Source organism: Leopardus geoffroyi, chromosome B4 (assembly GCF_018350155.1).
Source record: "Leopardus geoffroyi isolate Oge1 chromosome B4, O.geoffroyi_Oge1_pat1.0, whole genome shotgun sequence".
Classification (NCBI taxonomy): domain Eukaryota; kingdom Metazoa; phylum Chordata; class Mammalia; order Carnivora; family Felidae; genus Leopardus; species Leopardus geoffroyi.
The window spans coordinates 15,166,212-15,309,139 of NC_059341.1; the positions used below are offsets into that span (position 1 = coordinate 15,166,212).

A 142,928-nucleotide genomic window follows, 5' to 3' on the forward strand; every position below is an offset into this window, starting at 1 on the left:
GCTGTTTTGTTAGACTGACAAAGATTATCATGTATAGGAATATAGAATAAGAAAAAAAAAATAACCAGAAATGGCCCAAAATATATCACTGAATAGTTACTCAAATGACGCATCTTGGAAACATAAATGAAGGCATAAGTAATCAGGACAGCATCAGGCAAGGTAGCCACTAAGTTTAACACGCTCGCTGTGAGGGGAAATGGTGAGCTCTATGTTTATCTCTGGGAGGCCTGATGAGAGGAAGAAATTCAAGGGCATTTTAGTGATTGGGTGAAAGAGAAACAACATCGTTTCCCTGGGGGAGGGGAGAGCTCAAGACAGGGCTTCAGCCAACTGAAGTAGGTGTGTTAATGACAGACCTGACCCTCCACGCAGCTGCCTGAGGTAAGTGGCGGCCGTTGCTGGGGCATGAGAAGATGGAGGTAACACTACCTCAACTGCAATATCCACATGGGAGGACGGGCTTTGGCACTGTGGCTTAGAATCTTCCAGAATGTGATGCTCTTCTTCTCTGTTGACAATCTTATTTTCTTGTGGCATGGAAATCCCTGCATTTGAAAAAAAGCATTTGAATTTAGGGGTCAGCATAATTGGGACTATTTAAGGCTAGCCTGGCCCACAATGAAGTTGGAATATCTACACAGAAAAGAATAGCAACCAAGGCAAATGCAACCTATGACCCTCAAGGACATCTGGCTTAAGCTCAAAGACTTTATATTTATTTATTTTTTTAATTTTTTTTTCAACGTTTATTTATTTTTGGGACAGAGAGAGACAGAGCATGAACGGGCGAGGGGCAGAGAGAGAGGGAGACACAGAATCGGAAACAGGCCCCAGGCTCTGAGCCATCAGCCCAGAGCCCGACGCGGGGCTCGAACTCATGGACCGCGAGATCATGACCTGGCTGAAGTCGGATGCTTAACCGACTGCGCCACCCAGGCGCCCCTAAGCTCAAAGACTTTAATAGTAATCTTCAAGTCCTTCTCCAATTGGCTGTATGACCACTCAGGGCAAGTCACTGACTTTTTCCTCAGGGCCTCGAACAAAACACGGCCTGGAACAGCATACATGGAACGGCAGAGAAGCTAACCGAGCATCAAGTCTGTGTATCCACCGAAGCTCTCATTAGCAGCCTAAGGATCCATCCAGAAATCACCAAAGACTGAGTAGGAGCTCCCAGAGGGCCGTGGTAGTCAAATCCACAATGGACTTTCTGGCAGAACAGGGCTGACTAGGTACTATCTGCAAAGATGGGGGTGAGGTTCCTCAAGCCCAGAATGGTCCTCAGGAATGGCTAGTTCTCTCTGGCAGAATCTCAGCCAGAACTGAGGAGGGAGGGAATGTGGTCTCCAGCTGGGCTGATGTCTGGTAATTGGTCTCTAAGAAGCAACAATTACTTTTCAGGTGTCCTGTCAATGAAGACCGGCATACATTCTGTACTCGAAAAATTTCCCAACTATTTGTTATCTGCAAATCCATTAGTTGAAAATAGCCTATAGCTTTTGGCCCTAAAACATGGAGATTCACCTCCTTCCTGCTAAATATCTAAAAAGGGAGGAAAAGGACAATGGAGCAGAATATGACTAACCCATCAGTCAGGTCACTTCTGAGACTATTTCTGCAGACCCTTTGTCCCCTCTCAGTCAGTATTAACTACACAGTCCAATTAAACCTAGTGCTGGTTGTCCACAGGGATTCCTTTCATACAAAAATGCAATTCTCTCCAAGATTCTCGGCATTACCTAATGGGCTGCATAGAGTCAGTTTGATGGCCTCCGGCTGGTTCCCGGGCGACAAATTGATCACCATGGCAATAATCAGAGGCTCTCACCCTATCCGGGGGCAAGGTAAAATCCACAATGCCGTAGAGGAAGCTTATCTGATTATCTCAGAAGGACTGTCTCTTTAGAGGGGCTGCTGTTGCCCATTAGGCTGCTCTACACACACATGTGGGGCCCGTGCCAGAGTGTGGAACGAGGCATATGGTTGGAGACCCAGTAGGGAAAACATGCCAGCTTCTGAGCATGCCTCTGCTCAGGTGGTCTGGGTCAGGATTCTGTGAGTAAGACCTACTCAGTCCCAGGAAAGGGACCGATGGGTACCTGCAGAAACACCACAGGACTGAAATCAGTAAACCACTTCGCTAGCAATACAAGAGGGGGACAATCCAGGAAACATGAGCCCATGAAACTGGTAGAGAAACTAATGCGAGCCTACCTGTAATGGTAAACTGTTAGATTTTACAATCCTTTTGTTGAGACTCTAAGTACTAACGGAGGAACTCTAAGTACTTTTTCTTCTACGTTGCCCCAAAATAGGTTTGGGACTTTTCTCTAGGACATCCTCTGAAAAGAATTAGAATTATAGAAATAATAGATGAGGAGAGGAAACACACAAGAAAATATATTTCTGGGGGCGCCTGGGTGGCTCAGTTGGTTAAGTGTCCGACTTCGGCTCTGGTCGTGATCTCACGGTTTGTGAGCTCGAGCCCTGCATCGGGCTTTGTGCTGACAGCTCAAAGCCTAGAACCTGCTTCAGATTTTGCGTCTCCCTCTCTCTCTCTGCCCCTCCCCTGCTCTCACTGTCTCCGTGTCTCTCTCAAAAATAAATTAAACATCAAAAATCTTTTAATAAAAAAAAGAACACATATTTCTGCATTGTATAATCTCTGTCGCATAATAAATGCCCAATGTGCCCAACAAGACCAAAAATCTAGTTTTCCACTCATGTGTGAAGTTGGTGCGCTCACGCTGTACAAAGCTGGGATAAAATTGTTCTCGGCAGAAGTTAATGTATGCGTTGTAAGGCACATACGTACTTCTCTTTATTACTCTGCACATTCAAAGGCCTCCAAAGCAAGTACTCACAAGCGTGACTTTTAGTGTTGAGAATAATCTAGGGACAGTTCTCTATAGACAATCATGGGGGAAATATATTTTCTAAGCCCTCGTGGACAGGTCCCACCCTTCTAAGGTCAGAGGCTTGACGTGTAGCCCCGTATGACAGAAAGACGTGGACAAACAGTCAGACTGTTTCTTGGGGGGCCCGGGGGGGAGCTGCGTGCAATCAGTTCTGGGCAGAGAGATGGTCCCTCGCAGGACTTTAATGAGCTTGCTGCAAATCACATTGAACCCGAACACCAAATGATTTCACAATTAGAATGGTCTGTTCTCTTACTTTTCTGTCATATTTTTTGTACCGGGTGTTAATAGGTCCTTCAAACTCTTTTTAGCCAACCCCTTAAATAGACTGCAATTAAAGAATTGCAACCATGCTGTACCATATAGGATAAATCATATCTCTTTTCTGTGAAAATAAAATTCATCGTTTTTTTTTTCCTTTTCAGAAAACCACTATCTTATGTTAAATTAATTTGCATTAAAACAAGTGTGGGTTTGATATGGCGTTTTGTAGAAATTGTCTTTATTTTATTTTATTTTATTTTTTTTAATTTTTTTTTCAACGTTTATTTATTTTTGGGACAGAGAGAGACAGAGCATGAATGGGGGAGGGGCAGAGAGAGGGAGACACAGAATCGGAAACAGGCTCCAGGCTCTGAGCCATCAGCCCAGAGCCCGACGCGGGGCTCGAACTCACGGACCGCGAGATCGTGACCTGGCTGAAGTCGGACGCTTAACCGACTGCACCACCCAGGCGCCCCAAAATTGTCTTTATTTTAAACTGCTGCCATTTAAAATAAAGAGCAGCCTCTTCTTTCCTGGGATAGTAGTATGGATTTTAACCTATTAATCTCTGATTCTGTTTTCCCAATCATCGAAGAAACTGAGATTTGTGTGTTTATCCCATGGGTTCACAGTAAGGGTTCCATGCTCAGCACATAATACTTTCTCAAAAAATATGAGTTACCGCTCTTTCCTAGTCACTAACAATCTTTTTGTCCCAACTTGATATTAAGTGTCCTTAAATAACACAATTCCACTTTAGTTCTTTCTGTTATTTCATGAATACAAAGTACAAAAGAAATCGTTTTTAAATCCTTGGACCCATAATGTGGTGAATCTTTGGGAATTCACCAAATTCACTTTGGGACGGAAACAGAACATACCCATCTCTAAACCTCATCACAGACAAAGCTTTCTTCCAGAGTGACCACGTTTCCTTTCTCCCTCCAAATTTCTTTCATCCTTCTTTATCTTCAATTCTGGGTGTACAGGGACATCCTAAAACAAGTTGCTACCAAAACTAACAGCAACTGAGACCCATGGGCACCTTTCGTGTGAAGAGGCCTGTTGTTACGTGGGGGCCATGACCTCTGGAGTGAGGCAGATCTGGGTTCAAATCCCCGTTCTCCTGTATTTGGCTGTGTGGTCTCTGGCGAGGTGTTCAAACTACCGGAGTCTCAGTATCCATAACTGTGCCATCGATTATACACATCTGTCCTTTAGCATTGTCAGAGACCCAGGTGGCTGTGCAGTGGAGCTGAGGAAGCTTCATCTTCAGAGCTGCTCCCTGGCATGCATGTCTCCCAGGCTCTGTACCTCTTACTGTATTTGCACGTGTTATTCCTTTACTTAAACAGAGCTCCTCAACCTCAGGCCCCACAAATCTTGGATCTATCCTTGTACAATGATTAAACAGGAGAATAAAAAAATAAATAGCCCATAGCAACGGTCCAATAAATGGTATCATTTTCGTCAGACTCACGGGCCATATGCTTGGATCTAGCATTAAGTAAACACAGAGAAGTCTCCTACGTAATGGTGTTGCTGGCAGGTTATACAGAGGTCAACCCTTCTTACAATATGCCATGCTGAAGCCTGGTGAGATGCGTGCACCAACCTCTAGCAACACATTTGGCTACCACCTTAATATTAAATGTGTAACCAGATTTGGTATATTAGAAAGTTAGGCCCTAAGCAAATGCATCGCAGGATGGGTCAACTTCAATGTCAAAGAACGAGTGTGAAAGTCAAGAGCAAAGGATGCCATCTGCAAGCATCCCAAGGGGAGGGCTCCTGGAGGGTTTGGGGGAGATAAAGAACAAGATTCAAGAATGCCACTCTCCAGGGACTCAGTAGGACACTGTCCAAATTTGGCTTGCCATCCATCTACAGTAGAACCACCTCAGGAGCCTCAGTGAAAGCACAATTTCCTCCACCTTATGCCAGCCCACTAAATCAGGACATCTGGAAGTAGCACCCAGGATTCTGTTTTATAAATAAGCTACCCCATCCAGGTAATTCTGAATTCCGTTTAGTTTAGGAACCCCTGCTTACAACTGAACAGGAAGGAAGTGATGGGGTATTCCACCTATGTTCCAGGATTCCACCTATGTTCCTGCCTGGCTCAGAAGTGGACCAATTCTCTATAATCCTTCCCTTCCACAGTTAGAGGTGAGTATCTGATTTGTGCATTTTCGTACTTGATAGGTCTACAATAATTATAGAGAAAGAGCATGCTATTCAGACACATATATCACTTTTATTGTGATTTCATCAAGATAAGGTATCTCTTTACACACCTGGGGATAAGATAGTCTAACACTAGCTAAAATGTGGATCTACTGTACAGAGGGATACAATCCTCCCTGAGAAGGTGGATTAACTCCTGAAAGCTTAAAACAAAGCTTCCAGTGACAAAATGCTTGCTCTCTGGCTCTCTCCTGGTCAACCTTGTCATTGTTAACTTGGATGGAAACCTAGGAAGCATGCTTACAAATATGCAGATTATGCAAAACATGGAAGGAATAAATGCCCAGAAAAGGATAACAGTCAAGCAACAAAGTAATGCCAACAGGTTGGAATGAGAATCAAGGACAAAAAGGATCATGGAGTCTATGGAAGCATGCGTGAAAAGAAAAACATCAGAACTGTTTCCACAAGATATCATTGGTACAAGTTTTGTTTGAACCAACAATAAAATTCTGTTTAATACTGTTACTGCTATTCATGTGTACATTTTTTTTCAATTCTTGGAGGACAATAGTTCTACTCTATTCTGTGCTGGTCAAACCATATATATTCTGAGCATGACATTTTAAGAGAAGAAATCCTCAAACTACCATGCAGCCAAAAAAGGGATATATAGCTAGCATGGTGAGGAGTCTACAAACTAACATATACTTCTATGATAGTTTGGAGGGCGGTGGGGAAAGGACCTTTCTTTAGATAACGGGTTGTCTGTAGACTTACATTGTTGGAACTGGGCAAAATGCTGAGTATGTGAAAGTTGTAAGAAGGCATAATTAGTTAACTATAAGGCAAGGAACAGTTAAATAGCTCCAAAAATGCAATGGAGAATTGAGAATGAAAGTGAGCTCCCCATTGTAAAGGTAATCAAACACTAAGTAACGACTCAGTCCCAATTGCTACAAAATAGGTTCTTTCTACTGAAATTGTTTGGAGAGCAGTGATAAATCTGAAATGCTTTCAACTCCAAAGAAAAGTTTCTGTGATTTGTTCTATCTCAGCTAGCTCAGGGTTCTAGCAGCAAACTGAAGCAGAAGAATGTGCAGAGAGCAACTAGGAGCAGAAGGGAAAAACAAAAAAGGTACACAGACACTCATTGAAAGCATATGAAGCACATACTCAGTGCCAAACTCTTCTAGGGGCTGGAGATGTGGCAGGGGAAGAGAACCAATCCCAACCTCTGCCCTCACAGAGCTTATACTAATAGAAGTGTACTATTAGAAGACACGAGAGGAGTTTTGGCAATTTCCTCTTGCTATGAGAAGAGAGGAAAAAGTGAAAGAGACTGTGAGGAGTGAAAAGGAAGCCTAATTGTGCCAAGAAGGACTTATTTGAATGAACACTTTTCAGTCAAAACAAACCCAAAGATTGCTTATCAATGGAGTCTATTTCATATTAAGATTTCACCGACTTCTCCAAAGCATTGCAATCTGTCCATTTAGACGGCACGTTTTCTGGCCCCATCCTCCTTTTAAACATCCCCAAGGGACCATCTAAGTCTATCAATATTGACTTCTTCACAGAGGTCACCACCTACCAGATGTTACATCCATCACCGCAAACAAGTTCCCCTTGACATATTGATTATTTCATTTTTCTTGTCTTTGGGCCAGAATCTCCTTTCCAATTAATTTATTGTTGGTGCTATCAGCACATACGTCTTTGATGTTCCTGAGACCATACTGTCCACCTGAACCACACATTCAGCTGCTTAAGTCATACAGGTGCTATTTCCTATCTCTGACAAAATGATCTTCTTGAACACTGGCTCTGTTTACCTCGCTTTAGAAAAACTTCAAAGAACTTGCCAAATCTCAATTCCAGTTTACATTTGTATCTTCTAAGGTAGACTATCTCTTCATTGCCCACAGGCATCTGGCTTTAGCTCTGAGAGTCATACATCATCAGATCAACTCCCTACTTTCTCTCTGCTTTTATTTCTGGTTTCTGCTCGTTTCTGTTCACCTACAGGAACAGAGTTGGGCTCCGGAGGTCAACTGGGAGGGTGTTTGAGTTAATAACCTCGGCAAGCCACTATGCATTGATCTCTAGTCTCCTCGTGCACTCATATTTCTCTCCCTGCAATTAGATGCTCAGCTATCTGCCAGGGGACCTCTTCCCAGACAGTCTCTGATTTGAACTATCTAAGGGCTCCCCATCAAGCTGTTATGGGAGACTAACAACCCACATAGCTCATGCTGTGCACTCCACTTTTGGTGAAGGGTGCTGCATTCTTGCCAAGTAATCAAACCAGTGCTTCAGTCATACGAGATTAATGTCCCTTTGCTTATATCCTTGAAGCAGAGAAATGGCTAATGTGATTCTCTCCTTCATAAAGGCTTCTATGCAGTAAGTGGCCAGGATTAAATTATACAATCACGTCATCTATCTGTTCGAAAGGCTGTCACTCTAATGCTGCATTTGCCAACTTGTCCCTTTAGTGGAGGGGCTCAGCACTGTAAGAAGTGGAAAAGGGAGCATTATGATGCCGGGTAATATAATTCTAAATACCATCAAGGCCATAAAATGGGAAGTAAGTGATAAATAATTTATATTTATCAGAATGACTGAATCTTATTAAAAGTGCAGCGATATGAGATCTTCTCATACAGCACAGACATGCATGGGGAAAGAGATCAGAATTTCAATGGTTTGCTAGAGTTGGTTTGAATTCCTGTTTAAAATCCTATAAACCTGGTGTGAACCTCATGATATTGTTTTCACCTATTCCTGGAAAAGACCATGCTAGTCTCCTAAGAAGGGAGTAAGCAAAAGGAAAAAAGAAATCCAATCCAACAAGACAATTTGGAAAAGATAATACGGCAATGAGCAGTAGGGCTAAAATGCTACCATCATTGAGGTTCTTTTCTCCATTTCAACTCTACTAGTATATACCATTCACTCATTCCTTTTTTTAAAAAAAGATTTTATTTTTAAGTAATCTCTACACCCAACGTGGGGCTCCAACTCAGCACCCCGGGATCAAGAGTTGCATGCTCCACTGACTGAGTCAGCCAGTCTCCCCCTCCTTCATTTATTATTAATTTATTTCTTCATTCATTCATTTACTGTCAAATATCTTCAGTGTATAAGATACTGTACTAGGAACTGTGAAAGAGAAACCATGAAGAATAGGATTCTCACCTTCAAGGAGTATACACTCAAATACAGTATCCTGGAACTTTGTTAAACTCTGGGGACCATAACTCCATCTTTATAAAAGGAAAAGTGAGCATATGTCCAAACTAAACACTGATAAATTATATTTTGCTTCGTCTATTTTCATGGTATATGCCTAAATCAGAGCTGTGCCCACTTGAAAATGTTTTCCTGGGACCAGGTCCCTGGTTGGAAATGCAAAAATTCAAATCCACTTTCAGTTCTTAAATAGCATCATCAGCAAAAAGTCATTTCCCCAAATGATCAATTAGACTTTAACTCATTTTTTATCATGGATGCAGAAATACCCAATGAGCAGAGAGGCATACATTTCTGAAAACAAAATTATCTCCACACACATGACCAAAACTTTAGATTGCCTTTTTATGGCAGGATGTATCTCACATGAGCACAGTGTCAGGTATACAGTTATTTTTTAGTAAATACCTGATAATGTCCTCAATTAATAACATCAACCCCCTTTTCACCTTTTCTGCTTAAGTGTCCGAGATCTGCTCTAAGCAAAGTAATAGTTCAGCGTGTGAACACTCTCCTGACACCTGGCTATCTTTTGTTTTCAAGTAGGGCTCCAAGAGTTTAGTTTGGTCCGAAAGAGTTTACTCGGTAACTTGGGCCTAAGATCAGAATACACTTTCTGTAACATTTCTCTCCATCCCTGCTGCTACAAACTGCCCTTGAGAGAGGACCAAGTTGGGAAGTGGAAGGGTCACAGTATAGCCTCCAGCTACTGAATTTCAGCAACAATGAGCAGAGGTGCTGGGTTGGTCCCCTTTTGCAGCTGTGACATTGAGGGCTTCCGGGGCATGTGAGAGAAGGCATTCTTGCTTTATCACCACAATAGTCTGTAAATGTATCCCCTGCTCCGCCATACACATCCTACCTCATTCTTTCTCCATAGCGCTGCTTGAATAGAACCTTGATGGTGAATTAGCCAGTCAGTTGGCAAATCTCCCCCAACAGCCCAGACATACCAAGCTCTTTGTGCCTCCAGGTCTGTGTTTGTGCTGCTCACTCGACCTGGAATGGCCTTTCCTTCCCCAACCCTCTCCTACCTCCAGAACACTCAAGTGATCTTTCAAAAGCCAGGGCAGGAACCACCTCCCCAGGATTCTTTCTGTGTCCGACCCCACGTCAGAGGAATGAACCCTCGCCCCAGTTAACTTCTCATTGCAGCTGTAACAAATTACCATACATTAGGTGACTTATGACAACCTGAAAGGGCAGACCTATGCCACTCCATCTTGTTCTGTGTCCTCCACCTTGAGTAACTTCCCGATCAAAACACACCCGGCGACCTGCGTAACAGGACTCCGACCCTTCCCCAGCCAATCGGCTGAGGACACAGCCATTACCTCACCAACTGCCCCTAGACCCCTATAAAACCTTTGTGTTTTTGAAACTCACTCTCTCTCCGGTATCTCACTGCTGCGTCGGTGCAGGTAGGGGACTGAGCTCGAGCTAGCTCAAATAAAGGCTCTTTTTGCTTTTGCATCGGACGTGGCTCCCTGGTGGTCTCTGGGGATCACGAATTCTGGGCATAACAAACCCAAACCCCATCTTACCATTCTGAGGTCAGAAGTCCTAAAATCAAGGTACCAGTAGGACTGTGTTCCTTCTGGAGGCCACAGGGGACACTTGGTTTCCTTGTTTTTTCCATTTATCTGGAGGCTGCCTGCATTTCCTGGCTCATGACCTCTCCCTCAAATCACTGTGACCTCTGCTTCCCTCTTCTTCACAGACCCACCCCACAGCCTCCCTCTTTCCCTCTTTAGGGCCTTTCTGATGACATTGGGTCCACCTGGTAATCCCAAGTAAGCTCCCTATCCCAAGGGCCTTAAATTAATCGTATCTTCAAAGTCCCTTTTGCATGTAAGGTAACATATTCCCAGTTCTGGGGATCAGGACTTAGACTGCTTTGGTCAGGAATGTGTTATTGTGTCAACCACGCCTCCTTTTGAAGTCCCACCCTCCTTTGTCAAATGTCCATCCTAGCTGCATCACACTCAGGTGTATTTTGTATATGAGAGTCACCTTAACAGGCTATTATCTCCCAGAAGAAGATACTTTTGGGTCTTTAAGTTATTTCTCCAGTGCCAAGAATTTTGCTTATTACTCTGCAGCTGTTCAAGAAATCAGATTGAATGTTTGTGGGAAAGAAACTCAGGAAGAAAAAAAAAAAAACCCAGCAAAGATGATTTAACTTTAAGGTTATTATTTGACAATAAAATATAGTAAATGAAGTTTTGCATCTACATGGATGCCAAAACAAATGGTTGGGAAAACAATCAAAATCAGCATTTTGACATAACGTTTCATAGATAATCGCAGAACAATGACATCCAACTGGTCTAGATCAGAGGTTAGCAAACTACAGCCTGTGGCCCCCAGTTTTTGTAAATAAAACTTCATCAGCACACAGTCTATATCCATGTGTTTACATATTGGTTGTATCTGTCTTTGTGTTTCAGTGGCACAGTTGAATAGTCGGAACAGAGACTATACGCCCTGCAAGCCTAAAATATTTCCTATTTGGCTCTTTACATAAAACGTTTGCTGACTCCTGGTCTAGAAAATGAAAATGATTAAATCAGGATTTTGCTCCAGACAGGTTGGACCAACCATTCTGAAAGAGGAATTCACACATTCACCCATCATGGCAGTTGAACGCCCAACTGTCTAGCTGGGCTCCCTCTTACTTATTAGATGAGTAGGCTGATATTCGAATCCAGTTATGAAACAATAAAGCTGGTCAGCTGACTTATTTTGAATGTGAACTGAGATACGATAGCGGTGTACCCAATCTTTTATGCAATTATCAAATTTCAGATTTCCCGGGGCGTCTGGGTGGCTCAGGCAGGGAAGTGTCCGACTCTTGATTTTGGCTCAGGTCGTGATCCCAGGGTTGTGAGATAAGGGCCCTGAGTCGGGCTCTGTGCTGACGATGTGAAGCCTGCTTAAGGTTCTCTCCTTTCCTCTCCCTCTGCCCCTCTCCCTCTTGCACGTGCTGTCTCTCTCTCAAAAAAAAAAAAAAAAATTGAAAAAAATTAAATTTCAAATTTCCTGACTCCTTCCTTATGAACGTGGACTGAGTCGTCTTGTCACTGCTTAACATAGGTAGCATCCCTAGAAAATTATGTCGGCAGCTAAGATGCCTCATTTTTACTTTTGGCTTGCCTCTCTGAATGCGTTCACAGACACTAGAGAGAAATAGCCTTTCGATTCTCCTAGTAGAAACTGACCTATTTGTAAGAGGAAATAAAATGAGGAAGAGAAGAAGAGTCAGGAAGTCAAAAAAAAATCTGAAATATTGCCTTTTAACAAATATAGCTTTAAGTTAAAAAAAATCAAAAATAAAAAAAAAAACAGGAAAAAAGCGCCACTATTTTGGTATTTGCGTGAATTCAGAACGTTTAGTATGTTTGGTCCAGGAGAAAATAATTATTGGTCAAATCAGTTTAGCCAAGTCATTTTAAACAATGCCCCTTTAATTTAAAAAAAAATGGAAGATTGACCATCAGAAACCACTATTATGAAACCACTTACATTTAACTTGTCTTCTAATTCCCAGGAATGGCAATTAAGAGCCTCAGGTCTCAATTCCAGTTTTGCCACTGAACTTGCTAGGTGAGCTACAAGTCACATACATTTCTGTGGCCTCGATTTCCCCATATGTGAAATTATTATTACAATATCTTCCTTGCCTAATTCATAGTGCTGCTGTTATGATAAAATGTGGCGATGTTTGTGAATTTGTGCAGGCGCTATACCAGTGAAAGATATTATGATTTTCTGATTGTCGCCTTAACATCTTCCCAAATTGTCTCTGGTATTAAAAATGTTACGGTCATAAACATCCATAATAATGCTCCACAGTTGACTATGAAATTCTCCTTTGTGAATTCCATGGTTTGGATTTTATTTTGATGTAATAAACGAGCATAATTAACTTTTATTGCGTGCATTATTTGTGGGAATGTTTGAACACGTTAAGTAGGACCATCTATCTCAGCATTACACAAGGCTTACCAAACAGAGAAGTGCTATCTTTAAAAATGGGATGATTTCATTTGGAGATCGGAGTTCGGTTTTATTGCTGAAATTAATAAAATGTTTCTGTTTAAAATGAAACTGTTTTCTTTCCAGCACTTCATATTTTTGCTTGGTTAAAGAAACAGCAATAACATGATTAGATGTCAGTAATTAAATATCTTTTTGGAACGGTATCTTAATAGCATATATTTAGAACACAGCCATACCCAAAACATTCAATTACATAGATTCAGCTTTAATATTTAACAGCTTGTTTCTTAACTACCATCCTTCTGGTGAACCGATGTTGACTATGTATAAAGGCAAGCAAGCAGCTTAGTGTCAAATTAAGAGAAGTAGAATATATTATAATGGTACTTTTTATGTTTTGCTATTCTCACATTCAGCCAAGTATAATGTTTTTATTTAATACGTTTAACTATCAATTCATCTCTCTTATTTTTAGCAACAGGAGCCTTTAATTTTCTCAAAGCAAAATGAAGGTTTAACCAGGGACCAAAGACGGGGGAAAAAAAAGTCACTCCACTTAAGCATCGTAGGAAAACAAGCATATGTAAGACGCAAGAGACAGAAACCCGGGGCCACTCCCACCCTCCACCGCAAAATCCCAGAAAGTAAAATGTGGAAGCCACCGCAAGGCATGTCGGGAAGTGGAGAAGCAAGCTACCTCATTCTCTCAAGAGACGGGACTGGCAAGGAAGCCAGGCTCCAGTCAGGAGCCCTCGTGTTCTGCTTTTACTTAATGTTAAGTATGAGTCCGTAAATGAATAGAATCATCCCTAATTTCTTCCTGGTGCACTTTGTTTTTGAAAAGAGCTCAACATTTTCCTAAAATTTTAATTTTGATTCCAGTTCCGTGACTCCTTACTGTGAGTCAGGGCTCAGCTCTTTTTACTAAGAAAATGATTACCTGTTCAGTATTGTTTAAGTAGCATGACCTTCAACACTCCGGGAGGGGAGGGATGTGGCTCATACCATTTCCAGGTCCCCGTAGTGATAAGGACCAGGATGGTGCTGAGAGCAAGATGTCCACCAAGTACCGGTTCATTGCTCTGGTGGTGGTGGAAGAAGTAAGCCAGTCTGTCCAAGTAGACACAACCAAGTCTGAAGTCAACCCACAGGGCTTCCGAGTTTGGTGCATCCACTTCCTCCCTGTGTGATCCTGGGCACATGGTTGACCATCCAAATCAAAGTCTCTTACCCGTGAAATGAGAGCTAATAAAAGTATTTCCTTTGTCAACATGTCATAATGTTGAAGCCTTGTATGCAACTGGCACTTACTAAATAGAGGAAGAAAGGTAAGACATTGCTAGAGAAAACTCAAGCCAAGGGACAATGTTCTACGGAGAGAGCTCGCCTGTTTGGACTGGAGCCAATCTTTGGGGAAGAGGTGGGTAGGAGGGAGTTGGTACGCAGAAGAACAATGGAGAAAACCTCGCTAACAGGTATGGCTCCCTCCTATCAGCTTTGGTTCACGGGGTCACCTGGAAATGAAAAGTTTTCTCACTTCAGCGCGATGTACCTCCTCTTGCTCTCGGAGCCTTACAATATTTCTCACCCCGTCTGGCCTTTTGAACTTAATTACAACGGCAGCGATGGCGGGTGTAGACCTGGAGCAAACCACATCCTTCGCACGTGAACAGTTGGGCACCACCTTCGTTACTCTGCTTATTAGTGAGGGCTTGATCAACGTTTACTGAAGGGCTAGCTCATCTTCCTGACAATCCTGTAGCTAATCTGCGCCCTCCTCTGTGGCGTGTCAAGCACCTGCCAGAGCGATGGAGGAGGCCAGAGGGGCCTCATCTGGTGGATGAGGACCCGGAGGTCCCCGGTGAGATGCCACCGGGTGACTTTGCTCCGTGAAGGCACCAGCGTGTCAGAGGGAAGACGAGCAGGGCAGCCCAGAACGGCCCTCTCCACCCTGCTGCATTCTCCACCCCAGATCAGAACCGATATCCTTTAGCACTGAATGGCTACCAGTGGCTGAAAAGGAAAACAAAACAAAATGCAACTTTATTTCTGTTTCATCTTTCAAGAACTCCAGAGGAGGGGATTTTGATAAGGAAGAGGGGCAAACATGCTCCGTGCCGTGGAGCTGAGTGAGGACAAACACTGCTTTCCTTCAATCTGTTAGGATGGGGAGCTAATGCTCTCCCGAAGAAGCAATATTTCTGCGAAATCCTCCCTGATCATTTCCACCAGGGTCTGCCCGGCTTAAAAGCCACACTATTTAAAAAGAAATAAGAGCGGGTGTTGCTATGAATAATGTGAACGTGTGAAGGGAAAAGCACGGGAGAATAAGTCAGAGAGATAGCATTAAAATGCCTTTTCATATTCGACACAGAAGAAGCCTTATCTTCAAAAAAAAAAAAAAAAGCCTGATGAATATATGAGCCGCTAATACTCTTCTATATCTGAGATTCCATCTTGGAGGGAAAAGGAATGATTTCATTGTGGTGTTTTGAAAGGAAACCCACAGAGGATGAAAAGGATAAGTCTGGCGAGCGTGATACCGGGTTCTGAGAAGTTGTCTCCTGTCGCCAGCCAAAACAGCATCCCAGGTTCCATAGGACTGGACACAAACAGAAGAGGGGATGCCAAGAAGCACTGTTTTTCTTCTTTAAAAACAACGGAGAGGGTGGAGGTGTTGCATCCATCACAGACAAAGCTGAGTGCGCTTTGTAAGTGAGGAGTCACTTCAAAGTCATCGGGGTCAAAGGACATCGAGCGAAGAGAGATTACCCAAGACTTTCCGTCTGTAGCGGAACAGCGAATCGGCTGTCATCCCGTCAGAAGTGAACAAGCTGAAAATCACTTCATTCATTTTGAGGTCATTGAAATCCAACCCCCCTGAACGTAATTAAGTGAAAACACGTGGCCCCGCAAAGAAAGATCAGTGTGGTGCAATGCACCATATTGAGGCAATATTCTCCCCCTCTGATACCTTCAACTCACCCTGGCCTGGGCTTTCTAGCTATTGACATTTGGAGCCGGATCATTTTTTGTCGGCGGCAGAGGGTGCTGTCCTGTGCATTGTAGCAGGTTTGGCTGCACCCTGGCCTCTAACCCCTAGATGCTGGTATCACCACCTCTGCGTCGTGACAACCAAAAACGTCTCTAAGACATGGTCAAATGGTCCCAGGTGGGGGAGGGCTGAATGAAAATCACCCCCAGTAGAGAAGCGCTGCCCTAAACCCTGCTCGGCTTTTCATTGATCCAGAGTCTGCTGTCCACTCAGATACTGGATAAGGCTCATCTGACACCGGGGCAACTGGGTGGCTCAGTCAGTTAAGCGTCTGACTTTGGCTCAGGTCGTGATCTCACAGTTGGACGAGTTAGAGCCTCTCGTCGGACTCTGTGCTGACACGTTGGGTGGAGCCTGGAGCCTGCTTCGGGTTCTGTATGTGTGTGTGTGTGTGTCTCTCTCTCTCTCTGCCCCTGCCCCACGTGCACTCTCTCAAAAACAAATAAACATGAAAAATTAAAAGAAAAAAAAAGACTCTTGTGACATCATCACCAACTTCTCACGTATCTCAGGCCTCACCTCTAAATGTGTTAATTCATTCCATCCTTAGCGACTCACCCTTTATTTCCCATAGATGGTCCCTACGCAGACCACTTCGCTTTCTTAGGGACTGGGCTGATAACTCCACCAAACTGATTTGAGGTCTTTCCCTGGAGACTGTGGCCTCAAAAGGGAGAAAGAGGACTCCTTGCAGTTTGCTGGCCCTGGGTTCAAATCCTGCCTCTGCCACTTGGCAGCTGTGAGGTCCACTCTACAGCAAAGGTGCTGATTAACTATTGTATGGAGAGCCCCTGTCAGCGTCTGGAGGTTCTTGTTTCAAGCTTGGAAAGTTAGAAACACATTGCTTAGGCACCGAAGAAACGATTTGAGGGTAACGACAGGAGGTCAGTGGGAACTGAAATGGTAGTTGATCAACTAGGATAAGAATCAAAATCAGCAGTACTGGGAATGACGGGGAGGTCAGGAGAGATAGGGAGGAACACAGGCGGAATCAGATTACCCTGGGCATTTGCAACAGGTTAGTGGTCAGGGCCAGGAAAACACCAAATTTCAGCAAAGATGGGAATAAAAATAGCTGGTGTTGGGAGAGAACACTGACCTGTGCCTACATTTGACACAAATACCTCAAAGGACAGATCGGTGATCAATCCTTTTTGTTTGTGCGTTTGTTTCATTGTATTTCACTCCCCAGCTACTTCTCTCACATTGGTTATCTTGCTAATTTTGAAATGGTCCCCTGTTTGTAAGAGAACTCCCGATTTCCTTGAGATTAATTTATACCCGCTCAGTGTTTCTCCAAGTGGTTCCTCACCTCAAAAGCAAAACATGCTACTGATGAAATATGACATTTGTATAGCACCTACTTTTGCAATTCGTGCAAAAAAAAAAAGTGCCTGAAAATGTCACAGTCCCACGTAAAGTCACTCCAGTGTATATTTTAAAAGGGAAAGCAAGTATTAAATACCCAACAAGAATGAGATTTCTGAAACATAATACAAAGTGCATTGCATTATTAAATCCATTTCTAAAATGGATTGATTTCTTTATGTTTAGAATAGTACACTAATGATAATTAGGTCAGTTTGGAAGATAAATGCTTTTCCAATCTTCCCTTTAAGTCCGGTATTAGTATAAAATTTCACCGTTGCTTAATTAGGAGCTGAGAGAGCAGGCCAATATATCCTTTTCTGGAGCAACAGCCCTGAGAGAAATTATTGCATACCATCAAAATAATAAAGCAGGTCGCTGACAACTGTGTTTTCCTAGCAGAGGCATCCCTAATAGTGCTATACAATCACTATTAGACCAAGCCTCAGAGAGGAGTGTCAGGAAAATTAAAACGGACAGGCACCTCTTTAAGCCACTTGGTGCAATTTAGTTGGGCTTAATAGGGTCTTTCTTTGGGAGTCTGAATAGAAGCATAAGCAATTCCACCCAGATTTTCAGATCTTAACTTGTGTTAGAAATGTCAGCTGCTTTTGATCATGTTAATGATGGGGTCCTCTAATTGGACTTGTATATAAGGCTGGGCTCCTACAAGATATTGTCTTCCTTCTTTACGCACTTAACTGTTTCTCTGCTTTCATTTCAGTGTAAACAAATGTGCATCTGGTAACAAGCCACCGAATGATGAGATTCCTCAAGTCGGTATTCCGTGCACATCTTTTCAGCCATGCGTCTTCAGTTGCTCTGAATGTCTCCACATCCATTTTTAGGCATCATGTATGTTAGCCCTGTTGTATCCAGTTTTGTCACTCTATTTTCGAACAACTACAAAAGAGACCTTGCCTTTATAAAAATTATGAATGGAAAAACTTACTTTCCATCTTAATAGAAGAGCAAACTTTTGAATTTTATCATCAGATGCCGCCTCTGTTTTAAATGCTTCGGCCAACAATGAGTTTCACTTTTATTGCATTGTCTATTCCATTTTTGAAGACAGTTTAGGGTGCATATCCAGACTGTGAAGCTTTCCATAGCAACAAGATACAAGAAAGGATGTGGCTTTCTTTTGCATTTTCTAGGATAAACGCCTATGAGCTACTTTGATTTTTGCCTTTTAAATGCATTTCCATCGCATTCGCAGAGAGAACAAATCCCAAAATTTATTGCACGTCTCTCAAAACGAACTGAGTAAATTCTATTTTGTAACTACAACTTTAATTGTGACCTCTGCTAGATGCCGAATTTCAGGGAAGCAAAATTCTTGCACTGTGCACTTACATGACATACGAAATGATTTACTTCATGTATAATCCGGGGAATGGAGAAGTTAGACATGCTTAAGGAAGCCGATCTCTCTCCCTTGCCCTTGCCCTCTCCTTCTGTCTACCCCCCAACACACACAGCTGTGTGACCTCCAGGATCTGAATCATGGCTGGGATTTAGTGAAGGAGGAAGTGAGGTAGAGTGTGTTTGTCTGTTGGGGAACAGGGTGCTCATTGTTGGTGGTGTTTAGCCTTGGGAGAAAGTTCACAAGTTCTAAAATCTTGGACCTCGCTGTTTTGTTTTCCCTACCTCCATAGACATTTTATCTCCTATGAGCTGGGAAGCCTGGCCAACTGCAGTAAAGGTGCCTGATGACTAATTTAACATTTTCCAAAGCTGCAAAATCACTGATCTACCAGTGGGAGACTCCTGGGCTCAACAGTGTGGCCAAGAAATCCAGCCTCAACATCCACGTAACCTGGTGTTCTTTTGGAGAATAGTTCCTGCAAAGCAGTGCCTGGATAATGATATTTTAAAAATGAATCACTGCATTTGTGACCAAGGGGATGGGGAAGAATAAGGCATAATTTTTAATATTTGTGAATAAAAGAACTTTTGCTATTCAAATGGAAGGAGCTAATAAAAGTGCTACAAGATGATGACTTTGAAATCTGGCACCAAATTTCTCTGTTTGCAGAAATGCATGCCTTACACAATCCCTGTTTATACAGTTCTAGTTTACTTTAGCAAAGGTACCTGTTACATATTTGTTGATGTTCTCTTACCTTGTGTTGTTGATGCTGTTTTGTTTTTACATTAAGAACTCCCGAGGTACAGGGTTCTGTTTCATGTTTCTCATGAAATGCCTATTTAAACATGAAAGTCTGTAAAGAAAGAAAGAAACAGCATGGAAACACACACAGTAGAGGAGCAAAATTTGCCATGTATCAAAATATTATATGTTCCTGACTGGTTTTCAATTGTTTTCATGAAAAACTGATTGGATACAAAGGAATAATTGTAACATGTGTATAAGGCATGACGAATTACACTAAAATTGAGGACCATGAAACCACCACCCAGGATAAGGAATAGAGTGTCCCCTCCCATGCCCACCCCTTTGAGGGCGCCTATGTGCCGCTCCCTAATATTGTGGGGCTTCTCCCTGGAGAAAACCACTACTCTGAATTTTGGTTTATCATCCCCTTGTTTTGCTTTGTAGTCTGGCATATATGTTGATATCTTCAAACAATGTGTAGTTTAGTCTTGAAAGTGTTGAGTTGATATAAATGGAATTGCTGAATTCTTCTGAAACTTGATTTTTTTTTCACTCAGTATTATTTCCTGATGTGTATCCAACGTGATGTGTATTTTATTATTTTTCACTGCTGTATGGTAATTTTACATCATTTATTTTTAAAGAAAATATAAGGAGGAAAGTTGGCTATAAGCATACATCTTCAGTATTTGTTGTTTAAGAGAACTTCTATCTTCGTTTCCATTTTAGTGTTTGGTTCAGCTTTATACTTCCCCTAGAGAAGAAGAATGATATACTGGGTTTTAAATTTTTTTCTAATGTTTTTCATTTATTTTGAGGGGCAGGGAGGGGCAGAGAGAAGGAGAGAGAATACCAAGTTGGCTCCATGCTCTCAGCACAGAGCCCAAGGCAGGGCTTGATCTCACCAACTGTGAGACCATAACCTGAGTGGGAATCGAGTCAGACACTTAACCAACTGAGCCACCCAGGTGCCCCAGAATGATACATTGTTTGTTAATGCTCAAAGGAAACTAGAGATTCTTTTGCTCAACCTTACATAAGGTACCTGTAACTGCCCCCTGACCCCACTCCTGGTAAACAAAGGGATCCATCTAAGGTTACAGAACAGTCAGGTCTCTGGGCATCTAGCTCTCACCTCCTCAAAAGAAAGAAGGGTTCACCCTCTTGCCCTTCTCTTGTACCTTCCCTTTTCTTCAGGAATAATTCATCAAGATACTAAAAAAGAGACTGTGTCCAGACTCACTTCAAAGTGACCACAGGTCTTGATTTTTAGAAAAAAAAATACAAGGACTTGATTTTATAATGTATGTGGATACTCTTAAGTACTTGTTCTGTTTTCTGTCATCTGGAAAACAAGCTCTTGGTGGACTGCAAAATTTTCTTTTCCCATTTTAGCAAAAGAAACTATTGAGAAAAGTAAGTTAAAAAAAAACTTTGTAGCTCTCAAACTTTAGTATGTGCAAGAATCTTCTAGAAATTTAAATTCTGAGGCCACACTCAGAAACACTGATACAGAAGGACTACAGAAGGGTCCAGGAATCTTTGCTTTAACAAGCACCCAGATGATCAACACAGTCATCTAGTAACCTTGAGAAAATATACAAAGAAAGTGAGCTTGTGCGCTGTATTGGATGACAGTTTACTAAGAATACTCTTGGTTCCCATGAACAGAATTAAAAAAAAAATACAGAGGAGGAAAAGGAAATAATAAGAGCAATTAGAAGCTGGATTTCAGCAAATTTATGCAGGGAGGATGGAGAAGAGCAAGAGTGTAAAATCTATTATTTTCTTTTCTTGAATTGAGGTATAATTGACATAAACATCACATTAGTTTCGTGCATACTATGTAACGATTTGATATTTGTATACAGTATGAAATAATCACCACAATAATTCTAGTGAACACTCATAACCACACACGGTTAGGAAATTTTTTCCTGTGATAAAAAATTTTGAGATCTACGCTCTTAGCAACTTTCAAGTTATGCAATAGAGTATTATTAATTATAGTACACATGTTGTACATGACATCCCCACAACTTATTTATTTTAGAAGTGGAAATCTGGCTTTTTTGACCACCTTCAGTCATGCTGCCCACCGCCCACACCACTGCCTCTAGCAACCACCAATCTATACTTACGAGCTCATTTTATTTTTTTGGTTCCACATATAAGGGAGATCATGTGGTATTTTTCTATCTTGTTTCACTGAGCTTAATGACCTCAAATTCCATCCATGTCATTGCAAATGGCAAGATTTCCTTCTTTTGTGCAGCTGAGTAACATTTCATTTTATACATACCACATTTTCTTTATCCATTTATCTGTTGGTGGTGGACACTTAGGCTATTTCCGTGTCTTGGTTCTTATAAAGAATGCTCCAGGGTGGGAGTGGGGGGTGGGGGGAAACTCTTGCAAGTCAGCAGTGTAGGAAGATCCCGAACTCACGGCCTTCTACGGACTCACCAAATCTATAGCTACAGCTCTGAAAAGGATCTGAAAACTAGATGAATTGCTTCTCCACAACAAAGGATAAAAAGACCAAGTCCAGATGGGTAGGAGAGGCGGAGACATGGTCTCACCAACATCCTGGCCCCAGAGTGGCAACCCACAACAGCGAAGGATATCATCAGGCACCCCCACCCCTGGGATCTACATTGGAAACATGAGCGCCCAAAATGTCTGGCTTGGAAAACCAATGGGACTAATGTCCAAAGGACCCAAAATGTAGTAGAAAACGAAGATTCCCCTTTCACTTTTTAATTTTTTTTTTTAAGTTTCTTTATTTACTTTGAGAGAGAGAGAGAGAGGTGGGAGGGGCGGGTGGGCAGAAAGAGAGGGAGAGAGAATCCCAACTAGGCTCCTCACTGTCAACATGGAGCCCGATTTGGGCCTGGGACTTACAACAGTGAGATCATGACCTGAGCTGAAATCAAGAGTTAATGCTTAACAAACTGAGCCACCCAGGCATCCCTAAGATTCACCCTTTAAAGGGCTCAAGTGACATCTCACTTACCTTGAGACCCAGTGAAAAAACAGCAGTTGGAAAAGCACCTAGACTATATGTAGAAGGCATTGGATGGATTGATGATGTACTGATATGGGGATGTGTTTTGTTTTGTCAATGTTTTTCTAAGGAGAATAGCTTGCTTTCTTAGAACTTTCCCTTAAAGACAAATTGAATTATAATAATAGTAACTTTATCTGCTAATTTTTTTCTGTTATAAAATGCTTTCACATTATTACAACCCATGAAACTTACTCTATGCCCAGTCTACATTCTCTTTTACAGAGGAGCAAATTGAGACTCAGTGGAGTTCATCAGAGCTTTCAGTTAGTTAAATACTATACATTTTTAAATTTATATTTAAAATTAAAAATTTTTTAAGCTACACTTTCAGAAATTAAGCATTGTCTCTAATCTGCTTTTACGAGTAATGTTTGAAATCTCTGAGCAATACTTTTTAAAAATTTTTTTTATGTTTATTTATTTTATTTTATTTTTTGAGAGAGAGAGAGAGCTAGCCAGGGAGGGGCAGAGAGAGAGAAGGAGAGAGAAATTCCAAGCAGGTTCAGCGCTGTCAGCACAGACCCGGACGTGGGGTTCGAAGTCACAAAATGTGAGATCAATGTGACCTGAGCCGGATGCTTAACAGACTGGATCACCCAGTCAGTTCAGTCTTTCACTTCTTCTAACATCACGCTATCCACACAGCTGTCTCCTCTGCCTCTGAGTATTTGGCTTTCTTATCCAGTTTACTATGTGATCAGTTCCGGTTTTAAGTTTATGTAGACAAATCATTCACCTGTTATTGACATCATCACTGTACTTAAAGTTCTCTTCAGCAGCCCATTCAGGAAGAGGAGTGTGTATTTAGACAAAGAAAGCGTCTATTTTCTGCCTACAGACAAAGGCCTTACCTTGTTTCCTCTTGCCGAGTTTCACCCATTTCTCTTCACGTGGAAAAGGGGGTCTGTGATGTCCAGGGTTGTTGCCTCGAGCATGTAAACGCCCCCAGATCGAATCCTGCAGGACCAGCGATGGTGGCTGTACTGTAGAAAGATGAGGCAGACCACATTTTCCTGGCTGAGAGTCCCCACTGTTGGAAAGCTGGGTGGGGGGTGCCATGGTTGCTTCTGATGGGATCAAGCTGCCATTTCAAAGCTGAGCTGGCCAAACCTGCTGGCCTCCGAAACCACTTGCTTTGATTGGGGGCAGTTTCTCTGCATTGTTTGGGGACAGAACAGAAGGGCCCCATGCAGGACATCACATCTTTCTCAGTGCTTCTGACCTAGCAGTGGCAGTGCCACTTTTCACTTAGGATCTTTTTGACCAGTCCATCAGCGACCCAGTCTGGACTGTGCACCTCCTCTTGACCTTGGGGGTTAGTGTCACCTGGTGAATCCGAGCCTTCTTGGAGAGGTCATCAGGAATTTTATTCCTCTGTAAATTAGGCTGGAAAGAGGTTGGAAAGAGGAACATGAATAGAAGCATAAATGTGGGGCGCCTGGATGGCTCAGTCAGTTAAGTGTCCGACTCTTGATTTCGGCTCAGGTCGTGATCTCACAGTTTTAAGTTCGAGCCCCACATGGGGCTCTGAGTGTGCAGCTTGCTAGGGATTCTCTCTCCTTCTCTGTCTGGCCCTGCCCCACTCACATGCTCTCTCACTCTCTCTCTCTCTCTCAAAATAAATAACCATTAAAAAAATAAAAGCGTAAATGCTATCAGTTGAAACTAGGATGTATAATTTCTTGTCTAAAAGTAAGTAGTGTGTCCTGCTTTATAAAGAAAATAATGCTCTAATAATTTACTGAAAAAAGGTAGTTTTGTCCATCAAACCATCATTTGAGAATATACAGGGGAAGGTATTATTTTCCAAAACCAAACCAAAGCTAAAACAAATTAAAAACGCAGGAATTGGAGAAAAAAAAACACACATTAGAATCTTAATGTTTGTCCTAAAACAATGAAAAAGGTAGATCTGTGTACATTTTTTTTTAGCTTTAACATGATTTTTAAAAATATTGCATAGGGGCACCTGGGTGGCTCGGTCAGTTAAGCATCTGACTCTTGGTTTCGGCTCAGGTCATGATCCAACCGTTCGTGAGTTTGAGCCCCGCTATCAACACAGAGCCCACTTTGGATCCTCTGTCCCCCTCTCTGCCCCAACCCTGTTTGTTTTGTCTCTTTCTCTCTCTCTCAAATAAATCAATAAAAACTTTTTAAAAAGAGAGAGAAATTGAAAGAAAATCTAATTCCAAAATGCTTACTCAAGGTGCCACCGCGGTATCTGAAATTCACACCAGCAGACAAATCACAACTTTGGAATAATGAAGTATATCTCTAAGTGTGTTCTCCAGGGAGCATTAATAGTCGTTATACTAAGAAAAAAAATGCACACAGACAGATATTTTCACTAATGTTCATAAATGTGGGGAAATCGCAGGTTTAAACGAACAGCTGTCTTTACTATAGAACTTACCTGGGCTTGGAAAAACTACAAAGTCTTATGAATCTCCAATAACGGGCATAAATGGGTAGTTTTTCCAAATGTGATTGGCCATAGGACACCATTTAAAAAAAAAAACAAACAATGTACCTTATTAAACTTTCAGGTTTTTCTAAGACTAGAAAATGCATCTTTCCCAGATGACCCATAAGAGTATGCAAATGTCCTAGCAAGATGGACAACTCATGAACTCATTATCATTCATGAATACTTGAGCATGGCTCCCTACCTCCCCGCCCCCAACCCCATCCAACTCAGGAGCTCCAGGGAACAGAAACTTGCAGCAACAAGGGATTTATTTACGTTTGGGCCTGAAGGAAAGAGAATGAGTGTTACCTAGAGGGGGCTGGCAGGGGTGAGGGCTAGTGTCTGGCAGGTGGACTCAGGTGCAGCACACTAAGAGTTACTATTACCCCTCTCCCAGTGAGGCCAGGGTGCAAGATGTGGAGTCCAGACAACGTGGGAGAATCTCCAAACAGACCAGAATGGAAGCGAACAGGGAAAATGGAGAGACACATTACAGCGACATTTTGTTCGTGGAAATCCTTTGGTTCGGACTACCTTTACCAAGAGAAAAAGTCACGATTTCAATGTCCAGTGGCAGCCAGCCATGATAGCCACCCCTGTTTCAAAGTCTTCCAAATGGAATTCTTTCTGCACTCAAACATAAGGAGCACAGTGGCACTGTGCAAAATGGCAGAGGCCTCCAGCAACACAAAGTTAATGCCCAACATGCAATAATATACCATGACCCTCCAACACTGTGAATGCCAGACGCATTTGAACGCCTCCTTTCTTTTACGGAAAATGGGTTCATGTCACTCTCTTATTAAGTTTATTTATTTATTTATTTATTTATTTATTTATTTATTTATTTTGGGAGAGAGAGAGAGTGCGTGAGAGGGGAAGGGGCGGAGGGAGAGAGAGAGAGAGAGAGAGAGAGAGAGAGAGAGAGAGAATCCCGAGCAGGCTCTGAGCAGGGCTCGATCTGAGGAATCATGAGGTCATGCACGACCTGAGCGGAAATCAAGAGTCTGACCCTCAACTGACGGAGCCTCCCGGGAATCCCCCCATTTCACGTTTTGAAAAATCATCGCTCAAAATCACACACTGTTTGTACGGTTTCACTCATATGTAGAATTTAAGAAACAAAATAAAGGAACAAAGCGGGGAGAAAAAGAGACAAATCAGGAAACAGATTCTTAACTAGAGAGAACACACTGATGGTTACCAGAGGGGAGGTGGGTGGGGGGATGGGTGAAGTAGGTGAGGTACCTAAGTACCTAAGGAGTACATCTGCGATCAGCAACCTGATGGTGTATGGAAGTGTTGAATCACTATATTGTACACCTGAGACAAATACAACACTGTATCCTAACTACACTGGAATAAAATTTTTTAAAAAGAGATATAGAAAAAAAAAAAACAAAAAACAAGGGCATTGGTTAAAAGTGTGTATCTGGAATTGTTAGGGGAAAAAAAAACCCCAATTTTAATTCTGTATTTTGTATGTATTCTTATGCTGAGAGTTTTAGATTCAGCTCCTAGGGATATTACTTTCTACTACAGGAGATATTGATTTCTACTGAAAAGTGAAGTTTCACTCAAGGCTTTGGAATTCATACATAAACACCATTCTTATTTTAAAATTAAAGCGCTCAAACATTTCAAATGATTGGGGATTCGACTGAACCTAAGAGCAACTTTTGTGCGTTGCCTCTCATTAGAGCTGAATATAGTTCGAAGGTGGTGACAGGCGCTCTATTTTGGGAGATGAGCATATCATGTCAGGACCATAATTCAAGGAAGACATGATACATGGGTGGACTGTTACTTTGAACGGTATCGTTTTCCAGCTGAAGGAGAAAGGTGTCTTACCATAGCAAGAGGGTTTTATCTCCTCCTTCCCACTTACAGTCATGTTTTCCACCTTAATCCTCACATTCAATGAAATATTTTTTAAGTGATTTTATTTATTTTGAGAGAGAGAGAGAGAAAGAGAGAGAGAGTGTGTGTGTGTGTGTGTGTGTGTGTGTGTGTGTGTGTGTCTATGAGGGGGAGGGGCAGGGAGAGAGGGAGAGAGAGAATCCAAGCTGTCAGCACAGAACGCGACGAGGGGCTTGATCCCACGAACTGTAAGACGGTGACCTGAGTCAAAATCAAGAGTGAGACACTTAACCGACTGAGCCACTCACACGCCCCCTCAATGTAATATTTTCTTGTGAGGTTTCTGCTGCCCGTCAAAGGGCACAATCTGCCTATTATGTGATGTGCTAAGATGTTTGTACTTTATCAACTGTTAATTAGAGTGACAGCCTAGCAAGCTTTTTCTTTTCTTAAATGTAGCACAGCTCTTGGTGTCTAGGCTTAGGTTAAAAGTGTAGCCTGACATAACCACTCTCCTTTTACACTTACCCCATGTTCTCCGAATGCTGACAGACATATTTTCTATGCTCATAAGTCAGACTGTCCTGTTATCTGAAAGAGGAAAGAAGGCAAGCAAAAAAAATTTAGGGAAATAAACATTTCCATGACTTTCACCCATGCCAGAAGGAAAGTAATAATCCCACCTCTGAGGAGTCTAAGTGATATTTTATTCCTACAGGATTTATTTTAAAATACTGAATTTGCCCCATGTTAAAAAATATGATGTTGTTTTCTATTGCCATAATCAGTGACGTAACAGTAGCTTGTCCTTTTAAATAAATCCCTGATTAATTTCAAAACCTGTATTTTCCACCTTTTTTCCTCTTTACTTTTCTGTCTATCCCCGACCTATTACAAAGTCACCTTCATGTAAGGCTGGTTTAGAATCATGAATCTGAGCCACAGGAATGACTCAGGGCGGGTACATCTGCAAAGTCAGGTGTGAGCAACGAAGACCCAGAATAGGTTTTCATGCAATTCACAGGCAAGAAACAAATCCCGGATGAGGCAAAGGGACTTCTATCCATTCTGTTGATCAAATGGAGGAATTGTACGGCACATTCTCAATAGCACACAGCTGCTTTTTTACATAATTTTTTTTTACATTTATTTATTTTTTGAGAGACACAGAGAGACAGAGCTCAAGCTGGGGAGGGGCAGAGAGAGAAGGAGACACAGAATCCGAAGCAGGATCCAGGATCCGAGCTGTCAGCACAGAACCCGATGCAGAGCTCGAACCCACGAACTATGAGATCATGACCTGAGCTGAAGTCGGACGCTTAACAGAATGAACCCCCTTTTTTTCATTGGCCCCAGGGCTCTTAGTTAGTTATCAAGTTTCTTTCTGTTTAATGACTGGGTCTAGTAGGGAGAGACTGAGCAGAAGGGAGATGGAACCCATCCCATCATGGGACACCATGGAGTTGACCAAGGTCCAGCATGACCTATGACCTGCCTTGGAACTGAGTCCTTCTGGGTGCCTGTCCAAGCATGGGCTCTCCAGATCTGCCCGTCCTACTTCTAGCAGGGAAGCCAGTGAGGCCAGAACGGCCGCCATCAACTTAGCATCCTCCCCACATAACGACCTCACCCCGCACCACACCGATAAAAAGGGGGTCTTTGTGAGAAGTGTCAGTGTCTCACCAGGAAAAGCTTCGGATCTTTGATTTAAGAAGAGGAGTGAGCCTCTTCACCCCAAATCTGCCGAGTACAGAACAGTGTTTCTCACAAATACAGAATTTGCATGTTCTGAACATTATAGGATTTTGAGTATTAATGTTAAAATAGCCTTCTCAATATATACCTAGTGTAGACATTATTCCTTGGGGAATTATAATCTTTTATTACAAGGCTGAGGCCAAGTCAAGTTTACTCATGTGTTGTGGAATTTAACTAGCATCTGTGTGCTTAATTCTATTGTGAAAGAACTTTTATAAGTCACTTCTACCTTATCTGCTATGTCTCGGAGAAGGAGTATCATTAGTTAATTTTCAAGACAAGCTAAATTTGGCAAACTTGTGTTAAGAAATATGGTGTTTGCTGTCAGTTTGCAATCCTGATTTATAACAGTAATACTTTCCCTACTCTTTGGAATCCTGCATCCAGGCTACGGTGTGGTGAAGGTACCTGAAATATTGAAATATTGGATGCCTAGGTATAGAAAAGTGGCTGCCCCTGGGGCAGGGGGAGTGGGGGTGAAAGCAGAGGGTAATTGAGACCAGAGAGGAGTATGCACTGGGTGTCTATGGTATTGGTAATGTTGAATGGTGGGTTCATAGATGTTTATTACAAGGCTTTATAACTTCCATAAGGTTTATTGAATATATTCTTCTCTATCAATTAAAAATGCCATGTGCCTGATATTCTAACAGGACTCTTAAAGCTTCCACACATTTATGCACCTTAGGTTAAAAAAGATAGTTCTGTATTAAAACGACCATGTCATCCTCACATCCTATTACCATGTAAACATCAGAATAATGAAATGCTCTATTTTAAGGGAATTTAAGAAAAAGAATGCCAAGATCAAATATAGATGTTTTCCTATTATATCTGTTACTATTAACACATTCTAACCTTAATCTCACACATATGCCATGATTGTAGAGTGCTTTCTAACTCACTCACTCTGTTTCTCTGAAGTTAAAACCTTTCTCTGGGACTTTAGATTGTTTGAGTTAAAAGCCCTTTTGAGTTTGCTTATTTCTCTGCGGTCGGTGACTTTTTAATTTTTTTTTTTCAATGTTTATTTATTTTTGGGACAGAGAGAGACAGAGCATGAACGGGGGAGGGGCAGAGAGAGAGGGAGACACAGAATCGGAAACAGGCTCCAGGCTCTGAGCCATCAGCCCAGAGCCTGACGCGGGGCTCGAACTCACGGACCGCGAGATCGTGACCTGGCTGAAGTCGGACGCTTAACCGACTGCGCCACCCAGGCGCCCCGATCGGTGACTTTTTAAAATCCCAGTGAATGTCCTTTGCCTCTTTCCGAGAGAAAAGAGTTGGATACTAGGTTGTTTTTAAGATCTTCTTCTGGCTCTAAAAATCTGATCCTGTGACAATCCAGGAACGTGTTAGGTTGCCTTTCCAGCTTCCCTGTTCTCAGAGCATCTGGTTCCTTCTTAAGACAATTAAAGAAAAAGAAGCATGGAATTAGGAATTATTTTGCTCCCTGACTTCACCGCACACACACACACACACACACACACCAACACACAGAATATGTATGGGGAGCCTGGCCTCAGAGAGTCTTCAGCTCCGATCTAATGTTGCTTTTGCTGATGTGTGCCACATACTCATTCCCTTGTCTAGGTAACAACAGCTAACATTTCTTGATCCCTTTGCTATGTCCTGTGCTAAGCACTTAATTTGGATTACTGGGTCGTTAGTTCTTAGCATTTGGGTTTTGGGGTCAGCTAGTCCTAGATTGACATCTCAGGTCAGCCCTTTATCAGCTACGAGACCTTGAGCAAAAAGAATTCACATGTGTTAGCCTCAGTTTCCACATCTGTAAAATGGGGATTACGTAAATATAAAATCTTAAAAGTGTTTACAAAGGGCTACGAGAATAGAGAGACTGGCACACGGACCGCCATAAATGTCGACGTTGTTTTTGCTATTTTTGTTAGTGTTATTTTTGTTACTATTAACATTATTGCCAGTGAAAAATACTGCCAGACCACTACTCCTGAACCCTTGCTCCTAGGCTCCTCACTGGTGACTCTGATGCTTGATTTTCTTACGTCCAGCCTGGGTGTCAGATCCCTTCTGACCTGTTGGACCCTGGGCTTCTCACATGGGTGATTCCCCAGAGGGCTGTACCCTGAGGCCCATCTACACTTTCACACTGTTTCCTTTGTTCTATTTGCTGTCTCTGTACTTAAAGCCTCCTTATGCCACCTGCCTAGCAAAGTCCCCCAATATTGTTCTCAAGACTCCAGATAAGACACTCTCATAGCCCTAATGCTTATGAGGACTTCATACAAACCTACGGAGGTACAGGATCTCTGCCATCCTCAACACGCAGATTCCATCTCTGGTCCCAAGATTGCCCCTACAGCTCCCATCATCTCCCAGCCAGATAAGGCACATATCAAACCCACAAAGTCACCTGGCCGTGGCCAGCCACAAGAGAGGCTGCAAAGCGTATCTCTAACAGGGTGGCCATGGGGGCGCTGGGTGACTTCGGGGTTTCGGCTCAGGTCACGATCTCATGGTTCACGCACTGGCAGCGTGGAGCCTGCTTGGGATTCTCTCTCTCTCCCTCTCCCCCACTTGCACTGTCTCTGTCTCTCTCAAAATAAATAAAGTTAAACAAAAACGAAAACAGGGTGGCCATGAACCCTGCTGAATTATTAGGGTGAAAGAAAGTCAGAACGGATCTTCAGGACAGCCAGCAACCTGCCAGAGAGAGGTATTAGGATTTTCGTTTTATAGAGGGCACCACGACTAAGGGAAATTAAGAGGTCGCACAGTAAGAAAGACAAGGAGCCAGGAACTGAAGTCAGGCCTTTCAGACTATGGAGCTACGTCTGAAGGTACTTGTCACTGGTGCCTCCCACCACACTGTTCACTGAGAGCATAGCTGCTTCCAGCACTCTCTGACAGGCGATTTGTCCCCGATTTCCCCCCATATTCTACCTGGAAGATTGAAGCAAACTCTTCTCTTCAGTTATTTTAGGGTAGTTATATGCCCTACTGTGTTTTCAGACATCCCAGTATATTGTCACTTCTGTCAATATTTACTAAGTGACACAATCTGGCCAACAACTCACACAGAAGAATTCAAGGACTAAAGTTGCAAAGGTTGTCTTCCCATAGTACAAAATATATCAAACCATGATTTCAACAAAGCTTCTGAATAGCAATTTAAACTAATTCCATAGAAAAAAAAAAAAATCGCACAATCAAAAAAGATCCTGAAATGAAAACAAAGAAATTCTTCATCTTATGTAAAGGAAAAAAAAGTCGAATTATTTGAATCATAAATTCAAGCCATCCCTTTAACATTTGCTTCAAGTCCACATTGTTTTGTTTTTCAAGACTGAGACAACTACTATTTGGTATTCTTCACAGACACGCATGCCTGGACTTACAGTTAATGAATAGCTTCCTGCTGGGTTTTTTGGATTTAATTTCATTCTGTTCAACTTAGCTCTCAACACCGTATTTATTAGAGATCAATAATCACATTATTGTGTGCTAACAGATGCCTCTAACACTTAAATAATTCTCTCAAGGATTTGGGAAGCCATAATGGAAGCCATCTAATATTAGTCATTAATACTAGCTGGCTAAGGGATAGTGGTTTTTTAATTTGCATACAGAACCGCCCAATTCTCTTACCGGGACAAACACTATATTAATCAGGGTCGACTATCTTCTGTAACAAATGATCCCCACATCTCCATGGCTTAATACACTTTTCACTGGAGAAAGAAAGGAGGATGCCGGGTGGGTGGGGGGTTTTTCCAGGGGCCGCTTCTGGTTGCCACTTCCACTACATCCCATTGGCTGGCACCCAGTGGCAAGACCTCCCCTAACCGCAAAGGAGGCTGGGAAATGTAGTATAGCTACCTGCCCAGAAGAAGGAGGACACTTTAGTGAGCACCTAGCCACTGAATAAAATTGAGTCTGTCATAAACACCAAAAGAAATTGTTAGGCAAGAGAAAAAAAAAAAAAAAAAAAAGGAAATTCAATTTAAAAGGGTTTTTTTTTTTGGGGGGGGGGGGGTACCTGGGTGGCCCAGTCAGTTAAGCGTCTGACTTCGGCTTAGGTCATGTTCTCATGGTTTGTAAGTTCGAGGCCTGCGTCGGGCTCTGTGCTGACAGCTCGGAGCCTGGAGCCTGCTTCGGATTCTGTGTCTCCCTCTCTCCCTGCCCCTCCCCTACTGACGCTCTGTGTATGTCTCTAAATAAATAAATAAATAAATAAATAAATAAATAAATAAATAAATTTTTGAAATTAATGACGATAAAATTGAACTTTATGACCTTTTATTTATAGTAGCAAATCTAGTGAGAGTAACAGGTGTTCTACATTCACGTCATCTTTTTACAAGTTACTTACAAACAGCTGTCTCAGGGTCAAAATTTTTTATTATGGGAAAATACTCACAACGTGAAATTTAACATCTTTAAGTGTGCAGTTCAACAGCATTAAGTAGGTTCACACTGTTGGGCTACTGTCACCACACTCCACCTCCATTTTTTTTCAGCTTCCCAAATCGAAACTCTGTACCCATTAAACACGAACTCCTCCTTGCCCCTCCCTCCAGCCCCGGAGAACCACCATTCTACGTTCTGTCTTCATGAATTTGACCGCTGGAAGTGGAAGCATCCAATATTTGTCCTTTAGCGTCTGACTTATTTCACTTAGCATAATGTCTTCAACGTTCCACTGGATGCACAGACTACATTTTGTTTATGCATTCATCCACCAATGGACACTTGGGTCGAATCGCCACCTTTTGACTATTGTGAATAATAGTGTTACCAGCATGGGTGTACAAATACCTGTTCACGTCCCTGCTCTCACCTTTTTTGGATATACACCCAGACGTGGAGTCGCTGGATCGTTTGTTAATTCCATGCTTAATTTTTTGAGGAACTGTTCTACTGTGTTTCACAGTGGCTGTAAAGTGGTAACAGTTCCAAAGACCAAATTATCATTGGCTTCTACAAAAGGTTGTAAAGGCTGATTTGTAAAGGGAGAGTCTCCATTAAAAAGTCTCTGGAATTGGGGGATTATGTGTTTTCAATTTAGCTCTTTAAGAACTAGAAAAGTTTTAATTTCATTCTTCCTTTGCCTCTAAATGAAGTACCAAAATATACTGAGTAATTACTTGTGTTCTCTGGGAGGTATAAAGAATAGGAATTTGATAGAAAAATGTGTGATGAAAGTTCTGTCCTAGCCCTCTTGTGACATTGGTATCTAATAGATCTCCTGGAAATGATGGGACTAGTTTATCACACCATGACTAAAAATTAAACCAAGAAAATCTCTGTAGCACTGTCAACTTGAACTTCCAATTAACAGTTAAAACCCGACAGCCACACCATTTACAAACTGATATCATTGGCTGTGCTTTTTTTTTTTTTCTGCTGCTCATCCGATAATTATCTGGCTTACTTTATATTTACCTCTTTGGTTTTTTTTTTTTTTCTTTTTCCCTATAGACTATTTTTGTGTAAATATTTAAAACAACTAACTAAGGTGATGAAAACCTGAGTGCTTTCCAGAAGTTTAACCCAACCAGCGAGGGGTTTGGATGTTTGGTTTTGATTTCATTCTCTCTGCCAATTTAGGGTTTCTGAGTACAAGTACTACCAAACTTCAAAGATACCATGAAAATGAAAAGCAGGCACTGTGGATATGAGAGCACGTTTGAACTAAACCCTTCTCTGACAGATTGATTTGGAAACCTTTGGTTCCTTAATAATATGATTTTTAACTCAGCTATTTCATCACAGGCTATGGCAGTACATTGATGTTCTAGGTTTCAAAAACTATCTCCAAGTTAAGCTTTTCCAGCAGGAAAGACTGAAAAATGAAGTTGGGCACACGGCTTGATAACAGATTATCATTTTGGACAGCATAACACCATACAGGACCCCTTTCATCCATTCTTGCCTGCCTATCCTCAAGGCTAGCGGATTTGGGGGGCCAGCACAGGACAATGTTTATTTTAATTATTTTTCAGTAAGACAGCATTTGCTGCTTCACCAACAGTACTGCTTAAATCACCTATGATGTGAAATGGAATCATACAGTATATACTCAAATACTGGATGACATCAACGTTTTTCACTGTTGCACACTGGATTGCTGTGGATTTCTCTCCCTTTGTTCGAACAGATGTGTTCACAATAGTTGGATAAAATTCCCAATATAAGACTTCTACGTATTAATTGGAAGTTTCTTTGAAGCGCTTTCTTTCAAAGAGAAATAAAATCTACACCAGTTTCTCTTTAACACCGTCTTTGGGGAGTAAAGCCATACAAGTGAGAGCCTGCATGTGAAATCCGTCACAAACCTTGTACAATGGGTGCAATGTGGGCGGTGGAGGATTTAGCAACTTCCATAAAGAAAAGCTGACATCATTTTTTAACATGAATCTTGTGTATAATTTCACTTCTGGCAGCATAGACTAGTAAAATGCAAAGCATTATAAATGATGGACTTTTAGTCCTCTCTTTAACAGCCATTGTCAGGTACACATCTATATGGCTTCATGGTTGCAGCACGGACAATCAAAGGGGTAGCCAGCACTGAAATCTCTCTAGAAGCTTCCCTCCATCCATCTATTCACTATACAATCTCCGTGTGAGCCCCAGTCATCCCTAGTGTTATTGAACTCTCTCAATACTCTTTCCTCTGGAGTTCTTAACCTCTACATTTATTCTTATCTCTCTCACTCTTGGGCCCTATTTTTATTCCCTTCCCTGTTCCTAGGATTTAAGCAGCCACCTCCTTAAGGAACATTGCTCTCCTTCAGTCTTGTCCCCCTGCCTGTCCTTCACCAACCAACTTATAGTTTTACCCTTCTTAAAACACAGACACACACACACACACACACACACACACACCTTCATTTCCTTTTCTTTTTCTGACTGAAATATATCAGTTTAGTACTAGCGTCTTACCAAAGTGCCCTGTTCTCTACCAGGAAGGTGTGGTGTAGTGACATCGACCACAGCACGTTCTAGCCCTGGCCTGGCACAAGGGACTTCTCTTTCGGGATCTGTTTTCTTATTCGTAATTGGAAGAGGAAACGATTCCACCACATGTAGGCTGTTCTAAAAAATTAAGCAAGATAACCTACACACAGTACCTAGAGGAGGAGAATTGGCCTCAGGAAGTATCAGCATCATCATTATTATCGTTAATTATTAAATGTTTACCTTCCTTCCAAACGACACCTGGAGATTCTTGCCATCTGAGTACTCATCCTCTTTTCCCCAGAATTCAGGATAAAATTAATTGAATACAGTGTAATACCTAAGGGTATTGTCCTGTATCGCCGCGACTGTTCCCAGCACTAGGTTTGGTCGACAGGTGCACTCACTTTCCCTAAGCCAGCTGACACTGAAGCGTAGGGCCACTTCAAGCGTCCAGACTCTGCTGGTAAGGATGAGAAACCTCAGGTCCAGGGACATGAAATAATGGACAAATCAACCCAAAGTCGCTTTGCGTTCGGAATGATTATCCAAATCCTGTTCAAGATACCAAACTGCCAGGGCACCCCCTCTGACCCGTTATCCTTGGAGGAAGCCACAATAGCTACTAAAGCCTCCATGTTCCAGGCTTTTCTACAGAGACCTGGGGTCTGGGGAAAATGCAGCTGCTTCCTTTCCCCTTGGGGGATCTAGCCCCTAATTCTTTCGACTCAGCTGAACTCGAGGGAGACGAGAAACCTCTCCTTCCGGGATATTGGGGGGCGGGGGGGGGGTATCTACAATAGACTCTCACGCAGAGAAAGTAGGCTTCCAGTGCGGCAGCTGAACGGATCCTGCAGCTACCAGCCTACTGCCCGCTTCAAGGTTAGGACAGGCAGCCGACAGGAGTGAACCCGGACTTGGACTGGCGGCGGGCGGGGCGGGTCCTGGGCCCGCGGGGCGTGACCTAGGGCCGGGTAGGGCGTGGCGAGAGCCACAGGGCGTGACCTAGGGCCGAGTGGGGCGTGGCCGGGACCTGCTGAACCCTGCCCTGGGACCTGGGGGCGGGGAGAAGACTAGCCCCGAGCGTGAAGCGGGAGGGGAGTGGGGAGACCTTAAAGGCCCTGCACGCTGGCCCCGCCGAGGGTCCCGGGGGCGAAGGCGGCGCGCAGCGAGCGGAGGGAAGGTGCGCGGGAGCCGGGGCGGGGGCGTGGGGGCTGTGAGCCGGGTAGGAAGGGTGGGGTGAGCAGGGGAGCCTTTCGTGTTCATTCCTGCGGGGAGCCCCGGCGATGGTCCCCCTGGGGGAGAGAGGTTGAAAGCAATCCGCGCTTTGGCGAGCTGCTGCCTTTCTCCAGATGCCCTGCAAAGACGCGCGGATCGTGAGGCTGCGCGAGGCCTAGGAGGCTGGTCTGTGTTGGAAGTGGGTGGTTGGTTACCCCAAAGTCTAAAGTGCAGCGAAGCCTGGCTTGAAACCCGAGGCCGAGAGTCCCACGAGGAGCGAGGCCCCGGGGGGCCTCGCGTGGCTCCAGCCCAGTGTTGCTGGACAGAAATGCTGCAGGGGTTGTCGTCGGACCGTTGGGCTGGGGGGGGGGGGGGAGGGGGGGGCTTCTCTAACATGCTGGTTCTCCTTTCCTGAGCTTTGAAATCATACCTCTAAGCCTTGAGCCTCAGCCTTGCCCTTTATTTTACCGTCTCATGGTTCTTCTGTTGTAAAGATATTCCAAACACACATAGGTGCGCCTCCCTTACAGATAGGAGCGCTGTGTTTACAGCCGCAACGTTGTGATATTTGTGGAGGCGCCTCGGGTTGCAGGGACACCTCCGAGGGGGACACATTTACAGAGGAGAGCTTCCGCCTTGTGTAAAAACGTGTCCATTCGCCCTCAAATCACTGCCACACTGGAGGAAAACGACAAGCGTTTGCTCCTATCCTAAAGGACCATCGCAGTCATTGTCAAATAGAACGAGCGTCAGTGAGAGAAGCGAGCTAACACTTCTGACACCGACTTGGCCAGTTGCGTCTTGTTTTGCATAGACAGCAGGGGTGTTCAGCAGTTATCCTAAAGGCCTGATGTAATTCCGGAAATAATGAACCCCTTTTTAAAAAGAAATCTCAGTGCACGCTGCAAAGAAAAAGGGATCGGACAACTTGCCGTGGAGAGCAAGGCAGCAACTTAATTTCAGAAAACAGGAGAATTGGAACACAAAATTCACAGCGCGCTGCTCTATGAAATTACGTTTTCCATGTGTGGAGGCTGGATGTTGCTTTATTCTTATGGAAGTTACAAAAATGTATGTAGTATAGATTGGGGCATGCATTTTTATTGCAAAATGCAAATGCATGCAAAATGCATTTTATTCCCATTCCTGGATCTTAGAATCGGAAGAGGAATGCCCACGCCTATGTTTTTCAACATTAGTGAAAGCTAATCACCAAGGGTCTTCTTCGAGCGCTGTCCCCTAGAAGTTCACACTTTACACTGCTCCTTGAGGTGTTCTCGTGATACTGAAGAGGAAGTTAAGGCGTAGGGGTGAGGCCACACTGCTGGAAAGTTTAGGGGGAAAAAAACCATGTCTTTCTAACTCAAAACCTGTGCTCCTAACCACTGAGCCCCCGTGTACTTTGTTTTTCACAAGTATGCCCCCTGTCCAACAGGAACTAAAGATACGCGGGTAGAGGGGGCTATAAGACAAGTTGCTGGTTTAACGTACTCAGGACCCGTGAGTGGAATCTCATTCTATTTCCGATTCCAGCTCTGTGACTTTGCACAAGTTACTTATCTTTTCTAGGCACATGAAAGTAATTGATCTCTAGGTCTCTGCTAGATCGAAAAACCTATAGATTGGTGAAAATAATATTCTGCTTTTGCCACTTAATGATATTTTTGGTCACACTTGGTGTTGGAATTACAGGGCGGTCAGGAAGGGTTGGTTTATTCATTCAATAAATGTGCGTTGTGTAGCTGGACACGTACTGGGGCTGCTGCAATACAGAACAGGACAGATGAGGATTCTAGCCTCCAGGGGTATATATTCTGGTTAGAGGCAGGGAGACCTGAGCAAACAAAGAAGGAACTAACAAACAAATTAATTAACCAACAGCTACAAGTTGTGAACAGAGGGCTGTGATAAAGGAAAATGGAGCAGAGAGGTGGGTGGGGCACTTTAGATGTGGTGGTGAAAAGGAGTCCTCACCAAGGCCTGCTGGTTTGGAAGGATGCGAAGGACCTAGTGAAGTTCCTTCCTTGCAGCAGGACCTGCTTGGGCAAAGGAGCCATGAAAGGACTTGGCATGTTCTGGAAATGACCAGAACGTCTTTGTGATGGTGATTGGTTCAAGATGAAGTCGGAGAGACAGGGTGAGACCAGGTCATGCAGGGCTTTGTGCAGCCTGGTAAGGTCTCTAGATGTTCATCTCACAGCAATGGGAAGCCACTGAAGGGTTGTGGGCAGGGGAGTGACGTGAAGGTGGCTATGATGCAGCCCAAGTGAAAGGCAGAGGTAGCTCAGGCTGGGGTGGCAGTAAGAGTATTTATTGATTTTGAGAGAGAGAGAGAGGGAGGAGGAGGAGGAGGAGGAGGAGGAGGAGGAGGAGGAGGAGGAGGAGAAACAGAGGGAGAGAGAGAATCCCAAGCAGTCTTCATGCTGTCAGTGCAGAGCCCCACACAGAGCTCGATCTCATGAATTTCGAGATCATGACCTGAACCGAAATCAAGAGTTGGACGGTTAACCAACTGAGCCACCCAGCTGCCCCCTGACAAGCATATTTAAAATCACATGCTAACACCCCTCGAACACCCTGGCATTCCCATCCTCCTGTTCCCTTTAGTTTTCCTGCATACAACTTATTCCCATATGACATATTTATTACACATTTTGTTTATAAATTATTTACTCCTTCCTATAAGAATGTCAACCACTTGAGGGCAGGGTGTGCATGTTTTATTTATGGCTGTTTGTCTAGCACCTGATGCTGTGCCTTGTGCAAAGTGGGCCCTTGATCCATTTGTTGTAAGAATGGATGTGATAAATGCTTTGGATTTTGATTCTGTAGAGCTTGCTGATGAATGGGATATGATAGTGAAAGATAAGGAGAAACCAAGGATGAGTCTCAAGATGCTGGCTCAGAAACTGGGCAGATGTGGATGTTAATTAATAAGGAGAAGGCTAGAGAAAGAACAAATTGGGAATTGGGGGAGGGGAGATGGAAAGTTCCATTTGGTACATATTAAATTTGTGGTGTGTGGATTAGTTACCTATTACTACATCTAAAAAATTACCCTAAAATTTAGCAGAGCAAAACAACAGACATTCATTGCCTCAGGTTCTATGGGTCGGAAATTTGTGCACAGCATAGTTGGGGAGGTTCCGGCTCAGGGTCTCTCATAACGTTCCAGTCAATCTTTCAGCCAGGGCTACGGTCATGTCAAGGTTTGACTGGAGCTGTGAGATATACTTTTTAGCTTCTTCCATGGCTGTTGACAGATTTCAGTTGGCTGTTGGCCAGAGAGTTCAGTTCCTTGCCACATGGACCTCTCCATAGGGCTACTCTTGATGTAGCTTCCCCCAGGGCAAACGTTCCAAGAGGGAAAGAGAACCCAAGATGGAAGCCAGTCTTCTTTTAGAACCTGATCTCAGAAGTAGCATACCATCACTTCTGCTGTGTGCTGTTGATCACACAGATCAACCCTGGTGCAGTGTCAGAGGTGGGGGTGGCAGGGACAACACAGGGGTGCGAATACTAAGAGAGGTGGGGTTGTTGGGTGTCATTGTAGTATCTGCCTCCTACAGGGTCTATCAGCTGTCTAAGGGGAAATGTCATATAGGCTGGTGGGTATATTAGGCTGTAGCTCACAGGAGAGATCTGGGCCACAGATAATTATTGGGGAATCATTGGAAATGTGTCACAGGATCCAGGGAGAGAATAAAGGTGGAGAAGGGAAGAGGATCTTGGACCCAGTATCGAAGAGCCCAATGCTTAATGGTTAGTGGAGTAGCACCCAGCAAAGGAGGACGGCCAGCAGAGCATGTATTCTGGGGGTGACTTAAGGGAAAGATAGGTTTCACTGGACAAGTTTCCCCTTCCCTGTGAAGGGCAGAAAATAGTTTGAATATGGCAGAAATGAAAAGAATTTCTGAAACAGTGCAATTTAATACAGTTGAAATGTGAGTAAACGTTGACCCAGATAGAAACAGAGAAAAGAACATTTGTTTATTTTAAAGTTTATTTATGTAACTTTGTGGGTGAAGGGCACACCGAGAGAGAATCTCAAGCAGACTCTGCACTCAGCACAGAGCTTGACGAGGGGCTTGAACCCATGAACCATGAGATCATGACCTGTGCTGAAATCAAGTCGGCTGTTTAACCAACCAAACCACCCAAGCGCCCTGGGATGGAATGTTTAGAGTTTTGAGAAATCTATGGTTGCATCCTCAGTGCCCTGGCTGGGATTATAGTTGGTAGAGAGCCCCTGTGTAAAGATTTTAGAGGTTGAAGAGAAAAGAATGAGGGGTGTAACATAGGTGGAGCTACTGGCCTTGGAAAAGGCCTACCCTTCCTTCCATATGTTCTATAGCATTACTGTATCAGGAGTCTTTCTCCTCAAATGTCTTAAATACCCCAGTGAGCCATACAATGACAATAGGAAAATTAATTCCTGATTCAGTGGTGTCCTGCTCATAGCCCTATGAACTTCACTGTTAATAGAAGGACCAAAGATGATTGTTGTACATGTTTTTCACACCCCAAATGTGGCCTCGTGCTTCTCTTTTCTTTAGCTGCTGTTTAGGGTGTATTTTCAGTAATCCATGTTTTTCTAAAAAGACTTTCATTAAAAAAAAAACAAAACCTCTCATTCATAGACCTCTTCCCTCACTTCAAAATAATAAATAAATAAATAAATTAATTAATTAATTAATTAAATAAGGAAGATGGAGAAAAATAAAATACCTGCTCCCACCTGGCCACCTGGCATAAGCTGGCTCTGTGGTTCTGTCTGTTCATGAAGGCAGTATCTGCCTGAATACAGATGCCTCTGCCTCATGGCAGTCGTTGAGTGTTATCCATTTCTCTGTCCCCTTCCAGTGAGGTATGGCCATGTGACTTGCTTTGGCCAATGCAATGTGGGTGGAGGGAAATGTCACTTCCAGGTAGACGCTTTAAGAGCCAGTGAGAAGTCTGTCACACTTTCTTTCCCTCTGCCGGAGTGACCACCAGTTTTCTAGATAGTGGCTGTTCCGTCAGCTTGGCTCATGAAATGAGGGCAGTGAGCAGAGCCCCCTGTCCACCTCTGTTAGCCATAGAGAGAGCTAGAAATAAGCTTTTGTTGTGTTTAGGCCTCAAGATTTGGAGATGTGTTTGTTACCACAGCATAACCTTGCCTATCCTGACTAATGTACTCGGGTAAGGTCTAATCCATGTGCCTCCAGGAATTACTGATTTCCAGTTTACCAGATACAGTGGGAGCCTAAGAGAGAAGGCACCCTGGAAGTCTTGCTGTTGTGACTCATGTTCCTCTTACTGTTGGTAAACAGCAGGGTACTTGTTTCCATAACGCTCAACTCAGCTTCAAGATTTTAATCAAAGGGGGCAAAATGGCATTTAGGTGTTCAGTCATACCCTGTAAGGGCAGCCATTGTTAAAGTGTAAAGTACATAAAGGCTCAATGTCCAGAGGAATTAAGGCTCTCATTTCTATTTTGAAAAACACTACACACACACACACACACACACACACACACACACACACATATTATTTTTTTTAATTGTCAGCTCACTTCCAAGTTTTCCAACAGAGAAATGTTCATGGGTTCAATGCTAAGAGATAATTCTTCCCAAGTGTCGGTATCCGCGGATGCATTTCAAAAATGATTTTGTCACCAAAGGACATTGGAAATGCCTCATCCATAAGCATTTTTTAAGGCATTTTTAAGGCATTTTTAACGCATTCATTTTTATTTTCAATGTTTATTTATTTTTGGGACAGAGAGAGACAGAGCATGAATGGGGGAGGGGCAGAGAGAGAGGGAGACACAGAATCGGAAACAGGCTCCAGGCTCTGAGCCATCAGCCCAGAGCCTGACGCGGGGCTCGAACTCACGGACCGCGGGATCGTGACCTGGCTGAAGTCGGACGCTTAACCGACTGCGCCACCCAGGCGCCCCAACGCATTCATTTTTAAATGAATATTTAAGTATGGTTTCCTGGCTATCTTACTTTTGCGCTAAAAGCATCAGACCTGAGTTTTGCTCTCACTGTCCTGGAGGCAGTGTGTTCGCACTTTTACTCTGAGTTAAGCAGAAGTGAAGCAGGGAGCGTTTTGCTTTGGGCAGAGCCATGCGGTGCTCCTAGGGATGTTGGCTATAAATCCATTCTCCCTAGAGGTTAACAATCAAAGTTCTCCCCCTCTCTTACTCAGACGAGTGATATGATGATGATAAATTGCTTGGACATGACTGCCCCAAGCACTAGTGTGATGAATTATATTGTTGAGGGCATGACCACAGATTCTCCATTGTCAGTATGCCACATTGAATATTGGCAGTATTCATAAATAGCCTCCTGCCAATTTTGGTCACCGCTTTGCATATTAAATTTGCTGCTTTCACAGGTCATGGTTGTTCGTTCTTAATCAACTCTGTCTTTCCCTGAATTCACTTAACTAATCAACCTTTTGTTTTGCTGTTCTCTACTCGCTAAACCGATGGGGCGTTCTCAGAGTTGTGTTCAGTAAACATCGAGTCTTTCTTCACAGAAACTGTTAAAATAGTAATTATTAGTCCTTTTCACTAAATCTAGAGTAATAACAGCTTATCTTGCAGTGGCTTAATTGGGTCATTATTTAGCGTTTGAAAAGCACTTTGAGGAGAATATTGGTAAATACTGTTGTTAATTTAATGTTTCCTTGTAATTGAAAGTCCACTGCACCCGAAAAGTCCTCGGTATTACTATGTACCAACAAGGATTTCTTAGTACTGCTTACTGTTTTCAACATTATATATCTACTGATTTTTGAAAAATTTTAAATATTGTCATAAATTCCTAAAGTTATCATGTTTACACTGTCCCACTTCTACGTGTGTCATCTACTATATTCATTACACATCTGAAAAGTTAAATGTTATGAGTCGTGCTCTCTAAAGTTTGGAGGAAATAGAAAGCCCAACCCCCAGTGCAGAGGTATGTCACGTGCTATCTTCTACATAATCTGTGTGTAGTATCTGATTAACTTTTCAGCAAGCTGACCTATTATACCCTGACAAATAACTGAGGTAAATAACGCTGAGTCCATATACTGAGCTATCACCTGATTGTCATTAAACTTTGTCGAAAAGGGTTAGATTAATCACACGTGCCCGGCCAGCCCTTTGAACAAATTTTCTGCTCACTCTAGCCCCAGATTCCCCGGGTGTAACTAAAGGCCACTCTGTAGCTTGGATTAGGCAACCTCAATACTGAAGGTATTACTTTGCTAGGGTTGTGATAGCAAAGTAGCACCAGCTGGGTGACCTAGACAGCAGATATTTACTTGCCGGCAATTCCGGAAGCTACAAGCCCAAGATCAAGGTGTTGGTAGATTTGGTCTCTTATGAGGCATCTCTTGGCTTGTAGATGGCCACCTGTCCCTATGTCCTCCCTTGGTCTTCTCTTTGTCTATGTTGTCTGTGTCCTAATTTCTGCTCGTAAGTATAGAAAATGGTCATATTGAATTAGGACCCACTCCCAAAACCCCATTTTATTTAAAAAAAAATTTTTTTAACCTTTATTTATTTTTGAGACAGAGAGAGACAGAGCATGAACAGGGGAGGGTCAGAGAGAGAGGGAGACACAGAATCTGAAACAGGCTCCAGGCTCTGAGCAGTCAGCACAGAGCCCGACGCGGGGCTCGAACTCACGGACCGCGAGATCGTGACCTGAGCCGAAGTCAGCCGCCTAACCGACTGAGCCACCCAGGCGCCCCTCAAAACCCCATTTTAATGTAATTACCTCCATAAAGGCCCTATGTCCAAATCCAGTTACATCCTGAGGTTAAGGCTCCAACATATAAAGGTGGGCGGGGGGGGGGGGGGCGCCTGGGTGGCGCAGTCGGTTAAGCATCCGACTTCAGCCAGGTCACGATCTCGCGGTCCGTGAGTTTGAGCCCCGCGTCGAGCTCTGGGCTGATGGCTCAGAGCCTGGAGCCAGTTTCCAATTCTGTGTCTCCCTCTCTCTCTGCCCCTCCCCCGTTCATGCTCTGTCTCTCTCTGTCCCAAAAATAAATAAACGTTGAAAAAAAAAATAAAAATAAAGGTGGGCGGGGGGGAGGGGGCGGCACAATTCAGCCCATACTCCTGAACTATAATAATGATCTGTGGAAACTACCAGTTTTGGAGTTATTTTCGTTGCTTATCAAATCTGAGCAGACAGCTGACGACTACAAGCGTTTGGAGGTCTACTCAGTATAGGAACTTCTTAACGTTACTTGGAGGAGGGCTTTATGCTTGTGACTAAAACAATGAAGTAATTTGATAAACATTGTAGCAACATTAAGTGAGTTCTGTATACTTTATTAAGATGCTAACCTTAAAGTGTACATAATTAAGTATACCTTGCCATCTGAACTACTACCAGCCAAATATTTGTTATAACAACTCGCCAATATTTTTACCCAGAATTTCCTCTCTGAACCAAAAACTTGGCTATGATTAGTCCACATGCTTGTATCATCAAAAAGGGCAACAGGATGTAGAGAGCACGGTGGTCCCAGCTCAGATCTCCCCCCTAGAGGGGAACATCTTGCCCTCATGTTGTTAAACGTGTAGAGCATTTTTGCCTTCATGTTATCGGCTGAAAACATCTAAGAAAGCAGGAGAGTTTCTAAGGAGAGATGATGAGCCTAAGAAGCTAGAAAAGCTCTTACATTTGAAAAAAAAATATTGGGGAACGTGAAAGCATCAAATACCTCAATCTGACTGTTACCTGCCTGCCTCTAGTATGGGTACTATAGTTGTTTCTGGAAAGCTTTACAATGTTCCTTCAGAATAGAATAATAGTGTTTTTGTAATTCTAAAAAATGTCTTTTGTAGTTAATTAATAGCCAGAAACCCTTAGAGGATTGTTATATAGATCTCTAAGAGCATGTTAGTAATATTTGGGATAATTGGTTGGTAGTTTTGAATGAGCTGCGGAACATTAATTTTCCCCTTAAAAACTGTTTTCATTAGAATTTATTGTTGAAGCTGGGTGATGGATACCTAGAGGTCCATTATACTGTTCTCTCCACATTTGCAAGCTTTTGAAAATGCTCGTATTAAAAAGTTGAACTGAAATGATTTTTTTCTTAAAAAAAGACATGAATGAAATATATAGCCTCCTGCAATGCACCCATCATGGGCTCAGGGACAAATTACATTTGAATAATGAAGTATGAGTGCATATGTAAGACAATATATGTGTGAGTAGAAGGGGTTTTTTTTACTACCAATCTTTCCATAGAAAAGTATTGTTGAGACCCTTATCTAGGAAAGGCTGTGAGAGTGTCTTTCTTAGTTGTGACCTAGATTATTTGACACATGTTTTTATTTATCACTCCCTGGAGTATGGCATATCTGTCATTTCATGAGTCAATGCCTTTCTACTAGTCATGGAGTTGCTCTGGCCGCATTTTCTCCCAGTTGAGTCTTTTAGCTTCAGACACTTTCCACCTGTAGCTATACAAATCCATTTAACACGGGAATTCAAGAAGAGGGTGCTAGCTTCCAATGTCCCATGCCTGGCGAATACCTTCTGCCCAATACTTTCTATAAAAATGTCCTCTACTCCTGCAAGACGGGTGTTCACAGATTGCCACTAGGCAAGAAAAGATCTCTGCTGAATGTACTTTGAGGAAAGTTACTCCAAAGCCCCGTCTCCAGCCTGTTGCTGCCACTGCCCATCCAAGTCCCCCCAGCTTCCACAGGGAGGATTAGGGACTGTCCCGGACCTCTCTTGTGAGTCTCACTCACATTCCTGCATAAGCCGAAGGCCCAACATTGCTTTGAATTTGCCCCATTCTCATTCAGAGAAGTTCATCTTCAAGGTGTTCCTCTTTGTCTTGTGTAAATATTTTGGAGCAGCTTAGTGTATAAGAAGTAAAGAACCTGCTGTTTTGAGCACTCGCATTACTGAGCCTTTGACCTTACAGACATATTTGATCTGGTGGGTGCGCGGGGAGGGGAAGGGTCCTGCAAACCCCACGGCAGTGCTCCCTTTGGACATAATTCATTCCTCCCAGGCATTATTATTATTATTATTATTATTATTATTGTTATTTTTGCTTTCTGTTTATGAGTGGATTTCAGTAGAAAGCTCAAAATATTTCAAGCTAAGAGAGCCAGGTTTAAAATGATCCCTGTGAAGATTTTACATAGTTCTCTATACTGTCTATTGAATTTCATTTAATTGTTAGATTTAAAATATATAAAAGAACATATACAGCTTCTAGCATTAGGGATACTTCATGGACCTTTGCTACTACTTATTCCAGCCACAGTAAAGTCAAAAGGATTAGTTTCTAAATTCCGTTGCTTTTTGATAGACCAAATCAGAATTGTAAAAGGTTTTTTTATATAGAATTTTCACAATGCATTATGTAGGGATGGTATAGTTTCTTGTGAACCTGTCTTCACTTCTTTATGTTTATCTCTGCATTAGTAATACCTTGGCTAAAATAAATATTCTTTAACTATTCTTATTTAATGTAATGATTTCATACCATTAGCAGAAAGGAACGTTTCTTTATATGTTGTTTCTATACAAAGAACAATGTATTAAATTTCAGAGTTTTCTCTACTAAAATTGGAAAGCTTACTCAGTAGCTACACCATGTCTGAGCCATAATGCCCCAATTTATATTCTTGACACCATGTATCATATTTATATTTTTAAATCAACCTCATTTAAAATAATGTCAACAATTATAGGACCAAGAAAAAGGTCTCAGAGTGAAAAGTGGATGATAGCTTTCCCTGCCTAATTAGAAGTCATGATTGGGGCACCAGAATAGCTCAGTGGGTTGGGCTTCTCACTCTCGATGTCAGTTCAGGTCATGATCTCATGATTCATGGGATCAAGCCCCACATCAGGCTCTGCACTGACAGATCAGAGCCTGCTTGGGATTGTTTGTCGCCCTCTCTCTCTCTCTCTGCCCCTCCCCAGCTCACGTGTGCATGTTGTCTCTCACTCTTTGTCTCAAAATTAAATAAATGAACAGAGAAAAAAGTCACGATGATATTTCTGATGAATTAGGAGGATGTTACCCCCAGAACAGAAGTTAGTTCTTTGATAGGCCCAAGAAAACAAATGTGTTACAAGACACTGTAGAGATATATGCCTTTTAATTTTCACAAACTCAGCATAATATTCATCAGAATGAATGAATTCATCATTCATTAATATTTATCAAGTTTGTCAAATTTGATTCATTCTCCTATCATTTTTAAAGCATGTTTGCTATGCCCAGGTACTACCTTTTCTAATTACTTAATATATTTTTTTAAAGTAACCCACTTTTTTTGCTTTACCCTTATCCAAAACAATAATCTCCATAAAGTCAGAGGCTTGCAACATTAATACTTTTTTCTAAAACACATTAAAATAAACAAATATGTGTTTAAAACATTGTTTTAATTTTTTTAAATGTCTTATTTATTTTTGAGAGAGAGAGATAGAGTGCGAGCAGGGGAGGGCCAGAAAGACAGGGAGATACAGAATCTGAAGCAGGATCCAGGCTCCGAGCTGTCAGCACAGAGCCCAATGCGGGGCTCAAACCCACGAACCATGAGATCAAGACCTGAGCTGAAGTCAGACACTTAACCAACTGAGCCACCCAGGCACCCTTCTAAAACACATTAAAATAAACAAATATGTGTTTAAAAGACCTTAAATGCCCATATATCACCTAAAATTGGTTTGAACCACCAGTGGGATATATATCACACCTTCTGAAAACATTGACAAAACCAAGCAGATTATTGACTTTTTTACTTATCTCGCTGTCCATGAGGAAATAAAATAATCATTGGCCGTGAAGTTGGCACAAAACAATTTTCAGAATAGTCTCCGTACTTGTATTGTGATAATTAGAAAATGTGCACACTGTATATGTATGTGTGTATATATGTGTATGTATGTGTGTGTGTGTGTGTATATATATATATATATATATATATATATATATATATATAAATGCACATATATACACATGTACATAGGTAGATAATGGATCATGTTAGCTGTTATTTGGGAAATAGCCAAGAGTTTTCAAGTGCTTAGATACTGAGCATCATTTATTTGAGGCTAACAGAGCCAGCATTATTTGATCCTGGCGTCTCTATTGTACTGTTAGTCGTAAGCATTATAAAGAGTGATAATTTAAAAAGTAATAATCTGACTTGTGAGGTATGTTTATTTCATTCTTCTGTCCATAATAATCTGAAGTTTATAATAAGGTAAATGCTGTAATGTGGTTAGAGGGTGGTTCAGAAAAAGAATTAGAAAGATATCAATAGGTTTCTCATTTGTCGTATAGAAATGTTCTGTCTGATTTTCGACTATATCAATATCCCCATTTATCTAATGTCTAAACAAGGTGAAGTCATGGGGAGCCACTGCACGAGTTCTTTACAGGTCATTTACTGCCTTTTTGCCTAGAATCGTGGACTTTGTGTCCGGAAAGAACTTTGGAGATCATCTTGTTTAACTCCTTTGTTTTATCTGGGAGAAAACTGAGGCTCACGTGCTACATTCGCCCAAAGACACACGTTGATCCTATCAACTTTTTGAAACATCTGTGTGCTTCGTCAAGCTCTAGCATTTCTTCCTATTGAGGAAATAGTGATATGTTCATAAGAGCATTCTGTTGCATTCTTACATTTCTGAAATATAGCAGCGGAGCATTAATATTTGGTGGTACTCTAGATATTTAATAGCTACTGACTATTGCTTGTGTCAAATAAAAGATGAACTCTATTGAACATTATCAGGAATGTTTTCTGTTGCCTTTAATACATTTGAGTGAGAAAGGAAAATGGCGACATTTTCCTAAACAGTGTCAAGATACCTTTTACAAAATAAGTAAGATTTGTGTTCTTAAGGGGAGTACCTTCGGATTCAAACATCCCATTCTTGATTCTTGATTTTTACTCTGTATGCCTAATAACCAAGCAAATAATAAGAAAAACTGGTAATCAGGGGTAATAAAAGTAAATTCTGATATGAATTCATAATGGCAGATGTTCCTGGGAAGAATGAGCCAGAAGAGTTTAATTACGTAGGATGCCTAACCAAGAGCCCAAGGAAGAATCGGGTAGCAGGTGCCCGTAGACTTTACCTATGAAAATTAAAAATAACTTCTGAAGGAAGGACAGCTAATTTTGTTTACGTAATACGTTTATATTGCTCTACAGCTTGTTGGTAAAAGTAGTTTTGAGCACTCAGAGAGCAATCTTTCCCCTCGTCGTCTTCCAATTAAAAAAGCAGTATTACTTCTTTTCGGATACTGAGCCAGTGAGTAGCTCCAAGACCTCCCAGGCCCGCACAATTTAAGAAAAGGGAAATTAGCAACCCTTCCCCCTCAGAATGCTGTCATCTACCAGAACAAGAAGGCAAAGCAGGTCTTTAATAATACAAGAGACATTGCCAGTTGTTAATTCCTCCGCTGTTAATGCCATGGGAGCGCACGTATTCCCAATCTGCTGCCCGTGTGCTCAGACCCACAGCACAGTGTGTTCCTTCCAGCCGTGTTAATTTACGCATCCGTCCATCCTCAGCGCTTATCGGATGCCTGCTCTGGGCCAGTCAGGGTGCAGAATGCCGGCTGTGACGTTCTCATTCACACACCGAGCAGAGAGGATTCCTTGAGACTTACGATCATCTGTTTGCAATTCTCCTGTGGTGTCCCCAGACAGTACCAGATGATTAGAAGCCCCTCAAGTGAACACAATAGGCTGCCAGTCTTGCAGCGTGTGCCATTCGTCACTGACACAACCTAGTCACTTAGCCCTGTGGCTTCAACCCAAGGAGAGTAGTAGGGGCTGGGCAGTGCTTTTCCGAGTAGGAGTTTCCTTTTGCTGGCCCTTGGTCTGATGCTTCGAAGACCGTCTCTGCTTATTCTCCTGGCAGTAAAGAACAAGGTCCGGCTTCCATTCTGTCCACCCAGCGGGGGAGATGTGTGCAGAGGAGACACTTCCTGTCCAAAACCTGTTCCCGCTTCCTCTGGCCAGGAAGCCGTGGCTCTGGCCGTGGCCGCTACTGGTGCCTTCAGTGGCCTGCCTTCTCCGCAGGCTTAGTGAATGCGGAATGAAGACGCCAGCCTGACTCTTAGGAGCCCTGATAACGTGCACTCCATTTCTGTCACGCAGCCCTCATGTTCAGTCTGTTTAACCCTTTATAATTATCAACCGTTTCCCTTGAGGAACACCTTGTGTGGTTTGTTCTCACCGTCTACTTAAATGCCGGTTACCAGAGTACTTTGTTTATTTAGAGCCTATGAATTGCATTGAGCTCTATGCTCTATAGAACTTGTTGCGAACCTGATTAAACAGTAAACTCCTTGAAGACAGGGACTAGGGCTGTTTCTTTCTGTATCACAGAGAGGGACTGAACCAACTGATTACCACTGTTTGAGTCCTGAACAAACACAAAGAAAACCCAAACAAAACCCGTCCATGGTGTGCAAGGGCGTCTGTTCAATTCAGGGTTGTGTCGCAAACCTCAGTGCAAAATGCACGCACTTTATTGCTGAGCATTGCCTTTTTTTTTTTTTTTTTTTTAAGCTTTCCTACCACAATTAATCTTATATGGTAATGCAGTGACAATGAGATGATTTCTCCGGAGAATCTATGCTAATACTATTAAAATGCTCTTACCATGTCAAAATGATTGCAGTGGAAGGCACGTGGGGACCGTGCTTATGTGATTATGATATTATAGCGATGGGCGATTACCATAGGAAACTACTAATTCAACCCTGCAGGGACTTGCATTATGAAGCCATTATAACATGAGATTATAATGACACAATAACTCGGATGCACACTCGTGATGTGAAAACTAAAAGCTAATTTGAATGCGAGTAGTATTTCCATTAAATTGTAATTAAACACCGAAAGCCATGCTTGTTTAAATTTAAGACGGAGACCTCCAATCCAGAAAAGGAAACTGTGGGTAAAGGACGCACGCCAGGCATGAGCTGATGATGGTGAGAAACCCTTCCCAATTCTGCCCTTTGGTACTTAGCGGGTATGGAAACTCACAACAAAGTGGCCTCCCCAGACTTCTTCTGTCTGTGCTGGCTCCCATTACCCGAAACCAGTATCAGGACTTAGCCTCTCTGGGTAATTTCTTTCAGGTTATTCTCTATGCAAAGTATATACATTTTCTTCTAGAAAAAACACTGTATTATGCAATGCTTTTAAAACCTACTTCTTAATTCTTTCTATCCCTCTCAGAGTCCAGGAGAATCCAGTTGCTAAATTTTTGTTTGTCTTTTAAAGGTCAGCTCAAGATGGATGATTTTACATGTCAGGAAGCTTATATTTGACTATTAGGGAATAGTATCTGGTGGGGTTTATGCCATGCCATCTATCAGGTATAGGGTGATTCGGTAGTAAAATTTTCTGATTCTGTTAGAAACACTAGGTAGTCTGTTAACACTTCTCTCTGTTAGGGAAGACTGGTGCATTTCAGAAGCCAAACATTTCTCGTTTATTCTCCACTGATAATCACTATCTGGCTTAGGTCAACATAAAGATAGATTATAAAAAGTAAGAGCTACTGCACTTGTTAGATATACACCTGCATTAGCGTGTTCAGATGTTATAAGGACGCACAACAGCTAATATATACTCCCTCCTAATTATGACTAAAAGTGGTTATTACTCCTTGGTTTAAATATAGTGAAGATGAGTTTTTGTTATTAAGCATTTCTTTTGCACTTAGATATGCTGTATGCTTTAGAGTTATTTTTATTACTACTTATTGCAACAGCCAATTTAAGCAGGGAAGTCTAAATTACTCGAGTCCTTATTTTTATAATTAGGAAGAGGAAAGTGCAGTGCAATTAAATGGCCTGCTTGATGGCATCCAGTCAGCAGTGGGGTTGGGATAGGATTTTCTGGTCCCAGATAATTGTAGCTTCTTCCTTGGGCCATTGAGTGATGTCACCTCTGAATAGTACTCCCACGTTAATGGATACCAGGATAACTTAATGTGATGTTTGTAGCAAATATCTCCATAGTTAAAGGAAAGAAACACTTGCCTGTCAAATTGGGGAACTGGGTTCTATCTGGGGCTGTCTGGCCTTCAGGAGATCGAGCAGTCAGTGTTTGCACCTAAAAATGAAGTCATTGAATTAAATGATCTGCATGGTCCCTTTCTGCTCAAAAATTCTGAGACCAAATAGCATTTAACAGTCACTGAAATTTATATATGTTAATTATTTTTAAATATTATTATTTTAAAATAATATTTAATAAAATATTGATTTTACTTATTTTAAAACTATTAACCTAAATTCAAAACCATACCTTATTTAGATGCATTTCATAATTCAATGTGTTTTAGCAGATCTATAATTTGATTTAAAACTGCCTTTTTTATTTAGGGAATTTATTATAATTAGTAAAGCTACAGATGTAAGTCTATCCAAGGAGAAGATTAAAATTATAGTCCTATGGTACACTGGCAATATTGGTAAAATATGTCAGAACTACAGTGAAATGAAATGTATAAGTATATAAATATATAAATGCTTTGTGGGAATTCTTAGGAAGCAGGTAATAGTGATGAGTAAGATTCCAAATTAAAATATAGTGCTGGGGTGCCTGGGTGGCTCAGTCACTTGAGCGTCTGACCTCGGCTCAGGTCATGGACTCACAGTTTGTGGGTTCAAGCCCCACATCAGGCTCTGTGCTGACAGCTTAGAGCCTAGGGCCTGCTTCAGATTCTCTGTCTCCTTCTCTTTCTGCCCCTCTCCCACTCCCACTCTCTCTCTCTCTCTCTCAAAAATAAATAAACATTAAAAAATAAAGTAAAATAAAAATAAAATATATTATTGGCTAGACAAACCTTCCTAAATCTTTTAGGGTACCTTACTTTTATGGGGGAAAATACATAAGCAATTACATTCCCTTTATATTTCAATACATATATGTGACTAAGGATTGGTTATTTAAAAATTTGTTGTTTGCCTATAGAAAATTTTCCTAATTTAGTGAATCTTTTTTTATCTAGAGAATTCCATTAAAGCATTTTTCCCCCTGCCATCTCAAAGATTGGAAAAGAGAAATTATTGCTGTATGACCCATGAAGCTATTAGATTTGCCCTTGATCCCATTGTAGTAAATCGGCTTTCAGGAGTAGAGATAAGCTGTTTGTTATTTTTAGTGCATCAAATACTAGTCTTTCCCTAAAAAGAGGTTTCTGTGTCAGGTGCCACACTGTTTTAGAACTAGGCAAAATTTGTCATCTTGCCTTCTTCCCTAGTTCCATTAATAAAGACTGTCTTTTTGAGACAATTTTCCTCAGACTTGAGGCTCCACAAGTTGTCATCAAAATTTTTGAATTTACATTTTCATTTTTATGATAAACCAATTTTAAGCATAGTCTGGATCAATATAACCATCATTCAACCAAATATTGCCATAGGATTTCATTATTCATATCTTTGTTTGTTTTTAACACTTCGGTGAAAAGAAATTATTGCCTAAAACGATAACATTTATCTTTTTTCACGATTTTTTTTCCAAACTCGGATGTTTTCCTGGGCAACATGACTGCATTTTCTGGGACATCAGGAGGTGGTTAGATTGACACAGTGGCGTCGTGGTCTGTCTGGTCAAATGGTTTGGGCCCTTTCATTTCCTTTATTAGAAGTGGAGTTGTTTTATAAACAGGAGCCTCTAAGATTACTGCATGCATGTTTGTTTTTCACCATCTGACTTTGGAATCTGTACCGCTATCCGAAGGGTAGAACTGTGAGTCAAGACTTGTCCAGTTTTCTACTCTTCAACATTTTTTCTAGCCCTGCGATTCATACTGTCTTCAACCTAACCAGTTCTATTCCCTGATCTCCAACAGACCGGTGCCCGCTCTTCTCTCTGGTGTTGTAGGGGGGAAGCTTGGGGATAAGAGTCTATGGAAAGAACTAGCCGAACTTCTGGCCAACCAGTCAATCAAGGTTAAAAGACTGTACATCATGATAAATTGGGATTCTTGTCCTGTGGTTTTTTTGTTTTGTTTTTGATTTTGCAAAAGACGGATAATGTATATTCTCTTGGTGCACATTTTAGGTGTTTATTCATAAATGTTGGTCAGCTCTCAAAGGAGAAACCTCAGGGGTCATGGTGTTTGAACAATTTTTAAAGGTCTCCCAGGAAATGCTTACAGAGCCTATGGCATTGTATTTTGCCTTCAGTGAAAATAGAAGATAGCTCATCATCCTCCTCTGAATAATAACCCCATTTCCTCATTGGTGAAATGGGAACAATAATAATCAAAAGTGGGTTTCATCTAAAAGTATGTCCTATGGTCCAGTCTTCTAGCTGGATACTTTCCGATGACTCACCTTCTGCTGATCCCTTGCCAACTTTGCAAGGACATTAGGAGATTTAATTAAAGTGTGTACAGTGCCTTAAGCTCTTCAAAGAAACACACAGCATTATTATTGTAGATAATACTTTTGAAATTCCATAATCTCTTGAAGGTAATGAAACCAACAATATAGAAAGTGGGGGCTTCAATGCAGTTTTATGAAGAACTTCCTACGACGTCATATTAAGAGTGGCCATCGTGTGGCTTTGAGAATGCAGACTTCAATGACTGTGAACTTTTTAATTGTAAATATTTTGATTTAATGTTTTCCCATCAATAACTAACACATTTGAGAGGTCAATAAGTATTCAAGTCATGATGTTTCTGGCCCACTTTTAAGGCTTTACAAATTTTTTTTTTTTTACTTTTTTTACTTCTTGGTTTAAAGTATGATTAAAAGGAGTACTTTACACTACTCCCAGCATGATATTTTGTAAGTTAGAGAAGGGTGAAAAAGCGAGTGCTCTTCCGGGCTTCTTCTGCCCTGACATGTAGTTCTCCTGCTCTTAAAATCCCCCGGGAACAATGAAAATTGCTTTAGTTTCCTAACTCATCCCCTGTCTCCAGCATTCAGTCTATACGCACGCTGCCCATTTAATTACCATCCTAACACAGGTCGCTTTCTCTGGATCTGGTGCCTGTGTCAGTGTCTTCACTGTGGACCTGCCATGCATCATGTGTATGAGCCTCAGCGGGCTGCTTACAAATCCCAAAATATGCCTTTCGTTGCTCATGCCCCCAGGATGCCTCCTTGTAAAAACTCTTTGTGCAGCCTTGCCTAAATGCCACCCTCCTCCAGAGAGCCCTCCCAAACCCTCCAGCACTGATGAATCTTAGCCAGACACATCTTCCCAGAACATCTGCTTGGGACCTCTTTTCCAACGTTACTGCATTCACTTGAACATTGCAGGTGTCCCGCTAATATATAAAAGGTATCAATCCCCCATTAAATGCTCACCATGTGCCAGGTACCATGCTGGGGGCTCTTTAGCCTCTTACAGTAAGATTATTCCTTTTTCATCTTTGTCTCTCGTAGTATCCTCCTTTGGATGCACTAGATCCTTAGCAAACATTTGCCACATTGAATTGAAATGTACCCGGGTGAAATTTCCAGGTGCCCGGAAAGCAAACGTCTTTATGTTACCTTCCTGTGTTCTGTGAATTTAAAGCCCAAGCTATCCCTCAACTCTGTAAACCAAAGCAACTTCTCTTACTATTTCAAGGAGAGTAACACTAGCTGGTCCCAAGCCTGCGAAGAGGCTGTGATGTTCATGAAAATATCCAATTGCTTTTGGCTAACCTTGCCTCCCATCAGTGTGAAATTGAAGGTGGATAGAACGAAAAGTGTTCATTGGTTGAACAGACACCCACTGAGCATTTACTTCTTGCCAGTGGCTCTTGTAGCCCAGGGCTGGTACCTACTTCTCCATGTGTGGGGATGGAACTAGAGAGATTATCAGAACAGAAGCTAGTTCTAGAGATGACTCTCCTTTGCATCAGGCATGGCATGGCATTTCTCATACAGCGGACCATGTTTTGGAAGCCACTAGAACAAGACAAGATGGGCCAGAACCAGGCTGGGAGAGCTTCTCGCTCTCCTTGCAGTGGCTCTCAGAACTTTTTTTCTGCATGACTATCCTTTTTAACACCAAACAGGAGAAGCCTGACAATGTGAAAGCCCATTCATGGCACTGATTCTTCGTAACTTGGAATTAGCTAAGCAGGGTAGCGGAAGTCAAGACTTTTCTAAGAAAATCTACTGTATGGTCTTCAGAATAAAGGACCTGAGATGATATTGTGGGAAATAGCTTTTAGATACACATTGGTTCATGCACCTGAAGGGCTCTCTGTAATTCGATGAAGAGTGCTTTAAAATTAAACTACCTTAAAAAGAAATTAATGTGGATGGTCTATACATTTTAAAAATTAGCCTTACGAGTCGTTATCCAGTTTTACTCCTTGTAAAGGATGAGCTACTGTCATGAACCACCTGCACTAATTTAGATAGAAAATGTGCTTGAAGATGAAGTCACTTGCTGTTGGTTATTTCTGTGCTCAAGAATCTTGCCCTGGGGTGCTTGGGTGGCTCAGTCAGGGAAGTGTATGACTCGATCTCAGGGTTGTAAATTTGAGCCCCATATTGCATGCACAGATTACTTAAAAATTTAAAAAAAAATCTGGGGCACCTGGGTGGCTCAGTTGGTTAAGCAACCAATTTCAGCTCAGGTCACGATCTCACGGTTTGTGGGTTTGAGCCCTGCACTGGGCTCTCTGCTGACAGCTCAGAGCCTGGAACCTGCTTCCGATTCTGTGTCTCCCTCTCTCACTACCCCTCCCCTGCTCACGCTCTGTCTCTCAAAAGTTAAATATATGTTTAAAAAAAGTTAAAAGGGCGCCTGGGTGGCTCAGTCGGTTAAGCATCCGACTTCAGCTCAGGTCATGATCTCGCAATCTGTGAGTTCAAGCCCTGCGTCAGGCTCTGTGCTGACAGCTCAGAGCCTTGGATTCTGTGTGTGCCTCTCTCTCTGCCCCTCTCATGCTCATGCTCTGTCTCTCTCTGTCTCAAAAATAAATAAAAACATTAAAGTTTTAAAAAATCTTACAAAATTAAAAATTAAAAAAAAAATTTGCCCTTATTACTAAGGGAAAGTTATAAAAAAAACTTACATAGTACCATGCTGGGTGCAAAAGAATAAGCTTAAATGGCATGTTCACTATCTTCTGAGAGCATGAAATGCAAAAAAAAAAAAAAAAGGGGGGGGGGTAAGTTGTAAAAACAAACATGGCTTCAAAATCCCAAGCCCCCAAACTTTTGGGAATCCATTTTCCATGCTTTTTAATAATACTTTTAGCTGTTTTGATTTAGGGAAATAATATGAACTGCTGGAAAAGGGGTGTGCTATGATCTCAGAATTATCTGTTGTCAGAAATGTGTTACATAAATATTCCAGGACAACTTTTTTAGCCCTTTGCCAACAACTGTTAACCTGCTCTTCCTTCTTGGTCCTTCTTCTACTTCGGTGTATAATTTCCACGCTCCTACTTTAATATTTTTTTCTTCGCTTTATGTGTCTTTTGTGCAAGTTACCTCCAGTCCTTCGTGGAAGAAGGCTGGCTCAAAACAAGCAAACGTATGCATGTTAATCAAGTACTGACTCTGTGCCAGGCACTGCAGGTGGCTGAGGACTCGCGACTGACCGAGACATGGACTCTGCCCTCAAGGAGGTCAGAGTCTGGAGGGAGAGACATTAACCATTAACTTAAGAAGTGAGTTTCAAGGTAAAGGTCCAAGGGCTAGGAGAGAACTTAGAATCGGCATGTTTCCCGGACTGCCTGAGCCACAAGGCGGAACATCAGGAAAAGCTTCTGATGATGCCAAAAGCCCTGATCTTGATGCCCAGCAGAAGTGAGCTAGTAGAGAAAAGGGGTGGAGGGGGTTGGGTTTGTGTAAGCTCAGTAAGAAAGAGGCAGGGATGCATTCAAGGACATTAAGAGAAGCGTGAACAGTCTGAGCCCAGAGAAGGGCAGGCAGTTGAACAGAGTGGCAGGAGCAGAGTGGGTTCAGGGGGCGCCACCAGGCTCTAGGTATAGATTTGTCTCTTAAGGTTAGCAGGACGACACCCAGGGGAGACCTATCTGAGTCTGTGTTTTAGGAAGAGCACTCTGTAGGCTCGCTGAAAGCGGACCACAATGGCAGGGAAACCGGGTTAGAAGCTCCTAGCAGTAATCCACCTGAGAGAGGGGGATGGTGGCTGCACTGTGGCCGTGGCTGTGACGATACAGAGGGAAGGAGTGAAGGAGAGATTAAAATGGTGGTGTTTGTGGCATTTAGAAACTCCCTGTGGGTGAGGTGGGAGTCTGGGGTGACACTGGGTTATTTTTTTTTTTTAACCTAGGCGGCTGATTCAATGGAGTGTTGGAGAGAATTCAGACAATGCACATCTCTAAATTCTGTCTGAGGACTAAATGTGCTTGGCAGGTAGTAATCATCCAATAAGGTTGCTATCGTTGTAACTGTAGGCTAACCTCATCTGGTTAGTTCTAACGGAACTCTCTACAAAGTGCTGCTCATGATCAACATGTGCGTTCTCTGAGCAGACTCTGGATCAGATGGCAACTTTCGAGACTCTTAAGTTTCTTCCATTTTCTTGGCCTGTTTCCTCTTATAATATCAACCAGGCAACGAACGTCCTTTGTGTGGCACCGTATGCATAATGGAAGCTCAGTAAATGACAGCTTCATACAGGAATGGAAGGCATCATTGTTGGTTCTCAGCCTCCAGGGGCTGGGGGACATTCTCTCTCATGGATCTTTGTAACTCTCACAGGCCCTGCCTACCCAGCACAGGGCCTTACACTTAATGCTGGCCAGTAAATATTTATTGAAACTAGAATAACTGCTACTTCATCTTTTCTTGTCTTTCTGCCAAAGGTGGTTAACCTTCTTTTAAAAAGATTCTTTTTATGGTTTTGTCTTCACATGGTGTATCTTTACTTAAACTTTATTTCATTTGGGCCCTCTTTTTTCCTTCTAAATGATGACCCACATTTCATAATTTCTGACGTTCTCCTATAAAATGTCTCCTTGACAATCCCCCATCTGAACTCCTTTTTTTTTTTATTAATTTTTTTTTAATGTTTATTTTTGAGAGATAGAGAGAGAGAGAGACCGCGGGCAGGCCCGAGCCAGAGCGCAGACATGAATGGGGGAGGGGCAGAGATTAAGGGAGACACAGAATCCAAAGCAGGCTCCAGTCTCTGAGCTGTCAGCACAGAGCCCGACGCGGGGCTCAAACCCACAAACTGCGAGATCATGACCTGAGCCGAAGTTGGACACTTTGGCTGAGCCACCCAGTCACCAACCCCCTGACCACCACCACCCCCCCCCCCCCCCCCCCACCCAGCCATCTGCACTCCTGCCCTCTCACAGGACGGTGTTTGATAGTGGGATCTTGGTTCTTGTGTGACTTGACTGTGATAATTACTTAGAGTGCTACACCTTTCCTAAAATTCTTACTGGGCTCCAGGATTTCCACTAGAGCGAAGATCAGTCCATTAAGGACTTGGTAAAACAGCTTGAATTTAATCACAGTGAACCATACTCACTGCAGAGACATGTAATTTGATCAGAAATATTTGCACACAAACATACCAAGTCTCAGGCATGGCTGGCAATTAGCGACTCTGTGATAATAAAGAAGAATTTGAAATAGCTCTTGAGCTCACGGATCTTTGCCTGTCTGTGTGTTTTCGTTGGGGAATTCAAAACATATATTCGGTTATTTTACATGCGGCACTGGTATAAGCATCGGGTAGGTTTATACTGGTATCATTGGTCTTTTCCCATTTTACTCCCTTTTCCTGGTTACAAATGAAATAGATAAATATAAAAAATAAAACCAGAAACTTGGAAATACATTAACCTGGGAAATACATTAAACTGTAATGAAGAACAAAATGCCACCCAAACATACACATAACATTTCTGTGTTTCTAATTAAGCTCTACATGTATGTAGATACATATACTCTCCATAAATTTATAGCACTTAAAATACAGTTTTGTATTTTGCTTTTTCACAAGTTATAATAAGAGCATTTTCCTGTGTCATTAAATAGTCTTTGAAAGTATAACTTGAACGTTTGCATAATGTTCTATCATACGTGTAAACATTCCCATACTGTGAGATATTTTGGTCGCTATTCTAAATAATGCCATAATGAAATCTTTGTGCGTAAATATTTTTTACGTGTCTCTAAATATTTCCTGAAGACAGATTCCCCAGCAGCAGAGTAACATTTTGAGACTCTAGATACATATTGCTAAACTGCTTTTCAGAAAAGTTGGGCAAATTTGCACTGTGGCCAAGGCTGTGCGTGTGGGAGGGCCACCGTATCACCACTCACTGTGATCTGTCTTATCTTTCACAAACCACACAATGAACCTGTGGGTCAGATTTGTTTTAACTGCCTCCCAAGTGGTGCTTTCTGTCCTAACCCCATAATGTGATTTCTGTACACTTTTAGGACTAGCTTGCCATTTAAAGGGGAAAGCTTTTTTCCTGAAGTGTGAAGCTAGATTTCTATTTGTGAAAAATTTCAAATGGTTATTTAATGTTTCCAGTGTGGCAAGTTAAGTTCCTTAAATGGGGCATCCGTTTTAAATGTTTTTGTCATTTAGCACCGTTTACCCAAAACTAAAATCAAGCAAGCATCCCTCTTCCCCTCGTCACGTTTAGGGGCTTATCTAGCAGCAGTAATTCCAAGTAAATATCCTAGTTAGTTGAGATTTGGACATTTGGACAGCTATTTGAAATTTGGGCAGTTTTCCATTATGCTGAATCCTCTGGAAATTATTTTTGAAAAATACATCATGCTTTATTTAGTTTTAGTTTGTAGGCATGAGAATTTTATGTATGTAGCCACTGCTTTCTTCATTTGTCCCTAAAAATGCCTATTTTAAACTAGATTGTCACATTTGTTTGTATATAAAAGAAGATGTAACTATCGTAGGGTATTCTAATCCAGTGGGATTTCGGGTTCTACATTTGACATGCCCTTTCCACTTGCAAACTTCAACCAAAAAAAATTTTTTTCATTCTTATTCGCATTTTAGAGCTATAGCAAATTTACTTTATTTATTTATTTATTTATTTATTTATTTATTTATTTATTTAATTTTTTTTTAAGTAAGCTTCACACCCAGCGTGGAGCCCAGTGTGGGGCTTGATCTCACGACCCTGAGATCAAGACCTGAGCTGAGATCAAGAGTGGGACACTTAACCGACTGAGTCACCCAGGTGCCGCTACTTTATTCATTTTAGAATGAAACTTTTGACTCTTTCAACCTCGTTCTTACATAAGGCATAAGCTCATTACTTTCTTTCTGTCTCTTCTGTTCAGTTCAGGTTCACAGATGCAAACCAAATGCTAGATACTATGTAAAGACAAGGGACACACACATACATAAAGACACACAGAGCACATCGTCAGAGACAAATCCCTCACCAGATCGAGTCAGTACAATGTGACACGTGCTAGAGCATACTGTTGGTCCCCTTATATGATGTACTCACTTACAAGTGCCCCTTCCCCCAGTTAACAGGTTGCTCAGATAAGCCAATTCTATGGTCTACCCAACTGACCATTCAACAACCAGGTTCCGTTCAAGCATTGCTATTTTCCCTGTGTGGATTTCTGTGCCTGCCTAGCACCCCAGCGTCTTCTTTTTTTTCATCTCTGGCTGACTGTTGTAAATATTGATAAATTTCAAAAAATATGATGCAAGTAGATTGCAAACTGAAACTGAAAGCCTTAAAAAAAAGAAGATGCAGTTGTGGTGAGGTCGATGACAGTGATATTGGAAGAGAACTGTATTACATACAAAGCCCAATGTGGAATAAGTTGCATCACAACTGCATAATAAAAGACCTTGGTAGGGGCGCCTGGGTGGCTCAGTTGGGTAAGGGTCTGACTCAGGCTCAGGTCATGATCTCACATTTCGTGGGTTTGAGCCCCAAGTCAGGCTCTGTGTTAGCAGTTCAGAGCCTGCTTGGGATTCCCTCTCTCCCTCTCTTTCTCTCTCTCTGCCCCTTCCCAGCCTTCTCTGTCTCTCTCTCTCTCTCTCTCATAATAAATAAGTAAACTTAAAAAAAATAGAGGGCCTTGGTAAAAAATAATGCCTTCAGAGATACTTCCGCAAAGATAGCCTTTTTCGTCACTGGGTGCAAAAGTCAAGTAATGATGTCATTTCACATCATTTTGTCACCCCCAAATCTACCATTCAATTACTTCTTTGTTCTATAATTAGGGCATGTTTATAATTATGATTTATTTTTATCATATTTATTTTATTTTCTCATTTGAAATATTGATTTTTTTAATTAAAAAATTTTTTTTAACATTTATTCATTTTTGAGGCAGAGAGAGACAGAGCATGAACGGGGGAGGGTCAGAGAGAGGGAGACACAGAATGTGAAACAGGCTCCAGGCTCTGAGCGGTCAGCACAGAGCCCGACGCGGGGCTCGAACTCACGGACCGCGAGATCATGACCTGAGCCGAAGTCAGTCGCTTAACCGACCGAGCCACCCAGGCGCCCCGATCAAGTCTTAATATAACTTATTATTCAGTGTTGGTCTCTGTATTTTCTGGTTACCTACTGCTGTGTGACAACCCCAAACCACAGGTTTCAACGACCATTTTATTATCTCTCATAATTCTGTGGGTCGGCTATATTCTTCTCGATTGGCCATAGCTGGGCTCACAGTCATGTGGAACCGTGGCTGGGTTAAAATGTTCAAGATGACTCATTCATTCATCTGGTGCCTTCTCAGGGACAGCCTGGATTCTGGGGCGCCTGCCTCTCTCACTCCCCATGTAGTCTGAGGGCCTCTCCTTCTCCACATTAAGGGTAGCTATACCTATATGGCAGTGCAGGTTTCCCCAAAGCACAAAAGCAGAAACTCCTTCTGAAGATTTGGGTCCCAAATGCATCGCATCACTCCCGCCACATGCTATTGGTTAAAGCGAGTCACAGGGAAGCTCAGGTTCCACGTGGAAGGGAGCTGCACACAGATGTGAATACGAGAAGGCATGGTTCACTGGAAGCCGTCTGTGGACACCAGCGCACACACTGTATTAAGCGCATTCATTTAAAAAGGCATTTCCAGTACTAGTTACCCCTGGATAATGAGGACCTCCTATAGCTGTAATCGCTTTGGTGGGTCCTTTCCAAAAGCCTAATGAGCTGTGATGTCAATCGCAACAGTCAATCTGCTTTTAAGAATCACAGGCCTCAAGTGGAGGAACTAATAAACAGATTACAGCCTCTGATTGAATCGTAAACTTCAGACCCTTACTGTTCGTTTTTTAAAAGAACAAGTTTGGGTTTATTTGCCTAAGGATACTCAGCAAATGTTTGGAAAAGAATTCACAGTTTGATGTATATGATAAGAATTTGGAGCATTTGTGTGTGCCTTATAAATTAGGTAGTGCTTTTAGGTGTTACCTTATTTGCTTTTCATTTCAAATCTTGCAATAAGGCAGATATTCCAGTTTTCAAGGGAGGAAACTAACTCATGGTAAGCTGTTCAATTTTTCACAGTTACACAGATAGGAAACATTGGAGCCAGAACTCCAAGTTCAGGATTCTTTCAAACCAGCCATCCCTCCTAGAGTTCTTTTAAACTTAGAAGGATCTCAAACTAAAACCGATTCTTTCTCTCTCCATGTACATGTGTGTATGTATTCACACATATATAAATTATACATTAAAAACACTCAATAGGTACATCCTCCATTGATAGTTAATGAATGAAATTGATAGGTAGTGAATGCAATTCACCCATTCTGTTATTATATACATATATGTGTGTATACACACATGAACACACACATGCACACATTTATAAACTGTACATTTAAAACAATTTTTTTCAACGTTTATTTATTTTTGAGACAGAGAGAGGCAGAGCATGAATGGGGGAGGGTCAGAGAGAGGGAGACACAGAATCCGAAACAGGCTCCAGGCTCTGAGCTGTCAGCACAGAGCCCGACGCGGGGCTCGAACTCACGGACCGTGAGATTCTGACCTGAGCCGAAGTCGGCCGCTTAACCGACTGAGCCACCCAGGCGCCCCTATAAATTGTACATTTTAAAAATCAGTAAGTACAGCCTTACTGATAGGGAATGAACAAAATTGAAAGGTAATGAATGAAATGCATTCTCATTACATATATAGAGATGTATATGTATATATATATATATGCACATGTATATAAAATATACATTTTAAAAACCATTCTTAAAATACACCTTCATTGATAGATGAAGATTCTTCACTGAATGATCTATGGAAGGTCATTAATATCCATTTCAAGCTAAAGGATATTACAGAAGCATGAATGTCATCTGGAAGTCATCTGGTCCAACCCATTTATTTCATAGATGGGACAACAGGCTCCGAGTGGTTCAGTTAGTTGCCCCAAATCACACAACTATTTAGTGAAAGAGCCAAGACCTGTTGACTCTGAACCTATTGTTCTTCCAACTAAATCAAGCCACTGAAGACAGCTTCGGCTCAGGTCATGATCTCGTGGTTCCTGAGTTTCAGCCCCGCGTGGGGCCCTGTGCTGACAGCTTGGAGCCTGGAGCCTGCCTCGGATTCTATGACTCCCTCTCTCCCTGCCCCTCCCCTGCTTGTGCTCTGTGTCTCTCTCTCTCTCAAAAATAAACATAAAAAAATAAAAAAATAAAACATTAACATGTGATTCTCCTGGAATTAAAAGTAATGCAAATTGGGGGCATCTGGGTGGCTCAGTCAGTTGAGGGTCCGGCTTTGGCTCAGGTCATGATCTCACAGTTCGTGAGTTGGAGCCCCGGGTCGGGCTCTGTGCTGACAGCTCGGAGCCTGGAGCCTGCTTCCAATTCTGTGTCTCCCTCTCTCTCTGTTCCTCCCCTGCTCACACGCTGTCTCTCTCTCTCAAAAATAAATAAAGATTTTAAAAAAATAATTAAATAAATAAAGTAATGCAAATTGTAAACTCTTTAAGTGACTAAATACAGTTAAGGACCAGCTGTGCAGTTTGCTGAAAATATTGTTGTTTCTGCGAGAAAACCTAGTGCTAAGAACCCATGGAAGAGGAAATTTGCTCTGGGAAAAGCTGAGAACTAACTTCAGGGTTGAGTTCTTTATGAAGAAAAAGAAGTTATCATCGTTGTATCCAGTAACTTGTTACGTGTTTTACTCCTAGGATTATGCTCGGAGCAAAATCAAGGAATTTACATCAAACATTCTCACAGAAGTGAGTGTAGAAACTTTCTCTGAGAATGAGGGGTTGAGATGAGCTAAATCTCATTTTTTTTCCAAATGAAGGAAAACATAAAGGTCAGTTCTGTAGATAGCATTCTGACAATATCACACTTGTCCCAGCTCTGATGTTACTATGACAAGTAGTGAGTAATGTTGCATTTTGACCTGAATACAAGGCTTTTCGGCCGTCCTCCTTTCCTCCTTCCACTTCCCCTCTTTTTATCAAGGAGGAAATGTTTTCAATTTGTTGACTAAACAGATAAAGTCAAGAAGCCAATAGTAATTTGCCAAAGTCATAGTGTATGTGATCGGCTGGCACCCGTTTGAGTAAAGAGCCCATTAAAAAATGGGCAGAGAAGGGCGCCGGGTGGCTCTAGTGGTCAAGCCTCTGACTCTTGATTTCAGCCCAGGTCATGATCTTACAGTTCATGAGATCGAGCCCCTCCTCTGGCTCTGTGCTGACAGTGCAGAGCCTGCTTGGGATTCTCTCTCTCTCCCTCTCTCTCTGTGCCCCTTTCCTGCTCATGCTTTCTCCATCTCTCTCTCAAAATAAATAAATAAACTTTGGAAAAAAAATGGGCAGAGGACCTGGATAGAAATGTTTCCAAAGAAGACATACAGGTGACCAAAAAGACACACGAAGAGATGATCAGTGTCACTAACCATCAAGAAAAGGCAAACTGAAACTATAATGAGATCCCCTTATACCAGCCACAATGGCTAGTAGGAAAATGGCAAGAAATGACAAGTGCGGGTGAGGATGTGGGACAAAGGGAAGCCTTGTTCACTGTGGGTGGGAATATAAGTTGACGTAGCTACTGTGAAAAAGTTCTGGAGGTTCCTCAGACAACGGAAAATAGATATAGCATATGATCCAGCTATTACACTTCTGGGTGTTTGCTGAAGAAAACAAAAACACTAATTCGAAAAGACACATGCACCCCTATGTTTACCACAGCATTATTTACAACAGCCAAGTTAGAGAAGCTGCCCTAAGTGTCCATTGATAGATGAATGGATAAAGAAGATGTGGTATCCATTGGAAGATTACTGGGCCATGAAAAAGAGTGAGATCTTTCCATATGCAAATAGATGGACCCAGAGGGCATTATGCTAAGTAAATAAGGTGGACAAAGACAAATACCGTATTTCACTTCTATCCAGAATCTAAAAAACAAACCAACACAACCAGAAACAGACTCATAATACAGAGAACAAATTGGTGGTTGCCAGAGGCAAGGTGGTGGGGGGGATGAGTAAAATGGATGAAAGGGATTAAGAGGTACAAACTTCCAGTTATAAGTCACAGGGATGAAAACTACAGCATAAGGGACATAGTGATATTGTAATAACTGTATGGTGACAGATGGTAACTATACTTATGGCAAGCATTTCATAATGTATATAATTGTTGAATCACTAGATTGTACACCTAAAACTAATATAATATTGTATGTCAACTATAATTCAGTTATAAATAAAAATTTTAGGGGCATCTGGGCGGCTCAGTTGGTTAAGTGTCAGACTTTGGCTCACGTCATGATCTATCTCACAGTTCATGGGTTCGAGCCCCCATCGGGCTCTGTGCTGACAGCTCAGAGCCTGGAGCCTGCTTCCGATTCTGTGTCTCCCTCTTTCTCTGCCCCTCCCCACTCATGCTCTCTCTCAAAAATAAATAAAGTTTAAAAAAAGTTCTTTAATAAAAATTTTAAAAAGAGAGTCAATTAAGCCACAGGCCGCATCCTGTCAGTTGAGCAGCCCAAAGTGATTTCTGGCTTTAATAATTACTGGACTGAACTATCATTTTTTTAATGTTTCATTTATTTATTTTTGAAAGACAGCAGGGGAGGGAGGGGCAGAGTGAGAGGGAGAGAGAGAATCCCAAGCAGGCTCTGCACTGTCAGTGCAGAGCCAGACAAGGGGCTCGATCTCACGAACTGTGAGATCATGACCTGAGCCGAATCTAAGAGTCAGACATTTAATCAGCTGAGCCACCCAGGTGCCCCTGAACTGACGTCTCATTTTAGATGAACTCTTGCTCAGGCCCAGGAAGGCCTGTGCTGATCCAGGGGAGGGAATCTTTCCCAGGCACACCCATCTGTGAGTGGCTTTTTCCAGGGGTGTCACCTCTTGGGTATATCTCCATCACCGTCTTCATCTGTGGGATTTGGGATTTGGAGGTATCCTCAGATCATCTCCCCAACTTCCTTAAATAGGGCAAAAAAGGAAAAGAAAAAAAAAAAGCTTGGGAATGAAACCCACCGTTTCCTCTGAATGCAAAATTCAAGGCTGTTCATTTGCATCTGCGAGTGGTTCTGTTTTATTTATGTCACGGTCTGAAGAACTCGCTGGGTCCCATTTTTCCTCTGTGTACTGAAGTGGTTGGATTTCTTTCCCTTTACGCAGGTAGAGTTATTGACGTTTTGACAATGCTTAATATGAAAAGTTATAAGCCTCCATGCAATAGGGCCACACAGTCATATATATGTGGGCAAGCAGACGGGTCCTGTGCATGGGGAGGAAATCCTGTGTCACCACCGCTCAGCCACCAGACCGATACTGTTTGCGAGAAGACAGGTCACAGGCTTGAAACTGCACCTGATGAAGTATTCAAACGAGCTTTAAGAAATATTATGTGGCTTAAAACATACATATTTCGATGACAAATCAAATGTCAGCCCTAAGTGCAATGTTTATAGGGTGCTGCGGGTCTATGCGATACAAACCATAAAAAAAATAGAAGCACCTGCATATTTGCACCAGGCGGCACTTTTTTTTCTGAGGAGCCCATTATTTGGAGGATACTCTTACAGCATCAGCAAGTCCGGTTAGAAATTTCCAGCACCTCCTGCTGCTTCTGCTTTCCCACCATCTCCACTGCTGTCCTCTCAGACAGCCACTACCTGATTTTTTTTTTCCAGGTTCTAGCAACGCCCTGTGGGTCTCTGCAGGCACATTGGCTCCCCTTCGTCCATTCTCCACAGGGCTGCCTGTATTCAGTTCATATCTTCTGCATAAAGCTCGGAAATGCTTTCCCATTTTTTTTTTAATCGGGGGGGGGGGTTTGATCAGGGAACAAAGATTTATTATAGAGATTGGAAGTTGCACAGTTGTTGGGGAAGTGAGCTGAGAATCAGTGCAGCAAACGTCACTTGCCAATTTAACCAATATGTCTAAACTTGCAGGGCAGGAACCTTCAGCTGGGTCTAGGACCAGTGACAGCAGGGACAGGGGCCCCGAAAGGGCACGAGTCTCTGAGATCTACAGGAAGCTCATTCATATGTGAAATTCTCAGGAAGCCCTACCCTCTGAAATGTGGAATGTAACTGAAATGAGCATTCAACTCCAGGAGACAGAAAAATCAAAATGAAGTATAACGATCAGGGTGAAATAGGTGTAGCAAAATCTTGGGGAAAACAAAACTAAAATCGCCCTCAAACTACCCACCCACCACCAAATCTCCAACAATTTGGCAAATCTGCTCTGTATTTTATAAAAGTGAATTCATGTATATGTTTTCAAAAATGACACATCCTACACAGTGTCTTTGATTTCCAGTTCAGCACTATAGCACGGATCCCCTGCTCTTGTCTTTTTCTTTCTCTTTTTTTCCTTTAAAGCTTGTGTTCTTATCCGATTCTGTACCTGTTGGAATGAGAAGGCTCATTTCCTTTGACCCGGCTGTGACAGGATTTGCAGAGGAGTCGCGTCAGTGTCTCTGCTCAAATTTCACTTCTGAAGCACAACAAAGCTTTTGGCAAATGTTACAGCTCCTCTGTCTCTTTTCCCACCATCGTCTGTTGCAGGTGTGTGCAATGCCGAAGCTTCCCATGGATGCCCTGCAAAATGCCTGAAGCCTGCTTTTTTTGGTGGAGGTCCCTCCGGTCTGTACAGTTGGGAGCTGGCAGTTCTCATTGCCCAGAACCTTCCTCCTTAATCTGTGAACTCTTCTGTCTATGGCGGAAGGCCAGTGGTAGCCCCTTGTCTCTACCTTGAGAAGAGAACGACTTTCAGGCTGAATGTTCGTAGGAGAGGGCTTTCTAGCCTCATGGGAATCATGACTGCCACATACGTATTTTATCCCACTAAAAGACACATTCCAGCCTAGAGCAGTGGCAGCTCTGGTTTGTTCTTTAGTCATTTCTTATCCTTTAAGCATGGGTTACATTGTGATCATAGGAAGAACCAACTAGTTCTGCCTGAGGAATTTCCCACGAGAGATGACATTTCTTAAGTGATTTTTTTTTTTTTCACAGATTCACAGGTTGCGAGCTTGAAACTTACTAACATTGCTCTTTCAAATCTGTATCAATTAACCATGCTGTGTGGTACTTTTCTAGTAAAAGTGATAGCGGTTTCTCCCCCTCCCCATGTTTTTTAAAAAAAACTGAAGTATAGTTGACACACAAAGACAGTGATGGTGTTTTATCAGTTTATCCAAGTTTCTGGCCTCCGTCCGTCAGAAGAAAGGAAAGAACAAATTAACCCTTATGGAAAATGAAATCGATCATTAATGGAACTGTGATTTTTTCAACAGAAAGAACTAGCTATGTATTTCTTGCATTCAGTAACAGGGAATAAGGCATTGAACAGTGGGGTCCTAGACATCATTGATGAAAATGATTGCCCGGTGCAGTGACTGGCAGCTAGCTGCTGTCACCGTGTGAATTATTTAGAGGTTAGAAGTTTGGCTTGCAGAAGAGTGCTACCTAACGAAAACGAATGGCCATGCTAGCCACACATCCTATAGTTCTCTGCCAAACACTCGAAATCAATTATTTACGCATTATAGGCCAATATATATCAAACCCCTCAGCTCCAATGGCTTGATAGAAAGCTGCCTTTAGCTCGCTGCTCCCTCTTCTCCCACGCTGGTCTCTTTTCACCGTGTCTCTTGAACGTACTACACCCACTGCGAATAGTCCTCGACCCATTGTTCCCCCAAATGATCTCCTCTCTAACCAAAGACTTGGAAAAAAAGAACCTAGGGGCTACCTAATAGTTCCTAGAACCAGCATCGCAAAGCCACTGCTTGTTGGCCACGTGCTGTGCCAACCATGTCTACAGGTCTTTTTTAACCTGTGGTATCTCATTTCATCGAATTCTTAGGATAGCCTAGGAAATGTGCACTGATTTCCTAATTTATAGATAAGAAAAGTGGTAAATTTATAGATAATTCTAATTTATAGAGAAGAAAAGTGGTAAAGGGGCAGGGATGTGGAGGGTGGGGGGAAATGATTTCAGAATGTCTTTTAAAGAAACAGCTTGAGAGCTTCAAAGGCATTTTCTTTTACCTGGTTCCCAGTCCATTTGTCACCATCCTCCAAATGTGTGTGGCTGGCGGTCTGTGTAGACCACTGTTTCTGGCAGGGGTTTCGCTCTTGGCCATGGAGGTGTTTGTCTTCACACTTTCAGTCGTGCCTTCTTCTTTCCAAGAGAATCCCTTCATTTAGGGAACATACGGAACTGTGGTTTTTGCTGTCAGTGATGGAAACTTGGTGAATCCTTAGTATGTGTTACAAATGAAAGTAAATAGGATAAGTGGAGAGGTATTTACTCTTTTGGGGGATGGCAAATTTCAGCTTCAATAATAAATTATAGTTGCTTTCATTATAACAAAGGATTTTTGCTTTTAATGATTTTTGAAATGTTTCTATGTGCCCTAGACACAATAAAACTTCTAGAGCGAAGAGGTTTTTATTCTTGTTTTTTTTTTTTTTATTATTGAACCTAGGTGTTTTCCCCCCAGTTTTTTTTTTTTTTTTTTTTTTTTTTTGGAGGCGGTGGGGGGGGAGTCTGTGAAATCATCAAGGTCAGAGAGTTTTGTCTTATGCATATTTGTATATCCAATTTCTGGCACGTGATAGACCATCAACAGGAGTCTGATAGTAGATTCATGTAGATAGTGAATGAGTAGTAATGGCTAGTGATGATCAGTAGCCTCAGTATATATTTAATTTATCTGAAAAAAATGACTAAAAGTTCGGAGACAAGGCTGGTTTGGATAAAACTTACTGGTTATGAGTTTTTTTAGATGGAGATTACTGTTGAATTGACCAAGAGTGTGTACCTGTGACTAATGAGATGAAATTAAGCAAAAGGAAAATGTGAGCTGAACACCAAGAAATATTTTCAGTAGATGAGGATGGGATTAAATCAGGCAGAGGAGTCCCAGTGGAAGTGGCCGGGGGACATTTAACACCATGCATGTCACTTAAGGCTGCAGTGAACTTACACAATTTACTAGAGACTGACTCTGGCTTTGGCAGGGTGATAAATGGGACCATATCTCTAGTCTCATTGATTCTCTTTCTTACACGGGTATACATTCACAGCCTCCCATCCCCTATGGACAGAATTTATGTGTGTGTTAAATTTTCTGATTATGGTTTTCTTTTTTTTCCAGAAAACACTCTTTTCAGAGCATCTCCTGGTATCATCAGAAATGTCCTCCTTAAGTGGGAAAGTCCAAACTGTTTTGGGCCTGGTAGAGCCAGGCAAACTGGGCCGCACTCTGACCCACGAACATTTGACAATGACCTTTGACTGCTGTTACTACCCACCTCCTCCACGTTACGAAGCTACCTCCGAAGAACCTATTATGATGAAAAATTTATTTTGGATTCAAAAGAACCCTTATTCCCATAAGGAGAATCTTCAGCTGAATCAGGAGACGGAAGCCATCAGGGAAGAACTGTTGTATTTTAAAGCCAACGGTGGAGGGGCTTTGGTCGAGAACACTACTGTTGGCATCAGCCGAGACGTGAAGACTTTGAAGTGGCTTGCCGAAGAGACCGGCGTCCATATCATATCTGGAGCTGGATTTTATGTGGATGCAACTCACTCTCCAGACACCAGAGCCATGTCAGTGGAACAGGTAAGAAGCCCCAAGTTGTTCAGCAATGTTTGCACGTAAACTCAGAAAAGCCAGAACTCCAGACGTCGGATTACCCCTGTGTGTCACCTACATTTGGAGAATGTCACTGACTCAGAGGTAGCTGGGCATGCTACAGAAGTTTGCTAGCTAGCAAAGGCATCTGCCAGTTGGGACCCAAATTAGGAACATTTCATTTCGTGAAGAAAAAAAGTGTGAAGGAAGGAGCTCTTAACCCACTGGTCACTGGAAAACCCAAAGTGTGAACGCTTAGATTTGTATGTATTGTGTCTGTGCTCAGTGGTGGTGCCACAGTCTGTTTGTAAACCTCATATTTCCATTATAAACTTCAGTTATGTAACCTCGATTTTCTTGTTGGATTTTATAATAACCAGCAATAAAAATTCACTGCAGGGTGAAACTTGGCAGGCAGAGACTTGGCGCATTTGCGAATATGTTTCCTTCTTTTACAAAACAGGAGGGGTGGTGGAAGAAAATCCATTCCTGTTTTTGTTATCATATGATCTGAGGCAAGAATGGGCAGAAGGAAGTAAATCTTTCAGAGATAAAAAGAAAGAATTAACCACAAGTCTTTTTTGCATATACATGTGCTCTCTTTCTGTGATAGTAACTTAATGTGTTTATACATACTGTATTCATTTGTACGTGTCTTCCATTATCTGCTTGATAGGCAAGGAATGTCACCCATAGTGTTTGCAAAGAATCAGTCAATTATTAAAATCTTCATATTTCAAAGATTTGCATTATTTTCCAATCAGCCCTTTACCTTTTTATATGTCTGTTATTTGAAGACTATCCTGAAGCAGCTATCATACATTCTTCCAACCACTCTTAGTAGTAAATATACATATGAACCAAAAAAATATGATATTAATATCGTGTGCTGTGAATTTCCTATGCTGTATGGGACCAAGAGCTGCATACATAAGGGAGAACTAAAGAATCATTTAATACAGTGGACGTATGTTCAAGGGCAGTCTTTTTACGTTCTAGATGTTCCTCAGGTTAAATTACAGTTTTTTTTTTTTTTCTTATCTGAATGTACTTGCGTGAAGTCACATCTTTTTCCCTATAGCTTTCTAAAGCCCCAAATTTCTTGTGAAATAATCACAGTAAGATATTATTGAGTCTTTGATTTAGAATAACTTGTGGAATTTGAGACTTGGCCTTTCTCATTGGCCAGTATTCGCTGAATGGATGTCGAGCAGATTTTTTAAAGCACAAATGACGAAATGATTAAATTTCATTCCCACACTGTGGTGACTATGGGTTGATAAATTCCACAATCTGTAAAGTATCTTCTTTCCCACTCTTCCTCAGCTTACTGATGTCCTCATTAATGAAATTCTCCATGGAGCTGATGGAACTAGCATCAAGTGTGGGGTCATTGGAGAAATTGGTTGCTCCTGGCCTCTGGCAGAGAGTGAGAAGAAGGTTCTTCAGGCAACAGCTCATGCTCAGGCTCAGCTCGGCTGTCCTGTTATTATTCATCCTGGAAGGAATCCAAGCGCACCATTTCAGATTATCCGAGTGTTGCAAGAAGCAGGTGTAGACGTCTCCAAAACGGTTATGTCCCACATTGATAGGTAAGCAGACTATCTCCAAATAAGTCCCAAGGCACCAGATGATTATGGATGATCAAATAAATAGTATCGTCAGATTAATGAAATACTAATCACCTAGAGAAAACCACTAACTACCTGGATGATAGTATTTATAATGTTTTGCAATAGACACCAATAAAAGTCGTTGCTGCCATTTTTGTGTCCCAACTCTGGGTCTGTTAGTGTCCTAGGTATTTTGTGTAAATAATTCCTTTTAATTTACTGAGTCCTCCCCAACTCTTCATAATAACTGTCTCTATGCACGCTGTCTCTGATATTACAGTAGGTGCCAATTGTACATGCTCAGTATTTGTCAGTTGGGGGATAAATTTCTCTGCAAATATAGAAGGAAGGGAAAGTGAATGGTTTCACCCTGAGAAGAAAACCATAAATGTAAACATTCAAGTTTGCTGTTGTGACTGGTGGTTTGAATCCTCTGAATTTTGCAAATGCAATTAGAAAACATGATACTAATAGGTATAATGATTTGTTTGGCAGTATTCTTAGTTTCCTACAGCTGCTATCACAAATTAGAAGACACTGGGTGACTTAAAATACAGAAATTTCTTTCTCACACTTCTGGGGGCCAGACTCTGAGATGAAGGTGCTGGTGGAACTGTACTTGTTCAAAGCCTCCAGGGGAAAAACCTACCTTCCTTCTTCCTTCCGTTGTCGGGTTGTTCCAGACATTCTTGGCTTGCAGCCGTATAACTTCAGTTTCTGCCTCTTTCTTCACATGGCTTCCTCCTATCTGTCTGTGTCTTCTCTTTTATTTCTTAGAAGGACACATCATTAGATTTAGTGCCTACCCAGATAATCCGGAATGATCTCATCCCGAGACCCTTCGCTTCATCACAACAGCAAAGACTCTTTTCCCAAAGAGGATCATTTTCAGAGGTGCAGGGGTTAAAACATGGACAGATCTTTTTGGAGTCCACCACTCAACCCCCAACACATTATATTAGATGTGTAGGAGCAAGCAGAATAAATGACTATCTGAACAGGTGTTGACTAGTTTGTTTTATGAAAAGGCCTGACAGTGTTGCAAAGGCTAGACATTAGCCTTTGATTAACGAATTAAATTGATTAAGGAATTAACACAGTACAAATGAGACTAATAATACATTACAATTACTTCTATCTTGTATATTGGAATAAAGCCATATCAACAGACTGGTAAATTCTCATAATCACACCTGGCATTCAGCTATTTAATAAACTCACAGTCCTACAGAATGTACTGAAACAATGCTTCTACTTAATAGAAATATTATAAAAGCCTGTGCTGAGAAAAGTAAGTTATAACTGTGGCAGAATAGAGAAGCCAATATTAATGGAGAGACTGAGAACATCAAGGTAAAGGCAATTTTCCTGGCAACTGGGTTAGTATCAAGAACAGTACATACATGACTATTTTCAAACTCTTCTGGTCATACTGATAAAATACAGGGATGCTTCTAGACCCCCGTCGTAGACATAGTGCACCACAGTATGAAGAAGAGACTCTTTGGACCCAGAGACACCTGCTTTTGAATCTTCACTCTACCATTTGCCATGAGATCTAGGGTAGGTTCATGCGAATTTAAAATAATGTATTTGATCATGTTACCTTGGATGATACAGAACATATGTAGTGTCTCTAATCAAGAAAGATGATTCTTTAATACTCATTAAACAATGTGAAGTATGTCATGCAAACGAAGATATATTTTAAATTTCATAAATATTTCTTAGGTTCTTGAAAACATTTGTATCCTGCTACGATTATGCTCTCTATAGGTCCATTAGACTACAGTTATTAAATTAACTATGTTCAAATATTCTATATTCCTACTGATTTTGTGACTGCCCAACTGATTGATTATAAAAAGCAGTATGTTAAAATCCATTACAGTGGATTTTTAGCTTCTGATTGCGTGTGCGTGCGCGTGTGCGTATTTTGAAGCTATGCTGTCACAAGTTTTTTCACCTTCCTGGTGAATTGAAATTTATTTCAATGTATATTGAATTGCTTTATCTCTAGTAATTTGAGTAACGCTTTTTGTTTGAAAGGCTGTTTTATCTGATGCTAGTGCGACTATACTGACCTTTCTGTATTAGTTTTATAATTTAGATGTGTTTTACATAAGGGGCATGTGGCTGGGTTTGGGATCTTACCCAGTCTCTTCTTTTATATGAAAAATTCAGTTTACATACATTGACCATGTTTACTAAAATGTTTACCCCACCTTTTCTTTTTGTCATAGTTAATGTCATTCTTTCTTGATGTCTTTTACTGATTTTTTTCACCTCCTTATTTTATCTTTCCCCTTTAATACTTTGGAAGGTATATATACGATTTCTATCCTATCAGTGGTTATGATAGAAAATGTAACATGTATCAAATGTAACATATCAAATTTTAAATATAATACATTTCTTACCAACCTTCCTGGTAAGACAAAGACCCTAGAACCCTTCAATTTCAATAATCTACCATCTAAGTTTTATACTGTTTTTTTTTTTCCAGAATGTGTGTCTATTTTCTTTTTCTAATCCCAGTGATTAGACAGGATTTTACTATCATAAGACGTATTGATGGTCACTGTATATTTAGATTTGCCTTTCTGCTGGCAATTTTCTTTGCTCACCATTTACTCTTACATCTCAGGTCTTTATCCTTGAATTTCCTAAGGTAAATCATTTGAAGATCTTTTGATGTGTATCTGTTTTGGTAATAAAAACTTAGCATATAGGTATCTGAGAATGCCTTCATTCCTTCATTCATAAGAGGTAATCAAATAGAAAAGGCAATTTATCATAATTAATTAAAATATACAATTCTAATTAAAAGTTAGTTTTTCTAAGCCCTTTAAAGATATCCCATTTTCAACTGAAATATGGTACTGCCGTTCATAAGTCGGCTGAATCTAATTATGCTTCCTTTGAAGTAACGTGCCTTTTTCTTTCTGGTTTTAACCTGTCTCTGGTAGTCTGTATTTGCACTATGATCTATCTCAGTGTGAAATTCTTTTTATGGCGTATGCTTGGGATTCCTGGATATGAAAATGTAGTTTTCATTGTTTCTGGAAAACTTTAGCCATTGTCTCTTTGAATATCACTCTATCTGTATCTTCTTGGTTATTTGCATCATAAACTCCAATTTGATATATGTAGGATCTTATTACCTGTTCTGCAGGTCTCTTAACATCTCCTTCATATTTCCATCCATTTGCATATTTGAACTATTTTTCTTAAAGCTCTATCTTCCTATTTACTACTTCCCTCTCCAGCAAAATCAATCTGTTGCCTAGCCTATCAATTTGGTTTACAGTATTAAGAATAGGGGTACCTGGGTGGCTCACTCGGTTAAGGGTCTCACCCTTGATCTTGGCTCAGATCATGATCTCACGATTCATGAGTTCGAGCCCTGCATCAGGCTCTGCACTGACACTGCAGAGCCCGCTTGGGATTCTGTCTCTCCCTCTCTCTGCCCCTTCCCAGCTTGTTCTCTCTCTCTCAAAATAAATAAATAAACTTAAAAAAAAATAAGAACATAAAACTTAAAACCGTAGCCTTTTCAAAAAAAATTCTATAAGTTCTATTTGTTTACTTTTTACATCTGCTTGGTTAATTCTGATAATTTCTTTTTCCTTCAATATGTTTACAATTAAATCTTTAAAAAATATTAAACATATAGGGGCGCCTGGGTGGCTCAGTCAGTTGAGTGTCCGACTTCAGCTCAGGTCATGATCTCACAGCTCGTGAGTTCGAGCCCCACGTCGGGCTCTGTGCTGACAGTTCAGAGACTGGAGCCTGCTTTGGATTCTGTGTCTCCCTCTCTCTCTGCCCCTAACCCACTCGCATTCTTTCTCTGTCTCTGTGAAAAATAAAAATAAACATTAAAAAAATTTAAAAAAATATTAAACATACCGTATTTACCTTGTAATCAATAAATCTAATTTCTAAGGCCTGATTTTATAGTTTGTTGGTTCTTCTGGCTTTTATTCATGTGAGGTTATTTTCTCATATTAAAAAAATGTTATTGTGATCTTGGATTCCTTGGAAATTATTATGAGTCCTAGGTTAGAAGGTTTTTTTTCCCATTTGTTTGTTTGTTTGTTTTGTTTGTTTCTTATAGGCAGTTAGGGGGCATTGCCAATCTGGTTCTACTTTAGATTCAATTTTTGTAAATAAAAAAAATGTTTATTTATGGCAACATGCTCATAGTATAAAATTTACCATTGTACCCATTTTGAGGTATAAAGTTCAACGGTGTTGTGCAACCAATCTCCAGAACTCTTTTCATCTTGCAAAACTGAAACTCTGTAACCATTGAACAACAACTCCCCACTTCTCCTCCCCACTGGCCATGGCACCTACCATTCTATGAATCTGATGACTCCAGGTACCTCATTCAAGTCATACAGTATTTTTTGTATGTGTGTGACTGCTTAAACTTTTGACTTGAAGAGTTTCGAACCACACAGGTTCTATGAATTCTGTCCCCTAAACTCAGTGAGTGTGGGCTTGTGGTTATGGATTCTCACTGGAGACATTTTTTCTCACTCTGCTTCCCTTTCACCAGAAGACAATACTGAGAAAGGCATATCACCAAAGACTCCCTCTGTGAACCAGGTTTTTACCTATTCTGCCCACATGGGTAGTGTCTGGGGTGAGGGAGCCCTCCCTTTATGTACTGATGGGAACTGTGTTCTCCAATTTACTTCCTGCCTTATCCAGGCTGGGATCTGTCTCCCTTCGGTCCATTAACCTACCCCTCTCCCCCACCTGCCAGGCAAATGAACACTCTAGGTCTCCCCTTACCTCTCAGTTTCTTTGCTCCCTTGTTGTTTCTGCACCATGAGAAAGTCCTTTACTTCCCCACCAGCCTAATCAAGCATTTAAAAATATGATTATTTTCCCCCTTTCATTATATTCAGTATTTTACATGCACCATGCTGGAGAGGCTTTCTCTGAACATTTAGTCCGCCATACTATTTGAACCGCCTTATGGTGATTCGTAAAGAAGAATCTTTCTAATTCTCTCTATAGTTAGATATGTAGGTAAGTTAGAAAATTATGCTTGGCCCTAGTAGAAAGTTAGCTTTTGTTGGAAATTGTGAAATAAATCTTAACTCCTAGGACAGTAGGATAATTTTGCTCATAAAATCAAACAACATATATATGTACATATATGTGTGTGTGTGTGTATATATATATATATATATATATATATATATATATATATATATTTTTTTTTTTTTTAACTAACAAAGGTACATTATCTGATTTTCAGGGGTTGCCATCCCAGTGCCTCCCTCTAGAATAGCTCAGGATGGAACTGAGAGGTTGGCCTGGCATCAGACAGATTCAGAGCATCCTAGAAAATCCTGAGACCATTTCTCAAACAGCCACCCATTCTGTACCTATATTAGGGACTATGCAGGGTTCCAGTGCCTGAAATACATACAAGTAGGAACATTTCAGTGAGAGGCAACTGGGCAAAATGGCTTCAGAAAAAGTAGTGCATTTAGAAAAACAAACGGAATAAAGTAACAGAAAAAAAAAATAATCAGGGAGGCAGATGCCGGCAACTTTAGCTTTCTGATGTGGGTGTTCACAGCAAGACAGTTGCCAGGCTGACGTTTGACTAGGTCAGCCTTTCACAGACTCTCTGAGGTCTGCTGGGCTGTGCACGCAATCTGATCTGTACTGAAAGGGCAGCTTTCATAATGGGGACAAATCACAAAAGAGCATGTATTTCCTGCAACAAAATGCACAGACAACATACAAAAAAAGAAGAGCATTCTGAAAACAAGGCCTCCCAGGAAAACAAAACGGAACAAAACACAGAATCATTCCTTTCTCCCACCATGCCGTTTTAGGCATAAAAGAGACGGTTCTGAACCCACCGGCTGTTCTGATTGCCAGGTAGCCAGTAAAGGTGCTGGCTCGGCCCTGTGGCTGCTTTTAGAACACGGGGGTCTCCCCCAGGACTGGCGTAAAATTGGTGCATTTATCCCCTCAGAGGTAAGACTTCTATCATTTCAGAATACAAAATAAAATATTCCAGCATGGACACAATCACGTTAAAGCAGTGAAATATTGGGAAGGAATATAAATCTTCACTAGCATTCATGCATAAGGCATTTTATCTTAAAATGTATGTTTACACATACACACACACACACACACACACACACACACTACAACACAACACAACAACAATAACAAAACTGTTATCTACCTATCCAAAAGGAGCAGTTGGGACCCTGAGAGGGAAGAGTTAATGAATGGCAGACACCTCAGGACACCTCTGAACCACATTGTTGTCATGTGACCATTTGTGACCTGCTTACGGTCATTTACCTGGAGATAACAACCTGACAAGATAAATCTGCTTCGGTGTCTAGGCCCTCCCCTAACCATCTGTTCTCTTTAAGAAATATGGGTCTGTGGATGCGCCTATGGACTGCTGTGAATTTAGCCCTAGGGAACACTGCAGGGGGCTGTCCTTGACAGTTATAGTCACCCAAAGTCAACAGTTATTGGAAAATAACACCAGCACCTAAGTGTTCCTGTTTGGGTTGTTAATCCACAAAGGCTTTATGCCTTTTAATCATTTAGTATAATTTTACTCCCTGTTGAAACTCTATCTACATTTCCAGTTGGCATGTAATCACAGCCCTGTGTCTGCCCCTGGTCTAATATTTGGTGTATGTGATTAAAGAGGATACCCCATGGATAGTCTCTTTGCAATTCATCTCCAAGGAAATTTTATCCTTAATGTACTATAGAGTAGCTGTAGGTATTTTTGTGACAACACAATTCTTTCATTACCAGTGAAAGTTGGGTAAAGCAATATGGCTGGAAGGCATTTGGGTACTAACTATTTACTGATTAAAGTTTGAGTCCCGGGGAGGGCAAAAGACAGGTGCTATGCCTCCATCATTTTTCTACTTGGTTATCTATCTAACAAACCACAGAACTTTGATGGAAATCCAGGGCCCAGAGTCTGATTAGGGGCACAATAATAATCAAGTGTAGGAAAATAGCCCACCTCTCTCTTTGAAAATTGCTCCCTGTGGAAGGTAGAAGAATTTGACCCCAGGGTTCTGAAAGAAAATGGAGAGCTCAGGGAATGGGCTAATAACACATTTTATTCTTCGTACCTCTGATTATTCGTGCCAGATTCACCTCTTTATAGGTTACAATTTTGATATATTTTTTCATGAACTTAATTAGATGAAGTAAGAGGGTAGAATATTACTGCATCCATTCATTTATTCATTCACTCAACAAATATTTATTGAGCGCCTCATTACCATGTACCAGAGAGTGAAAAGTAGCAGGGGACAACATATTCTCTGCCTTCAAAACGATTACTGAACTATGGGGCACCTGGGTGGCTCAGTCGGTTAAGCGTCCGACTTCGGCTCAGGTCACGATCTCGTGGTTTGTGAGTTCGAGCCCCGCGTTGGGCTCTGTGCTGACAGCTCAGAGCCTGGAGCCTGTTTCGAATTCAGTGTCTCCCTCTCTCTCTGCCCCTCCCGTGCTCATGCTCTGTCTCTCTCTGTCTCTCAATAATAATAAATAAACATTAAAAAAATGATTACTGAATTATAATTATGGTGACTTTTAACCTTAAGGTTGCCTTTGAAAAGCCACAAAAAAATTATCCGGGATTCTTGGAACTGTACACTTTTAATTCCTAGGAATCCTAGTGAATTAACGTGAAACCATTCAAAAACAATTCCAGGCAAATGTTTTGCAAACTTAAATTGAGCAAAACATCCTTATATACTTAAATAGTACGGCATTTTAAAGAAAGAACAATTGGAATGCTATGCACATGAAATGGTTTATAACATTTAGAATCCTGCGTGTACAATGCTGTATTTCTTAACAGTTTATTATTAGCATTATGCATATGCATGCATTATGTGCATAAGTAGAGCATGCCTGAGAGGAATGAGTACACACATTGGATAGTATATACATTGTGCACATTATTTATAGTAAAGAGAACTTATTTAGTCATATTGGCTCAGATCCTACCATGGAGTGAAAAATTAAAGGAAACAGTTCAGGCCACAAAGTAGAGGCCTGACAAGCAAGTGACAGTTTTTTTTAAAAGGAAATATTTACTAATAACACACCCCTTTTTAAAATTTACTAACGTCCTCTGATATTTCTTCTGCTATCTCTGTGGCAGATGACAGGAAAGAAAAACTAGAAAAAAGAAAAAAAAATAGATGCTTTGAAAGCATGTCATTATGGCCACATGTATATAACTTGTATGGTTGGGGCTGAATTTTATATCAAAGTCTACACTGGTTTGTAGGGAGCACTCACTGACACAGAAACACAAACACCGAACACATATCAGGTTACCATTGTGTGAGGATATCGGCAAGTAACTACATCATCAGTGTGTGTGTATCTATTTTCTTCTATATTCTATGCATGGGACAATGGAGAAACGGGGTACGGGCGTCATGTGGCTTAATTTCTAGTTCTGACAACAGCACTTATTTGCTTGGTCTTGAGAAAGTCACTGAAGCCTTCAAGTCCTTCTCATCTGTCAAAGGGGGTTAAGAAAAACTACTTCTAACCCTTAATGCATTATGTGCATTCCCCCCCTGTTATTGTTTACCATGGATTTCTTTTCATTGCAGGACCTATTCAATAAGAAAAAAACAAAGTGCAGACAAATGTCTGACAGATTGAAATGTAGCAGAACTTCTTTTTTTTTAATACGAAATTTATTGTCAAATCAGTCCCCATACAACACCCAGGGCTCATCCCAACAGGTGCCCTCCTCAGTGCCCATCACCCACCCTCCCTGCCCTCCCACCCCCCATCAACCCTCAGTTTATTCTCAGTTTCTGAGAGTTTCTCATGGTTTGGCTCTCTCCCTCTCTAACTTTTTCTTTTTTCCTTCCCCTCCCCCATGGTAGAACTTCTTAATATACACGAGTAATGCCAAATAAAATGCAATTAAGTAATGCTGGTAATTGGTATTTGTGGAGTATCCCAAATTGTACTCTTTACAGACATTTGGGCAGATCAGCCCACGTCAGGGCCAAAGAAGGCATTGGTCAGATATTCTCTCCAGCACATTATACCCACCCAAAGCTTCTACCAGTAATTTTTTTTTTCTAAAGTAATTTCTCATGACTCTGACACCATTCCCATGAAATGTGACATTTTAACAAATAGGATTGCCATGTCTATGAGATTTATCTTTACTTTTCTCAATACCATCATTCCCTGAACTGTGGACCGCCTTACATGAAAAATGCAACCTCTTTTGTGCTAGGTGGCAGCTGGAAAGTTCATATGGTAAAAAGCTCTTCCTAGGGTATATAAACTGTGAAATGTATTTTAAAATAAAGTTTTAATTACATTTCGCAATTCAGAGCCAACTTCTGCTGTTAGTCTAATTTAAACAAGGGTTTTTCTCTCTTGCAGCCATCTGTTCCTTTTGCGTAAGCCTACCCTTAAGTCATAATATTGAAAGTGTGACGTCATTCCTTCTATGATGTCATTTAATATCTCTGCATGGTGTGGAACCAGGCAGGAGGAAGATGCTCGTTCAGATGTAGGTGATGGGGAATACAATGAGTACATAACAATCTGAATGGTTTTTCTATTGCTTTTCATTCCCAGTGGTTTTCTAACATTGAAAAGACTGTGCTGTAAAAGTAATGCCTTAAAACACAAAAAGATAAGTGAATCTTTAAAATTCATATACGGAATAAACAAGTGTGTTCATGTGAATGCACCCTAATAATGGACGGTTTTGAGTTTGTGTGAAACCAAAGTTTCTGGGAAATATTTAATTGAAATAACAAATTATACTTGCTAACCACAGACAATGTTTAGATCACACATTAAGAATCTGCCTTAGTCAGTAGGAGGCTTGCCTGGTCCCACAAATACAACTCGATAATACAGCAGCATAAATAACCCAGAAAATGACCCAAAGACTACCAGAACGAACTCTACCCTTAAAGGTAGAGAAGAGACCACATCAGGGAGGGTAGGAAGGATGGAGGCATTGTGTGGAACAAAAGGGACTCGCTGTCCTGAGGGGATGGGGGAGGCATCAGCGTGGAGAGGGGAGAGAAACAGACTATGACAATGTGGGGGAGGGCGGGGAGAGCCTGTACAGGGAAGACAAAAATCTCTGCAACACTTGACTTTGAAGTCAAGAGGGGCCAACTTTTGTAAGTTCTTACAACCAGAGGGATTTAAAGCCTGGAATTTTAAAAATCAGAGGACTCACTTCTGGGACTACCAAAGGGAGATAGGAAGCTGACTCCTTGTCCTTAAAGAGACAGCACAACAAGCAGCTCACGGAGACAGAGCCTGGAAGTTTGAAAAATGCCTGGAGCAAATGGGAAGGGAGCACTATTTACCCATCTCAGAGCACGTCAGAGGGGCAGGGATCACCCGGAAGACCCCTTCAGGAACAAAGGGGCTGTCAGGTTCCATTTCCCACCCCACCCCCCAGAATAAACACACAACCACCTGTGGGAACAAGCGTGACACTGCCATTGGCCACCTCACTCGCTTACACCAAGCCATGCCCACCTGTGCTTCAGTGGATCCGCTCTTCCCAGTCCTGCTTGCTTTAGTCCCAGTGCTGGGGTCCCCTCCTCCAGAAGAGCATTGCAAGCCTTGCCTACACCATGTCTCCTGACCGGCACACGTTGTGGGGCCTTGGTCCTGGCATCAGTGGCAGCAGGGGCAGCGGCCTGAAGGGAGGCCCTGCAGAAGCCCGAGCCACACTTAGTTAAAACCGTGTGCCCTGTCCATGCAGCCGCGGTTCCCGGTGTGCACCTTGTTAAAACTGCGTGCCTCACGCCAGCCAGGGGCCAAACACTGCCCACAAGAGGCAAAGAGAGCCTCTGCAGACAGCTGACCTGAGAGAGAGAGCAGCCAGGGCACAACAGCAGGGCACATGCAACACATATAGGAGACACCTCCTGAAACGCCGGGTTCCGGGCAACACAGGACACTACAAGCCCTTTCAAAAGGCCGTTACTTTCAAGGACAGGGGATATAGTTGACTTTCCCAAGACACAGAAACAGATACAGAGAGTGAAACAAAAGGAAGAGACGGAGGAATATGTTCCAAATGAAAAAGACAGGACAACACTGCAGCAAGAGATCTGAGCAAAACGGAGATAAATAATATACCTGATAGAGAATTTAAAGTAATGATCATAAAGATACTCGCTGGACTTGAGAAAAGAGTGGCGGACCTCAGCGAGATCCTTAACAAAGAGACAAAAGAGAATGAATCAGAGATGAAGAACACAATAAATAAAATTTAAAAATATATACTAGTTGGAATAAACAGCAGGCTACAGGAATCAGAGGAATGAATTATTGACCTAGAAGACAGAGTAATGGAAAGTAATCAAGATGAACAGATAAGAGAAAAAAATTTTGCAAAATGAGAAGAGACTTAGGGAACCCAGTGACTCCATCAAGCGTAATAATATTTACATAATAGGGGTCCCAAAAGAAGGAGAGAGGAAAGGAGGCAGAACATGTATTTGAAGAAATAATAGCTGAAAACTTCCCCAACCTAGGGAAGGAAACAGATATCCTGGTCTAGGAGGCACAGAAAATGCCTCACAAAATCAACACGAGGAGGTCCACACTGAGACACATAGTAATTGAAATGGTAAAAAGTACTGATAAAAAAAATCTTAAAAGCAACAACAAAAAAGACAGTTACATATAAGGGAAACCCCATAAGGCTATCAGCGGTTTTTTCAACAGAAACTTTGCAATCCAGAAAGGAGTGGTATGATATATTCAAAGTGCTGACAGGAGAAAAATGTGCAGCTAAGAATACTCTATCTAGCAAAGCTATTATTCAGAATAGAAGGAGAGATAAAGAGTTTCTCAGACAAACAAAAGGTAAGGAGTTTATGACCACTAATCCAGCCCTACAAGAAATGTTAAAGGGGACTCTTTGAGTAGAAAAGAAAGACCATAAGTAAAAGTAGGAAAAGTGAGAAACATAAAAGCAGTAAAAATAAGTACATCTGTAAAAATCAGTCAAGGGATTCACAAAATAAAAGGATGTAAAATATGATACTATATACCTAAAACATGAGATAGAGGGAAAGGAACAAAAAAATGGGTTAAAACTTAAGCAACCATCAACTTAATGTAGACTGCTATATGCTGAAGATGTTATAAACAAACCTAAGAGGAACCACAAATCAAAAACCAGTAATAGATACGCAAAGATAAAGATAAAGGAATCCAAGTATATCACTAAGGAAAGCCAGCAAACCGTGAGAGAGAGCAAGAGAAGAAAGGATCAGAGAACATCTACAGAAACAACCACAAAACAAGTAACAAAATGGCAATAAAAAAATATATATCAATAATTACTTTGTATTTAATGAACTAATGTTCTAATCAAAAGACATAGGGTGGCAGAAGGGATTAAATAAAACAGAAACAACAACAACAAAAAAACAAGACCCATCTATATGCTGCCTGCAAGAGACTCATTTTAGACCTAAAGAAATCTGCAGATTGAAAGTGAGGGAATGGAGAAACATCTTGCAAATGCATGTCAAAAGAAACTTGGGGTAGCGATACTTATATTGGACAAAATGGACTTTCAAACAAAGACTCCGGGGCGCCTGGGTGGCGCAGTCGGTTAAGCGTCCGACTTCAGCCAGGTCACGATCTCACGGTCCGTGAGTTCGAGCCCCGCATCAGGCTCTGGGCTGATGGCTCAGAGCCTGGAACCTGTTTCCGATTCTGTGTCTCCCTCTCTCTCTGCCCCTCCCCCGTTCATGCTCTGTCTCTCTCTGTCCCAAAAATAAATAAACGTTGAAAAAAAAAATTAAAAAAAAAAAAAAAAAAAAAAAAAAACAAAGACTCCAACAAGAGACAAAGAAGAACACCGAATAATAGCAAAGAGGACAATCTTTGTCCTTCCCGACAAGAAGATATATCAAATGTAAGTACTCATGCACTACACATGGGAGCACCCAAATATATTTAGCCGCTATTGACAAAAATAAAGGAAATAGTCAATAGTAATACAATAATAGTAGGGGATGTTAACCCCCCACTTACATCAATGGACAGATCATCCAAACAGAAAATCAATAAGAAAACAGTGGTTTTGAATGACACACTGGACCAGATGGGCCTAATAGATATGGACATAGCATTCCATTCTAAAACAGCAGAATGCACATTCTTTTCAAGTGTACATGGAACATTCTCCAGAAGAGGTCACATATTGGGCCACAAAACAAGTCTCAATAAATTAAAAAATACTGAAGTTATACCATGCATCTTTTCGGACTGCAATGCTATGAAACTAGATCAACCACAAGAAAATACCTGGAAAGCACACAAATACATGCATGTTAAATTCCATGCTACTAAACAATGGATGGGTCAACCAAGAAATCAAAGGAATCAAAAATCACATGGAAACAAAAGGAAAAGGAAAATGAAGACATAATGGGCCAAAATCTTTGAAATGCAGTAAAAGCTGTTCTAAGTGGGACATTTATAGCACTACTGCCTACCCCCAAAAGCAAGAAAAATCTCAAATACACAACCTAACCTTAAAGCTAAAGGATCTAGAAAAAGAACAAACAAAACCTGAAACCAGCAGAAGGAAGGATAATACAGATAAGAGCAGAGATGAATGGGATAGAAACTAAAAAAACAAAACAAAACCATAGAACAGATCAATGAAACCAGGAGCTGGTTCTTTGAAAAGGTCAACAAAATTGATTAACCTCTAGCCAGACTCATCAGAGAGAGAGAGAGAGAACTCAAATAAGCAAAATCAGAAATGACAGAAGAGAAATAACAACCAACACCACAGGATATAAATGATTATAAGAGAATGTTATGAAAAATCATATGCCAAACTTTGGATAACCTGTAAGAAATGGGTAAATTCCTAGAAACATATAACCTACCAAAACTCAAGCAGGAAGAAACAGAAAACTTCAACCAATTACCAGCAATGAAACTGAATCATGAATCAAAAAACTCCCAACAAACAAAAGTTCAGGATTGGATGTCCTCACAGGTGAATTCAACCAAACATTCAAAGTTAGAACCTATTCTTCTCAAACTATTCCAAAAAAATAGAAGAGGAAGGAACACTCCCAAATTCTACTCTATGAGGTCTACATTAACCGTAAGGCAAATAAAGATACCACAAAAAAAGAGAACCACAGGTCAGTATCTCTGATGACATAGATGCACAAATACTCAGAAAAATATTAGAAAACCAAGTCCAGCAATATATTTTAAAAAATCATTCACCATGATCAGCGTGGGATTTATTCTCGGGAGGCAAGGGTAGTTCAGTATTTCCAAATGAATCAGTTTGATATATCACATCAAGAAGAAAAAGGTTAAAAACCATATGATCATTTCAACAGATGCAGAAAAAAACATTTGACAAAGCACAACCTCCATTTATGATAAAAAAACCCTCAACAAAGTAGGGTGAGAGAGAACATACCTCAACATAGTAAAGGTCTTATACGAAAACCCCACATCATACTAACATCATACTCACTGGGGGAAAAACTGAGAGCTTTTCCCTTAAGGTAAGAAACAAGACAAAAATGTCCACTCTCCCCACTTCTATTCCTCATAGTACTAGAAGTCCTAGCCACAGCAATCAGACAACAACAAAAATATAAAAGGCATCCAAATAAGTAAGGAAGAAGTAAAACTATCATTATTTGCAAATGACAAAATACTATTTCTAGAAACCCCTAAAGACTCCACCATAAGGCTGGTAAAACTACTGATAAATTAATTCAATAAGGTTGCAGGATACAAAATAATACACAGAAATCCATAGCATTTCTATACACTAATAATGAAGCAGCAGAAAGACAAACTAAGAAAACAATTCCATTTATAGTTGTACCAAAAATAATAAAAAACCTAGGAATAAACTTAACCAAAGAGGTGAAAGACCGATACTCTGAAAATTATAAAACTGATAGAAGAGGTTGGAGACAACACAAATGGAAGATTCCATGCTCACGGACTAGAAGAACAAATATTGTTAAAATGTCCATACTACCTAAAGCAATCTACAGATTTAGTGCAATCCCTATAAAAATAACAACAGCATTTTAGACAGAATTAGAAAAAACAATTCTAAAATTTGTATGAAACCAAAAAAACCCTAAATAGCCAAAGCAATCTTGAAAAAGAAAAACAAAACTGGAACTATCATAATTCCAGACTTCAAGTTATATTACAAAGCTGTAGTAGTCAAAACAGCATGGTCCTAGAACAAAAATACACACATAGATCAATGGAATAGAACAGAAAGCCCAGAAATAAACTTAAAATTTTATGGTCAATTAACCTTTGACAAAGGATAAAAGAGTATGCCATGGGGGAAAAAAAAACAAATGACCCTGGGAAAACTGGACAGCTACATGAAAAAGAATGAAACTGGGTCATTACAGCACACGTAAAAATCTCAAAGTGGGTCAAGGACTTAAATGTGAGATGTGAAACCCATAAAAACCCCAGAAGAGAGCACAAGCATCAGTGATTTCTCTGACACTGGTCATAGCAACATCTTTCTAGATATGTCTCCTGAGGCAAGGGAAACAAAAGCAAAAATAAAGCATTGAGACTACATAAAAATAAAAAGCTCCTACACAGCAAAGGTAACAACCAGCAAAACTAAAAGACAACCTACTGAATGGGAAAAGATATTTGCAAATGAAATATCCAGTAAAAAAGAATTCACATGCAAAATATATAAAGAACCTATACAACTTAACACACACACAAAACACTGCAATTAAAAAATGGGCAGAAATATCTGAAAAGATATTTCTCCAAAGTCATCCAGATGGCTAACAGGCACGTGAAAAGATGCTCAACATCACTCATCATCAGGGAAATGCAAATCAAAACCACAATAAGGTATTACCTCACAACTGTCAGAACGGCTAAAATACACAAAGTCAGAAACAAGTGTTGGCGAGGATTGGAGAAAAAGGAACTCTCATGCATTGTTGGTGGCAATGCAAACTGGTCCAGCCACTGTGAAAGACAGTATGGAGGTTCCTCAAAAAATTAAAAATAGAACCACCCTACTGGGCATTTACCTGAAGAATACGAAAACACTAATTCAAAGGGATAGCTGCATCCCTATGTTGATTGCAACATTATGTATGGACAATAGCCAAGCTACGGAAGCCACCCAAGTGTCCAATGGATAAAGAAGAAGTGGTGTGTGTGTGTGTGTGTGTGTATACATGTATACATGTATATATATATATACGTGTTTATATACACACACACACACACACACACACACACATATATATATATAAATTTCCATTGATGAAATCTTTCCCATTTGCAACAACATGGATGGATCTAGAGAGTAAAATGCCAAGTGAAATAAGCCAGTCAGAAAAAGACAAATACCATATGATTTCACTCATATGTGGAATTTAAGACACAAGACAAACAAACATTGGGGGAAAAAAGAATAGCAAACAAACCAAAAAACCAGACTCTTAACTAGGTAACAAACATGGCTGCCAGGGGCAGGGGTTGAAACAGGTGAAGGGGGTTAAGAGTACATTTACCATCATGAGCACTAAGTAGCATATGGAACTGCTATATTGCACTATATAAACACTATATTGCACATAGTATATTGTATATATAACACTGTATGGTAACTACACTGGAACTAAAAAAAAAAAACAACTTATTCTATTTAGTTTCTATTTTGGCATTAAAAATAAATGAAAATTATCAGTTAAGAATTTCTCAGATTTATTAAGTGCAAGTGCCATTAGCAATATATGAAGATATATGAATAGTGTCTTAGAATTATATTAATATTGAACTTATTAGATTATAGTAATTTATAGATTAATTTCTTTGACACATTACATTCTATTTAAACATACATAAGTTATTATATTGATAGTTCTCAGTGAGCTTAGTAATTCTCTTAAGGAGTTGTTGAAAAACTCTTATAAAATAATAAAGAATCCCACATAACATTATCTGTACAAATATCCACTGGTTTTTAAATTGAGGAATTCAGTGGGGACAGGGATTAAAAGGTTATTTTGGGAATTACTTTGGTGATAACTAATTTTTATAATAATCAGTCACTAAAATTCAACATTGTTTTTTAAAACTTTTAAAACGATTTTTATTTATTTTTGAGAGAGAGAGAGAGACACAGTTCAAGTGGGAAGGGGCAGAGAGAGAGGGAGACACAGAATCGGAAGCAGGCTCCAGGCTCCGAGCTGTCAGCACAGAGCCTGACGCGGGGCTTGAACTCAAGAACCATGAGATCACGACCTGAGCCCAAGTCGGACGCTCAACTGACTGAGCCACCTAGGCACCCCAACATTGTTTTTAATAAATAAGTTGTGTATACACACCCACTTATTATTGTATTTCTGTGCCAATTCTAAAAAATTACTTGGTCAAGTTCATTAGTTTTAGCATTGAATGTATTCTGTGTTTCTCTTGGCATCAGGCCGTGAGCTGGTCTGATCTCAAATTAGCGCTGCCCTCATGGTACTAAGTCTCTAGGCCCAGGAATTCACAGATGGGACTGGCTGATGGATTACAACACGGTCAACAATGCAGTGTAATGGAAAGTGAACTGCAATTGGAGTAGGAATACTTGATCACTCAAAAGATCCAGGCTTTAGTTTCCTCTTCTATATAATAATGATAATATGTGGTAAAATGATTTCACCAGTTGATTGTGAGTTTCAGAACCTGCTCCTCCCACGCTCTTGGTGTCATTTAACGACACCAATATCTAATCGACTGCCCAAGACAGGCCCTCGATTCTCCTTCACCATCGCTGTCACTATGGGGACAGTGACTCGTGGCTTCCTCTTCCTGCTGTGTGCCCTATTCTGGTGGAACACAGCATTATTCACCCAGGTGTTAAATTCCTCCCTTCCCTGCACCCCCATATGATGAAACCTGTCTACGAAGATCTCCGAATACAACCCCTCCTATGCATTCCTTCCTTGTTGACTTAATTCAGGCCCTCATCTGCCCTCTGAACTACTGTAATCGTCTTCAAACAGGAATCATTCCCTTCGCCTCGCCCACGTGGCCACCAATTTTGATCTTTCCAGTGCAAACTGGATTACATTCCACCCACCCTGAGTCACAGCTCTTTAATGACCCCTTCGCCTTCAGTACAAAATCCAGATATCTTGGTCATCTGGCCTCTACCCATCCTTTCACCTCATCTCCCATGGACTCCAGTACACACACCAAATTTGGACCAAGGCCACCCCGACTGTGACCCTGAGTGCCCCGTGCTGATCATTCTTACATGCTTCTCACACAAGCTAGTCCCTTTGCTGTGAATACTCCATTCTCCCTTATCTACTCGGCAGAGTCTGTTTGCAAACACAGTAAGTTCAACAGAGGTTTTCTTCTTAAGAAAGCTTTTCCTGAAGGAGCCAAGAGGGTTTGTTATCTCCTTCTCTGTGCCAGCCCCGTTCCTAGCAGTACTTTTATTATGACTTGGTAGGTCTGGAAAACAATCGTTTGCATGTCTCTTTTTTCTTAATAGACACTGAATTTCTTGAAGGATGGGACAGTGTGTTGTCTTTGTTTAGCCAACTAATATCTCATCCTGTAAGTTGATGATCAGTAGTTTCTTGGGGTGCCTGGGTGGCGCAGTCAGTTAAGCACCTGAGTTGACCTTGGCTCAGGTCATGATCTCAAGGTCTGTTGAGTCCAAGCCCCATGTGGAGCTCTGCCCTGGCAGCACAGAGCCTGCTTGGGATCCTGTCTGTCCTTCTCTCTCATCTCCCCCACTTGGGCTCTCTCTCTCAAAATAAATAAATAAACTTAAAATTTTTTAAGTAAAATTTCTTTTTTTTTAATATTTATTTTTGAGAGAGACAGAGAGAGAGCGAGAGAGAGTGTGTGTGTGTGTGTGTGAGAGAGAGAGGGGGAAGGACAGAGAAAGAGGGAGACAGTATCTGAAGCTGGCTCCAGGCTCTGTGTCATCAGCACAAAGCCTGATGCAGGGCTTGAACCCAAGAACCATGAGATCATGACCTGAGCCAAAGTCGGACACTTAACCGACTGAGCCACCCAGATGCCCCAAAAGTAATAATTTCTTATTGGTGGATGGATGGGTGGCTGGATGGATAGATGGATGGTTGCCTCTTCCCTCATGGACTTTATTATTTTTTTTAAGTTTATTTATTTATTTTTGAGAGCGAGAGAAAGAGAGCGAGAGCACATGTGTGAGCAGGGGAGGAGCAGAGACAGGAGGAGAGTGAGGGAATCCCAAGCAGGCTCCGTGCTGTCAGTGCAGAGCCCTATGTGGGGCTTAAACTAAGGAACCATGAGCTCATGACCTGAGCTGAAATCAAGAGCTGGATTCTTAACCAACTGCACCACCCAAGCCCTCCCCTCATGCACTTTGGCTCTGATAATTACAGCTTTATCATCAGGAACAGCAAGATTCTTTTTCTTTTTTCTTCTCTTGCCTCTCAACAGGTGTACTTCATTATCATCCATCCGGTATCAACCAACCTTTATCTGAATCATCTTCTATTCAATAGACTCCACCCAAATGAGTTTTCATTTTTCTTTCACAACACTTTGTATTCATTTGTACTAAAAAAAACCTTTCAACACATTTAATTGTAATTATTAGTCTAAATACCTATCTCCTTCCCTTTGGCTTTACATTCGTTAAGACAGCAGCTTAAATATCTCCCTCATATCTGTATTCCCAGCGGAGGTTAGCACAAGGTAGGTGATAGTACAAGATAGTAGATGCTTGCTGAATTAATTCATGAAGGTGTGCTTGAATGTATGAAATGAAAGAAGGCATTTGAGAGTTCTTTGAAACTGGAAAGCCCAAGACAAATGTTAGATACTGTTATCATCTTGATCACACCCACGAATCATATTCTTTGCTGCTTGGTTCTTTCGACCCTTGTCTAAACTATCACTTCACACAGACTTCCTTGCTCCCACTCAGAATGCATTTTGACATTAAACTAAACCCCTCAGCACTCGGATAAGATCTAGAGTATAAAGAAGTTTGACAAACAGAATCAACTGTCATGCGATTTAGTACCAGCCTGAAAACACTAGTGAATGATAACCATATTCTGAAAATGAAGATAGCCAAATCGCTTCAGGTACCACTTTGTGGCTGATGGCAATATGTTTGTCATAAATTTATGCCTGTTCCTGATATAGAGAGAATTTGTTTATTAGTTAGGGAGCATAAACATAAAACATGCAACAGGAGAAAGAGTATATATAATATGAATGACAGGAACAAATACTTAATACAAAAATTTCAGCTTCTTCCTGGGAAATCCCAGGATATTTTACAATGACATTGTAACCACTTCATCCACCTTGAACAAGGAACTTTCTCCAGTGTGAAATGCGGGAGCCCTTCTGTATCTCAAAATCACCCCAGTGACTGCTTAGGGCAAGAGGTGAAAAATAATTACCTTAAAGGCTGGGGAAGATTGGAATAAGAAAGAATATCATTTTCATGGATCTAGAATATGGAATGAGCAGAATTAGAGTTGACACCTTGTATGAGAAGCCCTACGAGATCCCTGACGACCGGGAGGACCAGGACCTCTTTAATCCTCATCTGAAAGACGTCAAGCAGAGTACATTTTCCCAAGGTACCATTCTGACATTTGGGGTCAATCCTTTCTCCAAGTGAAAAAAAAAAGTCACTTGCATAAATGTGACTTCAGTAGCACCTTGACAGTCCCTGGAAGTCATCCAACGGAATGTCAGTTGAATGTGGCTAAGTCACCTTGTTAGATATTCATGGTGCAGGGTTACTAGTTTGTGATGGGGTGCACTTCGCCATAGCTGAGTCTCAGCACCGGCGAGTGGATGGATGTGGGTGCTTCTCCCAACACAGAAGGGGATACATGGCCTAAGAACATGGATTTGGAGACAAACACAGCCTAGGTTTATTCTCAGTCCCTCAGTCTGGAAGTTGAGTTCCTTAACTTTTCTGAGTCTCAAGTTTCCCTGTCTATGAAATGGGGATGATCAGACCTTCTTCATACAGTTTTTGTAAGGATTAAATGAGATAGGGCTGTTTTAAATACCTGATGATTATTATGTATTGACTGTCTTGCTTTACCTACTATCCCCCATTAATAGCTTATACCAAATTCTGGGATTTTTTTCAGGACTTTCCTTGAACATTATGCATGATCACTGACACTATTTTCTCCCCGTAGATTTTGTGCAACAGTAAGGAGAATTAAGGTGAATTCATTTCTTAGTCACCTTCACCCTAATGTTCAGTTATCCAGAGGGTGTTATATTACCAAATGTCTGTAAAAATAATAATATGTAATACATAATACGTGATATATAATGTATGATTTCATCTATCTATCTCCTGACATTTTCATGAGAGCACATTTTTCAGCTTCGTTTTTAACTGCATTTTCCTAATGTCCAAAATATCAGCTTTTGTTCCTCTTCTGAAGAAATCTTCTCTCCATGTGACTATGAAATTTTTAAGAGTATTTTATAGGAGGACCCTTTGCCCCTTAATCATACTCCTTTCTATGTGCTGTCCTACAGAATAATTCCCACGGATTTACTTCTGAAACTTACATGTGTAGATGAATCTTACTAAACCTGTTAGCCTTCCTCTGGAAAGATATCTTCACCTATAGCGACGTTCTTCAGATAACATTTATAACATAGGTAGCGCCTATATGTAATTGACATCTGGAGAAACGGATTCCTACCTTCCCCGTTCCTCTCTTAGATGAGGCGGTTACAAGACCACATCAAAGAGATCAATCACGGCCTCATGGGCCACTGCAAGGCCTTGGCTTTGTCTCTGAGGGACATGGGAAGCCACTGGTGAGTTGTGAGCACTTGAGAGACCTGGTCTGACTTAGTTGTGGTGATAGCACTTTGGTTGCTACATGTGAATAGAAAGTACTAGACCAAAGGCAGAAAAGCAAAGAGAGCAGCTGCGAAAGAGATGGTGGTGATTTGGACTAGGAGGGTAGAGGGAGAGTTGGTGACACGTCCAGATTCCGGGCACATTTTGAAAACTGAACCAAAAAGCTGTCCCGGCAGGCTAGATGTGTAGTGTGAGATGAAGCCTGTCAAGGACGATAGCAAGGTTCTTGGCCTGAGCAAACGAATGGATGGAGTTGCTGTCAGAAGAGAGAGGGAAGGGTGTTGGGACAGCTGGTTTATGGTGGTCGAGGAGGGGTTTAGTCTGCTATCTATTAGACATTTCAGTGAGGATGGCAAACGGGCAATTAGACATGCAGTTCTGGACTTCTTGAGTCCAGCCTGGGATAGGAGACTCTTAATATGTGCCCCTTAATATTTGTAAGAGGCTCAGGGCAATGTCAGGCTCCTGGTAAGAAAGTAAGCAATGGTCATAATTAATATAGTTCCTTCTCCTTCTTTGACCATGTCAGTGAAATTGTCTAATAGAACTGTAATGGTCAAATACTGCCTACTGTATATATCTACCCTTTGAGCTAGCAAACAAAGACCTCTTCAAAGTAATCCTTTCTTACTTTTCAGGTTTATCATGGCCCAGCCCCGACACTACTCTTTGATGGAAATTCTCCATTTTTTTCTTTTCTTTTTTTTTAAGTTTATTTATTTATTTTTGAGAGGCAGAGAGAGTGTGTGAGAGTAGGGGAGGGGCAGAGAGAGAGGGAGACAGAGAATCCCAAGCAGGTTCTGTGCTGTTAGCACAAGCCCAACATGGGGCCCCATATCACAAACCATGAGCTCATGACCTGAGCCGGAAATTGAGAGTCACATGCTTAACTGACTGAGCGACCCAGGTGCCCCATATTCCCCATTTTTCAAATGCATTTTGTGGGAGGGAATTAAATTTCAAAATAAAGATTTAAAAAACCCTTTGTGTGCTACAGTCAGTGTAATTCTGGAAAACGTCCTTTGAGCACAAAATGTTTAGCAGTAGAAGTCATATAGATTGAGGGTGAAGATAGGTGATTCTAGCACTGAAATGAATTTATATTTCAACACATCACCTTGAATAAGTCTCTAATCTCTCACATCCCAGTTTCCTCATCTGTAAAATTGAGACCAGTGGGATTACGGAGAATATGAAATGGGGTAACAAATATAAAGTGCTTTAGCACAATGCCAGACACATGGTAAGTTCTTATAATTTTTAGCTATTATGATGATAAGCAATTTTATGTTTTCATTTTCATTTGGAACTAAGATGAAAAAGTTTCCTACGGCTTTTCATTTACTACAGGCTTCTCATTGGATATCTATCTTGGTATGTCATTCAAAGTCTAGAAAACTTAGTCTAAAGACATTAGGCTACAGAAAGAATAAAGACATTAGAAGCAGAAAAGAGTCTGATCCAACACGTTATTGGCCCCTACATCCCTGGTTTGTCTCCCCCCGCCGCCCACCTACCCAGTAATTAACACACTGAAGGAACTGTCTCGAAAGAAACACACTAAACTTATCTTTTCCTTCTTATGTTATTTTAATTGTGCATATTTTGTTTTTAAGCATGGTTCTTTGGGGGAAAACAGAATGTGTCTACTATAGAAAAACACATATTCTTTTAGGCAAGTAATTTTGGAAGCAAAAGATGGTCCCCGGGGTAAGAAGATGGAAAAGGAATAGTATTAGAAGACAGCACAGAACTAATGCACGTTTTATAGTATAAAAGAAAGATATTTTAGCCTCCCTGCCTAAAACAACATCGTGAACTCTAAGTTATGCTGAATTGTTGAATAGAATAAAAAGGAAGCAGCTACAATATAACTGCTCAGAGTGAAAGTCAATAGTCAGCTCCTAGGGAGCATCCCGAGACAGCAGAAAACTCTTGCACTCATGACACACAGAGGCTTAATTGGTCCTCCCATGGTTTGGAAGAAAGGCCTTGAAAATACTTGTGACCTCTTAGAAGCAGATTTATAGACATATGATAGTGCTTTAATCCTTGCATCCTGGAATAGCCAAGGTAATAGAATATCAGTGGATAAAAGCCTAGTAAGACAATGATCATCTGATAAATCCCACTCTGCACCAGGCCAATTTGGGATCTCAATCACTTCCATAATCTACACCCTTACCACCCTTCACACAATGTCTAATGGGGTGCACTTTTCCCCTCACATTTTTTCTATATTGTCTCCTGAAGAATCAATCCTTCCTCCCTTCCCTACCTCCCTTCCTTCCCTCCCTTCCCTCCTCCCTCCCTTCCTTCCTTCCTTCCTTCCTTCCTTCCTTCCTTCCTTCCTTCCTTATTTTTCCATGTGTTTGAATCTCTACCATGGTATTTTGGGGGTTGACCTAATGCGTCCCTTTTTACTTATTATAATCTAAATTTCTCGAGATAATCTACTCTTGCTCTGGACTCTGCTCCCCTGTCTGTAGCCTGTGTTTATCTCATATACCTCTCCTTTCCCATTCATTTACACAGTCTTACATCATAAGATAGTGTTATTCTTACTATGATCACTAAAGAAATGAGAAGATATCCGTAAAGATTATCACAAAATAATAAATTCTATTTAAAAATAGGTACACCAGAACACAAATAAATAACTGTAGGAATTTTGTCCCCCTTTTTTAAAAAGAAGCAATGACATTCACAAAGGCCTTGGAATTAATTTTGGAACCACCTTATGATCTTCATAAGAAAATCTCCTTACCTTAGCTTCATGTTTTACGCAGATTAGTATTACTCACCTAGTTCACCAGACTGATGCCAAGTTCCCTTTGATAGTTTCCAGAGCTCACAGCTGTTCCGCTGCTATGAAGGATTTCCAAAAGAATAGGGAACATATCCTGAAGACAGTTCTGAAGGAGAATTGCAAGACTGTTTTTGAGTAATGGCAACATAATTAAAATGTCTATAGTTCCCAAGCACTTTAGAAGGGAAACTCCCTTTTAGATACGGTAAATTCCCTTATTTCTGCTAACAGGTTGAACTTACTATTTTATAGTCACATCATAAGAGCGGACTCAAACTTCTGTTACTTTAATTATGTTCCAGTACATGGTGTACTTAAAACTTTTAATCTGTATATGTGGAAAATATGCTCTTGATAATTACACTGTGTCTGTCTTATTGCCTCTAGGACTATACTTGATAAAAAGGAACTCCTGGAGTTTGCTCAACTTGGCTGTTACTTGGAATATGATCTCTTTGGGACTGAACTCCTTCATTACCAATTCAACCCGGATATCGACATGCCCAATGATAATAAAAGAATTAGGAGGTAAACATGATGAAATCCCTGATAGTGTTCCCTTTTACCAGTCCTTTTTGATTCATATCTGGGTAGGTATTAGCAAAGATTCGGAAAACAGTGAGCAGGCAGAACCAGAGACTTGCAGAAAAAAATGTATCAATGCTGTTTTGGGGAGAGAAATCTCTATATATTATTTCAAGAAGCAAATGAGTCATCCTAAGTAGGCAAAAGCTTAGCAGAGCCTTAGGAGTTCAGTGCAGATGGGCAGCTGACAAGAAAAAGATAATATTTAACCCCTGCCATGACAAAAAGAGAACAAAGATGCTTTCGTCTTTCTATCCCTAATGAAGTAAGTGGTTTCTTTCCCATGTTGACCACACTGAAGTCCTAACCTCCTACAACATGTGTGTGAAATGCTTTATCAAAAATATTCACTATGGAGATGATTGAAACTTAAATGCTGTAAGTAGAATGTCTAAAGACCAAACATCATATAGAATTTGACCCCTCAAAATTGCCGAAGCAACAAATTGTCCGAGTCATTCTCTGTAACCAAGTGGAAAGTTTCTGGAGTCAAGGATGGATGGTTTCCTGGTTTGTCCTGGTTACACGGTGATGTGAACATTGGATGCACCAAGTTAGGGAATCTGGGAGGAGAAACAGATTTGGGATTGACAAGGATGACTTTGGTTTGGGAATAATCTAAGAGTAGCTATCCAGTGGGGCTGTGGATAAGGCTGTGAGGCTCAGGGCAGAGATCTGGACTCAGACATAAATCTAGGCATCTTTGGTTTGTATGTCATGGTTGGCAGCGTGGGAATGAATGAGATCACTCAGAGGAGAGAATGAGGACAGAACTCTAGGGAACAATGATATTTAAGGAATGGACTCAGGAAGAGTCACTCAAGGACAGATCGAAAAGTTTTCAAAGTGAGAAGAGAATCAGGGAAATATGTTGTTGTGCAAGTAGGTGCAGGAGACTGGAGCAGAAGGGCTTGGGCAACTGACAGGTGGCAGGCATCAGTGAGGTAAAGGCTGGAGATTCTCACTGTGCAGTCAGTGAAGTCTCCGTAGAAAAGTCTTGAAGAATGAGTAGGGGGTAAGGAAGAGGAGAGAGAAGGTGGGGTTACTCTTTCAAGAAGCTTGGTGGTCAGGGGAAGCAGGGGCATAGGGTCAAAGTGAGAAGACAAGATAGGATCAAGGGAAGGTTTTGTCAAGGGTCCAGCAATGTTTGGGGCACCTGGGTGGCTCAGTCAGTTGAACATCCGACTCTTGATTTCGGCTCAGGTCATGATCCCAGGATCATGGCTGGGCTCTACTCTGAGTGTGGAGCCTGCTTAAGAGACTTTCTCTCTCTCCCTCTGCCCTTTTTCCCCATTCACTCTTTCTCTCTCTCTCTCAAACTAACGAAGGGTTAAGCAATGTTTATGTGGCTGAGAGCAAAAGCAGAGACACAAAGAGAACAAATCGCAGGAAGAAGTACATCTTCTATAGGGTTATGGAATTTATATGAAATAAAGTATGAAGAGTTTTTTCCTGAATGTCTGGTGCAGAATATGAAAATAGTCGATCGACACTAACTTAAAACAATCTGGAGAGAGGAGATATAGAGCAAGCTTCCCAAGGAGACAAACAGATGGCAGCTGGGTAGCATAACAGAAAGTTGGTTGAAAGGTGTAAGGCGAGTAATGGGGTGAATGCAGATAGATGTGGTGAGAATGGGAAACCGAGGACATATGACCACCTGTGTTCTGTAGGGTTCCTGTGAAGTCAACATGGTTATCTTCTGCGAAGGAGGGAACAGATTCAGGGCAGGACCTTGTAGAAGAGGAGGAAGGCTGGGAATGGACACTGAGTGAATGAGACAGATACTGATAGGACACGGTGTGTGTGAGACCCCGGTGAGGCTCAAGATCATGTCTGCACGACCGAACATGGGCACCAGTGCACATGACTTGGTGATTTTCCGCCCCCCCCCAAAAGTTTTGTATTTTGATAATAAGACCAAAGAAGCTTTGAGGAGAAGCAGAAAACGTGAACAGTTAGAGAGACTGAGGGTTGGGATTCTGTCTGAAAAATGTGGTTGACAGGGGATCTGGGGTGGGGTTGAGTGAGGGTCCTGAGGTCCAAGATGAACAGAAGAAGGTATAGAGAAAAGTAAGAAGAGGTGGGAAGAACATAGCAGCGGCAACCAATCAGAAGCTTGAGTGAGGGGGGAATGTACCCAGAAGACAGTGAGGGAAAAAGAGAAATGTGACTCGTGGTCGGGGTGGGAGAGTGAAGATTGGGATTTCAGAGAGGAAGTAGTCTTCTGGGACGGAGCCAGGCCAGAATGTGGTTAAGGGCGTAGAAAACTGTGTGGGCTACGAGTAAAGACACCTGACCTACAGAAGTGATGTCCAGAAACGGAGGCTAAAGCAGCAACGGTAGGACATACCCCCACACTGGAATTGAGGGGAAGATCTGTGGCCACGGTGGGGCACAGCCCTCAGCTCTTAGCGTGAGCGGCCAACCTTTACACCTGTGTGCCTTCTGCCGTCCCTGCGTATGGGTACTCCTCCTTCATGACCTCATTAACAGTAAAATAGGCTTCAAGTTCAATATCATCAGGGAGAGCTAGCTGATCCATGTAACGCTTGCTATGTAAATATGGAGATGCTCAGCTGTACAGGAGCAAACTGACCTGACCCATGAAGCTAGGACTTAAAACAAATTTTTTTAAACCACTGAAATCAGTTCTTTAATGCACCAATTTATTGTTCCATTTTTGTTGTTGTTAATTTTGCGTCAGGATTTTACCTAACTTTCTTAGGAGCACCATTCAGTACAGGCAGACAAGTTACCCCAGGGCCCTACGAGCCTGGGCCATGCTGTGAGGTGAATATTCTTTGGGATTTAAAGTGGGGAAGTAGGGTAGGGCTTTCTCATCTTTCATGATCTCCAAACCCTGTTTCCTGATGAATACCCTCAACATACGTTTTACGATTCATCTTGGAAATGGGAAGTTTGCTTCTAAGACCCGCTTCCTTTTCCTAAGCCCCTTTGTGACAGTGAGCTGTATCTTTTATATCTTCTGAAGCAACCCTACACCACCCATGCGGCTCCCAGACCTTGACTAAGAGAGAGGGGATCAGCAGAGGGGATCTGAAGGATATATGGGGGGGAGGATGACCAGCACCTCTCCTCATATTCCTCCTTGATAACTTCTGGCTATTAATTCAAGAACAAGAATTTAATTTTGGCCAGCTTTCATTGAGCCAAATGTAAACATTCTAGATGTCTGGAAATACATCAAAATATATATGCGATATATGTGTGTTCATGTATATGTATGTAAGCTTTATCTTCCCTAAATTAAAATCATGCATAAGGTCACTTGGCTCAAGGACAATTCACGGTAATTACCGAATGACCTTTAGGCAGGGGGTGTGTTCCAGCACCCCCCTGGTCCGCCATCTCTTGGGCACTTGATTTTCATCATCCATTGGCAGTCCCTTTCTGAGCCTTAGTCATCTTACATCTCTGAACTGCAAGAACATAGAAGCACGCTTCTGCCTACCTCTGGTTTTCAGCACCAGAAATTCTGTGTCTGACACCTGTTTTCAATCTTACGCTCCATTTCTCAAATCTTATTATATCTCTGCCTTTTCACACTTTGTAGTCTCTCTCTAATATTTGTTTGCAAAACACTAACTCATTTGTATTTCTATAATTACTGTCATTTTTGTCTTCTCATCTACAGTGGTTCCTTCCTTCTGGCAGCGTCTCGGAACTACTGTTCTTCCACACAATGGCACAGCATGAGAGAGGAGCTTTTATTTTAAGACTGGCCAAGTCATATCTTGATTTGATAGTCAGGAGAGAACTGTTTTGTAGAGTCATAGCAGTGTCTTTGTCGTGAGGTAGCTAGTCTCTACGTTCTTGACTTAAATCAGTTCTAAGGATTCTCAGTTTTAAGCGAGTGTCTTAGCCATTATACTCTTTCCTTACTACTTCACAATTGAGTAGCAGTGTTGCAGGAACAACAACAAGGATCTGCTGTTCCATACGATATGCCTCTGACATAATACGGTATCGCTTTTTTTCCTCAGACAAGGGAAAGAGACAAAAACTTCTGGGAAATGCTCAGAGACGATAAGGAGGAAGGCATACCCTAAAATTTCCCATAACGTGACACTCCTTCTCAGTTGTGGATTAAGGGTTGCCACACTAAGTTTCAGCGTGGGCATGCATTCTGTCAAATCTTTCTATCTTCTCATAAATGACCCTAGAACTTTCTAGGGAATTGCCTCAAAGAGAGTTCCAAAAGTAACTTCAGGTCAGAGCTTTTGGACATTGTACAGATTTTCGAGGTAAATATCCATGGTGGCTCAAACAGCATCCAAGTACTTACAGGACATGCGTATGAATGACACGAATACAGATTTCTAGACAAAAATGCTCGACGTGGCTCTTGTTAGGCACGACCTACGAACACAATGTCTCACCTTCAATTATCATTTTATTTTAAAATGTATGTTCTCAGAGGGCAGAGCTTTGTGTCTGAGGTTTCTGTGCAGTGGCCCAATTTTGCTTACTTTTAGTAGTTACTAAATATGACTCATGCGCTAGGATGCCAAGAAATGTCACAGACACAAAAAGGATATCTTTTGAATAATTAGCCCTTGGAGGAAGGTGCTGTCTGACCATCTAGATTCATTTGGGAATCCAGAGACTGACATGACCATGAAGAGAACGCCAGGGAAGAGCCATTGTCTCCACTTTGTACCTTCTGCCAGTAGAATCCCGTGGAAGTCATGACAGACACTGCCCAGAGTCCAGACACACACAGATGGTGGCTGTCAGGAGGTGACTCACACTATAGATTACAGCATTTAACAAAGCAAAGAGGATTAGATGTTTAGACAGTAGTTGGAAAGCCCTTCTCCAGTCAACTGGCTATAAATTTAAAGGAACGGCTTGGTATTTACAGCAATCTTGTTGAGATAGAAGGAAGACAGAGTAAATTTGTACTGGTTGATTTAATACAGTGCTCCAAGACTACTACTACTAAGTCAGAATTCTCGTAGACTTCAAAGGAACAGATGCTCAAAATACAGAGGTACCCTTCCTGATCTTTTGAAAATGACCATTTCGCTTATCATATGCCCCTTCCTTTCAAATCAACTGATCTGACTCTCAGAATGTTTTACCTTTGCGAAGGTTCCTTTTGCTTCTCTGTTTTAATCAGAAATTGCCATTGATTTTATTTGCTAGAAAATAAGACAGAGAGAGAGAGAGAGAGAGAGAGAGAGACGGGGCGGGGGGAGAGTGAGGTCTGGAAAATGGGACCACCGAGGGAGGTATTTTAGAGTGGAGAGCTGGATACAAACCTAGAACGAAGTTATTTCGTGAAATGCCCAAGCAGCCATTCACTCAGACTGGCACATCCTATTAGAACTATTTTTAATGCCGTATTGTAGGCACTGTCATAAATATCACAGGCTGGAAGTTTCTGTGTGCATGGAATAAGGATCATGTTCCTACTACGATGCAATATTACCTTTATCATCACCACGCAATCTTTATTAAGGGTCTCCCAGTACACATGCCATAGAAGAAGGCAGTATCTCTACAGCAAGCACAATAGATTTATGAGTAAAAAGTTGAAAGCACCCTGATCATTTTAAATGTGAGACAAATGCCATATAATGAGTTGACGTTTTTCACAGAGTGCGTCTTCTGGTGGATGAAGGCTACGAAGATCGAATTCTGATGGCACACGACATACATACGAAGCATCGGCTGATGAAGTATGGAGGTCACGGCTACTCTCATATACTTACCAACATTGTTCCTAAAATGTTGCTTAGAGGGATCACTGAGAATGCACTTGATAAGATACTAATAGAGAACCCTAAGCAATGGCTAACTTTCAAGTAGGAGGATGGTTGCTTACAGACTCACACCTTGAGTAGAAAGCTCGCAGAGAACGTTTTTCAGTGATTTCAAACCCACAGTGAGATATTAATCAGAGCTATGTAGGACGAATGACGGATCATTTTCTATTTATGAGAATTAGAAATTTTGCCTTCTCAGAAACCAGCTGGTACATCGGTACCTTTAAGAAGTTACTGACCTAACGGAGCCCTCTTGTTCTGCCTTTAACAAAATAAATACAGAAGCACCTATTTCCAAACAGTGATTTACATTCTGTGTCCCCTCTAGCAAAGTTTTGCTTCGTTTTGTTTTCTTAATCTATCAGCTGCACTACTTGAGGAAATTTAAAGTGTTTCTAGTTAAATTACCCCCTTCTGGAGCAATCTAATGTTTCTTGTAATATTGATGATCCTACTAATTACCCTGCTGTTCTTTAATTAATGCTTAATGAATAATATGGCACTTGAAAATAGCTTCTGCAGCAGGGGAAGTTAAAGTTTGAGGCTTTTTCCCCCCCAAAGGACACTGTAATGCAATCACCAATTCACAATGATAAAAATATTGTCGAAGCTTAATTATATTCATTATATATTGTAGAAGTTGTCTACCTATCTATATTGACTGGTAATAAATCAGTTTTGTTGCCTGTGGCTTCCTGGTATCCATTTTTGCTGTAAAGCTTTGTTAGTTTAAACATTTGTATAAGGGGGCATGAACACGTAACACAATACTGAATTATAAAAATTCAATGGTAAAAGTCAAAATATATTACATAATATAGTTTAATGAATCATTACATTTATAATAACAAAGGCCACAGTTTAATTAATAATATATATGCAAAAAAAGAGAAATGTTTGCCATATATATATTCCCTTTATTTCCCTTACCTTTTATTTGTTTTTCCTTGGGCCTAAACAGAGAAAATGATGCTTAGTTATCTGAAGAAAAGGTCAGATCTATTAGAAATGGCATTCTGACTCGAGCCTACTCTTCAAAAGGTACCCACCCCCGATGTTTTGTGTAAATAAAGCCTTTTTAAAACTCTTAGTTGATGTGCACTGCTGTTTATAAATTAATCTTTTGGTTGATTCCTCATTATGCTATTTGTTACAAACAAAAACAAAAACAAAAAACCCCAAAAACTCCAAACCCCGGCTACCAATTCCTCTTTGATAAATATATATCGTTCAATAGAAATAAATTCGTTGAAACCCCATTATCAGTTATCTAACATATTAGAAAGGCCAAATAGAATTAGTCATTATTCCTGATGAACGGGCTAAGCATTTTTGATCATAGACATCATGACAGTGACTCCGACCAAGGCATTTAAACTAAGCAAACAGCACCTTCAGATGGGAACATCATGCATAACTCTTTTGGAAAGTTGAGGTTTACGAAACACAAGATATTTCTGTGGCTCAGAGATGATCACGCTTTCTGTGTATTAGAACATAAAGTACCCAAGGGGAACGAGCCGGGGGAACAAACTAATTCCTTTAAATGAAAAAATGCAAATGTCCTTCACCAGTAAAACAAGCAGATTTTTAAATCCCTGTTTTTGAAATCTACTTGTCAGAGTCTTCAAAGGCAACCGAGGAGGTGGGGGTGGGGGGGAGGGAGGGGTGGGGACAGATTTTTCATTGTAACAGTGGAAGTTGTCTGATAGGGAGGATATATCAACATGCATTTTTAATCTTTTTCTTAGGTTAAAGAGATGGCTTTTGGCAGTGTATTTTAACCAGAGAGAAATGATTTGCACTACTCTCAGAATCTACTTTACTGTCAGCTTTAATCCACCTGAGAAAAAAGAAAAAAGTGATCATTCAAATGCATATAATTCATAGACATTGCAAAAAAGAGCCACCCGTTTCTGCAGTCCTAATATTAACAGTCTGACACAGAATGCGGTGGGAATATTGATTGGCATATGGTAATAAAGAAGCCGTAGGTTTAATTTACAGACATGTGACGTATAGGGCATTTTAACCTAATAAACTTTACGTTTCTGGGTAGCTCTTAAAAGAGAAGCCATTTCAATTGTTTTGCTATTCCATACACTTTTGTAATCCAAAATATATTTCGATCCAAAATAAGTCAAATAATTTTTGCGTGTTTGTGTGTATATATACACATACTTTTTTAAATTAAATTTTTGAGGCTATACAGCCACTGTGCCTATGGTCTGAAGCCATATATATATTATACTTCCTCTAACATATGTGTGTGTGTGTGTGTACACACAAATACATGTATTTGTAGCAGATACTGGTATAAAATATATACACTTTGTTGTCATATTGGTTATACGTGAAATTATTCATTTTGAAATAACCTCAGGCCAGGACTTGTAGTAACTATTTGAAGGCCTTACTTAGTGTCCCCTTGGTGACCCATGCAGTAGCTCAAATTAAACCTTTGTGCATTGGGTTTATGAATAATCTTTTGTTCCAAAGAAAGCAAAAGCTTCAGTCTGATTTAACACCAAAGAATAAATTTCTCTGACTTTCTAAGTAAATCTAAACGCATTCTATTGACAAAATGGACACACACGGGATTTTCTAAATACCACACATAATTACACGTTTGCACACTTAGAGGGTAATCCTATGATACAATTTCGATCTCCATTTTTAAAAGATAATCACCAGAAAGGAGAGAAAAGAAAATTCACAAGAAAAAGGAAATGTGAAAATGATCATAGGCTTGGGAATTCCCTCAAATCCAGAAAATTCCAGGTTAAGGCTTGAAGTTGAATCATTCCCAGGACTAGCTCTAAAGTTAACAAAAGTACAAGGCAAACAATTTCTTTGGGGACAAGCAGCATTATTTCAATTAGACCTTCTCCTGCAGGGTATGATCATTCTCCCCACACTATGAATGGACTCCAAGTATCATCAGAAGCAGGTAAACTCACAAGAACCAAAGCTGATATATGGATCAAAGCAGCAGGGTCACAGAACACCAAAGTATCATAGATATTGGAGAAATAATTCAGTGTCTTAGATTTTTCTATAAAAATTTGTGATCTATATAGGACTTCATTCACATGGACACTAACAATAAGGAGGAGAATTTGCTTTGGCGGTAATGGATAACACATCTGCTTATCTTGCTTTTAATTTTTTTTTTTTTTTTTTTTTTTTTTTTTTACAGAATGTTTCTGAGTATACAGATGTGAATCAGGTAGCATTTGAATTCCCCACATATACACAACTGAGGTGCCCCGCAACTGGCATCCCCTGGGATCCTTGATTCAGTGACGTCAGCCATACGAATCCAGTGTCCAAACTCAGAATAATAAGCTTAGTTTCTGCGTTATCAGTCCGCATAAATAATAAATCCAGAAAATGTGCTGTATTTGTTGTTATTTCCTCCGTGTGCTTTCCCGCCATCTAGTTTGATGTAGACTTCATCTCCTGGCTCCAAATGAAGAACCACACTGTTACTGGCATAATCATAATTCTGATCGGCGTCTTGGGCAATGGCACTGGCACGCACCTATGTGAAACAAACAAGAATTAGAATGCGTGGAAGAAAATTCGCCAGTATTCTCTCTGTCTCTCTGTCTCTGTCTCTCTCTCTCTCTCTTTTTTTTTTCATCCATTCACAGCACCGTAAGCAGACTTGCTGCCATAGCACAGAATTTAGCATGAGAGTGTCCACCTGGGCCTTGGAGCTCTTTGAGGAGATCTTTGCAACAGTTCCAGCTCTATCACTGGAAAGGAGGAACAGAAAGAAGAAAATGGTGCTCTCCTGAGGGTCACGGCAGCCGTCTTTTCTTACCTTACCTGGTAAACAATGCACACCAACCTATTCTCTTCCTAAATCAGCACTTTTTCTAATTCCTTGAACCTCTAGGCCCAATCACTTCTTGGCATGGAAGTAAGGGTAATTTTTTTGCATTTCAATTCAGACCAATTAGCAATAATCTAAACCAGCTGTTTATGAGTACAGAGGTTTCATCCAAACTTCAGCGGGTCCCCAGGATTTTCAGAAAATCGAGATCCACAGGCAGTTGAGATTCAGAGAAATAAAACAACTCCAGCTCTACTACATAGGGGGAAAAAAATGAAGAAAGCCTTTTGATGTGAGGCGTTCGAAATCTAATTCAAGTAAAGCCTTTTTTTTTTTTTTTTTTTGCCAGAAATCTAACTCACTTAAACGTCACCCAAGTTTGCAGAGTTCATTTTTCTATTTGTGGCTTTTTATTACTTCATTGTGCTGTGTGCACTTAAATAAATTATTTAATTGCCACATATCTAAAAGTTGTAGAAGGAAATAAGATTTGAGGCCTCTAAAATTTCTAAAACTTTTTAATGATCTGATTGAATACCCTTTTATGTTTAGGTGATTCTAAAATGTGTGGTTTGCTTTGAGGATACAAGCTGCCTATAATCCTCTCATGTTCAGCCTGTGACATAGACATCCTACCACATTCTCAACTCCGATTAGGCTTCGTATTCATTTAGCCATATTTTGATTCTGCCTTGGAAAAAAAATTTTCCATAGGCAGACTTATATTTGACTTATTTCAGTAAGACATCTTCTACTCTGTGCCTTGTTTCTATTCCATTCTAATGGTGCTTCCCTTAATAACAGAGCAAACGATTTAGTGGTTTTGTAAACCTGTGTTATGTAATAATACCTGACTTGGGGTACCGTGTGCTGGCAAAATGAGGGAAACGAGGCACACGTCAAGAATTTCCAGGTGTTTCTTTCAAAATTTAAGTGATAGGTTTTCAAATTAAATTTTCATGGGCTATGTTCTCACATTAATGCTGAAATGTTAAAAAAGGAGAAGGCTCTTTGACACTGCTGAACTTGTGAAGTAATTTGAGTAACATTTTAAAAATTTCTTTCTCTGGATATCGTATAGCAAAAGGAGAAAGGGGCTTAAAGGATTTAGAATTGCTTAACCCTGGGCTAACTGACACTAATACAGTGAAAGCAATGTACCACGCAATTATGCTCAGAAACATTGACTCAAATGTATACACCGATTCAGCGAGGCGATCTGTGTTGACCATTAAGTAATAATACAATGTAACGTCACAATATTTCCTAGAAATTAATTGTAGGTTTGTAGGAGTTGAATGTTTTGATTCATTAATTTCACCTAGTTATAAATTCCCTGGGGGGGGGGGGGGGCGGAATCTACGAGGAGGATAGTGCTGTTATGACCTGATGTTTTTCTTAACGTGTGAATTTTTAATGGGTTAGAGAAATTAAAAGACAAATTAGTAATTGGCCATATCAGTAATATATTAATGAATTCACAATCCATAAATATACTATTCAGCTATTATTGATAACCAGACATATTTAGTGCTTTAGGTATTTAATATATGCTCTATGGGTGTTGTGCTTTAACACTGTTCTCTATAGAAAGGCATCTGGGAACCAGGACTCATTAAAATCCCTTGATTTAGAGACAATAGTCTTAAATGTAGTTTTTATTCGATAGGGTATAAGCACAGAACCATATAAATGTGACCATTTTTATTCTGTAGGTACAACCACGGAGACCTGCAAATGCATTAGTGTGATCCTACAGACTAGAAGGTTACGCTTATGGTTTTTCACTTCCTTTGCCATGTGACTGCTTTTTAATAAAAGTGATTCTCTTAAGGTATTAAGCTATACTGTAGACCGCAAGACTTTCCCAATTAAATAACTGCCATACTCCAGCACGCTTTGGACAATTTCAGAACGTCTGCTCACCTGATCACGCTCGGAAGGTACAATGGCACTTGAAATTTCAAGCTCTAGTAACCAGCTCGGCGACTTCGAACAATTCTTCCTTTAAGCCATCAAACTACTGAGCAAGGTAATGCATCCACCTTGGAGGCTATTTTCAGGTTCCCAAATGTACACCGATTTCAGCATTTTCTCCGGGAATATGACGCATCCTTTCCTCAGCCCTATGTACCCATTTCTGCCTAAAGGTCCTCTAAAATCTTTTCATATCACAAGTTAACTATTTAGATTCCGCTTCATCTGTAGTGCGGGTTTCACAGTTTTTTAAAATGATGGTATTAATTTGGCATTTCATTAATCTCGCTAATAAATGAATATCAACTCACAGACTGTTGTTTCCAATATATCTCATGTTCCTCCATGCTGTAATTCACACATTCTTAGAATAAAAATTGGTCCTGAGTTATTTTATGGTTCTAATCTGGGGCCAGCTTCAGTGGTTAGTACAGTGGCTTGTTACAGGGACATTACAGTGACTGTGCTCACACAGCAATTTTTAAATTCAGGTTTGGTTGCTAAAAGTGTACAAACACATTACAATTATGTTTCCTGTCTCTTTATAAAGCCATTTGAGTCCAACTTTTACCTTTCATATCAACAAATGGTATGATTAGATTTTAGGTTGATGGTTTCAACGGGGAATATGAGAACTGTAATCCCTTTAGTGGCATATTTGTGAGAATGTAACAGCCTGTGTGGCTTTAGCATTATCTTATTAGTGAGGGTTTATCATCGGAGACGATATTTATGGTAACATTTGCTAATTTAATTAATTGCTACTGATGCTCCCATAATTTCATTTTCATTGTACTTCTGTGGGATCATAAACAAAAGGTTAAGTGGTGCATCAGGTTAATTTACCGGCCTTTGATGTTTCCATCTGTGATCCTGCATTCAACACAAAGCATAAATAAAATGCTTCCCATAGAGTTACGGTCCAGAGGCACTCCTCTATCCTAGAGTGAACTGCATTTTTAGTTTAATTTTTGTGCTTCTCAAATCCACTTAATCCATAGCACATTACACTGACATAGATCTCTGAGTTTCTGTTTTATGAAAACAAATTAGGTCTGCTCAGGGGGGAGACTGCCATGCTAAGAAGTGATCGGACAAGAACATAACTGAAAACCAAGGATAAACTATTTGCTTCATAGTAATAAAATAAATTTCATAAAATAGTTCTCATTTGCAACTCTCTGCAAATCAGACTTTACAAAATAGTCCTGTTCTAGGGATAAAATTCCTTAGTGGTAATATTTTAATAGCCATTTTCCAAAAGAGTCCATGTTGAAGTCAAAAATACATTGTGTGGTGCTACATATACATATATTTTTTAATTACTTGTTGCACACCTTTTGAAGAAGTCACAGCTTAATAATGCCAATGGAGAGCTTGCTACATGATAAGGTCAGCTGGTTTGCCTTATTTTTTTTTTTTCCTGATCCTCACAGAATGTGCCTGCTAGGATGATACAAAGGAGCATTCCGCTCTCCAAACAATGAAATAATTTTAAAAACAAAATGCAGGTAGCGCATGTATAAGAAATGGTTTTCTTGGAATCAGTACAATATACCTGAGCTCAGCAGTTGAGATAAGAACACTTAAACTAATTAATATGTATCGTTCCCTGATTAGTCATGCAATTGCCATTTCTGGATACTTAAAGATGTGAGTGTTTTTATTCAGTGGCTGATAAAACTTGGTATTGTTCCATTTTAATTAATACCTCTAAAAACAATCCTTCAGCCCGACAGTAATTTCCAGACCTAACCTTTGAGTCAGAAGAGAGCCAATTTGAAAAGAAATGGGTGCCTCATCACTGTCTGCCAAGGGGCTGGTCATAAACCATTCCCTAAAGGCGACAGAATACCTCTATTTGGGTACGGTGAGTCATGCCCTTTTTAGCCATTTACCTATACCTGGCTCACTGCTCTATAAATGATTTTTATTTATCTTAATATTATTTTTGTGCATAATAACTATAATAAACAACCCTGTCAGTGCCGCCTGGTGGCCATTTTCCCTTTTTTTGTTGTTGTTTGTTTTTGTTTTGTTTTGTTTTGTTTTGTTTTGTTTTGTTTTACCTGTCCTGTGGGTTCCTTGAGCTTTTTTAATTCCTTTTGAAGTGACGGGTGGGAGGAAGGGGGAGGGCAGGATTTTGTGCCCTTCCTTATACATTTAGAGTATTTGTCTTCCACTTTTGAAAAAAACTCTGATACTGAATTAGAATTAGGCCTTTGGAATAAATCCTGCCTTAATGCTGCTTAATAGAGACCTGGGTTAGAACCGAAAAGGTCTGATTTCGAGGGGGCGGGTGACCTGAAGCCCAATGAGCCCTCGTTAAATCTAAGTTGGCCACAGCGGGGTTCCCTGGGCCACCCAATAAGCAAAATTAAAGCCAGAGAACCCAGCCCAGACTTCAGGCTGCAGGTTGCAAGGCCTTGCCCGAGTGCGGCTGCTGATTCAGCGGGCGAGCCTCAGGTCTGATTACACTTTTAGGCAGTTACAAACACTATTGTCCTCTTCTGACTGAGAAATTAGACACACTTTGTTTTTGCACTGACCGCGAATTTCTCAAGCAAACGGTAAAGTGGCCCCGGCATAAAAGTGCCCACCCGTGGCCCTTGTGGCAGAGCCGACCAGCTCAGGAGACTAAGTCCCAGGGGCCCGGGCGCTGCTCTTGAGGCTGGTTCACAGTCAAGGCCAAGGCCACTGCCTCTCGAGAGAGAAGGCGGGGTTGGAAAGACTACCCAGCCGGCGGCCCGGGGCTCCCTGGCGGTGAGGCCCATCGCCCCAGGGCCGGCTCGGCCTCCTGCCCTCCTTGCCCCCTGCCTGTGCGGCCTCCTACCCCAGCCGGTGGAGTAAGGGCTCTGCGTTTGGGTGCGTGTTTTACGGAGTGCACTCTCGAGTCTCAACTTTTTTCTTTTGTCATCAACACTCTTTACTTCTCCCCCTTCTTCTGCTGGGGCTGAAATCTAAACAGGAGTTTGCGTCTTGCATTTGACTATATGCTTGTTTCCGAGGTCTGGGACGCCGCAAGGGCCCTGGCGACCGCAAGTCCCCGGTCCCTCTTCGGCTCGGGACGCCCCACACTTGGACTCGCTCTTTCGGGTCCCTTCTTTCTCCAGCGGGCCCCTTTCTCCCCCCGAGTTTGCCACCCTGGCACGCCCACTTCGGGGCTCCCCGCTAGCCGTCCTATTCCAGGCAAAGCCTGAGAGCGACCCTAAGCTGCAGCAGAATATCCCCCGGCCGAGGGTAGCGTCCCGCTCCCGGCCTCCCGGGGCACAGGCTGCCCAGGGGACCGAGCTCCCAGCTCCCCTGCCCTCGAGGGTCGCTCTCGCACTCGCGCGCACAGCGAGCGCAGGTCCTAGCTTGGGAACCGCCCTCTCCAGGCCTCCGGGCGCCCTCTTAGGCCCGGGACCCCCGCCTCTCCAGGGAGTAACAGCGTCCCCTCGGCTCCACTCCCGGGAGCCCGGCTGCCGCGCCCTTCCTCCGCGGGCTCCCACCCCCATTTCCGGGGTCTCCTCCCTCTTGCCTGCACCTTCCCGCGCTCCCTCCCCGCCCACCCCGCTGCCTGCCGGCACTCACCTGGTTGTTCTTGCAGAGATCAGCCCACATGCTGGTGCCGTCCCCTCCGCGCATCAGGACGTGGTAGGTGAAGAAGTAGATGCCCGGGATAGAGCAGGTGAACTTGCCCGTGGTGGGATCGTAGTGGTTACCGAGGTTGGTGACCACGTCGTCGAACTTGAGCACCTCGTAGCCTTCGTGCTGCCGCTTGAGGCCGGCGTAGAAGGCGATCTTGGGCACCGTGCTGTAGGTGGCGGCGCTGATGGCCCCGGCCGCGTTCAGGCCGGGCGCCCCGGGCGGGCCCGGCAGGCCTTGGCGGCCGGGCTCGCCCTTCTCGCCCGGAGGGCCCACGGGACCCGGCGGCCCGGGCTCACCGGGGGGCCCGCGCGGGCCCGCCTTCCCCGGCCTGCCGGCCTCGCCTTTGGGGCCCTGGATGAAGGTGGGCAGGGACTGCATGAGGCCGCGGTCGGGCGTGGCGGCCGTGCTGGGCGCCTTGGTGCCCCCGTAGGGGTCGCAGACCATGCGGCAGGTGCCCAGCATCTCGTAGTGCGCCGACGTGCCGGCCGAGCTCACCAGCACCGGGATGAGGATAACCAGCAGCAGCACCATCACCACCCCCAGCGCCCCGGCGGCGATCAGGCGCCTCCTGCTGCCCACCAGCCGGCTCAGCGCGGGGCGATCCTCTTGTCTGCTTTTGGACAAAATTTTGAAGGTTGGGCGGGGACCTCCTCAGAGCCGAAAACAACCCCCTGCGAACCCCAACTCCCCTGGGCGGGCGCGCGCCGGCCGCTCCCCGCCTGCTCCTGCTCCTGCTCCCGCTCCCCCTGCTGAGGCTGCGGCTGGGGAGGGAGCTCGGACGCCAGGCGACTTGAGCTGAAGTCCCGGGCTGGGGGGTGGGGGCTGGGGGAGGGGCGCGCAGGGCGCCCTCTCGCCTCGCGCGAGCCCCTTGGCACCTGTGGCTGCGCCTCGGGCGCCGGCGCGGCCACCCGGAGGGCAGAGCCAGCCGCCGCCTCTCGCGCCGCCCGGGGCCGCTCACACTTTTATGCGGCCGCTGCCTGCGATCGACTTTTCCGTTTTTGCCGACTGCGCCAGTTCGCACCAACTTTCCGTCTGAAGTTGCCTTTTTCTGCCTCCTCCTCGGCTTCTCTCGCTGGCTCGGTTCGCCCTTCCGCTGCCTGTCTCCCCCTCCTTCGCCACCGCCACGGCAGCCCTAAGAGAGGCGCACCCCCCCCGCCCCCCGCGAGCTCGGGCCGGCCGCCCCCCGGGTGCGCGGAGCAGCGGCGGCGGCGGCGGGCACGGTCAGCGCGGCGAGGCTCGGGGCTGGAGCGGAGGAGCCAGTGAGCAGCGGCGAGCGCCTGGCGGCCGGGAGCGGAGCGCGAGAGAGACTGAACGCAGAATCCTGCCCGGGTACCACCTGCCAGGAGAAGAGGAGGCTGACAAACGCGCGCCGGAGCAATTTATAGGCACCCAAGGCACAGAGGAAGGGGAGCCGCTCTGGCATCTCACTGCAGCATCTGCTCCGCGCATCCCACTCAGAGAGAGTTTGGCATTACTCTGACAATGTGGGATTTTTTTTTTCTCAGCCTCTCTCTCTCTCTCTTTTTTCCCCCTCTGCACATGGATGAACAGTGAGATCGTGAACACTCCCTTGCCGAGCCCAGGTGATGGCAGCTCTCTCTTTGGACACACCTGGCGGGGGGAGGGGGAGGGAGACAGATGTGCAATGGCCTCGGGGACTCGAAGGTCACACCTAAGCCCCCTGTGTCCCCGCGGGGAGCTGCGCCACTTGGAGGGTGGAGGTGAGGGTTGAAAAGAGGATGGCTCCGTTGACAATATTTCTCTGCTGGCTCACCCACAATCAGCCCCGGCTTCAGGTGTTTTTCAAAATGCCACTTTTAACATAAGAAGGGCCCTTTAGAATTTTCCAGATGGTTTTCTTTTGTAACCTTATGGTTTCCCTCGCCAGTCTTCTAAAATGAAACGAGATGCCACCCAGAGAACAGGAAGGTGTGTTGAAAAGCCCAAGGGCTGTTTTGAATGATTATGAATGAATAGGCCCACCACACAATGGGGTGGGGGTGGGGGTGGGTTCTTTTAACAAATATGCGATCCCATCCCGTGTCCTCTGCTTACAGGACTGCAGTTCTAGCTACCTTTCAGGAGATCCTGCCATTGGATCTGAAGTTGCATGTCCTTGCACTACATGCACGAGAGATAATGACTTGTCGGATGTCTTTAAAGGTCTTAAAGCAAGCAGCCTTTACAAAAGTGCTGGGCAAGATCTTTTGCTGAGGTATGGAAAGTGTCCTGTAAGCTCCAGGCACAGTTCCTGCATGTACACTGAGGCATGGGACAAAGAGGTAACATGGGAGAGCAGAAGGAAAAGCCTGGATTTGTAATATTAATGTAAAACCCCCAGAGTAGGTATTAGGCAAGTTATCCCACTAACAAATACAGAAGGCACACAAGAACAGCCTTAAATAAACAAGCAGAATTGATTTGTAAATCATACTTTTGCATTCAGGACCCATGGATGTCAATCAAACGTGGATGGCATTTGCTTGTCAATACGGGGATGATGGCTGGGAAGATGGTGACTTATTACATCAGGGTGAGAATCTGAAATGAGCAAGAACGAACAACACCACAGCAAGCAGAACAGTAACCTCCCGGTGGCCTGGGATCTTGTCTGCGGCTACCATAGCACCGAGCGTCTCCTTCTCTGTTCCTTCTGCCTACCTTCCACAGCACCCCGGTTTAGTTCTTTCTTTCCTTCTTCTCGGTTTCAAAAGTAAGGTCACATGAGCAGGCGGGAGACAACACCGATTCATTGATTCTTTTAAGAGAAATGTCAGGAGCTCCTTCAGGCCTTTCCTGGGAGAATCAACAGCGAGGCGCAGGCCAGCCGGGCCCAACCCAGCCTGGGTCTCCAGGATTTCTCTCCCTCTGGCTGCTGAGGGGGCCGCTGCTCTTGCTACTGGACAAGAGTCCTTCCCACCCCTCAAACCTTTAACTTTTATTTTCGGGTAGTGGTTTTAGAAACGTGTGTCTGTGTCTTGGGCATAATTATACATGTATTTCAGAATACCTTTATTCACACGAGGAACCTTATTTTCATATATTTGAGCAGTGGACACAGCAAATTCTCCACTGACCACAATGCCTATTTTCCTAACACACGATCTGGGTTGCTTCTCAAAAGCCACCTTTCTTTTAGGGGACGGGATGGTAAAGGGTGGTAACAGCGATGAAGGTTAATGCATTAATCAAACTCTTTTCCGATGCACCAAGTTATCAACATTCAGAAGACTTCTTTATTGCTAGAGAGAGTCCAGGTGGGGGATAGAGGGGGGAGTTTTTAAAAGGTAGAGTTGAATAAATAAATTCTCATTGAAAATCTCAAGATACATGGCATTTTCCGCTGGAGACTGCTCACCTTACAGAGGAACCCAGTGAGGATGCCATGAAATGGTAAGGTTGGAATGAACGCGGGCAAGTGAGTCCACACCAGCTCACTTTTGCAGATGTTGTAAGGGCGGGACACAGCTGGGAGCAGAATCGGGGCCGTCCAGTGTGCGTGCTGGTACCCTTTCTTCTACATTGCACTGACGGACCTATGGTACCGTTCTGTTCATGGAGGCTCTTCTTCTCCTTCCTTTAATGCCAAAGCGCAGCTTGGCTTCGTGAGCGAGGGCACTGGCATCTTAAAGTTCCGCTGAGGTTTGGAAAGGTGCTCTGTAGTCCTCCTTCACGAAGAAGGCAACGTTGGCCAGGCCACATGGCTGAGCCATTTTCCTGTTGAGTGCACAAACCCGGGTGGCCCATGGACATTTGGCTTTTCAGCGAAGTAAGTTTAAATTATTGGTCTCCTTCCTTTTCTCTAGAAGCGTCCCACCATGTGCTTTGGGAGAAGCTTCTTGTTGTTGTTCAGGGATGACTGGGTAGTAGGTGAACTAATGGCAGCTTGCAGCCACTTTCCACCGCTTGAATTTCTGAGAAGGTTCTCTGGAAAGTTACTCACGCTTCAGCCCTTATTCTGACAGTTTGAATAAGCCATCTGATATGGCATATTACTCATCATCTCTATATGTATATAATAATAGAAAATGTGTCAATTAAAAAAAAATATTTGGTTCTCTTCAGTCATCATCAGAGAAGCAAGTTATCGCTCAGATTTGATGTTAATCTTGGAGATGAGCCCTGGGAATCTAATTTTCCCAATCATTTCTCAAGGAAACGCAAGGCTCCGTATTCCAGTTCCTTCCATACCTGGGACTTTGTGACCGTTCGGATTAGAAAGTTAAATGCAGAAACCCAAGATCCAGATTGGATGATGGTGCTGTGATTTTCATCTTCCCCACATCATCTCTGTCTCTTTCGGAGAACCCAGCAGATCCTGAGCACGCGACTCCCACACAGATGTGCAGGGACATCATTAATCTTTATTGAGCGCCCACCGGCAGCACAGCCCTCCACTGGGCTCTTACAAGGCAAACAAATCTTTAGTCATGAGAATGATTTCCAAATGCAGCCACACTTACACAGAAATAGCATTTATAAGGAGAAAATAAAAGGAGTTAGCAAACCCAAGGACTATCTACAGAAATAGAGATTTTAAAAGTCTGAAAAAAAATCAGACTGGGATCAGCTATTTACCTTTGATTTCTGGGTCTCCAAATTGTATTTCAGGACATATACTCCTTTGGCTGAGGAATTCGAGATTTCTAGAAAGGGTCTGCTTGGAGTAATGGAAGGAAGTAGTAGTATATCCTTATGGCTTTGGAACCAGATGAGTCTTAATTTGGATCCAGTGTCTTCATTTACTAGCTATGAAAGTTACTTAATCTCCCTGAGGCTTAATTCCCTTTTCTCTAAAATGGGAATAACGCAAACACCTAAATTGTAGGGTTGTTGTGAAGACGCAAGTTACTGCGGCAATTACAGTGCTACCCAACTCATGACCAGGGCCCAGGAAATGTCAGTTTTCATGTTTCTCTGTTGTAGGACTGCTGACTAGAACATGTGCATACGGGCTGGACGGTAGGACACAGGCTTCGTAAAGGAAGCTAAAGGGTCAGACTTAAGACAAATGCCATCAAATGGATACTAAGCATCACAGACTTGGACAAAACTAGATAGAAAACATAAGTTTTCCAGGAGAGGTGCCTGTGTGTCATATTACATAATATGAAATGAAGTAAGACGAAACTCAAAACAACGCTCACCTTCACCTTTCTCCAAAATAAGAAAAAAAAAACTTTTATAGCAAGATAATTTGAATTCACTGCAGTTTCACAGACCAAGATGTTGGATTTAAAACCTACTAGGACGCGTTAAAACGTGCCCCCGCCCCACCCCGTTCCCGGAAAGTTCCCCAAATCAACAGGTTGCAAATGTATATAAAAATCATTGAGATAGTTACTCAGGAACTGTTCCCGTGGATGACGATTCTTGAAAAAGTGAACATATATCAGAGAGGGCTGCTTTGTATAGTTAGCCAGAAGAGTAATCACTCTGAAGGAAAGAAGTCATAACCACATGCAGTAGGGAATTTTCAACAAAAAACTCTCCATGGAGGATAGTGAGTTGGAAAGCTGGCTTGGCAGGTCTATTGCCAGAAAACTATTGAATAGCCAGCTGGAAAATTATTGAATAGCACATTACATAAGACTTGGTATAATGCATGGCTTCAAGTTGGTCTCAAATTCTTGTCATATCAATCAGTGCAAGGATGAAATCTCTAGTATGGATATGCTATTTTATACTTGCTTTCCACGGGTGGAATGTTCAGGCCCTAAGACCCTATTGGATGTAGAACTGAAGGGAAAGTTACCAACAATGAAATCTCAGAGGTCAGCAAGTCCTCCAAGTGATGGTCATGATAACTCAGCCATATGAGGAAGATGGGCGAGTTCAAGAAACTACTGCCATTAGACTATAGGGAATTTCAAGCAGAAGATATATCATAGAAACACAGCTGTGAAGCCTTATAGCACACAAGGTCAATTGGTCAGGTCAGATTGGTTAATCAGGCAGGTAGCGATAAGAACTGCGGTAGTCTTATTGTTTTAAAAATCAAAAGCATTATGAATCCTGACAGAGGTTACAGAGAACCACCAACAGAGCCAGACCCTGCCAAGAGCAGCTGCTATTCTAGAATCTGGCTCTAAGAGAAATTGGGCTGGGATCGACAGAAACATCAAATGAAGGTACATTCAGCCCCACTGCTATATGAGAGTACCCCCAGAGAAACTCACTTTCAAATGTGAACAATCTGTCCTGTGGAAAAAAAATACTGCATTCCTTGGGTATTTGTAGATGAATAGACATATCAGCTTTTCCCTAATTCGCGCAACCTCTTGGGAATAGTCTTGAACTATATAAAAATAGATACAGTTTAAAACCATAATCCTAAAAATAAATTGTAATTTAGATCTGTAATAAGCTGGAGGGGAAAAAATTAACTATCGTAGGGAGTTGTATGTTCAATATAAGTAGTTGTATATCTCAGTGTTTCCCATTAAAAGTAGTTGCAACAATTCATAATTTAATTACTTTATATTTGGCTCTGGAAAGTGGAAAATGTAGTAAAAGGTGTTGCTACTTAGATGAGGGTTTGATGTTTTTCTTTTGCCTGGACAGTCCAAGATACAAGAGGTAATCTTTCCACTCATCAATATCCACAAAGGTCTATGGTTTCGCTCAGGCCTTCTAAGACTCATCAGCACATAAAAATATTCCGAGTGTGAGCTGCTCCACAGATGGTAATCATTCTGGGTATTTTAGCCTTTTATTGTCTGCTGCTGCCTTGTTTGGACCATTCTAGCAAGCTAGCAAATTCACCGGGGCAGGAAACAGAAGCAAAATGATTCATTTTATTACCAATGGCTGCTTTCATAAAAGAAAGTTAAAAACTATTTGCTAAATTGAGGATTACTCGAGCATGTCTATTATCCAATAGTTGCCATCATGCATTTATATGTGTGTGTGTATTTGCAATCATATGTATAGTTTCTTTACGTTTACTCTTAAGGGTTTGTTAAACCTTAGTAGTTGGATAATGAGAGCCAGATGTGGTCTACCCATGATGGCTTCTCTTAGTTAAAGCCCCATAACGTGATTTCGGCGCCCCGGAAAGTACGAACATCTGTTCTAGCATTACACAGACCACTGGTTGGCCCTCTTTGCCCATTTCCCTGAGGGCTAAGGGTGGCATGGTCCTTTTTACAAAAGGCCTTGAATAGAAAAAAGAAAAAAAATTAGGATTTAATTAAAAGGAATTTTAGACATGTGGTTCTCAGATACAATCATGCATCAGGTCTAAACTACATAATTAACTTTTCCTTCAGAAATTCAGAACAAGCACAGAAGGCCCTAATCTAATGTTTTATCCAGTTTTGACTCTACTAGTCAGAATGAATTTGTTAGATAAGTCACTTCTATTATCTTCTCATTAACGTGTTCCATTTAATTCAACTGAACTGAGTTAAAACCTGCAAGAAAAGAACTGGGCTTTGCTACACATCTGCTCCTCCTGAAGCCTCTCCCATGACTGGACCCCTCTCACGCTCCCATTTGCAACGACCTGCCTCCAGCACCTGCTCAGGGTGGTTCACCATTCTGCCCAGAAATAGCAATACCCTTAGTGTCTGCATGGCCAGAAAGTCCAGGTACTTAAGCTTGGAATGCTGGGCTCCTCAGAAATTGCCCCAAGGCCTCTTTACCTGGCCAGCCTTGATTTTCATACCCAGCCCCCTCTTTATCCATTTTCTGGTTTTCAGTTAATCATGCCAGAAGTGGTCTTGTCATTGCCTTCTCCTCTACTCTGGCAACCAACCTCCTCCCTCGTCTCTTTCCTCCTTCTGCTATTATCCCTCTTTCAGCCCACCCCACCCATCTGCTAAAACCACCTCCTTCATCCCTTCTCCTACTGGCTCCCTCCCTGCACCCCCTTGCCACTCCCTGCCTCCTTGGTTCTTCCAGAGCCTGTGGCTTGTCCTGGTTCACAGCACTTCCCTCCCACTGCTTTGTTGGTGGTGGTGCCGGAAGGGGGGAGGGCAGTTGTGCCCTCTGTCCCCCTTCTGTTACTGTCAGAAATACTAGCAGTTTTAATCTTCCGGCCCTACGCCACCCCCAGGCACCAAAGACATGTTGATTAGGGGCCAAATGCATTGTTTGTTGATTGGAATTGTTAAATCACGATTGGACAGTATAGTTTTCAAAAGAAATTGTTAAGGTTTAAGAAATCTGGATGTGGTCGGGCCCCTGGGTGGCTCAGAGGGTTAAGCATCTGACTTCGGCTTAGGTGATGATCTCATGTTTCATGGGTTCGAGCCCTGCGCCCCACGTCCAGCTCTGTGCTGGCAGCTCAGAGCCTGGATCCTGCTTCCAATTCTGTGTACCTCTCTCTCTCTCTCTCTCTCTCTCTCTGCCCCCTCCCGCTTGTACTCTCTCTCTCTCTCTCAAAAATAAATAAACATAAAAAAAAAAAATAGAAATCTGGATGTAGTGAACATGCCTGGACTGGAAATTAGATATTTCCAAGGACTAGACTTCCCTAAAAGAGTGGAAACCCTTCACCTGCCAAAAGTGTTAGTTTAAGAAGCAGATTAGTATCAGATCTTTATAAAATCAGCAAAATTAGGAGCTGAGAAATATCCTGTACAAGAATCGGAGGTAGAGATGTATGAGGGCCTTAGATGTCAGACCTAGTATGTGTTTACCTCGCAAGGAGAGATGTGTGCAGAGTTGGCTATGATAGTGGAAAACGATGATTAAATTTGTTTAACGACTGTATTTTCCAAATGCCTCATACTGTGTGCATGGTGGGGAGCAAAAATTCAACTGTGATTACTGAAAGAGAATATGAGTTTCTCAGGGATTTTGGCCCAAGAGGATGGCCATAGGAAGCACCTAAACTACAGGCCCCAGGGGGTCTCCTATGGGTTTCTCCGCCCATTTCTTTAAGATTCATGCCAAGGTATTCTTCCTATAGTCTATCTGCTGTCAAGAACTGGAGGCAAGATATTTCTTCTAAAATACAGAATGATAGGGGCACCTGGGTGGCTCAGTTGGTTAAGCGTCTGACTCTTGACTTTGGTTCAGGTTGTGATCTCACAGTTCACGAGTTTAAGCCCTGCATTGGGCTCTGCGCTGACAGTGCAGAGCCTGCTTGGGATTCTGTTTTCCTCTCTCTCTGCCCTTCCCTGACCTGCTCTCTCTCTCTCTCTCTCTCTCTCAAAATAAATAAAAAGTAAACTTAAAAAAAATAAAATAAAGTAACATACAGAATGATCATATTAATTCTTCTAAACTTCACCTAGTTCCAAAGAAGTACTGAAGTTTCTAAAGAGAAAAACACAAAGACATGTAAAACAGCTCCTCAAAAATCAAAATAAGAGAACTATAGCTAGGTGACTGAAAGAAAGGCTGGGGACAAGGGAGAAAGATTTGCCACAGAAGTGTTACATCGAGGGTGGTGGCTGCTGTATAGAAAATACTTCTGGGTTCCCCAGTAGCCAAGGCAAAAAGGAAAACGTTGCGGATTATCTTCATCTTGTGATTTATGAAAAAAACATTCCAACATTCAGGAGAAAGAGATTATTCTTACTATAAAATTCTAAGAATTTAGTGAGTGAGAAGTATGGAACTGTATCATGAATAACAGTCAAAAGCAGCTTCACAGAAAATGAAGAAATGTTCCCCAGTGGCAAACTAAAGAAGCCCAAATCTAATGCAGCTTACCAACCCTAGTACATCTGGAGATTCATTCAAAGAAAGCTGACAAACTCAACAAGAGGCAAACAAGACTCCCCGAAAACACACAATTAGCAAGAACAGAATGATATGGGATCAAGGGCAGAGGGTGCGGTTTAAACCCGAATGGGCCACGGCTCATTTTCAAATAAAAATCAGAAGTGTAGTAAATGCTATCATCGGAGTGACGAAGCTCGGCGGAAACAGATGCAAATAAATTCCACATTTCTGTTTCTTTTTAGTATGTAATTTGAAAAGATCAGTCAAATGTGACTAGCTACAGAAAAAAGAAAAGAAGTTAAACCATTTGGCAGATTTGTTCCCAAGTCATGCCTACAATATTTGGACCCGTGCATTACTACAGATAGAAAAGCGTTACTACTCACATTATAAAAACACAATGTTGGGCAGATAGGAAGTGAGATAAATCACACCTAAGTCTCCAGTTTTGAAACCAAAATGAATGCATATCCTGCCTGATGACAATATTCATAAACACCAGGAACTATTCATATAAGAGATTACTGACCCCATGCGCCCCTATGATGTAACAGCAAGCTACTTACGGCAGGTACAAAAATCACTTTTCTCTCTTCACATTCAACTGGTTACTTACAATTAAGACTCTTTATTTCAACCCTAGTAACACCTTAATTAAGTCTATACTAAGTCATTGGATATTTAGTCACAGACGAGTGTACATAAGGTGAAAACATCCCAATACTCCTGAGGCAGCTGATGAATTTTCTGAAGATTGTAGAGCATGCAGAATAGTGGGAATTTTAATGGTTTTCAGCTCCTCTTAGATCTACACGCAAATATAGAAATATGTATTGTGAAATGCAAATGAACTTGAAATGGGTTCAGTGGATGGTAATGCCGTCCCCATGATGGGCACATTCATACTCAGGACCAGAAACCACTCAACAGGTAACAGTTTCCCATCAGCAAAAGATAAAAGGCAAACTGCTCTTACAAAGCGATAAACAGTACATAATACAAAGGGGAAAAATAAATACTCTTTCATGACACAAAAGGGAACGGAGCCAGGGAGATAAAAATGCAAGAATAAATATAGGTGGTTTAAACTAGTAAAGGAGAATCTGAATGAGAGAGAAAAAGGACTTGCTGCTTTTCTTTCTTTGAGGATGTTACATCCAAGCTTTCTCTGAATAACTCAAGCTTCAAACATGGCAGCACGTTTTAGTTCAGCGTTTACGTTTCATCGCGGTCAAGGACAGATTTTGAAGCACCGTGAGTGTATCTAAAGAATTGGAATCCCTTTGAAATGACAATTACACTATTTATCAGTGCAATTGGAAATAAGCAATAGGGAGGAAGGAGAGGAACAGTGAAGATTCACCATATAGGTGTGGGCCATTTCCTCTGACCAACTCAAAATCTACTGACATCCTTAGTCGGTGCTCTGATGGCATGATAAACCGCGGTCCTTCATAGTCATCAGGACTTGATGGATGTGCACTATGAATGGATAGCTGGGAGCAGAGCAACTCCAAATTAAAATCTTCACTGTTTTGTTGGCCTGGAGATTCATTTTTGCTGTCATCCCCTCAATACACGCCTCCTTTTGTTTTCTGATTATTAATTTTGGAATCATTAGTGATTTAATTTTTTAACCACAAATGCAATCATTTTAATGATTCATTTGAGTAACATTTTTTAATTGGAAGCAGGAGAGAGTTTAATCTAAACTGAGTTCTCTGAAATGAAGTGGCCTCTTTACGGAAGCTAGCATATTTTAAAGGGATTTGAAGTCTTTGCGTGGAATTTAACTGCAATCATAGGGCTCAGTGTTATGGGATGGTTAGTGCATACGTACACCGACTTACATAAAATGTACAAGATTCAAGTTGGAAAACTCTTTCAGGGTGAACTATTCACGAAAGTGGAAAATTACAGGGTTTCCCTCACTAACAAAACTGTTGGTTTCACCAAGATGTCTTTATAGCTGATCCTGGTGATCATACCTGGTTAAAGTAAACGAGGTAGTTGCTTTGGAAGGGAGGGCCTTGGGTTTGAGAGTTTCTTGTTTACTGTGTGTAATTTTTCATAGTGATGAAGCAGCAAAAGAATAAAAATATTTATAAAGGTTGGGCAACTATGGGGCAAAGAATCCAGTGAAACTCTCAGTTCCCAAATTACTCAGTTTTGTATAAAACAAGTTTCTATTAGGGGACTAGGTATATTTTTAACCGAACATATCTTATCCCCTTTTATATGTCCCATAGTCTCTATACCAGCACCTGTGCACCAAGGAAGCCCTCAATAAATGTTTGTCAAAATAGGTAAAGAGAACCAACATGTTTGCTGCGTGCACCCTACAAAAAATAAAGATCAGAGCATACACAACACTTACTACGCAATGGAAGGTTCTAGATCAACCACTAAAGAGCTACCATATTTATCTTAGTTAACAGTGCCCTGATCGAGAGGGCAGCTCCACTCACAGCGACTCCTTGCTCTTTGGTGTCGTGGGAAAGACACTGGGGTGGACATCACATGTCCATTCTTTTGTCCTTCAGCACCCTGTTGCTGTCTCTTTGTCAGCCTCATTTGGCTGAGTAGACTTTTTTTTTTAATTTACTTATTTATTTTGAGAAAGACAGAGACAAAACAAGTGGGGGAGGGGCAGGGAGAGAGGGAGAGAGAGAATCCCAAGCAGGCTCCGCAGTGTCAGCACAGAGCCCGACGCGGGGCTCAAATTCACAAAACCGTTGAGATCGTGACCTGAGCCAAAACCAAGAGCTGGATGCTTCACCGACCGAGCCACCCAGGCGCCCTATCTGAGTAGATTCTTGTCTGAAAATGGGCCACTCAGTTTCTCTTTCCTGATTTTTGAGTAGAAAGAGGTGGAAACTGACAGCTCCGTACAGGAAAGGCCCGCAAAAGCGTCACTGCCCCAGTCTTTGGAGTGGCCTTTGGTTCTTCCAACTGTCCTTCTGATCCTGTAGGATATTTGCTATTTCCCAGGAAGACCCACCACCACCTTCCCATCCCATTTTTTTAAAACTTATTCTACCAACAGTGGATTTCTGATGCTTATGCCAGAGAGAACCTTACTAAACACAACAGGTTGGCCTTTAAGGAAGGGTTAAGCATTCTTCTATACCAGCACTGTCCACTACAATGTTCTGTGATAACAGAGACGTTCTATGTGGTACTAGGTGGTCACTCGTCACATGTGGCTATTGAGCACTTGAACTGTGGCTAGTGCTAGAGAAACTGAATTTTTTAACTTTATTTAATTTTAATTGAGTTAAGTTTAAGCACAGGTGATACGTGGCTAGGTGTTGGATGGGGCAGCACGATGAGGGTGATTGGAATCCTTTTTCTTCATTTACGGATAGAACAAGAGGAATGGACTTCAGCTGAAGCAAGAAGGCTAAGCATTGGCTGTGAGCAAACCGTGAGAAAAAGATGAGTTTTTGGAGCTCTCTGGCATGCTCAGAAGCCGCCAGCAGAATGGAATGGGGCATTAGGGTGCCAGGCTGCTGTAACAAAGTACCACAGCCTGGGGGTCTTAAACAACAGAAACTTTTTTGTCTTACTGTTCTGGAGGCTGAAGTCCAAGATCAAAGTGTCTATAGGATTGTTTCTATAGGCAAGCTGTCTTGCTGTGTCCACACATGGTCTTCCCTCCCACACGTGTCTGCTTCCTAATCTCTTCCTCATAAGGACACCAGTCATATTGGTTTAGGGTCCACCCCAATGACCTCATTTTACCTTAATTACCTCTTTAAACACCCTGTCTTCAAATACCAGCATATTCTGAGGTAGTTGGGAGTCAGGACTTCAGTGTAGGAGTTTTGGGGGGACACAATCCTGCCCATAACTAATGGTCTAGGGGTGGACATACCTGAGAAACAAAGGCATGATGGACATCCCAACCTCTGGCATGGCCAAGAACTAGCCATCCCTTGAGCCTGGAGGCCTGCTCAGTATTTCCAGTCCAAGTTTGACTGCCTTTTCTGCATTTTAGTTGCAGCACCAGATGAACTATAGATATGGGCATAGCTCTACTCCAGGTAACCATTTCCAGGCAGTTTAAAGAGTATGACTTACTTCACATAACTAAGAGATTTGAATGCTGATTTTGAGCCACTGGATTCTTCCTCTACAATTATCTCTAATTTTGAGTTTTTCTTCCTCCAAGTGCTATCTGAACAACTCTTTAGGACCACACGCCAGGACCCTCCTAAATAGCTTTCTGCATGATCCCCTGGCCTCAATCCAGCCTGTCCCAGTGCTCATTCATTCTACTTAACTAAGTTTAGAGTCTTCTTCCCAAGAGACGATGTTCATTGTTCTTCTTATTTCCTGGAATCTTCCAAGGACTAGTGGTCTTAAGCAAAATCCCGAATTCCTAACCTCAAGCTAAGTGTAATTTATTACCTCACTACACCTTACAGATGACTCTAATTTCTACTGAGAAAAAAAACAAAAAAACAAAAGCAAAACAACGACAACAACAAAACTCCTCTGAGTCCCCCTTGATTTCCTCACTTCCCGCTGATATAGCTAATATACACTCCATGCCCAAGCCCTCTGTTACCTTATTTGGAATGTCTTCAAAGGCCTTACTATTCAATAAATTAGAACTTTGATTCAAATTTTACTTCTTCAGAAATGTCTTCCCTGTCTAAAATAGTGTTCTCTCCATCCACCAAAAGTCTGTAACCCTGCTTTGATTTTCCTTATGGTACTGTTAGGGGCTGAACTATGTGTCTTCCCACCCCAAGTTTATATGTTGAAGTCTTAACTCCCCCAAGACTGCAGGTCATTACTGTATTTAGGATAGGATGGGGTGGGCTCTACTCCAATGTGACATATCCTTATAAGAGGAGATTAAGAAGAGGGAAGATGCAGTAAAAACAGGGAGAAGTCGGCCATCTGCAAGACAAGAGGAGAGGGCTGGGATCGGTCCTCCCCTCATGACTCTCAAAAGAAACCAACTCTACTAACACCTTGATCTCAGATTTCCAGCCTCCAGAACTGTCAGAAAATTCATTTCTGTTTTTGAAGCCACTCAGTCTGTGGTACTTTGTAATAGTAGGCCTAGCAGACTAATAAAGGTGTGTATATCACAACATTTTTGTTTTTGTTGTCTATTTCTCCCCCACTAGGAAGTCAAGTCCGTAAGGGCAGAAACTTAATTTTGTTCATGGCTATCTCCCCGTATGTAGAGCAGTGCCTGGTGCATAGTAGGTGTTCAATACGTGGAGTCTGGAATACCAGCCTGTAAGCATGGCTCCCCCCATCTCTGCCTAATTTTGTGGTTTAGCAAAGGAAACCCATTTAACTGCAGATAACATCTACATTCCTCCATCCAGCCTTCATGGGTAGTAAAGGCAGCACTCTGCAGGCTTTCTGTTATTTCTCAGTGGGTTTCAAACTTGGACAAGGAGGGGGCAGCTAGCTACTTATAGCCTCATTCCCTGAGGACCTGAAGTATCTTGCAAATGGCAGGTACTGGACAAATATTTCACCCAAAGATGCCCTATCTGCATGTTGCCCGACAGTTGCCATCCATGCATATTTTCGTTCCGAGCTTCTAGAGGGCAGAGGTTGTCTTCGGTGGTGCCTGCAAATCTGCCCCTCTGCTTTAGTGGCTCCATAAATCATGGTGAACGGATGACCGTTATGCACATTCTGTGGAGCCCTGGGGGAACATCAGTGAGGCTCCCAACGACTCCCCTTCCCTGAGGTTTTTCTCACTTCCCCACCCTTCATCTCGCTCCCACGACGGACAAAACACAGAGATGAAAGTTGTGAGTGTGCACTGTGAGCCTCTCTCCTCTTCCCCTTGGCCACAGATACTGGACCAGACACAGATACCGTGCCGCTAAAATGACTTCAGCCAGGAATGCGGATTGAGACGGAGACTCATGACAGCCTCTACTGACTGTAACACTTAGACGTTTTGTGTACTTGGGTGATGGAAGGAAGCTGATGGATGTTCACTTTGTGGCACAGAAGAGGAAAGGCAGTTCACGGAGGAAGCGATGGGAGTCTGCAGTCAGGCAGAGAGGAGCAGTGACAGGGAGCCCTGAGAGCTTTCCAGGAGCGTCCTAAAGCCACCTTCCACTTCTGCCCTTCACTTCCATGGCACCCCTGCGTCCCAACATCAATTCCCTCTTGTTTGCCTAAGATAGTTTGAGTTTGTTTCTCTTGTTTGCAAAACAAAACAAAGAGAAAACAAAACAAATAAAACCCCCAACCCATTAACTCATTCACCCCTGTGATGATTTTTGGAAAATAAAAAAGGAGGGCGTCATTCCCTACAGGAAAAGAGACATAAAATTCCCTGGCCCCCTCCCCTACCTCTCAAATCTCCCATTAAAGCCCATTTCCTTTGGGGAAAGAGAAGAGCCCTTGCCACGCGTCAGCTAATGTACAGCGTTGGACAGCATTCTTTGCAATTCTTTCCAAATGGAAGAAAGTACACCTGTGCTCCAAAATCTACCAGGAACACTCAAATGTTTTTAAATCTATCTTTTTCTAAATTGCCTCATAAATCCGCACTGTTCTCAGGATCACCTTTCTCCACTACGCCAGCTGAGATCAACTCAGGTGGTCACCCTAACAGTTCCAAGATGTTAAAACTCAAATGCTAAACAAAGCTCTTCACGGGAAGAAGGTGTTCTTTTTTCTTGTCCTTGTGTTTACAGCCACACCGTTCAAGAGAAAATCTTAGCGGGGGTGGGGTGGGGGGGAGCGGGTAAACGCTTGTGTATGAAAATTAAATCCACATGGGGCCGAAAGGACCCAATTGTTGGAATCATCTTCAAGGACCCCCACTCATCTTCGTTTGTATCTTATCGATAACCAGCTAGGAGGCGGCTGCGGTTGATCAGGTCAGAAGGTGGCTTGGACCAGGTGGCCTCAGAGGAAATGGTGGTAAGTGGTCAGTGAGGGCTCACTGAGAACAAGAACCCCGGGGGGCGGCAGAAAAGAAACAAACAGATCACAGACAGAGAAATAAAACATAACACGCAAGGATACATTCTGTGAAGAAAATAAAAAGCAGGGGGATGGGACAGTGCCCTGTGGGTTACGTTGGGTGAGTAGTCAGGAAGGACCTCCCCGAGGAGGTGATCTGTAAATTGAGAGCTGCAAAACCAGGTAAGGAAAAAGAAGAACCCAGACTGAGGAAACAATAAGCAAAAGACCCTCAATTATGAACAAGACTGACAGGCTCCAGAACCACAAGGAAGGTCGGTGTGGCTGGAAGAGAGTGAAGCTAGGGGCAGAGGTGTTCAGAGACACAGAAAGGGGGCAGGCCTTGGAGGTCTCTGGTAATGTGCAGCCAGTTGAGGGGTCTTTTTAATTTTTATTTATTTTTATTTTATTTTATTTTTGAGATTTACTTTTATTTTTAAAATGTTTTTGTTTATTTTTGAGAGACAGAGACAGCGTGAGCAGGGGAGGGGCAGAGAGAGAGAGGGAGACACAGAATCCGCGGCAGGCTCCAGGCTCCGAGCTGTCAGCACAGAGCCTGACGTGGGGGTCGAACTCATGAACTGTGAGAGCATGACCTGAGGCCGAAGTCGGATGCTCATCTGACGGAGCCACCCAGGAGCCCCTTGAGGGGTCTTTTTAAAAATGTTTATGTAGGATGTGTCCTTAAAAAACCACCAGGTGTTTTTTTTTTTTTTTAATTTTAAGAGCAGTTTTAGGTTTACAGAAACATAAAACAGAGAGTTCCTAAGTAGCCCCCTCCCTGCCACATACGGTTTCTCCTATTATTAACATTTGCTGCAACCAATGAACCAATGCTGACTATTAACTAACGTCCCCAGTTTACATTAGGGTTCAGTCTTTCATTCAAGGCGTCTTAACCTAGGCAGGGGGTGGAGTCGAATTCACAACTCCGAAGAGTCAGGCTCACAGCTTGGGTGGAATTTCTTCTTTGCCCCAAATTCCTATGAAGTCCTCACTCCTCGTGCCTCAGAATGTGACTGTATTGGGAGAAAGGGTCCTTAAAGAGGCAACTAAAGTAGGCCACCAGGTGGCTCAGTCGGTTGAGCATCCGACCTCAGCTCAGGTCATGATCTCGTGGTTCGTGAGTTCCAGCCCCGCGTCGGGCTCTCTGCTGTCAGCCTGACAGAGGGGAGCACGCTTCGGATCCTCTGCCCCCCTCTCTCTCTCTCTTTCTCTGCCCCTCCCCTGCTTATGCTCTAAAAAAAAAAATTAAAAACAATAAAAGAAAGAGGCAATTAAAGTAAAGTGAGGTCACTGGGGTGGGTGCTAATGCAATATAACTACTGTAGTGTCCTTGTAAGAAGAGGAGCTTAGGACATGGACACACACAGGGGGACGACCACGAGAGGACACGGGGACAAGACGGCCATCCGCAAGCCGAGAGAGGCCTCCAAAGAAACAACCCTGTCCACACCTTGTGCTTGGACTTCCGGCCTCCAGAACCGGGAGACAGTAAATTTCTGCCGCGCAAGCGCCCCAGATCTGTGGCACTTTCTTTTTTTTTTTTTTTTTTTTTTTTTTTTTAATTTTTTTTTCAACGTTTATTTATTTTTGGGACAGAGAGAGACAGAACATGAACGGGGGAGGGTCAGAGAGAGAGGGAGACACAGAATCAGAAACAGGCTCCAGGCTCTGAGCCATCAGCCCAGAGCCCGACGTGGGGCTCGAACTCACGGACCGCGAGATCGTGACCTGGCTGAAGGCGGATGCTTAACCGACTGCGCCACCCAGGCGCCCCTCTGTGGCACTTTCTTAAGGCAGCCCCAGCAAACTAATATGGCTGTGAAGACACCCAGTGGAAAAACCTACTGGGTTTCATCCAACCACGTATTTTCCAACGTTTTAAATCAGAGCACTGGCCACTGACGCTCCACACACTGGCATTTTGGAGGTCACACTTTGGGACACACTGAACCAGAATATAAACTTCGTGAGGGAGAGGACTTTGTTCTCAACCCTGCTGGGTCCCCAGCGCCTGAAATCGTGTCTGGAATTCAGCACATGCTTGTGGAATAAACGCACTCAGCGTGTGACTTTCTGCTGTTCCATGTGCGTATATCGCTTGTCCAGGTTCTACTCCAGGTTCTCTTTACAAAGCTTGACAGCACGTGCCCTCAGGTTAAAGCTGAGCATGACGTCAGAGCTTTCCTCTGAAGTTCCTACAGGGAACACCGTATCAACCCAGTCCCATATTAGTGCCTGTATCTTCCAAAGGATTGAAGAATGCCACACACTCCCTGATGCTTCCTTTTCATCGAAAACTTTATCATCTTGATTTTTTCTCTAATGCTAAACAGCATTAAACACACATCACACACACACACACACACACACACACACACACACACACACCCCTAAGTAAAAGGAACAGCCATAAGCAAACAGGAGTTTTTCTTCACCATTCTGACCAGAGAAGTCTCTAGGGACACCTGGTTTCTAGGTGTCCAAAACCCAAACCAGCTTAACTGTATTCTCTGGAGGTCTGCTGAATGCTGGTCCAGCAGAAATACTCTCTTCCTAGAAAGCAAGTCTACATAGTATCAAATGAAAATTAAAGCTGGTCATCTTTGTTTAAGATGTAGATCTATGAAATATTTAAGTATAACAACCATAGCTGTTCTGGGGATTAAATGAGGTTATTTATAGTAGTCTATGGTAGTCGCAACTATAGCAGTCCTGTGGTACTAGGATTATTATTTTTTTAATGTTTATTTTTGAGAGAGAGAGAGAGAGAGAGAGAGAGAGAATCTCAAGCAGACTCTGCACTGTCAGCACAGAGCCAAGGTGGGGCTTGAGCTCATGAAACTGTGAGATCATGACTTGAGCCAAAGTCGGATATTTAACTAACTGAGCCACCCAGGCACCCCTAGGATTACTGTGAAAGAAGGAACAGAGGCTCATTTCAGCAGCTGAAGTAAAAGGGTGTGTACCATAAAGACATCTACAAACCACTGAAAAGTAAGATCTCCTCAAAGACTGGCTTATTTTCTAGTGTCTATGTTCTCTCTTAAGCATCCACTCTTGTTTTCCTGATGTTTTTCTGTGAGTGGGCTCCATTCTCCTCTATGTCCTAGATGATCATTCTCAGATTATGTGTTCTCAGATTCTGGAGGGACCGAGTCTTTTTGCTTGACTACAGTCACTTTGGGCAGAGTCCCTTGTAGGACGCCACCTCAAGTCATTAAACGGACTCATGGACAGGCTGCCCAAGACCATCTCTCAGGGCCCAGGAGGTTATGCACAGCGATTCTGGGGCTGCCCATGGGCCAGAGTCTGCTTTTTCAGAAGGAGCTACACTTGGAATGTCCGTGACCATGATGGACTTGTCCACAATGCCTTACTTTTGTAACCCATTCACTTGAATCCTGGTTGCCACCGAAGCTCTATTTCAAGGCTCGCCATCTGAAATGGTTTATAAGCGTTGGATAGAAGCTTAAGACCACAATGATAGTCTCTTCGCTGGTTGCTTTCGTATCTATGAACTTTAATTTACTTTGCAAATTGTATTTCATTTGCGCATAGCTAGTATATGCAAAACCCAGTCTTGTTTAAAAACTTCAAACGCATCTTAACATGGATGTAACATCTTGAGAGTCATTTTTCAATATGTATCTTAACTTGTAAACAGAAGCTTGGTAGCAAATATAAAATGTGACAGGGAATACATGGTTAAAACACTGCCAGGTAAATAATGTTTTAAGAAGCTGACGACGAACACTGACGTGTCTGTTTCTCTTGCCACATAAGCGGGGACATGACGCAGTTTCCAGCAACAGTGAGCATAACTCTGCCCCTCCATGGCCCTTGTGACTGAAAAAGGACACGCTGTCGTTATACCTCAGACAAATGCCCCCGTCCCAGTCCCTTGGCTTTATTTGAAGGTAGGTAAGGGATGAAAGAGTGTCTCCTGAAAATCAAATTCTAAAGGCTCCAAACACCATCTCAAAGAACCTAATTTATTTTCCAGCAACCTCTCGTAAACCCTGGGGGGCTACATGGATCTCAGTGAAAAAGAAAGTTACTGTACAAGCCAAAGCTTTGCAAAATTATAAAGACATTTAGTCACTTAGTCATTAAAAAACATTAGATAGTACTTTATAGATACATAAATATCTTCCATGAAGTCTTCTTGGTTATTGGAAAGGAAAGAAGCGCCAAACCTGAAAATGGCAGCTTCCCCCAAACGCGTGAACGGGGAGAAAAGCGGATGTGTTTCTCACAGCCTTTGTGGATCCTGTTTTCACTGGGAAAAGGCTGTCCTGTTTCTTCTTTCACTACACACTGAGCAGCACTGCAGCCAGATTTCTTTCAGACGATTGAGGGAGACTGGTGAGAAGCAAAGTATGCGTTTTCCAGCCATTTGGTTGGCACCCTGCTTTTAAAAAATGGGTTAGATCACTTCATATTTCCCCGGAACCCCAAATCATCTATTTAAAAAGAGACGGCGACAAAGACAGAAATCAAGCGTGGCTTTTCCCCCGCAAAAGGGTACCAATCCCAAGTAGCTGTTATACATTTTAACTTGATCTTTGATGGTTGAACTTTGATCTTAGACATGTTTTAATTTTCTAGCACATAGTTCATATAGACTCGGGAGTCATGTTTTTGACTCTTCCTTCCTTCCTTCCCTCCTTCCCACCTTCCTTCCTTCCTTCCCTCCCTCCTTCCTTCCTTCCTTCCCTCCCTCCTTCCTTCCTTCCTTCTGTGCTTTTCTTTCCATTCTTCCCTTTCTTTCCTGTTCAGCCTGGTAAGCATTCTTCTATTTTCCCTGGCTTGAGTGACAACATGTGCCAGCCACAGTGTTTCCTCCATGCTTCCTGGTTGTCCAAAGCCACGCTGCTGGTCCACTGTGTCTTCCAACGTCCATGTGCTGCTAAGAGAAAGGGGTGCTGATGGCAAATAGTAAGCTCCCTCTGCCGGCTGTGGGCTGCCTCTGCAGAAATAGATGTCTGAATATCCATTAAGAGCCTGGACCCTTCCTCTGGCCCGGCTATGAAAGCCTTTCTCACAGTGGAGGCGAAGACCGTCAGTGAATGAGGGGCCTTGGAGAGCGCAACAGGAAAATGCCGGAGCAGGTTCCTCTGACGATTCTCTCCGAGGTCCTCTATGGAAAACCTGGGATGGCGGACCGAGTTAAATGATTAGCTTTTAACTCTGAGAGGGACAGATGGCAGAGCCACCCTGCAATAGCTTTTCCGGAAGAGTAACACATGGTAAATCGCATTAATTGTAATGATCGCTTTTTATGCCTTGATGAAAACTGGCAAAGACCTTCAAAGGTCTTCTAATCATGGCAACTCAGCACAGCTCCGCTTCGCAGTGAAAGAGCTAGAGGGCCGCGGCTTTGGTTTCTGCTCGGAGGCTGCGGGGTTGAACAGAGCATAGGAACCAGTGGCTCAGGAAAGAGATGGGCAGGTGAGGCCCTGGATATACATACACAAGCTAGAGAACGATCTCGTCCCATGTGGGGCCAGGTGGTTGGTACTTCCTGCAGGCACGTATGTGGTTAATTTCACAGTCGTGGCAAGTGAGGATTTGGAGAGACTCTGGCCTTTGCAAAATACTGAAAGAGAGGGTTACGCTGGGGCTGCCGTCCTCCCTCAAACTCAGCGCAAGAGGGGAGGGCAGTGGACGGCAAGATTTCCTACAGCGCGTCTGTGTTTTTCGCCTGTTATTTAACTCACCACGTAACTCCAGGAGAATTTCTATTATTTCGTAAAAGCTTCCAGTTTCCTCTTTTCCATTTCTTCCACAAAGACTTTTATGTCTTTGCTTTATTGGCCCTCTGTAAGGAAGCTGAGTCAAACTTCTGCTTTGTGCATGGAATTAGTCGACAACTTCAGGAATTTTCCGTTATTTTTTTTTCTTCCAGGAGTACCTGTGTCTTTTTTATTTATTTATTTATTTATTTATTTATTTATTTATTTATTTATTTATTATTATTCATTCATTCCTTGCAAATGCAAGAAACCTTTATGGAGAGCATACTAGATTTCAGGAGTCTACCGGTGCGGGCCACGTCATGAGCCTGTGGGATACAAGGGTTACCTGCAGCTAAGATTTTGTGTTCCATGTGTCATGTGAACCTTTTATCAATATCTTGTTTAATCCTCGGTGCAACCCCGTGAGGTTACGTTTATCATCCCTGTTTTGTCAGAGCAAAACCCAAGGCCCAGAGAGATGAAGCAGTTTTCTCAAAGTCACACGGCTCATAAAGTGGCAGAGCTACAGCTTGAAACCAGGCTGTCCACCTGCAGAGCCCCTGTTCTTCGTGATCTACCCCTTGAATGACTCACATTATAGTGGTATGAGTGGGCAAACTGGTAAATGAGCAGGACCATTTTCACCCAAGATGTCAAGAGCCCTACTCTACATATGCAAGTGTTTTTAGGGCAGGGGTCAGCAAACTTCCTGTCACGGGTTAGATAATGAACATGTAGGCTTTGCAACCTGTACCGTCCCTGTTGCAACAACTCAAGTCTACTGTAGCGGCAAGAAAGCAGCGGTAGACAATATGCAAATCAATCAGGTGGCCATGTTCCAATAAAACTTTATGAAAACAGTGACGGGCTGGGGCACCTCCGTGGCTCAGTCGGTTAAGCATCAGACTCTTGATTTCGGCTCAGGTCATGGTCTCACGGGTTCATCAGTCGGAGTCCCGTGTCGGGCTCTCCGTGGAGTGGAATCTGCTTGGGATTCTCTCTCTCCTCTCTCTGTGCCCTTCCCCTGCTCATACTCACTCGCTCTCTCAAAATAAATGAACAACAGTAAAAAAAACATAAAACAAAAACAACAAACAAGGGACAGGCTGGATTTGACCCACAAGAGTGCAGTTTGCCAACGTCTGTGCTCTGTGTGAGGGGATTCCGAGGAATCGAGTACCAATGCTGCCTACAGGTGACGGGGAGACATTTGAATCAAGTCTTGGCTGTCAGGCAATAAAGGAGAAAGGCACACCCAACAGAGAGACACATGTTTGAGAACGGGGGACATCGGGTAGAAAATGGATAGTTTGGGAGCACCTGGGTGGCTCAGTCAGTTAAGCGTCTGACTCTTGGTTTCGGCTCAGGTCATGATCTCACAGTTTATGAGATCAAGCCTTCCGTCAGGCTCTGCACTGACAGTGTGAATCTGCTCAGGATCATCTCTCTCTCCGTCTTTCCCTTTCTCTCTTCCTCTCTGTCTCTCTCTCTCTCAAAATAAATAAACACTAAAAAAAAATAACTCACAGTGAAACACTGTGAGGTTTTAATTTTTTTTTCTTTTTCAACCTTTATTTATTTTTGGGACAGAGAGAGACAGAGCATGAACGGGGGAGGGGCAGAGAGAGAGGGAGACACAGAATCGGAAACAGGCTCCAGGCTCTGAGCCGTCAGCCCAGAGCCCGACGCGGGGCTCGAACTCACGGACCGCGAGATCGTGACCTGGCTACACTGTGAGGTTTTAAAGAAAATGGATAATTGGGAAAGACAGGAAATTGTAAGTGGTAAGGGGCGTATGAGACAACGACAGAGAACAAGTTTGGAGAGAGGGATTTGAGCCTATGTTAACCAACAGTTTATTGTCAAATAACAGGTTTCCAGGTGTGGTTTATTTTACAGTTTTTGTGGGCTGCTTTTTTGTTTTACTGTGTGAACAACTTGTTTCTCTTTCCTTGATACCACCTGGATATTTTCCTTTTCACTTGCAGCATGGACAATGTCCTCATGTGCAATTTTATCAGCAAAAGAGGAGGAAGGAAAATCATAGAGGGTCTCCCAGCTACACAAAGATTAAACACATGGTCCAAGAAACACGGTGTCCCAGAGACGCAGGACTGAAACATTCTAGGAGACGCTCACATAGAAGATGAGGACGCATTTTTGTCTTTTGTCAAACCTTATGGGTATAATTTTGCCATTAGTCAAGATGGATGTTTCAGTGTCGAGACATGAGAAATCTTTGAAACACCAACGGCATAACAAGAATGCTGCAAGGGAAAGAAAGTTGATTCCATCCTTTTTCTTGAGCTGGAAGTCAGCTAAAGTTGCTTATGACAGCTTGCTGATGAAACATGATTTATAATGTTCACAGACACTTGTCCAACTTATTAAGTTTATTAGAATTACTGCATAGGTCTGAAAGCTGTTGAGCACGGTGTTGGATTCTAGTCTCTAAAATCAAATGATCTTCCCGGGAGTGTATCTGGGACAGCTTCTCCCAGCAGCTGAGACTCTCTGTGGGAGAAAAAGTAGGGGCTGGGAGATAGATCGGTTTCCCTTGAAACGTGGGTATGTCCTTTCTACGCAGTCAGGGGATTCCCTTGATTTTAAGATTCCCCATCTGGAAGAAATAAAGTTTCAACTGAAGCACTGAGTTAATTAGATGACATTCCTAAGTCAGAGGCCAGGCCAAGAGGCAAGTTTTCCCAAAAGAAAAAAACCCCACAAAGTATTACATGATTTTTAAGCCCTTACCCAAAATCTAAGGAATAAAAGGGTATAAAAGAGCCCTATTAGGGTACTTTAAGCCTCAGTTCACCACACCCACCCAGGGGAGCAGGGTGGAGGGGTTGTGTCCTGCACTTTAAGACTAGTGGGGCTTCATCACCACTAGAATGATATACAATGGGGCCCAGTTTACTGGCATCTGGCTCCTACTCCTAAAAATGGGAAACAGGCTGTTTTGCTGAAAGAAGGGGGCTGAGCTGGTAATCACCATGCCTCTGAGTCTGTCAGGAAGATCCACCAGTGTCTCCTAGAAGAAGAAGGCTGGAAATGGGTTGTGTAGGAGAGAGCTGACAGCTGATAGTCTTAATCCAGTCTAAGATGGCCACATAGCAGGAGAAGGGACTTGAGGGGAAAGAGGGTTGAGGTGAATCCAGATTCACAGAGGGTGAGAAAAGAGCCTCAGAGATCAGTGGGAAGAAAGATTCATTCTCCCTCATTAAGGGAGTATGGGTGGGACAGCCTTGAAGACGCCTCCAAAGAGCCCCAGAAGTACCCACAAGGTAGTAAGTGTTCAACATCTGCCAGGCCCAGAAGGCATGAACTCAGCTGTTGTAGTCCCAAATAAGAAATTTTCTGCCCACCTTCCCCCCCTCACTTTGTGGCTCCTCCCTCTCCTCTACCCCAGTGGGTATTGGAATGTGCATATAGCAACAGAAGGGAGAGGAGAAGAGAAAAGTAAGGTGACAGAGCAGAAGCCAATCACACCTTCTCCCCGAGGGAAGCTTCCAGACTCCACTGGTCCTGAGTTGGGAGAAGGTGGCCAAATATCAACTTTGATCAACTATAGTATTGACTCTTACTTGAAAGTGGACATTGGCATCACTAAATTGACTTCGTGTGTTCTGACCTGAGAGTGTTGAGAAGTCATGGGGTCTGATAACATTTTCATCCAAGGTAAGCAATTAAGGAGACTCACTAAGGACATTTAAGCAAATGGCAAATAAAGTTGCTTTGATTTTTGCATTTGTGCTGGTCCCAGGCCTGGTTGCCCCCAGATCCATTTTTTTTTTACCCCCCCTCTTCCACTTTGTCCACTATCTCCCAATTCTAAGATGGCCCTCAAGTCTCCAATCATTGGTATACATTCTCTCTACCATCTCCTCCTCGTGAGTGGGAGTGGATTGGGTCCTGTTGTAGGAGGTTCTGCCTTAGCAGATGGGAAGGAGACTCTCCTGCCGGCTTGCAAGAAGGAAGCTACCGTGCTGTGAGAGAGCCAGATGGCTGGGGCCTGAGTGCAACTTCGAGGGGCCTTTTTAAACTCCATAGCTGGTGGAAAAACTCAGTCCTACAACCACAGGAGATTAATTCTGCCAACAACCTGAATGAGTGTGGAAGAGGACAGGAGCACGTGGAAGACCACGCCCTGGCCATCACCATGCTTTCAACAGATGAAACCCTGAGCAGAAGACCCAGCTGACCCTGCCTGGACTCTTACCCAGGGAAAGTCTGACAAATACATATGTGTTCTTTTAAGCTCCTAAGTTTGTGGTGACATCTTACACATACAGAAAATTAACATAAGAGAGGCAATTCTGGGAAGCAGGTTGTTTAGGCTCCCATGTCATCTAGGCTCCTCACTCAACGAGAAGGGCTACAGACAGACGGAGGTGCTGGAGGGCAAGAAACCAGAGTGTTTTCCCTGCCTCTCTGCCATGGATGAGCGCTGGGTTAGTCACTGTGTTTCTTTAGTGGCTCCAGCTGCCATCAGGTGACCAGTCAGATAAGATTATCTTCACCCACACACAGTACCCCCTCTTTCTTTTCCTTTCTAATGTCAGACACATTAGAAACTTCTATCAGCAAGATCTATCTATCTATATATCTACCTATATATCCATCCATCCAACCATCCATCCATCCATCCATCCATCCACGTATATAGGTATATATACACCCATATATACCTATATGTGCACACACATATAAATATATATGCATATATGTGAACTTTTTTTGTAGAAGAATGAGCCAAAGCAGATTCAAAGGACTACCACCAGATGCTTTCAGGTTGGTAATAAACTTCAAAAAGAATACACTTGTTTGCATTTAGTAAAATAACATGTTGAAGGCTTTCACAAACGGTTCTTTCATCTAACTGGGAATGCCCAGTCTAGTCTTACCAACTAGTCTATGACATCACAAACCTTTGGGCATCCTCAGTCTTCTGTGCTAGAAGCTGAGCCAATTCCCAGGACTCTGAAGAAATATTCTACCCTTCCTCAACCATCTTCTCATGCCTTCAGTATGAACTTGCATCACTGGCCTCAGGTGACAAAGCTCAGAATTTGCAAGCAATGGAACCAAGGACACCCAGGGTACCCCGGCCATTCAGCAATGTATCTCATATAAAGTAAAATAAGATGTTCCCAAAACCTATTTGTTTGGTTATGCTGGGAAATTTTGTGATAAAGTGGAGACACTTCCTCAAAGGGGTGAATTCTTAGATCATTATTAAAATTTCAGCTTTCTTGTCCCTTTATGGCATGCCATTTCTGGCTTAAATTGATAACAACAAAACAACAAGTAAAGAGGAAGGGACCCTCAGACACAAAGACTCAAGGACCGAACAAGTGAAGCGGCCACACCATCCGGTCAGTTAACACCTGCACATGTACCAAAAGGTCCATTGGTGGCCTGGACTGTGGATTAGGGCTCCACGTTGGCTCTCTGGTTCTCAGAGGGCCAACTTTTACGTGGATGCTCAGTCACTAGACCTACACAGATGTCTCGCCCATCAATGGCCCAAAGGGAGCATTAGACAGAAAAGGAAAGGATGATTTATGTGCTCTAACTCCTAAGAGAGGATCAGCGTAGCCACCTCCTGATAGGCACGTTTCATTTTACGCAGGCTGGCCTACCCAGAGTTGCTAGGGAGAATCATCAACTTCAGTGTGTAAATCAGTTTTGCCGTAACTCACCTTGGGCCATGAAGAGATGCCCTCAGGAATGTTGGGTTACAAATC

The 142,928-nt window shown here is 42.1% G+C and overlaps 2 protein-coding genes and 2 long non-coding RNA genes across 6 annotated transcripts; 2 read left to right on the forward strand and 2 right to left on the reverse strand.

Annotated features, from left to right (window-relative positions):
• Nucleotides 1-19,788: 19,788 nt before the first annotated feature.
• On the reverse strand, nucleotides 19,789-24,744 carry LOC123590757. Its single transcript, XR_006708963.1, has 2 exons — nucleotides 24,655-24,744; nucleotides 19,789-19,925 (listed from the first exon to the last, which is right to left on the reverse strand). It is a non-coding gene; the product is annotated as an uncharacterized LOC123590757 (long non-coding RNA).
• Nucleotides 24,745-36,318: 11,574 nt separating this feature from the next.
• PTER (phosphotriesterase related) lies at nucleotides 36,319-106,438 on the forward strand. Of its 3 annotated transcripts, XM_045463380.1 has the most exons (6): nucleotides 36,319-36,451; nucleotides 68,867-69,052; nucleotides 72,088-72,558; nucleotides 73,897-74,162; nucleotides 99,356-99,496; nucleotides 105,181-106,438. In XM_045463380.1, the coding sequence occupies exons 3-6, from the start codon at nucleotides 72,127-72,129 to the stop codon at nucleotides 105,389-105,391; spliced, it is 1,050 nt and encodes a 349-aa protein (XP_045319336.1). In that variant the 5' UTR covers nucleotides 36,319-36,451; nucleotides 68,867-69,052; nucleotides 72,088-72,126; the 3' UTR covers nucleotides 105,392-106,438. The 3 variants fall into 3 exon arrangements, with proteins under 3 accessions (XP_045319336.1, XP_045319335.1, XP_045319334.1); XM_045463379.1 differs by lacking the exon at nucleotides 68,867-69,052 and having other exon boundaries at nucleotides 36,320-36,451; XM_045463378.1 differs by lacking the exons at nucleotides 36,319-36,451; nucleotides 68,867-69,052 and adding an exon at nucleotides 51,456-51,480.
• Nucleotides 106,439-107,164: 726 nt separating this feature from the next.
• Nucleotides 107,165-115,866, reverse strand: C1QL3 (complement C1q like 3). The gene is made up of 2 exons (XM_045463381.1): nucleotides 114,740-115,866; nucleotides 107,165-108,892 (listed from the first exon to the last, which is right to left on the reverse strand). The coding sequence occupies exons 1-2, from the start codon at nucleotides 115,325-115,327 to the stop codon at nucleotides 108,713-108,715; spliced, it is 768 nt and encodes a 255-aa protein (XP_045319337.1). The 5' UTR covers nucleotides 115,328-115,866; the 3' UTR covers nucleotides 107,165-108,712.
• Nucleotides 115,867-116,305: 439 nt separating this feature from the next.
• On the forward strand, nucleotides 116,306-121,325 carry LOC123590338. Its single transcript, XR_006708721.1, has 2 exons — nucleotides 116,306-116,379; nucleotides 117,243-121,325. It is a non-coding gene; the product is annotated as an uncharacterized LOC123590338 (long non-coding RNA).
• The last annotated feature ends 21,603 nt before the right edge of the window (nucleotides 121,326-142,928 follow it).

Bases quoted from the DNA above. Each gene is read 5' to 3' on its own strand.
- PTER (XM_045463378.1), top strand. The intron at 74,163-99,355 runs GTAAGCAGACTA...TATTGCCTCTAG, and splicing joins GTTATGTCCCACATTGATAG to GACTATACTTGATAAAAAGG. The intron at 99,497-105,180 runs GTAAACATGATG...CGTTTTTCACAG, and splicing joins GATAATAAAAGAATTAGGAG to AGTGCGTCTTCTGGTGGATG.
- C1QL3 (XM_045463381.1), bottom strand. From the start codon at position 115,327: ATGGTGCTGCTGCTGGTTATCCTCATCCCGGTGCTGGTGAGCTCGGCC. The intron at 108,893-114,739 runs GTGAGTGCCGGC...TGTTTCACATAG, and splicing joins ATCTCTGCAAGAACAACCAG to GTGCGTGCCAGTGCCATTGC.